The sequence below is a fragment of the Ammodytes marinus genome, assembly GCF_949987685.1.
Source record: "Ammodytes marinus genome assembly, chromosome: 20".
NCBI classification, from domain to species: Eukaryota; Metazoa; Chordata; class Actinopteri; order Uranoscopiformes; family Ammodytidae; genus Ammodytes; species Ammodytes marinus.
Window position 1 is genome coordinate 17925131 of NC_137224.1, and position 125260 is coordinate 18050390.

General features: G+C 41.1%; 4 protein-coding genes across 4 annotated transcripts in view; 1 reads left to right on the forward strand and 3 right to left on the reverse strand.

Annotated features, from left to right (window-relative positions):
• Positions 1-564: 564 nt before the first annotated feature.
• Positions 565-76546, reverse strand: rab26 (RAB26, member RAS oncogene family; the record flags this gene model as incomplete). Its single annotated transcript, XM_080048790.1, has 9 exons — positions 565-667; positions 3427-3503; positions 4221-4277; positions 6155-6220; positions 29683-29735; positions 40950-41016; positions 43418-43459; positions 74101-74211; positions 76370-76546. 9 exons carry the CDS (start codon positions 76544-76546, stop codon positions 565-567), a joined length of 753 nt encoding a protein of 250 aa, XP_079904916.1.
• Positions 76547-80003: 3457 nt separating this feature from the next.
• On the reverse strand, positions 80004-108962 carry lmf1 (lipase maturation factor 1; the record flags this gene model as incomplete). The annotated part of the gene is made up of 11 exons (XM_080049562.1): positions 80004-80840; positions 84950-85062; positions 86984-87167; positions 88160-88313; positions 91324-91504; positions 92042-92209; positions 95273-95338; positions 104315-104463; positions 105589-105599; positions 106521-106830; positions 108752-108962. The coding sequence occupies 11 exons, from the start codon at positions 108960-108962 to the stop codon at positions 80654-80656; spliced, it is 1734 nt and encodes a 577-aa protein (XP_079905688.1). The 3' UTR covers positions 80004-80653.
• Positions 108963-109759: 797 nt separating this feature from the next.
• Positions 109760-113329, forward strand: sox8a (SRY-box transcription factor 8a; the record flags this gene model as incomplete). The annotated part of the gene is made up of 3 exons (XM_080049468.1): positions 109760-110175; positions 111860-112089; positions 112593-113329. The coding sequence occupies 3 exons, from the start codon at positions 109760-109762 to the stop codon at positions 113327-113329; spliced, it is 1383 nt and encodes a 460-aa protein (XP_079905594.1).
• A 4784-nt stretch (positions 113330-118113) lies between these two features.
• Positions 118114-125260, reverse strand: part of LOC307266657 (arf-GAP with dual PH domain-containing protein 1) — a 25044-nt gene continuing 17897 nt past the window's right edge. Inside the window, exons 5-11 of the mRNA XM_080048730.1 lie at positions 124909-125021; positions 124611-124757; positions 121123-121206; positions 120811-120873; positions 120129-120200; positions 119332-119560; positions 118114-118235 (exon numbers count right to left, since the gene is read on the reverse strand). Of these exons, the coding sequence (XP_079904856.1) occupies positions 118207-118235; positions 119332-119560; positions 120129-120200; positions 120811-120873; positions 121123-121206; positions 124611-124757; positions 124909-125021 (737 nt within the window). The 3' untranslated portion in view covers positions 118114-118206. The remainder of the gene's footprint in view (positions 118236-119331; positions 119561-120128; positions 120201-120810; positions 120874-121122; positions 121207-124610; positions 124758-124908; positions 125022-125260) is intronic.

Below are 125260 nucleotides of genomic sequence, written 5' to 3' on the forward strand. Positions count from 1 at the left end.
AACTTTTAGGCTTAAATTAGGTGCAATAGTTATCTGTACACATGATCTATTCTTCTGTATATTACTTGATTGACTTCATATTCAACATATTTGTGTCTGTGTCCTTTTGTTTCAACAAGACCGCCATTTACAAACTACAAAGCTTTTCGGAGCACACATTTTAAAATATGTACATCACACTTATGGGAACAATTTATTGAACGGGCTGTGAAGTAAATGTACAAACATAGCCGTATGTGTGTGTGTGTGTGTGTGTGTGTGTGTGTGTGTGTGTGTGTGTGTGTTTGTGTGCATGCATGTAAATAGCAGTTTTTTTTACATTCACAGTTGCAGAGGAAAGGTGGTTTGGGAGAGAGAGCATATTGGCCATACCACCACTGATAGAAACATGACAAACATTGAGAATTTCATGATAATTTCCCGACCCACCGAATCGGATTTATTACTAATACTCTCTTGCTCTCTCACACACACACACACACACACACACACACGCACACACACGCACACACACACACACACACACACACACGCACACACACACACACACACGTAGCATGTGGTCTACGAGCGGCAGCAGCCGACTGTCCTCATTTCTTTGTCGACGTAGTCCTGCAGCTGAAACTTTGGCTCATCAGGCTCCTTCATGGTCCTGTGCTTCAGTTCTCTATCAGATAGACAAAGTGTAAACATGAGGCTACGCTACCTCTGCTACCAGCAGATGGCGACAGAGCATGGCAGTATACAAAATCACTTTTCACGATTGTGACTAAAGCTACGTTCAGACTGCCGGCATTAGTGTCCCAATTCAAAAAAAATTTTGTTCTTATGTAACTCAATTGTGTTTCTTTTTTCATGGCAGTTTGAAGCCAAGTCACATGGAATCTGACCTCTATCAATTGCCAATTTGGTTCACTTTCATATGTGGTCTTAATCGATACAGGTCTGGTCTAGTCTTTTGCAATGCGACCTCATTCTTAACCGTCTTTTCAGAATCCCTGCGACTTCAAGTGACTTTTACATCACTAGCCATTAGTCACTCACTTCCACACTGAGGTGGGGGGGGGTGAATTTTTTTGTACCAGGCTAGTTTTTATTCTATTGGAGGTTAAAATGTATGAATTATTAGGGGCGTGGCATCTTGAGTGACAGCTAGCCGCTGGCCCTAACTTCGCCTCGGAGGTATACGTCAGCTAGATGGGCGTATCTCTCTCCCCAACTTCACATCAATGCCCTTTTTTGGTAAGAGGAAATGAGTCAAAATCTGACAAGATTGCGACGCGCATAGGCCAGGACGATTGGATGCGGTTGGAATAACTGAGATCAGCCCGGATGCTACATCCATTTTATATACCATCTATGGTTGCACCTCGCTGTGGGTTTGCGTAGACAGAAAGTCGGGCTCAACGGACAGAAAATAGATTGTTATCAGTCACGTAATGTTTGTCGAGAAAGCAAATACGCATTTTTTAATTAGCTAATTAGAACTGGCTGAATAGTGATTAAATGACCTCTGTGTATAATATTAATAAAGACACTTGGACTATCTTTCAACATTACAAAAACCAAGCAACATACAGCAAACCATATTGAAATGGGACAATTAAAGCACATTATTTGATTGACAGAGGAGCAGTGATGGAAAAACAAACTAAAGAACTGAAAAGTTGTTCATGTGAGCCACCAGGAAAGTGATGGTCAGATAGTGTGTGTCTGCAGTGTGCCAGACTGTCATGCTATATTAGGCAACACCCGACCATGGCAGCCTGTTACCATAACGAGGCTATAAATGGAACTCCTATACAAACTGTCCGACAGCACACAATAAATTGGAGGCACACGGCTAAAGTAGCATCATCAGTTGAATAATATTGGAGGTGTGTTGTCGTTACTGATCTCACTAACAGCCCAATGGGTAATTTGCGTCACTGTGAATTTGAATTGCATTTTACATTATTGCCTTAGGGAGCAAATGCAAATGTACATCATGTAAGAAAATAACTCTTAAAGAGGACCTATGATACCTTTTGTCTATAAACGTTGTTATAATGATTTATAGTCATGTTTAACCATACTAGCTTATCAAATAATGACGTACATGCATTTAGACGTATTCCCTGCTGACCGTCTGGGGTGGCTGTGCAGAGCACTAAACACTAGGGCAGCCGGTCGAGAAATCGCGGAGAAGCACAAAGCCGAGTGTGGTGAGAGACTGCTGTGCTCGCTCAGATGAGAGGAAGAGTTTCCTGAAAATCTACATGGTTTTTTGTGATGTGATTCGTGTCAGGTTGCTCTATAGCAGTTTTTAACAAGAAATTAAGACCAGAAAAGTAGTATAATAGGAGATCTTTAATGCCTCTCCTCTCGCCTGAAATGACTGGTCTTGCCTTATTTTTTACAATAGCATAGGCCTCTCTCGGCTTTTAAAATCTGTCCATATGCCGTAGGTGTAGCAGAAGTCCCCCATCTGCACCTGCCCTCCATTAGCGCTGCAGAGTCGTTTGGAACCCCGACACATAAAAGACCTTGAATGGCTTCACACAAAAATGTAATGCCTGTGCTCCAGTAGGGAGAGAGAATGATTTTTACACTTTTCTCAGGGTTGGAGCAGTATACAGTCGGTCCTCATCCATGCAGCTGATTGGGCCATTGTTCCCTTTTGTGAAGGTTTTTCGTGCTTTTTACGCTTATGGCTCGGTTTGATATTTCCCAGCAGATATAAACTGTGTGACAGGAGGCATTGCCCTTTTCCTTCAACTGTTATATCAATTGATTTTTTCCCCTTCTATAATGCAGCTATTTAAACTTTTCTTCAAACTGAATGTTGAGCAACTTTCCCCCTTAAGACCAAAATGTACCTTCAGGTGTTTATTGGACTAAACCTTGTCTGTTTTTGTGTCTGCATATTTCTCCTCTACAACCACCTGTTGGACTGTTGAAGTGTTCATATGTTGTTAATTGTCTGATGTATGCTTTTGTTCTTAAACACATGCCAAACATGCATTTTTAAGACCTGTACATATTATTTTTTGATTTATTAAATGAAAAAAGGCTGTATCCAAAATCTGTTCGGTAGAAACTTCGGACACTAATATGTTTAAAAAAATTTTAATTAAAAGATTTGAACTGTGGCTTTACCCGACATCTAGATTTTAGTTTTTGAGAAGAGTTGCAAATGCACGCATAATTAGGTAGATATCGCAACATTCAAATACGTATTGAAAGATTACAGAATTAATTATACTACAAATAATACTTGTTTTAATGTAAATAAGCAATGAGCAAAGTGACATGATAATATCTCTAAGTTACAATTTGTGTCCCTTTGCATCTGCCATGTTTCGCCTTGAAAATGTTTTCAATGTTTCTATTGTTGTCATTTCTTATTGCGGTTTCACACTGTGGTGTTGAGTGTGTGTGACTCACTTGGCCACTGCAGTGAAGGCCAGCTCCACATTCAGTCCGGATTTTGCGCTCGTCTCCATGAAGGGCACTCCAAACTCCTGCACAGAGAGACAGAGGAACATCTGTGCCTAGGTGTGTGTGTGTGTGTGGACACTTTGCTCTCACATGTTCTTGTTCATTAGGACAAAATGCCCTCATGCTGACAATGAGATGAGTTTTCATGATAGATTAAGTTTGGGAGTTTGCGTTTTATTGCGCTCGAGTTTAAAGTCCCTGGGAAGAATGAGAGGGTTGCTGATCAATACCAATAAACAATGACGTTGAGGGGTGCTCAGAAATCTGGATCCCCTCTTTGTCTTAATTTAGAGGAAAGAAAAGGAACAGTATTTGTTCGATAAAATATGCTCCCAGTTTGTGTGTGTGTGTGTGTGTGTGTGTGTGTGTGTGTGTGTGCGTGTCTGTACTTGTCAATATTCCCGCTGTGTGTGTGTGTGTGTCTGCCTTGACAGCTGCAGCACTTCTGCCACGCTTCTCCCTACACCACTTTGTGTTAACTCTAAAACGCATCTCAGAGCTTATGTGAGCGAAGTGGCGTGGAAAATTAAGCTGGCAGGCACCCGTCATTAATTTCAAACAATAACAACATTACGTGCCTCCGCGAATACCTAATTACAGACACTAATCAAGACACATCGGCTATACATGGTGGGGAGTTAAACGTGTCAATGTGACTGTGTGGCCACAGCATACTGTATGTTTTATCATGTGTCAAATTGCATGTGGAGTATGTGTGTCGTGTGTATTACGAAGCTAACCTTTGCCAGTTTCTCTCCCTCCTCTCGCTTCACCGCCCTGTCATGATTTGAGTCGGCCTGGAACACATTGGACACAGAGTCAGAAATAGCAGCAAGCGTCCCAAGTCCTGTCACACAGTGTCCAGAGAATGCTACATGCTAATGAAGGAATTGGTGTTTGAAACATATATATGTACATACAATAACTCCAAATCAACTTTTACTCCCTTATGGTAAAAGAAAAAGAAAGAGTATACCTGCCTGTTACTTTTTCTTGTTTGTCACCAGCCCTCCTTTAACCCTCTTTGCACTTTTTAGTTTGGTTCTCATTTCTAAACAAACTCTCCTGACAAAGAAATGAATGCTTATTCTTCAGGACGCCAGTGCTTAACACCTTTCTCACCACAAGCAACTCTGTTCACATAACACATCGCCATTTGATACATTCACCGGTTATGGAAAATGCAGTTTTTCATGTTTTTTTTAACACTAATATGGGTCTAGAGACTCCCAAAGTAAGAGAAATCCCTCTCCTCTTTTGTCCACCTCCGCCTTTCTGAAAACCCCAGTCAGATTTCTCTCCCCTTATGATGTCATTAGCCCCTAAAACTAATTGGCAGCTGATTCAATCCGGCAGTTAGATTCCTGATCAGTCAGAGCACACTGGGTTTTTTTTAAAAGGCGGGGCTTAAATAGACAGCCTCTACAACGTACCGTTCCAGACAGAGGCTGAAAAGAGGTGATTCAGCAATGGCACTGTGAGAAATACTGTACAAAGGATTTTCTGGACACTACACCACAAAATCAGTTTCTAGTAGGGCTGTCAAATTAACGCGTTAATTTTGATTAATTAATCACTGAAAAATTAACGCGATTAAAAAAATGTACGCAGATTAATCGCACTTCTATAATGCCCTTTGACCCGGTGCAAAAGTGGTGCGGAGCTGCACCTGTAGCTCGCCGGGCCAGGCGCGTGGGTTAAAGGGAGAAAGGTAAAGAGAGAAGCAGGGGAAAGGGGCCGACTCGAGGGCTCTATGGACGGTTTATGGGATGCATGAAGGTAGGAAGACATCTTACTTAATTCTCCGCAGTGTCCGTGCATTATTGATTTAGTGGGTGCAACAATGTAGGCTAGGTTCAAAACAGTAGGCCTATCTCTCAATCTTCCTCCAATTTTGTTTGCTAGCTGTCTAGCACCCGCCGTGTGTGTGTGTGTGTGTGTGTGTGTGTGTGTGTGTGTGTGTGTCAATATTTTTGCCTATGAGTAGGCTACGAAATGGTGTCTGTTGTGGGAGATGGAAAGTCGTAATTTTGTCTGCTTGTTTTTTTTGAGAAAATTCAGCGCTAGTTCATGTATAAAGCTGGCTGAGGGGAGGAGACAGAAGTTACGAGAGACGGAGAGCGAGCGGGCGCGCGCGAGAGAGAGAGAGACAGAGAAACAAACTGTAGTAGGCTATACAGCTGTTTACAAACAGGTATAAAAGTGTCATATAAGTATGCGATTAATTTAGATTAATTAATCACAGAGCCTGTAATTAATTAGATTAATTTTTTTAATCGCTTGACAGCCCTAGTTTCTAGTAGAAACCCAAATAACAATGTTGAACCTGACAATGAGCATAATATGTGACCTTTAACATTGAATGTTGAAGAAGGATTAGTCCAGCTTTAATACATTGAACTTATCAACACTTCAAAAAGGCCAATCTGGTGAAATGATAATAACCACTCGTAAAAAAAACATTTGCGACTTTTGTGAAAGCGTGAAAGAAATTCATTTGTCTACAATGTATAGCAAGTAATTATATTTCCCTACTTCCAGAAACATCCATAAATCCATCATTGCACTGTGGCCATTCCCCCATCCATCATTCCCCCCCCCCATCCCCCTTCCCTCCCTCTATGAATCCATCTGTCCATCCATCCACCTCCCAGTGTTGGCAGAGAGGGCTCACCTTGTTGCCCAGCAGCATGACGACCACATCCTGCTGGGCGTACTCGTGGATCTCTGTCAGCCAGGCCTGGAGACGGAACGATAGAACGGAGGAGAGGAGAAAAAGAAAAGAGGAGGGAAGGAAATTAATGGGAATGGTGGCAGTAGGAGAGGGAGAGGAGGGGATGGAGAGAGGGCGCAGAGGAGATAGATAGAGGCACAGAGAAAGAGAGGGAGACAAAGGACAAAAGATTCATTTATTAATCACGGGCTGCAGTTTATCTTCTCCCCCTGCATTTCTATCCATTCATCTTCTTCCAACTACAGGTTTGCTCTCTGTTACCTGGCAAGGTTAAAAAGCGCTTAGTGTCTTTCATGCTCCAAATTCTCTACTCACATGCACTTTCCCCAGAGATTTCATTATCAGTTCACTTTATCATGCATGCAGCACACATGGGAACAGACACTCAAACGTTCACACCTGGAAGTCTGCTTCTAGTGTCCTTCCTGAGTTCACACCAGATGTGAGAATGATTCATTGTGTTGTTTTTAAACAGGTTTGGTTCTCTTTCACACCTATCATTTCCTCAGGTCCTAAATCAGTTGGTGAAGTAAAGAGAAATGCAGCGGCATACGTCACGTGAGAACATTCTTGTCTCTCATTGATCAGATGTTTCTGGGGTGGGAGCAATATCGATGTTCCTGAACTGCCCAACAATTTGTCGAAATCTCAATGTGGGAAAACTACAGGAAGTAGATAGTTTTCCTCATCCCATAATGCATAGCATAGCATAGCATAGCATATAGGCTATGCTACGGGAGCTTGTTGGGTCGGACTCAGTCCGCTCGTGTTCTCATCACACACAAACTGCAACAGAGGTTTGTTTGGAAGAGTTCAGAGAACACCTCTTCAACAAGGTCTTGGTACGCTTGTTTGGTATACGCTTTTGGTGCAGACTCCAGTGCCTTAACTGCAAACACAAATCGCAGAAAAGGTGGAAAGGAATCGGAGTTTAGCCTAATCGAACCAAACCCAACAGGTGTGAAAGACAACTAGCTTAACCCCCAACCCCATCAGACAACTTTCACTAAGCCTTAAGACCAGCTATATCCCTGAGCAGCTGAACAACCAACTAACACATGCTGATGAAAGAAGAATCTGTCCTTCCAGATCTTATTAGTATTGGGCAAGTCCTTCTTCACTATCAGCTATAAAATGGTGATTTTCTCCACAGAAAACAAAAACACAAAAAAAGTAGTTGACAATATTCCAGTACGTTGTTATTAGGTAACACAGGTTCATATTGTTCATTAACTTAGCAATGCCTAATCCCTAAAGTGTATTCTATATATTATATAATACTTTATAATACAATCCATATTAATCTGCAATTTTTCCATCTCAGTACTGTGCAATTAAAACACTTAATCAAATTAAATCTAAAACCAAAAACTGCCAAAATTGCCAAAAAGATCAATAAAAAAGATTGAAAATAAAATGGTCTGGATTGCTGTGCTAGATGTAGACTGTATTTTAACTTCCCCCTTGTCCTGCCAAAATGAATTCCAGCCAGAGCACAACTTTAAGTGTAAAAGCCTCTATAGTGGAACACTTAAACCTCCAACTGTAATCCAGAATAATAAAATCCATTAAACATTGCACCTGCTTAACACAGTTAAAGATAGAAAAAAAAAGTTACCGGGCAGAGAACATGAGAGGAAAATACAAGCTGGTTTCAACAGAATGCACTTCTTATTTATCTATGTAAATCCAATCTCCCACAGGACATGCACATGTAGTTTAACAGTGTGCCTGGGTCTGGTAATGATGACCATCTTTAAATAGTAAAATAGGATTAGAAATGCAGGCTGAAATAACCGACTTTAAAATCAAGTAGCGTCCCTTCTTTCATGTTTCTAATTAGCGCATATGATTATGGAAATAATTTCAGTCGTGGTAATTACTTTCCCGGAATCGTCTGTGTAGATAGATACTGTGTGTGGGTCGGCTTTTGTGAATGTGACTTAATCCAAATATAATGTCACTTTCCAACATTTATACCTTAAGAATTCGCAAAATAATTACATTTCTTGGCAGTAAAATCAATTGTAAGACGGTAAAGATACTAAATCCTGAGCTATGGGATCACACAGGATTTGTATTAACTTTCCAGCTGGTCTTATTTCTGGTTCACAGGATATCGTGAAGGACGGTTGGGGCATTCTGAAATCCTGCCATGAAGCCTGGATGAGAGCGGGCGGGGAGGATGGGGGGGGGAAAGGTGTAACGCAATGGAGAGCTTATGCAACGGTGAAGTCAGCGTTCAAGTGCAGTTCAAGGTTGTTTCAAAACACCTCCACTGGCAGAGAAAAGAGAACAGGGAAGGTTAGGCTGTTGTGACACGCGAGGGGGAAAAGAACATTTCATTAGTATTGCAGTGTAATGAAGGAAGCTGGGAAATAGATGTCCTTCGCAAAAATAATATTCCGATTTTTCTGAAAAGTATTAAATCATGCTGTCTTTCCTCGAGACCATGGGACCACATGGGCTTCTTTGCGAGAATGTTAATTAACAGTTAGTCCAGCTGAAAAAGAGTTGTATACAATGCAACACATCTCTTGCTTTTTGTAAAGGCTGGAAATAGAACTGGTCTGGTGAAAGTGTACTACTTTGGTACCGAGCAGCAACAGCTTGGGATCGCATAGAACTGTTGTGCAACTTGCCCCTTCATTTGTTCCTTGTGTTTTTCCAAGGTGGAATGGAGCCAAACTAGACATTTAACAATTCAAAGAATTCTTCAAAATCAAAGTGTCAGGAACTCTTGATCCTGAGACTTGAATCATTTAGCTAGCAAACCTAAATAAAAGGGGATCTCGCTTCAAATGTATTTCTCCAAAGCTGTATTTTACATCTCTATGTGCCTACCCATTGTGAACAAGTCTCTGGTTGAAATCTGCTCTTTAAACCTGCTTTCTCATAGGTATTACTTTAAAAATCATATTTGCTCTATTATTAACCATGCCCCTTACATATTTTTTAATTTAAATTTTTTTTTTTTTTTTACAATTCTGGATTTTCTTTGAGTCTCATTTGAAATGTGTATTTATCCCCAAGATTGCTGACATGAAATCTATTAATCTCTTACAGGAATTTCCTAATTTGCCCCAGAGGGGCCGCTAACATCAATAAGCACATATTGATTGCTTCTGACTGGACATGAGCGGAGATCAATACATTTCATTGCTATCGAATGAAACAGCGAGAGAAAGGTCAGGTCTCTCTCTAAGACACACACACACACACACACACACACACACACACACACACACACACACACACACACACACACACACACACACACACACACACACACACACACACACACACACACACACACACACACACACACACACACACACACACACACACACACACACACACACACACACACACACACACACACACACACACACACACACACTTCCTCCATCCTCTGTTCATATCTCCTAGTGCAGTAATCCCTCCACTACAAGTTTACAGTATTGGTCTGGGGGTTTACATCACTTCATTACACAGAGATTAATGTACCGAGCCCTCACCTAGCGGCCCCGACCCTCGACAACACGCCAAACTGCCAATTACTCACACAGCTTTGAAATATCTTGGCAGCCTGTGGGAGGATTAGAGACAACCCGGCTTTTGAACTGAAAGTGATCAAACTTCAAAAGGACTCGCAGTCGACCGCTGAGTGTCAGAGATCATACAGTATGAGGGAGCATGGGGGGGGGGGGACGACACGTGTGTGTTGCTGTACATGATGTGATGGCTTGGGACATGCAGTCAGATGTACAGCTTTGGTGCAGCTTTGCGTCAAAAAAAGGCATCCTGAATGTCCTACCTGTGGGCTTGTAAAAGGGAACACTGCAGTTACATCATGTTGTCATCAGTGTGTTCATTTTTACCTGCCGCTGGCAAAAAGATTTGCTCAGCCTGTTGGTCTGGACACTCTCCATTGAAGCTCATTAACGATGTCGGAAATGTCTGACTTACCAATCAAATCGTTCTATCCGATATGGACGGGCCAGAGCCCCATGTATGGTGCTCTGAGGCAGACGTAACCGGATGACGACAGTGCTGTGTGAATGCACCATCGAAGCCGTGCTAGTAAACAAAGATGGATGTGGATACGTTGTTTGAGTTTGAGACGGCTTTGGCCTCGACACGATTTGGAAGACAGCACTCAAATCTTTCATTAGCAATAAAGAAGAATTTCCTGTTTTGCCGACCGACCACGGCAAAAGTATAATTTAACAGTTAGCCCACTGTTCACCCACTGGATTTTCAGGCTATGTGAAAGGTGCTTTCCATGAACAAATATTTCCTTTCTCATACTGCTCTTACTTCACACTATTATGAAAATAGCTGTAAATCAACCCTGACTCTCTGTGTGTGTGTGTGTGTGTGTGTGTGTGTGTGTGTGTGTGGGGGGGGGGGGGGGGGTGTGGGTATGTTTGAGGAAGTTGTGGTCAGTTGAGGGCTGGGTCTTTGGGTGTGGGAACACACAAAAATAAAGGATATTTAGAAAGAGATTAGTCCCGATTTGGTGAGAACTAAGACCAACACAGCTCTGCAGGTAAGCAACATTTTACAATTTACATTTAACGTCTTATACACAAACATATTCCCCTTGTGAACACATCAGTACTTATTTGGGGATTCTGGCGGTCTAATCATTTGAGTTGTGATGGTGTTTAATAATATAAGAATATTTCCATGTTTATTGAAGTGTGCATTATGTTCTCCCGAGAGAAGAAATAACAATATTCCTCTTAATGAAATCTAATACAACCATGGCTACATAAGTACTTGTTCACTTTACTTGTATTACTTGTATACTTAGCTCATGGTGGCTTAAGTAATCAAACATAACGCTATTGCATGGCAGTATAAAGAACATTACAGTGTTTGCTGACTACATGGCTATTCTCCAATTACGTTATTGTTTCAATAGCTTAGCATTTTAGCTCAAAGCTTATATTTGTTTAAGTGCTTTTTACAATGCTTAAAAAACTCAATAATGGGTGTTAAAGCAGTAGTAATCACGTTTGGGAAACATTTGCAACTCATTTGAGAAGTTGGGGTTAGACAACTCCTGTTCCTCTTTTTAAAATGTTGACATCCTGACCTCCCTACCACACAGTCTTCTCACTTCCCACATTTCTCTTCACAGGTTTTCGAATTATTTTTTTAAATCTCACAACACAAGGTCTCACCCTTTCAGACACCATGAATAAATGTCCCACCGCTATTAAAGGCACTGCCGGCCCAGCATGCGCTAATGGCGGCTATGCTAAGTGTGGCCAGATGAGAGAAAAGGTGTCCGACAGACAAGGACCTGGACAATACACAGCACACAGCCAGGAGACCAGAGAGCTACCTTTCTCCACCTCTCATGTGAGCTCTGGTTCCCATCAGCGGCGGTGGTCAGCCGACTTTTCCAGGTGTGGGACCTCCACCACCGTTACTGTGAAGAAGAACAAGAAGGAACCGCAGCCCCCTCAGCGTAGCATATCCCTCCTCAGACCTCACAAAGCATCCAACTCGTCAACTAATCGCAACTCTTGCCCCCCAATCGGGGTCTTCCGTTCACCAATCCATCCATCTTCCTCTTCTACATCATCATCCTCAACCTGTTCCTGCTCTTCACCTCCTCCGGTCCCGACATCCCTCATCACGGGCCACGACCCTCTAGGCTGGAAGTTGCATCCAAAGTCCAGCTCCACCTCCCCAAGGGCTCGAAATAACAGGCTGTCTCTGCAAATACCACTCCCAGTAATTTTTCCTGAACCTATGCGTTGTCCTTCGACTAACTCTCAACTAGACTATTCGCCCATTCCAGAACATTCCGCAAAAATCATCAACCCCCGACCCAAACCATCCCGTAGGCACTCGGACTCCTCAGCCTTCCTCAGATCTCTGGCGACCCGGCCTGTGGTGACACTTGAGGAGCTCCGTGCTGTCCATCTCTACCCACTCACCCTCCCAGATGAGTCTGATGAGTCTGATGAGGTGTTTGGCCTGGGTAAAGAAGACGAAGTGAAGGCGACCGCTCGGCCACGCAAAATACCACCGCCCATTCCAGAGAAAACTCCCGCGACCAGACAAATAGCTCAAGTGATTGCGCAATCACACCAATGCTGTCGGCCATACACTGTTGAGACTAAGGAAGAAGTAATTTACACCAGTGTCATAAAGCCAAAACCGAAAGATTCACGCCAGACTGAAGACCAAGGAAGCCTGCATGGGAGAAAAAGTGGTAACACCCTACAGTACACTCCCTGCCAGCAGCAACCCTGCATCCTACACTCTCGATAATGCAACGTGATTGTGTCTTGTGGTTAAGAGCCTCCCTGCCTGGTAAATGTCTACAAACCGAATCCCAAGTTCTTAAAGGTCACATATTATGCTCTATTTTCAGGTTGACACATTGTAATTCAGGTTTCTACTGCAAACTGTTATCATGGTGTTGTGCCCCCCAAAAAACGTTATATTTCTCACAGTGCCTTTGCTGAATTTCCTCTCTTCTGCCATTGGAAGGGGAGGGTAATCTGACTGGGGTTTAGCACACAGGTTTTCAGAAAGGTGAAAAAAAAAGATAAATTTTTTTTTTTTTAAATCATTATTATTTGGGAGTCCCTAGACACACCATGGACCCAAATTAATGTTGGAAAAAAACCTGGAAGAGCGCATTTTGCATATTAGGTGACCGCTAAGAAAGAAAAAGTTGTCTGAAGCCAAAATACTTTTTTTAAACACCTCAAAACGTTGCACTAGGTGTGTAAAGTTGTTGGCGTTCTCATTACACAAACAGTCAATTAAAAAGACGATGCACAACAACATGACCTTGAAAGTTTTGAAGATGATCTAATTGCAGATGCCTGAGTGCCTATCATCCTAATTAGCTTTTGATTGATTTTTCTCCGTCACATACTGGGAGGAAAATAGGGGCTTGAAGGTGTCGGTCAATAGTAATAGCATTTTCCTCTGTTTCAGTGGCGCTGTGTGTGGATACCAACTGTGACAGAGAGAGGTAAACTCCACGCTTTCCCTGGCTGAGGAGAACCGAGACGCAAACAACCTCCCAACCCCATTTACTACTAGGAACAGCCTTACAGATTGTGTTACACGTACTGAATGTCCCTTAGATGGAACACCATGGCATAATTGTCTCATTTGAGGTTTATTACTCAAAGGTCTTTTCTGGCCGCCCTCTTACATACTTTGCCTGATGTTTTTACGTCTCCACCGTATATTTTAGTTGAATGTATGCTGTTAATATGTCGGCTTCTGATCTTGGTGAAGGTTAAAGGCGTGTTTTGCGTAAAATGCTACGTGGTGTGTAGAATATAATGAACACGTTGCAAAATCCTGCTGGTCGTTTATAGAGATAATAAATCACAACATGTCCCTTTAACACACTGTTGTACGTATGATGTATATGGAGTTACCTGTACTGTGCGTGATATTTGCCAGATGTGCCGTGGGTTACTTGCGACAACAGATATTATATTATTTGAATTAAAACTAATACATATGAACATTGATGTACTGTTTTCTGTAAATTAATGGATAAGTTAATCATGGTTCGTAAGTCTGATGGTTTGCACCTTTTTACATTTATATCATTAGCTTAATTCAATGCTGTTAATAGGGATTTTTTTAACTGAATGTCAAACATAAAGGAAAACCAACTTTAGGCTACTTACTTTAAAATACTTTCGATCCCAGCCCTTATAGTACACTCTCCATGTGTGTCTAGAAATAGGATAACTTTGATTTACAAATATTGTGAAGAAGTCATGCTTGTATTGTTTGTTCCTACTAGCCATTCCCATGGTCTGATGTCTCCGACAGCCTGCCTCCAGATGAATTTTCTGCTGCTATGCTCCACTGCAGGCTGTGCTTATTACATACAATGCAATACCTGGGTCAATCTTGGCGTTTTGCCTGACAGATGCCCAAACACCCTCACAATGTGCCACGGCAAATTGCAACTTGTCTGTGGCTGTGGTGCGACTGGAATAGCATGCAGACCTTCGACACAGGTGCAAAGTGCAGATTATCGGGCTCGTTATCTCAGGAACGATACTTCAACTGAGAAATGGGCTCAAGACAGCAAAAAGGTTTGAGTTTCAGTGTCTAATCACTAAGGAACAGCTGCTTGGGGGGAGGGGGGGGGGGGGGGGTGGTCTCACGCATGTTCACTGTGAATTTACTGCTTACAAATACAAACAATGGCAGCGTCATTAACCCCAAGTAATGTTCATCAAACTGTTCCCATGCTGTGCTTTCACATCAACAACAGCAGGGAGAAATGACGCTAAGGGCGACAAAACGTTGGCATAAATCCAGTGTGTGTACAGTAGCAGCAATGATCAACGCTTGCTTACTTTCTGTTGCTTCTGCCCAGGTCTGCACCCTGACCATGTATGCACCTTATCAACTACAGCCAAATTCTTGGAAGAGTGGTATGATTTGCTTGACCTTCTAGAGGTCCCCAAACTGTCCTTTACATTTCTTAGAAAGGAACTAACCTTATTGTAACCGTAGAGGACTGTTTAATGTACTATTATTTAAAGGGAAAAGGTGACAGTGTACACTCCAGTACACTCCCAATTACTTAATGCAATTAACTGTTGATGTAGCTCAAGGATTCTGGGAAATTGTAAGGCATTAAAAAGTATCTGAATATATAGTATATTACCAGGTCTTGAAGTTTGTAACTGACCTGAGTACAGTCATTTGCTGTTTTCTGGCCATTGTTTTCTTATGTAACTTATTTGTTCTACTCAAAGAAGATGACCCTAGCATTATCCAATAATTTCCCAACTGTTAACTACTAAATGTTTACAGGAACACAGCTCACTAAATACATTATGCAAATTATTTTTTTGATTAATGGACTTAATTAGACCTTGCCTGTACTCTATGTTAACCTGATGAAATTATATTTAGCCGTGAAATATTTGGTCATATTTCAGCAGACTATACTGAAAGGAAATCCATAACTGTATGAATAAGAGCTAAAAGTTAGGAAGGTGCAGACAGAGAAGTTTGGATGAAGTTATTTTCTTTTTTTTTGGTCCGCTGAGATGAGCTGCTGGATGCCGAATGAAGCAGAGTGAGATCTGCAGTGTCAGCTGTAAGAAACCCTGCTGGTGAGGAGTGGGAGTGCAGATCTTCATTCATACACATGAACAGACCACACACACCCATACACACACACACACACACACACACACACACACACACTCTATACAACACCCTGCGCTACCAATCTCAAGGTGCTTTCTCTCAAGTTTCGTCATCGGTCCACTTTTAACATTTGCAGAACTTCAACTAATGTTTGAAAAGTTGTGCTCGCTAATCACACATCTTCTTTAACCTAACTCTAATCCCAATCCTCCATCAACCGGCAAAGAAAAGTTATCCCACAAATGATCTACACTCTTAAGGTTCTTAAAACTAGAGTAAGGTTACTAAGTTTGGAAGACCCCCATTAACAAACGTTTAACTGTTTTTTTTACGGTATAATAGGTTTCATTTGGTGCCATCTGAGCCTAAAGACCTCTCTAACCGCCCCTGTCAAATGAACTGAAAGATCAAACACTCCAAAGCTTTGAAAAGATGTTCCAAACACAATTGGGGTGAATGATCAGCTCAGGTAGAAAACAAAGTTTGAACTGAAGCAGATTAACAACTGAAAACTTGGAGAGTGAAAACCGAGGAAACGTCTCAGAAGGTTCAATGTGACGGCTGGATGCACCTCTGAGGAGGAACAACAAGAGAAAGATGAAAAGGAAGAGAGGAATAGATCGTTTCATCCTTCAGAGCGAGGAGAGCAAGGAACGGCAGAACAAACTGACACTTATTAGTCTACTGCACTGTGTGTGTGTGTGTCAGGTTATGCGAGTAGTGTGTGTGTGTGTGTGTGTGCCGTTAGGTTATGTGAGTATCGTGTCTATCAGTGGGGTTGGGGGGGCTGTTCATTCTCGTGTTAGCCTGAATTATTTCCAAATAAATAGAATTTGTGTGCATGTCTATGTTTGTATATTTGTAGACACCTACAAATATCTAGGCACAGTATTTGATAACCAGCTTAAATTTCATGCAAATACTGAGGTCATTGTGAAAAAGGGACAACAAAGAGTTCACTTGTTGAGAATGCTCAACTCTTTCAGTGTCTCCAAAGTTATTTTGAGAACTTTTTATCAGTCTTTCATTGAGAGTCTTTTAACTTTGTCATTTACATGCTGGTTTAACTGTCTGTCAGTGAAGGACCAGAACAGTTTAAATAACATTGTAAAGATCTGTTCAAAGATCACTGGAATCCAGCTGAAGAGCATACGTTCATTGTGGAACAAACATGCCGTCCAGAAAGCCAAATGCATTATGAGTCAGCCTGACCATGTCCTCAGTGAGGAATTCACACTATTGCCCTCCTGGCGGCGCTATCTTTCAATCAGGGCAAGAACAGTGAGGTACTCACACTCATTTATTCCTGCAGCCATCAGGTTACTGAATGATCACAAGGATCAGGAGTAGGTGGAGAGCACCAGGGTAGCTGGGTGGTTGTTCTGACAGGTTGAGTTGAAATGAATGTGAGTTGAATTTGTGTGTTGGACTGCTGTTTGTCTATTTATCTTATTTTCTACCTCATACTGCTTTTTATAGTATTTATTCAAATGATTTTTTACTGCGAACTGGAACTGTAAACTAAATTGCCCTTCTTGGGATAAATAAAGCTTTTTCTGATTCTGATTCTGATATTTGCATATGCATGTGTTACATTTCCCAGCAATAAACTGATAAATTCCTGCCAACTATTAGTCTTTATTTTCATTTTGCGGCCTTTGTGCCATACTTTTAACTGTAAATCCTGCCACTCCCTCCTGCTCTGCAATCATCTCATATCCCTCACCTGGTTCTGGTTCCTCACTCTCAGCTCTTTCCTTCACTATCCCTCGGTATAAAAAAACAGATCAGTTTTATTCATTCTCAGTTGTAAATTGTCTGGGATGCCTAGCAAGGCCATGTACGTATTTTTTTAATTTCCATGTTTGCCTACCAGACTGTTTAAATCCCTTTGCCGTATTCCTAGACTTTGAATTCCCTTGCCTACCTTGCCCCTTGACTGTCTGGAACAGGAAAGTTTTTCTTTTACAGTTGAATAAAGTTCTGCCTATAGGCAACATCCGCATGCACACGGATCTGCAAAATGGCCTTAAAGCTCCCATATTATACACTTCTATTATACACCATATTATGACTGACTGGAGTATATTGGGGGGGAGGGGTGGGGGTTTCAGAAAGGGGGAGAGTGAGAAAAGGAGAGATTGTTATTTTTTTAAATATTTTGGCAGTCTCTAGGCACACCGTGGACCCATGGATATGTTAAAACTAGGGCTGTCAAATTAACGCGTTAATTTCGATTAATTAATCACAGAAAAATTAACGCGATTAAAAAAATTAACGCAGATTAATCGCACTTCTATAATGCCCTGTGACCCGGTGTAGGTACCAGATCGACTCGGGCTGCAAGATTGACTCGGGGTCCTAGATGCGCGATTATGACGCACTTCCTGTAAACTTTGTCTTTTAAATGCGCATGCGCTATGGTTATGCGCATGCGCTCTGTTTATCCCACTTGGTTATCCCGCTATCTCGGTAAGTATTAAGGTTAACGATCTCTAATGATTTTCTAATTTAAGACTATGAATAATAATCTAATGTACAAAGATAAACCTTAGTCATACGCTTATCAAATTACTGAAATTAAACATACATTGTATAACATGACCGTTTGCTTTGATAAGATAATATTTTTGGCTTTAGATTGATAGCTAACGTGAGCTAATAAACATTAGCGGGCGGGGGGGGGGGGGGGGCGTTAGCCATATTTGGATGAGAATTCAATACAATTATATTCCTAGTTAAAAACACTATTAGGCTATTTTGAAGACTTTCCATTGGACCGCTTGTATTTCCTTTTCAGACCACACACTTATAATTTAATTTAATTTTGTGCTTTTTAGAAGATGCAAAGATCAAGCAACAGCAGGAGAAGGGCAGAGAGAGAGACAGGCAATGGTAAGAAAACGTATTCTTAACCTTTGATACACATTGTTAATAGTGAAACAGAAGGCTATTTTTCATCTGTAGTCCTTTATCACCCTAATGTGAATAATGTATTTATATGTGTATATTGTGTGTTTATATGCATGCAAAGCAATAATAAGAGGAGATGGGGAATTGCTATGAATTGTGGTATATAGACTGTCATTTAAACAACATTGCAATTATGTCTAATTTTAACAAACCTCTATAGGAAAGGAGTGAATTCTGGGCAGTTTTCTGTGTCACAATACCAGTCAAAGACAGCCCAGGGTTGTTGACTGGTTAAATGTTAGGGTGAAAAATGTGTGTCGTGTTTTTTTCATGCATATTTGTAAGTACAGGTACTCTCTCTAATGGTGTCCCTGTTGCTCCTTAGGGAACATTGCCAGCAGGTCCCAGAGGCCGGATGGGAGCTGGACGAGGAAGGTCAGGGAGGGCTACACCCCGCAAGAGGAGGTGCCCCTGTAAGTGCAGATTGTCTTCCCCTTCAGGACATAGTATGAATCACAATCTTGTTTTGACCTTTTTTTTTATATATATTTGGATCCGATCATTCTCAGCTCTGGTGTAAAGTCTTTTTTTAATCTCTCAATTCAGTCTCATGTCATATCTGATATCTCATGTGTTTTTTCTGGCTTTTTTCAGATATAATGTCAGAAAGGCAAGGAGAGAGAGACAGAGAAAGGCAAGGAGAGAGAGACAGAGAGAGGCAAGGAGAGAGAGACAGAGAGAGACAGAGAGAGAGAGACAGAGAGAGAGAGACAGCGCGAGAGACAGAGAGAGAGGGAGAGAGAGAGACAGAGAGAGACAGAGAGAGAGAGACAGCGCGAGAGACAGAGAGAGAGGGAGAGAGAGAGAGGAAGCTGCAGGAGAAATAGTAAGCAAACTTCTTGGCCAAGTGATTTCAACATAACAATTATTGTAACCCAACCACTGCTTATAATACATTTTGTATTATCCATAATGATAGAGCTAACATTTACTTTGTTTCCACAGCGCAGGTGTGGGTCCTGGGGGGCAGCTATGTCCGGCGTGGTGCCCAGGGAGCGCGAGGCAGGGTCCAGCCAGTGGGCACCACCGTCTGCTGGTTTGGACAGGGTGGGCTTCGGTGGAGAGGCCTTCTCAATCTCTTTTTTAAAATTCTTGGTAAAGGAAGAGCAGTGCCGGATGTCTTGGTCATTCACTGCGGTGGTAATGACTTGGGGGTGGTTAAGAGTGTAGAGCTGGTGAAGGAAATGAAGGAGGACCTGCTCTTCCTTCATTGCCTTCACCCGGCGATGACGATACTCTTTTCCGCCCTCACCCCAAGGTGCCATTATAGGGCGACTCGGCGCCCGGCATTGCTTGACAAAGCCAGACGGTTTGTGAACAGTGTTATGGCTGGTTTTACACAAGGTAACGGAGGACTGATTCCCCACCCTCACATTAGGCATGACACTCCAGGACTTTTTTTAGCCGACAGAGTCCATTTGTCTCCTCGGGGAATGGCATTTTTTGTAGATAGTATTTTTAACCGCCTTAGAGACCACCTTCAAAGGGAGTAAATTGCGAAGAAGGTCGGGAGAAGGTGGTCTTTAGGGAAGCCCTCTGTGTCAGGTCTAATATTGAGGTTTTTTGCCATAACCTGTTTGCTAGCTGCTCTTCCTCCTCCCGTTCTTTCCCCTTCTTTCTGCTCTCCACCACCCACCCCATCAACAGTAGCTCCTTGGGCCCACGTCGGGCAGAGCAGCTGCATTACAACCCTGGGTCAGTCACTTATCCATTGGCTTACTTTTTTCTTCTACCATTAATCATCTGTTAGTCTTTATTAACGTTGCATGTCCTTAATCCAGAACCTTAAACTTCGAAAAAATAAATGTTACTATTTGCTGATAGTTATAGCAGCACTAACAGGACAGTATATTTACATATTTTACTTTAACATGGTGTATATTCATAATGGGGACAAACTCAATGTTTTTCTAACGGCCTATATGTTAGGGAAGTATGGGGATTGGAACGTGAACATCTCTTTAACACTTTGTTTCCTGTCTGTTATCAGGACCCCATCGTGCAGCCCATCCTGGACCCCATCAATCATGAAAATAAATAATAAAAAGAATTGATGAAAATTAAGATTCAACACTGGCTTTATTCAACATCTAGATGTTTCAAACAAAAGTTGTTATACAAAAATGTATTGTTTTAATATTATCAACTAGCAGAGCTTCATGATATCTATTATTCCAAAAGTGTACCCTATTCACCTGCTGTGTCACACATTAAGTGAACTATTCCCATTGAGAAATGTTCTGCAGAGACTCACTGTAAATAGTAGGCTGTTTGGACAGTCGATGGCATTGCTGCAAGACACTACAAAAGGTGGTATATGTGGTTGAATAAGTAAAATACAAATCAGATTAAACAAAATCTGATGTACTTTTTTATTTTATTTAATGAAGGTTGAATGAATGAATCTATTTATCAGTGATGCAAGACACTACAAATGCTCCAGGGGCTGGAAATTATACATCTGAGCCACACCTTTACATTTTTTAACTGATAAATATCATTATGAAACTCTCATTATACACATTGTTTTTCAGTGTGATGTAAAATAACAGTGAACCCAGGGGATAGTTGTTCTTTTAATAAAATAGTATTTCTTAAAATACATGCTAGAGTACATTAAACTAAAATACTCATTCAATGTTTAAAGTATTATTAAATAAATGTTTAATTTAGCACTCAAACAGGGTTAAAACCGGGGGTTAAACCTTGCTAAACTATAAATTCGTATAAAATAAAATGTAATTTAACCTTAATAATGAGAGATGACTACTATAAGCCAAACGTAACAACTAATTTTAAACCTTGCAGAACAATAAATAAATCGATCTATCTATGGAGCCTACTGGCTAAGCTATCAGCTAGCGCGATCTTTTACATGTTGTTTGAGTTTCGCACCATCAGCTATCGCGATCTTTTCAAATGTTGTGTATGTCCACAATGCTTTGCAGTAGCGTAGCAGTAGCGTAGCAGTATCTATGGTGACAACGTCAAGTGTCGATACGTCTTGCCGTTGCGTAGCAGTATCTATGGTGACAACGTCAAGTGTTGATACGTCATCAGTAGGCGCAGGACCCCGAGTCAATCTTGCAGCCCGAGTCGATCTGGTACCTACACCGGTGCAAAAGTGGTGCGTAGCTGCACCGAGCTGCACCTGAAGCAGACACAGCCCGCGCGGGTGAAAGGGAGAAAAGTAAAGAGAGAAGCAGGGGGCCGAGGGCTCTATAGACGGTTTAATAAGCATGAAGGTAGGAAGACATCTTACTTTATTCTCCGCAGCCAGTGTCTGTGCATTATTGATTTAGTGGGTGCAACAATGTAGGTTCAAAACAGTATCTCTCAATCTTTCTCCCCGTGTCTCAATTTTGTTTGCTAGCTGTCTCGTCGTCCGCGTAAACGTGTGTGTGTGTGTGTGTGTGTGTGTGTGTGTGTGTGTGTGTGTGTGTGTGTGTGTGTGTGTGTGTGTGTGTGTGTGTGTGTGTCTGTGTGTGCGTGTGTTTGTCTCTGAATATTTTTACCTATGAGTACGACGATGGTGAATGAATCGGCATAAGCATCTGTGGCAGTGCAGCGCTGTCTGTTGTGGAGACAGAAGTTACGAGAGACGGAGAGAGAGAGAGTGAGAGAGAGAGAGAGCGAGAGAGAGAGCGAGAGAGAGAGAGATAGAGAGAGAGAGAGACTAGCAGGCTATACAGCTGTTTATAAACAGGTATAAAAGTGTCATAAAAGTATGCGATTAATTTAGATTAATTAATCACAGAGCCTGTAATTAATTAGATAAAATTTTTTAATCGCTTGACAGCCCTAGTTAAAACACATTTAAAAAGTGCATTTAGCATAATATGTGACCTTAACTGCTTTAGTCTGCAGGCCAGGCCAGTAGTTAGCGGTGCTACTTAGTCTTAGATAACCCGTAGATAGATGTTATGTGCATGTGGGAAATTGAGCTGTGATTTCTCCGTTTCCACAGGGTCCGTTTTTGGACAGTATAACGTTGGGGAACAGTATAAAGTTATTTTCACACAGGGAGTGAGGACCACGGCCCACTGATCCATTGAGTTTCACACCATGTCGGTAGAAAGTAATTGGAATGCCTTCCCTCCTTTTGATGGATCCAACAATGGACTTTCCAATCGCATTAAGGCCTTGTCCTGTCATCTGCTCCTAGTCTACCTGTGCCAACTCATTGCCAAGGCTGTGAAATGTGAGTTTGATGCCTCAGAGGTGTCCTTTCTAGGGGTTTTTCCCATCAAGGCAGGTAACATTCAGATGGATCTTGACAAGACCAGAGCATTCATTGACTGGCCCTACTCCTGTATCCAGAAGTTCCAACTCCCTTCAGGCTTCCCCTACTTCCCAAACTACATCTGATGCTTTGCGTGCATTGGCATGGGTCTGTATGAATATCACAGTTTTTCTTGTTCTTGTAACAGCACACGCAAGAGCATCAGTGTGAATGTGTGTGATCTAGGTCCTTAAAATACTGCAATAAGCCATCCACAGATGGAGCTTCACAAGTCTCTATCAAATATTCTGAAAGGCTAAATAAAAGTTTACCATCCAACTACCAAAACTTTTTCACAACTTTATCTCCTGCTCCTTGACTTTTCTCGTCACATACAGTATGCATGAGACATACAAACTTCTCAAGCTATTTTTTCTAAATTGGCTGTCTGAGGGGCTGTGAAGACACTGAGAATGTTTTCCAGTTATTTTGCCAGAAAATGTAAAAAAGGAAAAGACCACTGCTAGCACTGGAAAATAGGGTGAACACAGTTATCTTTGCTTAAGAGAACACATGACAAATAAACACAGGAAGGAAGAGGCAGACAGTAAGAGGGTAAAGACTGTCAGGGTCGAGATGGAGAAAGAGTAGTAAAGAGAGTGAGAGAGAGAGAGAGAGAGAGAGACATCAGAGAGGACACATATTCGATTCAGTGCAATAAGCAGGCGCAGATTGTTTTTTGCATCGTTATTTTTGTTGCTTGGCAAAGGAAAGGACCTCACAGAGCAACGCATCCACACCCCCGACTGCCAATCAACAGTGGGGGGGTTTGTTCACCCAATAGCATTTGGTGTCCCTGCAGCTTAATTAGGCAAACTGGCACAGACATCCATCAACTTGTATGTTGGTCTTGGAGAAGCCGTGCTGGTAAATGATTGCAGAACCTAAAACTATGTTCCAGGCTAAATGGTTGAGTTATTTATTCACTGGCTCTACTTGAAATCACATTAATAAGGATTTCATACTATATCAGTTTTATACATACTCTTTACCACCCTATTGTTGAATGATGGTAATATATTTTAGGAGAAAATGGAGTGTGAATAAAAGAATACTTTATATTTTGTCACCCGAAACAAATACAGATGAGTTTGCGCAACATAATTCAAGACTTGAGACGTTTCTACAGTCAAACCTTTAGGCTGCAGGTACAACATCGATAATTCACAAGGTAAGGCAGTACTCCGTTTGTAGCCTGGGGGGAAAAACCCAGGGCAATAATGTCTGCAAAAAACTCACTGCTGCTCATAAAGCTTATTGCTTGTTAGTTTCGGTGCTGTTATAATAGTGGCAAGCACCTAATGGTGTGTTTCCACATCTTTAACTTCTTGTATACAGTCAATGGCAGTTTGTATTTCAACATACTGTACATATCCACATGTGATAATTGTATTAGACTGTACTGTTATACTAAACAGAAATGTACTCCCTTTACATTGTAAGAAATACATTTGGTTAAGGTGCCATATTCCATAAAAAGGAAAAATCTCTATTTGTCATATTTGCACGGACACAATGTCATTCCACTCTCTACAGTCAGCTCCCTTTCTTTGCCATTCTCTAAGCATAGCTGGCCGTGTGCTCTGGCTGACAGCCAGTGCACCTCAAATTGATTTTTACTTTACTGCTGTTGGAACCTTTTGAACAACAAAGCCTCCTTGCTGTGTGAGGGCTTTCAGTGATTTAATGGTTCAATGTTTTTTTTCTTTCTCCTGGAGCCCCTGTGGCCAAGCTAGCTGGTCAATACCAATAAAATCTGTGTGTGCGTACCGCTGCGCTCGTCTGTATGGTCATGTGTGTGTTTGGCATACGTGTGAGTGCAAATCTGCCACTGAGCAGAGCCGTTAGCCAACACAATTGTGCGACAGTAGCAGCTGTAAAGCCCTGATAGGGGATTGTAGAGGGATTCATGAGTTTTAAAAGGCATGAGGCTGCTGAAACATTACCATCCCAATTAACACACATGCAGCAATTAATACAGAATGAATAATACGACCTGGGACATAGCCTGACAAAGCTCTATTTTCTTTTCTGGTTGTCCAGATAAAGTTGGATGAACAAGTCATCGTGTTTGAAAATCACAAATTGCAACATGAGCTGCATAATTAGTATCCGCATACAGTGGGCACACCAGGCTTTGTGTGTCTCTAGTGCCCATGATTTCTTTTTCAAATCTAATTTTATTTGGAAAATAATTTGACAACTGAGAGACAATTACATTTTTGATGATGATGCTGAAAAACAATTGCTGCGCTGATGGGAAAAACATGGAAACAAACAAAACATATTTTTTTATTAAATTACAAGTCCAGTAATGAAATTATGCCCGTTGGCACGGCAACCAGTAAAGAACAAAATTACCATTGAGGTGTCCTTGTCCTAATTTGGGAACTTAATAAAATTACAGACCGTATGATAATGAAGGGCATTATGTTTTACTACTTGCATCTCGACAGAAAAGATGACGGTTTACGAGTTGTGTGTGTGCGAGTATGTGTATGTAGCCTTGTGAGTGTTTTTGTTGCCCTGACATGTGCACAGTGTGTACTGCTCTACGAAAAACAGCATTCATTCACGGCGGCTTCTGTTCTTCTTTGTTATGACAGCACAACATTACTGTCGTATGAAACGGGGACATAAATATAGACGTTGTCACATTAAGACCCAAATGTATCACTGCTTTCTGCCGTATTACTAAACATCACAAGGATTCACTCGCTTTTATCTTGGCGATGTTGCAAATTGCACAGGATGGAATTGGAGCAAAGGGTGGGAAACGCAGCAGTGGTATGATGAGAATATCATTGATGTACAATGAGTTGACACTTAACAATAACTTAATCATTTTAATAACAACAGCGGCATAATGGACTGGCATTGCAGAACAAGTTCGGCCCTTTGCTTCCCCTTTGCAAATCATTTTTTCAAAAATAGGAGTCTAATACAGGGGGTCATCTAATAATCAGTGCTTTTCCAATATTCAGACCAATACAGTATTCATATACTGACATTTAAAAGGGCTCTTGAAAAGAACAGAAAAAAACATCGTTTCATATCTTTCTCTCTATAAATAGTGTTTATTTAACCTATATGTCTATAGTATCTTTAGTCTCTATGTAAAATGACTAGAAATGATTAGCAATACACAAGACCTACTTATTATGGGCATATTGCCCCCATTTGTCAGAACGACTGCAGATTTACTGGCCTCACAAAATAGAATGGAAGGCGAGAAATAAAGCTGGACCACTACAACCAAGGTAATGGCAGAGAAGAGGAGCCGATAGAAAGAGGTGGCTGTGGCCATGGACACAGAGGGAATGGAGAGACTGAAAATAAGAGCGATTGAGTGATGGAGAGCAACGGGGCAAAGTGTCTCCATCTCTTTATCATCCAAATGCTCTGCAGCCTTCAACCCTTGGGCTCTGCTGCTAATGGATCGGCACTCTGGGAGACAGTAGTGGGTGTTCATATAGTGCACTGCAGTGGCCTCGAATGCATATACTGTAAAGACTGTGTGTGTGTGTGTGTGTGTGTGTGTGTGTGTGTGTGTGTGTGTGTGTGTGTGTGTGTGTGTGTGTGTGTGTGTGTGTGTGTGTGTGTGTGTGTGTTATATTATCCGGCTTAAATGCTCAAGTGACTACTCTGCAACATGTCTGTTTGGCTTTAGCAGCTTGAACATTTGTATTCAGATGTTTCGGCTAGTTAAAGAATCCACAAGTGACACACAACCTGCAGTAAAATAAGTGTTTGTAGCGCCAGCAGAAAAATACTCCCAGGTTAACTGGATCCAAATGGTTGCTAAATTAAGAGTGAAGATCAGAAGTTATAGCAGCTAAGTACAGTTAACTTTTAAAAGTAAACTGTATGCGAGTCTCACAGGTGTGCCCCCCTAATCACCCCACCCAAAGGATTATAGCCCATTCTGTATATTCATCATACACATACAGTACACACTCTCTGTCCACTAGCCTCCCACTGTGTACGCATCTGCTATGCTACAGTAAAGCAGTTTATTATGCTAATGCTAACAGCCTAACAAGGTTAAGTACAAGTGGTGTCATGTGTAAGTGTAGAGGACTTTATCAATGAATAAAAGAACAAAGGGATATTGGGAAGTGACGGATATGTGCACAATTGTATTATTAACCGAAGAATCGTGCCGCGGTGATGAATATTTATCTACCGCGCCCCGAAAACAGAAACGTTAAGCAATATAGACGAAATAAGAGTTCTTTGAGACTATTTTTTCACATGAATGCTACAGGCGCATGCTCCATCCGTACATTTTCACTAATGCAAATCGTCTGCACTCTCCCTGTCTCCCTTGGCTCTTAAATTGCTTCTCCAGAACACCTGGCAGTCCTGTGGTCCTCATGAATACTTGCAAGCAAAGACCCATGACCGTTTCTTATTTCACCATTTGTGGCTGCTGCCCACAGGGTCGAAGTATTTTATCCTTTTTGGAGCTTTTTCATACAGCAAAGCGACAATCTCCACAGGATAGCAAGGTGGACTACACAGTGCAACCAGGCCAAGAACACATTTTGAAAAAGGGTATATATTTAAAAGAGGGCACAGCCTTCTGTTCTATACAATTTTATTCAAACACATGTGGAACATTTAAAAAAAGAAAAAGCTTCATCTTCTATTGGAATTGCATAAGGACACACAAGCACTTGACAAATGCAGCTTTCAGAGAAACTTCTCAGCTAAAAATCAAACATGTTTCTCCCGGTATTTTAGATTTCTACTGGTGTGTGTGACTCCACTGATTAAAAAAGAGGCAGAGCCAAGATTTTCAGTGTCAAAGTCAATCAGCTAGATAGTGTTGATCACTGTGACGACAGTGTGGTTAATGTCTCCTGAGGCCAGATGAGCTTTGACAAGTCAAGAAAATGGAACAATTATGTCGACATAGCTGTCTTGGCTTGAAGAATAGACATTTATACAAAGAAAGCATGCGTTTAAGCTGTCGTTGTAAAGCATAGCACATACTTGTCCTGTTACAACACTATTCATTTATTTATATATTAGCATTAGCATGACCCACTCTATTAGTTTCTAGGGTTGGAGGCTAAAACACTTTAGTTGGGGTTGTCCATACATATGAAGAGATTTACATAAACCCTTAACATAATCTTTTTTTCCTCCTTTGTCTGTCCTCTGCACTCCATCCCCATATCTAATGGGAATATGCAAGGCTTCATAAGAGGTAGATTTGATGCAAACTATTAAAAGAATAATGATGGTAACCAGCTGTTTGGAGAATAGCTACACTGTGTCGGTTTCACTCTAGGGAATGTTCTCCACCTCTTCTGCTAATGAAGGCATTTGTGCAAACACACTCACACACACACCTGAGAGCAGAAGCACATTCAGGACATCCAGGCGCGCCACACACACACACACACACACACACACACACACACACACACACACACACACACACACACACACACACACACACACACACACACACACACACACACACACACACACACACACACACACACACACACACACACACACACACACACACACACACACACACACACACACACACACACACACTCACACTCACACTCACACTCACACACACTCACTCACTCACTCCAGATGTAAATGCATCATGCCTGCCAGATGGCTATGGAGCCCTTAAACTGCTCATTGATGTTTGAGACTCACATTTGTATAATGGCCATATTTTGCACTTTACTCTGCTTTCCCTTTAATCAAAAGAAAAGTAATGCACCTACAAGCGGGGAGGGAGGGGGGGTGGTAATAAATGGGGGAAAGAGATGTCTGGTAAAATCACAGTGTGGTCTGACTTCAGAGGAGAGTAATGCTGCGACTACAAAGAGACACAGTCCATTTGGAGGGAAAGAAATGGGCCCTAATCTGCAATCCCAAACTGTTTCAGTTCTGTCACCTATACCTTCATCAGTAGCCTTTCCTGGTTAGCCTCGCTCGCTGTCCACCATCATTCATCATCCGATCCCCGCTGTGGGTATGTGCAATAGGAGCCCCCCTCTGGAGATTACTCTGAGAGTGTGTGTATTAAACGACTTCCCCTGAGCATGGTTCTAGTTTAAGGAATCCAAATTAAATGTCTGCTTTGTTCTAATAGATGGGAAGGCATTCAACACTATTAGCAGTCAGTGATACATTACACTCGTGTGAGCCACTAATAAATGTGGAAATAATTATGCTTTCCACAGAGTTTACCATAACTACGAATGAATCTACAGAACTTTTCAAACAGCCAGAACTATTTACTTGCTAATCTAAACAATGAAAGGTGAACGAGTGAGTATTGTATTAAACCGTGTAGCACCAAGTTGCATTGAATGTATTTCTTTAGATGGATCAACAGTGAGTACAGAAAGATCCAAGAGCCATTACATTACACTTACATTCAGAGAGCCAGCCAATTTGTTGCTGGTACATACAGCGAATTGAGGGTTTGTAATTGAAATACTCCATAATCTTGTTAATATATCAGTTCCACCTCTTGTCATTTTCCAGCACATCTTTGGGGATCCCAGAGGTGTTGTTTAAAGGTGCACTGTGTCACTTCTGGTGTGTCAAATAAGTGAACATTTTCTAAGGTATATTCTCACAACTGAATTCATCCACAGGTAAAAATTGGATCCCTGGAACACTGTTTGAAGTTAGAAAGCCTATACCTGAAAAGTTAATATTTCACTGCTGTAGTTTACAGCAGCAGGGTACACACAGTTTTATAACAAACATATTTCAGTAATAGATTTTGTTCCAGGTGACTGATTCATGAAAACGTAATTATTCATACTTGGAGCTTTTACTCAGAATTACCAGTAGAGTAAATGTGCTCCGTACACTAACTGCAGACTCTGCTAATGTAAACAAATCCCCCTCCTCTGAAACTACACAGTGCACCTTTAAATGAATAAACATTCAATAACAAGTTATTAGAATTTGAGACAAGGCTAAAACAACCAGTGAGTTTTAAGAAATGTTGAAATAGGGAGAAAGTTCAAGGGGTGGTTGTTCTTACCCGGATGTTGTCAAAGGATGCTTTGTTAGAGACGTCGTAGAGAAGGAGGAGAGCTGAGGAGGGAAGAAAAGAGAAAATTATGTTATCATTCAGTTTTCCATAGCAATGTATCAGTTGTATGCGTTTTTTCCTTAGAAGTATACTGTCAAGTTGGTTAAAATGTAATACATTGTGTGTTACTGGGACTGGTTCATCATGGATTGTGCCATGGGTGACTTAAAAAAAGTTCTGTCTTTTCTCCCGATTGTGTTTTAGCTGGAAAAGTTACATACAAGATTTTAATTAAATTTGTGGCAAAGCTCGGCCAGGGGGCGACTGTCTTCACCAGAAAAATAAAGGGAATTGCCCATTTGTTCAAAAAATTATTTAGCAGTCAGTTCCTATACCATTGTAAGACTCTCAATGGACAGTTTAAAAAAAATGATTAAAATCAATGCAGCAGAACCAGAGATACTGCCTTTATTTTATTCCACCCATTCTTTTTCCTTTCGGAAACCTGCCACCCACATTACCATCAATGCAAGTCGAGCATCTGTCTGTATGTGTGCAGTTGTATCACCCAAGACCTATAAAGAAGACTTTGATGTGTTTTTTTCCTGAATATTAACGGTGGGAGAATGGTAAAATAGTTTTTTGTCAGCTGCTGTTTCCACGGGCAGGAATACAAGACATTTAAAAATTGAAAAATTGAAAGGTCACCTATTATGCAGAATGCAATTTTTTCCAGAGTTTTTCAACATTAATATTTGTCCCCATTGTGACTAGAGACTCCCAAAGTATGAGAACAAAAATACCTTCTCCATTTTCCTCCAGCTCAAACTTTCTGAAAACCTGTGTTCAAAAACCTTGGTTAGATTTCTTATGACGTCATAAGGGGAGATGCCACCCCCTCATTACCAACCTAACTTAGCATTACCTCCACCTGTGATAAGCACACCCCTAGATACTCCTGTATCTAACTGGCAGTTGAATTCAAACATGGCTGAAATGTCCTTAAAGTGCAGAGAGTAATGGATAATTGAGCAACCTCAGAGATGAAGATCATTTGATTAGAACAACTTTTGCATATAATAGTCCTTGTGGTAAGACTTTGCAGCTGACAACATTTTGTTTTAACCTAAATAAACCTGACACATACAGAACACAAAACATTTATGTAATGCAGACTTCCTGGAAGAGATTTCTCAACACAGTAGGTCACATATATTTAAATAATGCTAATTAAGGGCCGTAGGGGTTGTGCAATAGCATCAAGGTGTTCTATGTATGTGGCTCTCATGAGATGCACTTCTTTTCATTGACTTCTTTCTTATCGTTTTTATGTATTGATCATTATTGTCAGTGCGGCTAAGCCATTCAGTGCCGGTGTCCGCGTTAGTTTCCCTAAGGGGACAATAAAGTATAATTGAGTTGGATCTATAATTGTTTATGATCACTATAAGAGGTGTGAATCTTTACTGGTCTCACAATTTGATTAAGATTCAACAGTCAGCTGTTCATCTGCAAAGTTGCATCCTTAATTTTAACTGCACAGTGACCGTGACTACTTTTTGCAAAGTTTGATTTGACGCCGCGTTTGCAAAGTACATGAGGACATGTGTGTCGTTTGTAATGGTCCTGACAAAAACGTGCTACGCTACAGTTATGTTTGCGAAAAAGAGGCCAGACCACCTCATTTTAACCAAGACACAACAGTAGTATTCAAAGAAAGCTAACGGCTAACGCGACGTCACGTCAAATATCCTTACTTTACACTTACATTGTCCACAATTAAGTACAAGAAAGTGACTTTGCTTCCGGTCTTAACTTTGTTGTCCCTTGAGACAAGAACAAATAATCAATGATAGTACATTAGTCTTCTATTGGTTTTGTGTTGGCAGCAAACAATCAAGTATGGCGTGTCTATACATCGATGATCACTATGTGTATGTTGATGCTGACTCAGAACCATGGGTCGTATCGAAATTGGTATTTTTTAGCACAAACTCCAAGGTGTGCACTATAAAAGCTCTGTCGGACAGAAAAAGCCAGTATACACCCATGGAAGCAAGTGTAGCTCATTTTCCCAGGCAGCCTCCATCTACCTGCACTGGGACGAATTACCCTGAGCTTATCACCTTCACAGCACCTCTCCTACTCCTAGAAGTCCCTACAGGCATCTTCACCTTTACTTACTCACTAGTACTCATCTCATTCTATCCTCATCCCTCTTTCTAAGCCCTATACTTTTGTCTCTAAGTTCCAGAAGCCTTTATGCTGCGGCCATGGTTGCATTTTCAACAATCTGTTTTGGAGTTAGTCTTTTATTTGTTTATTCCAGTGGGTTAGGTCCGTGAAGGCTGTTTAATGAGTTGTAATCACTGTGATTGTGGGTCTGGCTCTGTCAAAGTGAGAGAACTCAGAGAGAGAGAGAGAGGGAGGGGGGGGGACGGAAAGAGGAGTGTGAAAAGATAAAAGAAGACAAATGGAGAGAGATGTGACCTGCCTCGGTTTTAACAGTCAACAGAGTTAATTTCCTCCCCAGTGGCTCTCTTGTTTATCAGCCACCAAAAAGACCAGAGGCAATAAGGAGTAGCTTTCCTTCACCCTTTCCCTAATCCAATTACATCGCGCCAAGAGCACAAGACAGACCAAGCTAGGGAACTTTTCTCACAGCAGTAGAGGCGGAGAGTGTGTGTCATCTCAGGCAGTTTTGCCTCGTTTCCACTGAGCAGCACAGTTCGGTTTGGCACGGCACGGTTCGGCAAGGCATGTTAGATAGAACTGGCTTGCGTTTCCACTGCAGGCCTTGCTTGGTTTATGCCGGACGGTGATAGCCGCGGTCAGAGTGAATACAGTCTATGAAATAGCGCCGTTGAACAACACTGGCCGCAGCTGCTACATAACTATGGTGACATTGTAGCAGAGGGACACAGTGTAGCCCACTGATTAATTCAATGAAGAGGAAAAACACTTCACAATAAACTGAGAGCTGCACAATGCCATTTTTCTCTCTCTTCACTCCTGAAGGGGTGACTACACATGGCAGGAATTATTATTCTGTGAGCCACCAATCAACAGACTGCAGTGCGTAGGCAGATTCAAGGTGCGAGGTCAAATCGTTTTTCTTCTTCTCTGCACTCAAGACATTGGGTTTGAGTTGAAAGGATGAATTTGAAACAAGAGATCGGACAGCTTTTTGTGTCCTTGTATTCACATACATCTGTTTTTTTACAACATTTTACAACATAGAAACTTTTATTTCAGACAAGACATAAAGCCTATTTTGTCATTCAGTTCAGTTCACTTTCGGGGTTGAGGCCGATTTCTGAAAATGTAAAACTCATTTTAAGTGCAAACAAACAGTAAGTAAATTAATTATAAAATTCACAATTACTCTGTACTCCATGTTCCATGAAATGCAACAATGAAACCTTTGTCTCCCTGCATGACCCTAATGCAATACCAGGGCACAAATATTTTACAAAATATAAGTTATATGACTGTGAGCCACTACAACCGCGACCATCAAAGTGTGTGCAGAAAAGTGAAGTGATCCATAAAGAGCACTGCCATCCATCATCTACCAGATAGTAATCTCCATCAATAATCACTGGCTGACCTTGGCCACTTTTCCTTCCCTGGAATATATGTCACATAAACAGGTGATGTATGCATACAAATGCATGCCAGCAATTCACTGTGGATCCTTTATTTATTAAAATTTTTTAATTGTTGACTTTTTGCAAAATGGCATCTGCACCCAGAACCCATTTTTCATGATTAGATTGGCACTAAAATAATTGTCACAGTTTTATGAAGTATGCTCGTTTGCAATGATGAGTTAGATGACAGAATTGATGCAACTTTTGTGTCTGTACACTTAATATGAAGCTAAAACCAGGAGATAATAAACTCAGTTTAGCACTTTAACGCATAGTGCTCACTACAGTGCAACTCCATTCAAGCGTTTCATAAATGGATGGGTTTTATAGTATACCTGCATATTAGCCAGCCCATCTGAGTGCTGCTTCAGCCACTTGTTATGTGAAGTTCCCTTTGCTGACAAAAACCAAGCTGGTGTTTCCGAGATTACTTTTACAGCCTGATTTACAGGCACACTTTAAAACATGCTGGCAGAATATTTCCATCAACTTCAAACTTGGCAGCTGAGTACCAACAGTCACTCTTCCGCTAGATTACAGCCTTGGAAAATTAAAAGCACAGTTATGATAACGCCAGACTACACATACTAATGAAAAGCCATAGTGTGTGTGTGTGTGTGTGTGTGTGTGTGTGTGTGTGTGTGTGTGTGTGTGTGTGTGTGTGTGTGTGTGTGTGTGTGTGTGTGTGTGTGTGGGTATGTGTGTGTGTTTGTGTGTGTGTGTCTTTCTCTGTGTGTGTGTTTATGTGTATGTGTCCGTGTGTGTGTGTTTGTGTGACATCTGATGGATGACTTTCACTTTATTCCTTCAAGCAAGTCACTGATGTTACTGTATGGCAGAATGAGAGTGAGTGTGAAAAATTGCTCCCAGAGTGCCCCTCCTTCCATCACCCTCATTACTCCTGTGACAGTTGCGGCATCAGAAGTCTTTTTTTTTCCCTCTTCCCCTAGCTAAAGCATGGCCAACGGGGCTCTGCGGCCTCCATTTTGGAAAGAGTTGGATCAATCCCAACGGCGAGCGATTACTAAATATACCCCAGGCATACTGACAGAGAAGGCACGTGAAATATGATAGCGGGATCAGTATTTGAAGGATAATAAAAGGAAGCAAAGATATTAAACTCAAGACAATCATGTCCAATGGAAGGTGTAGGCAGATAGATACACACAAACTCTCACTTCCTAAAGACTTCCAAGATAAGGCCTCAACAATTCCTTTGACTGTGACCTTGCCCATCCATTTTAGTATGCACAGAGCTAGTACGGTGTGTGTGCACGTGTGTGTGTGTGTGTGTGTCCCAGTTAGAAAAAGAGAGAGAGAGAGTTACATGATGGATCGCACAGCTTAAGGCTCTCGCTACAGCAAAGCAATAACTTCAATGTTTTGTTTCCAACCGCTGTTCCCGTCTTCTCTCTCCACTTTTCCTTTCCCCCCTCCCTCCTTTTTTCTCTCCATCTTTTCATTTCAATCACTTCCCTCACATATTCTTTCTTTCTTTCTTTCTTTCTCCACGTAGCTCTTGATCAACGTATAGTCTCTGGCTCTGTCCCTTCCTACCGACTTACGATGGGACGATTTTTTTTCGAAGCCCTTAGCAGCTGGTGATTGATGTCTAAAGGAGAGTCACTCATTAGAGATGAAAGTAGTGACCCAGGAAGGGAGAAGAGAGAGAATAAAGAATGATAAAGACAGTGTGGGATGAGGCGGGGCAGAGCAGCTACATAATGTAACATAATGTAATGACACTGATTTAATATGCTGTCGATGTAGCCTGTGTGGGTCCTACAGTTGTCATCTGTCACTTTTCTGTTCCTGTGTGTTTAGTAAAGAACAGACTGAACTAAACCACAAACTACAATAAATGATCGTATTCATCACCATGGAAGGTTACTGTTCAACCTTATTATTTGGTCACTAGGTGTTCTTGAGAAACCTAGAGTCAGCATAGGCTACCGTGGATAGTTACAAGTCTCTGGCAATATGGATGAAATCGAGGGGTTTTCAAAGACATTATACAAATGTGTACAATTAAAAGTAGGTCCGGATGTAGTATAAGTAATTCCTGTTTGAATGAACCCATGGATATATGGACAACAATCACTGCCGGGTTTCTGATACTAAAGAAGAGGTCAAAGTATGGTGATTCTCAGGCAAGTTTGGGAGTTGTATGGAGCATTGGTGTGCACAGGAGGGTGCCCTTTTTGTAACGAGTGCCTTAATGCCCTTTTATTCAAAAATAATGTATTGAAATAATATATTAAACCCGTCTGTTAACTTCCACACTTGACCTATGGGCATACAGGGGGCATATATTATCTGATGATGTAGCAGTCTTGTAGTGGCATCTCATTTAATTTCATAGGAGTAGATTTAAATCCCCGACCCCTTGACACTCTGTTTCAAGGTGCTTGGGGTAGTGAATCGGAATGTGGCTTTGTCTTAGTCAATAAATAGTCTTAACTCTGAGAAACAATTCAACTTCAATACAAGTTACTGTCTAATTTGGGTACAGCGATAAACAACACAAATATTCAACATAACTCAATACCCACAGCTCTAAAGCGTAAGTATTAAACTGGTGTGTGTTCTACTGAGACGAGGCTTCACAACCATAAACACCGCTTCCCCAGCCCATGAGTAAAGGCTGTGAAGGCCATTACAGAGGAATGAAGCAGCCAAAACACCTCACTCTGAACAATACAGCCACGAACAACCCTTATAGTCATAAACCATTCCATTCAGAGCAGTCATCTGTAATGCAGCCATTACCTGGGCCATGAAATCCATTAACTCGGTTATGCTGTGTCTTTGTATTCATTACGTCGGCTCTTTTCCCTGCGATAAGGTAATGGAAAAGGGACGTTGAAGGGAATTTCATATCAAGCTGAAAAGTCCATTATTTGCGAATGTGACATGATGTGATACAAACCAACCGATCGAACTGAGTAAATGGTGGTGAAGGTGTGTTTTTTTTTTCACAGGCATAGTGATACCTTTAGGAATACAATCATTTTACAACTCCATTCAGCAACGACTTGCCTACACTATCATGTGTCATAAAGGATAAGTACATGAGGGGGCCTGAACAAAACCACACACTGTCTTCCATCACCCGAGCACTCTTTGCAACCTTGAGCTACATTCCTTGATAAGTCCTCTGTACTCGTTATTGTGCGCTGCCTTAAGCTGTGGCTTAATACCACTTAATTACGGGGTAAGAGTCAATTGAAAGCTCTGTAATGATTTCACACAAACCCCTTTTATTCACCTTGTTCTCGTTCTGTACGTTAGCTGATTCATGCCTCTGGCCTTTTGTCTCCACAGTGCATCCAGACTCAGCCAACCTAAGTGTTAATATATTATCAGGAATATTTCTCAACATTACACCCTATCGCACTGCTTGCATTACAATTTCTATCCCGCTCAATGTCCCCTTTCTTATTTGACGTAATAATTTCTTCCTGCCTGACCTACGTAGATACCCTCTACACCAGATGGGCCGCGCAGATTTGCACTACACCTGGCTGAAACCACCATCTTGTTTGCACTGATTGTCTGGATCTTCTTTCCCTACCATTAAGGGCTTAACGAAAGCAGAAATTGAGGCTGAAGCTAAATATAACAAATAAATCAATAGCTGTTTGTTTATGGGCAAAGTACCATCTCAAGACATGCACTACTCTCTCACTACTGAGCTGATGTTGGGCAAGGTCATTGATGCATTTCAACACTGAATGATGCAGTGTTTTCAGCCAAGCTAGCGATAGCTTTAAGGATGGAAAGCAATGTCTGTCTGTCTGTCTGTCTGTCTGTCTGTCTGTCTGTCTGTCAGTCCACTACTTTTGTCTAGAGTGAAATTGCCAGCAAATCTGAAAACACACACACACACACACACACACACACACACACACACACCCTGCAGACTGCAATCAAGTTGTATTCAGGAATGCAAAACAAACTAGAAATGCAATTCCTTGAAGAAATTGCGGTGTGAATGCTGACGCTGCTGAAGCTGATGCTGAAGCAGCTGACGCTTCACTGCTGAATGTTGATGAAGAACGAATGATGAATATATCTGAATGAACAGAAAGGTTGAAAAATAGAATGTTTCAAAAATGTGGAATATTTGGAAGTTTGAATGGACTTTCTAGCTGGAATTAGGAATGAATTATGACCTTGAAGTATGACCTCCAAAATGTAATCAGTTCATCTTTGAGTCAGAATCAACATTTGTGCAAATTTTTAAGAAAAACCGTGGAAGCGTTCATGAGATAATGCAGTCACAAAAGGCAACGTCACAGTGACCTTGACATTTTACCTTTGACCTCTAAACTATTGTGATGTCATCTCTGAGTCATAATCAACATCTGTGCAAATTTCGAAGAAAATCCGGTGAAGTCTAAAATGTTGTGTTGGAACGGGGATTCGAACCCCCGACCCTGTGTTCAGCTCAATCAGGATACTACCATGTAATGTCTTGAAGGAGCTGAACATGTAGAATATGGAATGAAGTTTACCGGATGAAAAATGACTGAGTTAACGCATTTTGAATTTTTCCCATCCGCTTTGAATGGGGCTGTGGAGTAATTTTTGGACCAAAAAATTTCAAATAAATATACATATTTTCGGGGTCCTAGAGCACATTCCAGGGGAGGTAATTTCAAACTCCTGAAAAAGTTGAACATTTTGAAAGTTATTAGAGGAAAAGCATTCTCAAACTCTCGACTTGGAAAATTTCACTTGTATTCTGGATGTATCATAAGAGATTGGACTCTTCTCCCATTCTGTGACCTACATTATCCTATGATGTCACAGACAGGTGCAGAGGTCTCCATAGTGACTGACAGCTAATCAGTGTCAATTGTAAACAGCTGTACAGTCACTTCTCTCCCAAAGAGGATCACACAGGCGATTTCAACTGAACGCATAAGCCCAAACTGCTGCATCTATCTCACAAACCGTTTGTCTGACAGATAAAATGAACATATCGTGAGAACCAGAAGAATCCAATTAATATTCAGTGTGAAATTAGGGTCTGTATTGTAAAACATTTGGTTTGGCCAGCAAGTTGCAAATGGAGTTCATTTGACATCCGATCATGAAATGTAGCTCCATCCACTCACTGTATAATATTGATTTTGCATCGCTTCAAACAAGGCTGATTCATTTGAAAACTAAACATTTGCTGAAAATTTTGAATAGCAAGTATGAAAGAGGGAAGACGGCTGAATATTTATCTGTTTGAATTCAGTTTCTCGGATGAAATATGAATGAGGAGTAGCATTTGGCGTCATGTCCAAACGCTTACAGTTTGGACCCTTTCCCTATTAATTAACATTGAGAGATTTTTTGTTTAATAAACCTTTAAAATCTCTGAAGTTGTACATTTTATGAAAAAATTGTGAATTATGAAAGTGTGCTCCTGTACAAGACGAACAGGAAAAACGTTGGATGGAGTTTCTACGATGAAGTATGAACGAGTAGGAATTATCATAATTTTGCATGAAATATTAAAATTCATAAAAGTTGAATATCTTTGAAATTCTTCAGTGTGGCAAAATTCTGAATCATACAAATTAATGTCCTGAAATAGCTGAACAATTGGAAGGGTATATGAAGTTTGTGGGAATAAGTATGAATGAGTAGCAGGGATTTGAATATTTTTCATAAAACGTTGAAGAAGTATGAAATTGTATTTTTTTTGGAAAATGTTGAAATGGTCCCAAGAAGCCCTTGAAGAGCTGAACATGTTGATATATGGAAGAAGTTTGAAGGTTGAAGTACGTTGAAGTTCTTTAAGTTCTTTAAAGTGGCGGAATAATAATAATACGGAATAAATACGCAGAATATCATAGCTGTGAATGCTTTCAGCATTCAGCATTCACACCAATAAATGCCATTTGTGAGTCTGGAAGCACTGTGGAGACAAATCGTGATTAATCCACAGAATCCTGTCATTAATCTGATTACAAATTGTAATCGTTTGACAGCCCTAATTTTTACCCATTCAATATATAATCATTTAGCCTGAGAAGTGATATAAGCAGTGGTCTAGAGATGTACCGAATGCTCTGAAAAATACTGGCCCGACGTTCCCTTGACATTTTTCATCTAGACTTGAGGACACTTTTCAACCACCTTATGTGCTGAAATCCCTCTGGTAGCTAATAGCAGATGGCGGAGGAGCTATTCGGTGGGAGAAAATGCTGGCTTTAGACTTCAGTATGGCAAAGCGTATGTGCTTAGCTAATGTTTCATGTGAAGGTGAAAAGCGTACATATAAAGTGACTCTGAGACCAAACACACCCATGGATTTATGAATAATGTATTTCGAGTTACCACAGAGTTTATTCTCCGTCAGTTTTTTTCAAGAGAAGAACTTTGGGCTGTGTCTATGCTTTGGAATATAGATTTCATGTCAAGGCATCTTAAAATCTAAGCCTTTTCTTTTTTAGACGTTGGACTGGCACACTTCTACCTGCCTTTGTTCAGGAATGTCCTTCAACTTTCAGATCTTTACTTTTCAAAGTTAAGAGTCACGGGACACAAAAACAACTGTCAATTAGTTCACAGGAATTGACAGCTTTGGTGACAGCTGGGTTGACACTGCATCACCCCCCCCCCCCCCCCCACCCAGTCCTGCGCGTCAAACTGAATAAACTTTATTTAAAAGGTCAGGGGAACAGACGGACAACCCTCGGAGGAAGCTAGTTTATCAGGCTCCCCGGGTCCCTTGTTAAAGATCAGAGAGGGTAAACTGTAGCATTGACAGATCACAGTAACACCGGCCAGCCACACACTCACGCACAGTTTGTCAGTATACACTTTTCAGTGACTCAGAAATAAAAAGAAAACACCCACATACAGTTACAGATGACGAGAACATACGCACAAGGCTAAACGCGCACATCACCATTAAAAATACATTTACACACTCACACTCATAATGAAATAAAAGATTCAATAGTAACACCCATTCCCAACCAACCATTTCAATGCTATGTTGTACGCTGCTTAAGAGAGTGATGAGATGAAGCCTTTGCAGCAGAGAAAGTGAGAAAGAGAGAGAGAGAGCGAGGGAGAGTGTGTGTGTGTGTGTGTGTGTGTGTATGTGTGTTTCTTTGTGTGGCTCTGTGTTCCATAACACCTGCTCATTCAGGTTGGCCTGAGGCACTGCTATCAGTACTCCGTCGGGTTGTTTGGAGATATCAACGCTACACGTCACACACGGCCACGGACACACATGGGAACAGCTCATAGCTGTCCCACCCCCCACGGTGTGAGAGGCAGACTCATTTTCCCACCCAGTGGTTGGCCTCTCCCTTAAGGGAACCTGTGCATCAGAGCCTCTGGCGAATATCACACACACACACACACACACACACACACACACACACACACACACACACACACACACACACACACACACACACACACACACACACACACACACACACACACACACACACACACACACACACACACACACACACACACACACACACACACACACACACACACACACACACACACACACACACACACACACACACACACACACACACACACACACACACACACACCATTCAAACAGAAACACTAACGAACACAGAGGAATCCTACCGTTAGCATCGCGGTAGTAAGCGTGTGTGACGCTCCGGAAGCGCTCCTGTCCAGCAGTATCCCAAATCTAGAAAGGGAAGAAGGACACCTTTATCATTAACAACACTATCAATTACTCTAATTTTGAACATGTATTTGATCTCCCTGAACATTTGCACACAGCTCATTTCTACTTATGCTGAAGGGACGTGCTGGTTAAAATAGCAGTAAAGGTCACCTAGTATGGTTCCCTGGTGTGCTTAGAGTCTCCCAATGTATGAGCGAAAAACAACCCTCTCCTGTTAGGCTTAATGAGACAGGCTCTACTGTAAAAACGGAGTGTTTCAGACAGAGGCTGAAATAAGGAGATTTAGCAATGGCTCTTTAAGAAATACAAAGGTTTTTTTGGACACTACACTGTGAAACATGTTTAGAAATTACTTATTTCGAGCCTGAAATCGAGCATAATAAGTGACCTTTAAGTTTGATGGTCGTTGTCCATTGCGATCCTTTCAAGACAAAATGTGACAGAGAAAAAAACGCAGCCAGGAATGGATCTAACAGTACGAGTATGTAAACTAAGGCTCAAAGGGATTATTCAATGTTGTTGTCCTTATCACACTGTGACCAACACATGCTTTGTTGTATGTGATACTGCAGCTGTACAGTCATTACAAAGATAATGACTCTGGATGTTATGAAAGGGCATTCACATCGTTATCTGACTCCACATCCATATGCTACACACTTTGATCCTGCTCCCATTATTATACCGGTATCTTGTTCTAGTATAATTTATTCTCTCTCCTTTCCCCTTTTATCACAGGCTCTTTGTCTTGGACATTTCCTAGCTGTAGAGGTGTACATCTTCAATATATTAGTATAGCCTACATCATAATCCAACGCATAATCTTAAATGATTTCAACATTTCTAAGAGCAGACAGTGTTAGTTGTAAGTTAAAAGTGAATTAATACCAACTCTGCAGACCCCCATACACTCTACAGGTGATTTTAGCTTATTTCAGCTGATTGCAGGGACATGTTTGTGTGAATTTACACATTGTTTTTTTTAGGAATAACCTGCATAGTATGCCTTTAAAGAAGTAAAGTTGTCAGAATCAAGTCTTTGAATGAATTGCTTATGTTGCTCCATGTATGCTAGATGTGTAAAGGTGCGACAGGTGCTTCTACGGTACCAAAAAGTTACTTTATGAGGTGATAATATGTCTGTGTTCACATAACTTGTTCCGTTGCCCCAAGTGGCCAAAAATATGAATGAATTCAAGTTTAAATTCAAGGGCGAGAAAGCTCAATGGTGTGTTGCCTCCAACGGAGCCTTCAAGGCAGCGCTGCATGGAAGGCACTCCCCGCAGTACAGTAACAGTAAGGGTTAGGGTTAGGGTTAGGGTTGGGGTAAGGGTTAGGGTTAGGGTTAGGGTTAGGGTGGGGGTAAGGGTAAGGGTTAGGGTTAGCGTTGGGGTAAGGGTTAGGGCCTTCCATGCAGCGCTGCCTTGAATGTTCTGTTGGCGGCACAAAACAACATTGAGTGGGCAGAAAAAAATAGCGGGCAAAAAACAAACGTTAGAAACTGTCAATGCCTTGCTTACTTAGTTTGTACCCACCAAATGTAGAAGTAGATTTTCAGGCACTCGGGCATCATCTTATGGATAGAATTAAATCATAAAGTGCAACACCACTCCCCCCTTTTAGTCGAAATCCACCTCATCGAGCATTTAATGTTGTGTGATGTAACGTAATTACCCTTTAGTAACACCAGCATCCGGCCTTCGCACTATTAGTTTTTATTTTTTTTTGTGTGAAAGTCAGTTAAAGGACAGTTAAAAAGAGATAATGATATCATTTAAAACACATTATGATGTCCCACACTGAATAGTTCTAATTTAACCATACGGTAGATGTTTTTTTAATCAGTAAAAAGTGCGTACTAAACTGTATATACCAGCATGTTTCATCAAACCAACACAGATCCATTAAAGAAGAGAAAGGTGTCGGGGGAGAGAGAGAGAGCGAGTGTTGTGTAAAATTGAGTTGGAAAATCAATCAGACGGTATCTAATGCTGTTTTTTGAACGACGTGGAATCATGGGCATCTCTGTCTGTCTCTGGCTGATAACTGCCAGGCCTGATAATCTGATGGAAAGTCTGCTATTCCCTCTAGTGTCTCCGGGCAGGCATGTGCGGAAGGCTAATTGACTGCTAGAGATTAACTAAGGCCTCATTAAGTCAACGTTCGGGGCTCACTCGCCCGCTCACAGCAGGCAATGAAGATGTATGGGAGGTATTCACGCCATGGGAAACAGTTGGTGGAGATGATTTGTTGTTTTTAAAAGAGCACACACACACACACACACAAGCACACGCACACACACACACACACACACACACACACACACACACACACACCCAAATCCTCAGTAAGCATTTCAATACAGACTGAAAGAGTCATAAAGATGGACTGGTATTCTTACCTGCAGTTTGACTTTTACAGCATCAATGCTCATTACTTTATTCTGAAAAACAGAAGACAAAAAAATAATTAAACATGATCGAATATTTGCAGACATAGCGAGCAGACATAAGTAAAACACTCAAAAAGTGATACATTACTGAAGTGAATAAAATAGCTACCTATATAACACATTACAGAGGCACCGGAACCAGTATAAATTGTGGTTCCAAGGTCTGCCGAACAAGAACACTTTTTCACATTGGTCCAAAAGTGTAGAGCTGTATCATGGTTGGCATTACTGGTGTAATAAGGTCATGCCCTCTGATATGAGATGCTCTTTTATCACTGCGAGGTTGTTGGCACACCGTACTATCTACTATATGACTGAGTGTATATGTATGTACACACACACACACACACACTAGCTCTTAGCTGCCAGGCAGTAAAGCACAGGGCACACAAACATGTGCAATACCTTGTGCAATGTCTTTTCATGAGCTAAATTATTGGTCGTAGGGATCTAATTCAAAGTGACACCAACATAATGGTGACCAGTGGCAGCGGCCCCCTGAATCATTTTCAACTATTCTCTTAGATAGAGAGCAGATTTAACTTTCCCATCTATCATTACAGCGGATGTGATACAATTGCCAAACAAGACGGATGAGCGCACAGCCTTGGCCATGGGCCACGGTCCAGCGGGAATAACAGCAACCCATGTCTAGTGTTTTTTTCTTCAGATACACAGGAAAACACACATCAAGGGAGCAGGTATCCAACTGGTGCAAATGCATTTTCAAAAGTGCATTTTTATTATATTGTGAAATGTTTGAAATTCAACACACGTCACTATCTATAGGATGCTTTCTGGAAGCTGTTCTCTATGGACACTTCATATGTTTGCTGCATCCAGACATTAGAATTATATCTGCCTTTTCGTATAGGAGGAGAACAAGATATGATAGTCGAGTATCTGCATACAAATGCAAAGGGTGAATACACTCAAATGTTCTTTGGTTGATTAGACACAGAATTGGCAATTCAGTCACATGCCTAGAAGTCTCAATGGGATGAAAGACAAGGAGCTCGGAGTGGTCTCCTATACTGCACAATCAGTCTTTGTCCTTTGAAATGCAGTGATTATAACAGCCAGCAAAAAAATAGAAGGTCAAAAAAGAGACAATAGTTTAAGGAGTGTTAGCGAGGAAGATTCTGAAGTCTGACAGATGAGGCTAACATGTACTATTCGCTAAACCCCTTTCCCAAACAGTGATCTTCAAGTCATAGCTTTGGCAGCAGTAACAAGGCACTAGTAGACCTGTTGAGCATTGGTTGTCTTCATACGTCCAAGCAGTGCGGATGGGGCTCTTGTAAGACTGATGTTACAGCATGTTCAACCAACTAGACTGCTATACCTTTATTAGTAACTGATCTTTACTTCCAAGACCAAGGACAGCACATCAGAACTAAACTAGCTTGAAATTGAATGTGTAAGGTAACAGAAAAGGAAAACAACCCTGTTTATGTGGAGGGCTTATTCTGAGATTTGAGAATCCATTACAGGAATGGCAATAAGAAATGGCAATGTACAACTCAAGAGACATTTCATATCTGATGCAAAAGCTGATGATACACTATGTACAGCTTGGGGGACGGAGACCATAGTGTGCTTCTTTTTCTTGCTCAGGCTCCAAGATCTAAAGAGTAGAGTGTCAACATATAGCAATATTTCCGTTGGATGTTTGTGCACATTTTAAAGAGACCAAGACTTGAACGGGAGATGGAAAAACTGCAAACCAAACATTTCTCTATCTCCGTGAAGTTAAGAATAGACGGTTACAACAAGAGAGATGAATGTGACAGGAAAAATATCAGTTTGGGTCGGACGGCATCAAAAATCCCAGAAGAAGAACCAAAGTACAAATCAATCGGGTTCCAAGAAATAACAAGAACGGAGCCAACAGCCGGGGAAAGGCTTGATATGTTGCCCCTGTCTTTAACCGCAGAGAAAGTGAAGTTATGATTGCTTTGCACTCTCAGATGAAAAAAATACCCTTTTCCCCCATTGAGGCGCCATCTCCAGACAGAGATACACAACACAATCACAGTGGGCAGGTTTGGCAGGTCAGACAACAAGAAGGCCAATAATGAGAGAATTCTGCTGATAAGGAGGGTGAGCAATTGTATACACAAACACTTATTAAGGCAGACCAGCACACACAAATTAAAAGATAGCTTCGAGCACTGGTCAATTTTTAAAACAGAATTACAAAAATGAGTGACAGTTAAAAAGCCTTTCGACCAATGTACATTAATATTAAATACAAACCTGCAGACATTAAACCAAATTGAAAAGCAAGCTTGGTTGATGTGGATTGGCGTATGAAACAGAGTAACGACCCTGCTGGTTGCCATAGTTCTACAAGAGCTAAACTGACTGTAAAGCCTAGTTAAGCCTCATTTCTGAGGACACGCGGTGTAATGTCACACCAGAGGTTCATTCTAGCTAACACCCAGTTCTCTGCTTTGCAGTTAGTAGATCAGGAGCCATCTATTGCAGATCCTGGAGGCTGTGTTGCTGGGTCTGAAGCCTGGAGCAATTGGCCCATTCTCCAACAACATACCTACCCTCATTCCTCATGCATTTCATCCATATTGCATGGGATACTGTGGGTTAGTTTACCTTACAAATGGGAAACCCTCAACACCTTCTAAGGCTAAGGTACTGCAACACTCCATGTATGCCTGGGAAGTGACTGCTCAAGGGGCTGCCTCTGGAAACTAACAATGAGCCGTGCGAAGCGGCATGTCCACAGAAGCCTGCCAGAGGACTTCCAAAGATTAACTGTGCTGTCACAAAGGGCAACGGATTATAACCTTGATTATATAATAGTTGAACCTGGCTAAACTGTTCCTAACAAGACTGTCCTTCAAGAAGAACATTATAAAACTGATGCATTTTTCAACAGTGGATTTGTAATTCTATATGGCACAGATGGCGTCCAACTGAAATGTTACTTTGGACTACGAGGAAATGTGACTGGACTTCTTAGATAATTCAAAACATTTCTTACTGGTACCTGACACACCACCTTAGTTTTTTTTAACACAGGTCCGTAATTGGTCAGAAGCTTACCACTTACAAGGTCAAGACCAAACTGGAGGCCACCAATTTTATTCAGGGCGCTGTAATCACCCCTTGTCTGATTGCCTCCCAAAGAGGAGTAGAAAGCACTTCAAGGTAAGGAAGTGCCCATTAGGTTACACAATGGAGAAACAATCCCAGTGTGTCCAGCAAATCAGCAATGCTACTAACAGCCCTTAACAGATCTAGGTGGCAACAAAACAACGGAGTAGGGATCAACTCGCCTGGTTCCCCCAGTGTGGTTCAAGGTACTGAGTACAGACCTAGAAGAAAAAGTCCTGAAAACTCAAGTTGAGGCCATCAAAGAGGTGTAGATTGGATCAAGTGTGGATATCTTCTACCGATAGTTCAGTGGGGAACCGATGATGCCACACATAGGGGTGGTGTAACAGATATTTTCGTTATCAGTGCCAACTCTTCATTGGGGAACTTACTGTATGGGGATATGAATGTATTTTTCAATTCACAATATTTTGTTTTACTTCCAAAACTTGAAATAGTAATCATGTTGCTAAATCGCACCAAGCAAACAGTCATATGGTTGGCACTATGTGTAATGCAAATAGAGGATGCATGCAGTTTAATACAACTTTCTGTCCAGGTGGAGATGTTACAGTGCATTCAACCATTGTAAGCAACCAGCAGTGGTCACTGAAGTTGTGTTAGAAATGGCTGTTTATTTGCTTGTTTCATGCAAAAGTCACAACTGAAATGTCTTTGTTACATTTTGTTACATTGATGGATGCAGGACTAACAGGGATTGACATTGGAGTGCTAGAGTGACAGACAGTGTAACCCATGTTTGACTTTACACTGGAGTAAAGCTGTTAGCAGCACTGTGTGTAGGCTGACTGTTTATATAACAGAGTCCACACCGCACCATTCTGCAGAAAATGTTCAGCTTGGATGTGAGACCTATCAGCCATCTGGGATGAGCAGAGGTGGATAAACCCAGCAGCTTTTATGAGGTAATTAAAGATCCACAGGCGATAAAGGTTTTTGTCTGTTTGCTGATATTTTTAAGTCCTACTAGACCAAAAAGAAAAAGTAGGCATATTGCGGTTCTCTGTTGAAGATTAAGCCTGGTCATATCAACATGTATCATCCGTTTTCATCAAATCAGTATTTATCCTGTATGAAATTGTAATAAAATAAAGTTGATTTAAAGCTGGGGTGGAGGATTTGGGGAGAAAATGGCAGTTGGGATTGAGATTTGAATCCAAATACCTCAACCGCTCCCCTTGTTCTCTTTGGTACCTCCCCTATGGTCCCTCCCTGACGCGCTCTACACCAACAAAGTCGTGACAAAGTGAATGGACAGTCCCAACAGCTAATAAGAACAGAGAATGGGAGCCTCACTCTGATTGGTCAATCAGCAAGATCATGATTTTTTTTAATAGCCTGAGGCACCTTTCCTCCTGTCCTCACCCTGTCTTGTCGACTCCTTGACCTCTATATCAACTCTCCTCTCTTTTTCACTCCCATGAAAACTGCTCAACAACTAGTAAAGGGTTGAAAGGCCAAACCAAAGGAGAGAAGTAAGTGAAAGAAAAAAGTTCAACATTTTCCAAATAAGACTTAACTCTGTGCGACTACTAGAGCTTGTCTTTCTTTTTATCTCCGTGCACAACATCTCTGTTCGCCGCATCCCCTACTTTAAAAGACTTCTGCTGCCTTCAACAGCCCTCTGTTACAGCAGAAAACTATAGTCTCTGGGGGTCTCTTTTGAAAGAACATTCAGATAACTCAAGAGGATAACAAGCAAGAAGTTTAGTGTGAGCTCAAGGGTGACTGTGGTTCAGCCTACAGACACCTCGAGACTACACTGCTGTGAAAATAGATAGTTTAGATGCGTGTTCCCTTCAAATTGAGAAGCCATGTGTTCTCCACCCCAGTGCACCGATGAATTAGAAATAAACTATTACGTGGGCAAGTACATGAACTCAACTTGGATTTACATGTACTTCAGTTGATTATCTCACCATGTTATGCTAATTTAGGTCCCAGCTTTACTACATTTCAGAGGCAAAAGTTGTACTTTGTACTACACATTTATTTAACAGCTACAGTAAACTACTTAGTTTACGGCAGTACTTTCAAAATATGATCAACATATCAATGTAATGCTTTGGGTTATAGTTTAATAGACCCAGGAGTATACCAAATATTCCACCTGCTTCAGTGTTAAAATGTTGTGTTAATACATACAAAAATATATAGTGTGGTGTATAACAATAGAACACTTAAAATGGCAATTCTGCTTGAAAAATAAGAATCATTATTTGAATACTCTAAATCCTCACATGTTAATTTTAATACTGATGACTCAAGGTTTGTGCACAGATATTCAGCATGCGACTTCGCCTTTTAACCCCTACCAAGCCCATGCACTACACACCAGTTAGGGGACAACAAATACAGACATACTCTCATACCAATGGACCCACATTGTGTGTTCATGTGGACACCACACTGTCAAGCAGCGTTTGTTTAAAAAGATGTCCGCTTTCAGGGATGCTGCGCCCTCTTCTCTCTGGTGCTTCATCCTCAAAATAAACCAAAGAGGGTTCAATGAGCAGCTGTGGCAATCCATGTTAAAAGGTCTTCAGTCATATTTTCTAAGATGTGTGTGTTAGCTGATAAGCAAGGCAGCTGAAAAGTGGCAGATAGTTATAAAATGGGCTTCGACAGACTGCCAATTTATTTGAGTGTGTTGTGGGGGTGTAGAGACACACACACACACACACACACACACACACACACACACACACACACACACACACACACACACACACACACACACACACACACACACACACACACACACACACACACACACACACACACACACACACACACACACACACACACACACACACACACACACAGTTATTAGGGCAGACCAGCACGCACATATTAAAAAAGACAGCTCCGAGCACTGGTCGATTTTTAAAAACAGAAATACAAAAATGTGTAAAAAGCCTTTCGACCAATGTACATTAATATTCAACAGCAGCCTTTACATTCAGGCAGCTATATGGTAACTGCCAATCAACCTGCCAGTCTGAACAACCCATACTGTGATTATAAATGAGTGATCAGGACCCACAAAGGGAAAAACATACCTGAAACTCAAGCCACTTACAGACTGAGCACTTAGAACATCATACATATAAGTAATTCACTCACTTATTATGCTGTCTATAACATGCTACAGAGCAGTGCCATTGGCAAAGTTGAATGCATCCATGTACTGTGGATGCATTCATCCACAGTACATGCTGTGCAGTACTAGCCGCTCTCACTTAATTAATCTGTCAATTATTAAAACAAGATCGAATGTGAATATTCACTTTACTTTTCATTTACACAGCCATTGTTCAGATTTAAAACAAAGAGTATCTGTTTAGTCGGATGGATGATCACCTCAAGCTAAAAGAAAAAGGCAGTTGAAACTCATCTTGTGACCATCTTGATCGGGCCTGGATTTAAGAAGACCCTCAGTAGTTAAGTAACACTTCAGTAGCAATGAACTACTTGAAACATCTTGTGGGCACTTCTTGGGATTTTTCTAAGCTCCTGCGCCAGTGTCAGGGGGGTGACACCAGTCTGCAAACGCTGCCATACTGAGGAATACAGAGAAGGTTTTGTGGAGGAGCTGATAGGCTTAATCAACTTTGTAACATTTATGTATATGAAAAAGTTAACTTAGTCTGACAGGTCAAATAGATATTCAGAGCAGGAAAACAGCAAGGTGGTCCTCAGGCAATGAATCAGATCAGACTTTACTGACATAAACAAAACTCGTCAGCATTTGGCTTTTCATCTGCTGATAATTTTCTCTGCGGATTCTACATCGCTATCGGGAGGTAAACAGTGAGACAGCCAGCTAACCTACTCAAGACACACACACACACACACACACACACACACACACACACACACACACACACACACACACACACACACACGTCTGTACCACGCTCGTGTCTAATTAGCGTTGACTTGATGAGAGTTAATTATTTCAGTTCGCCGGCTCTTCAAGTTTTTCAGGAGAAAATGAGGGCTCAGGTAGAGACAAATTAAGAGAGAAACACCCAGAGAGGTTCTACGAGAGATGAATACAGAAGGCAGCTGTGGGCAGTGGGCACTCGTTTGACAAAGATGGATGTGCTCTAAAGGAGGGTTACTGATAGCAAAGTGGTAGAAATAAATAGGAAATAAAAAGAAAGACTTTCCATCTGCACTGGCCTTGGGTTTCAATAAAGCACTGTACCATGAACACCTACTTTGCCCCTCTGTCAGCGAAACCCTATGCTGACAAAGGCAGCGCAGACATATGGCTAATAAAGGATAACCTATTTCACCAGTGATATAAGAAATCAATCAATCCCCCCACACTCTTATCAGCATATTATGTCCCGGTGATTTTGCTTGAGAATGGAGTTGGCATAAAAAGATTTTAACTTCTTAAAGGCCTCACCAAAGTTCATAAAAATATAATGTTTTTTTATCGTTACTTGCCACCAGTGTTGAGTGGATAAAAGATAAAATGGTAAATCTTTCACTCTGGACTTGGTATTGGTATGCGGCAAAGTATATCTTCTTTGAGGGGGTGCCCTTTGCTCAGATGGTAGGGCGTCCCCCCCATGGGCCTCGGCCAGCAGCGGACCCGGGTTCGATTCCAGCCCGCGGTCGATCTCTGCATGTCACTCCCCTCTCTGCCACATTTCAACTCTGTCTCTACACTATCAATAAAGCATAAAAATGCCAAAAAATAAATAAAAAGTATATCTTCTTTGCAACAAAAGTCAAAGAATCTTAAAGCAGCATTGATTGACCTTCTTGACTGCCATCAAAGGCAACATTATGGCTGGGTTCCAAATTGCACCCTCTTTCTTTTTTCCTCTTTCCTGTGTTTGTATCTCATTGCTTCCACATCTTATCTTGCTCTGGTCACGCGCACACATATGCCTATACAAGCACGTCTTATAAGGTCTTAAGGAGCAGCCTGCCATGTTAGCTTAGCAGTCTGGAAGGAAGTGGATATTTGTTCTGGATGAAAAGCCAACACAACAAGTCATTCAGACGAGTGTGAACCACATGAAAGACACAGACGTGTGTGTGTTTGTTTGCTGGTTTATCATTAACTGGAAGATTGTGTATATAGGAGTGCGACAGCTGATGAGGGTTAACACACTTTCTCCTCTTGTTGACAGCACTCTTCTAGATCATCTGTCACTCAAGTGTTGGGAGGTTTTTCCCTTGACCTTCCTGTATGTTAATTAAGTCGTAGAGTGTAGGTGGCACGTGATTATTGTATGGCGGCTATCGATGCTAATGCTTAAACGTCTTTCGAAACAACATGCCTTGTTCCACTTTAATATTTCGTCCAAATCTTAAAATTGTTCGCCTAGCTGTGTGGCTCCACGGATGGCAATGTTATAGTTGCTTGGTCACCTCTGTCGACCACTTTGGTCTCAACAAATATTGGATTGCCATGACAATTTTGCACAGACAATGGGATGTAATTACAAAAATATTTGTGATCCGTAACCTTCTCCTCTAGCACCATCATAGTGCCAAAATTGTAATTTGCCTATTACCTTTTAGGACCAAAAGAAGCAGTAAAACAAATGGCTTTCTCATCAAACTCAGTTGTAGTTTGTCATTAACACTAATACTAAATTAATTAAGATGTTGACCATTGGTAAAAATTATCCCAGTTGAAAAAGTTGGTGTTTTTCAGTCAAAGTAACACTGTTCACATGCAATCTTTGATTACATCTAGCTCTTATTCCTATTCAGTTTGAAGGCACTTGTAAGTAACCTTGTGCCAAATAGACATAATGTAACAAAGCAGCTAGATAGAGTGGCTCTAGCTTCATAGTCCTGTTCCAAGGTTAACTCCACTGAACAAACTGAATAGTGAGAAGAAAATCGAAGGGTTTTCAGCTCAGAGGATAGGTTAACAAAGAGAGCTAATTCAGTGGTGCATTCATATAGATCCCTGTAGCTTTGTGTGTTTGGCTCAGTTAATTAAAACATTTATCAACTGACTGTTGCATACTGACAACTTAAGTGAAAACTTTTTAAATACTGTTCTTAAAGGCTCCAGACCAATTTCAGTTAATTTGAGGTGATACAATGCTGGAAAAACTGTTTTTTTCCCCCAGCGCTGGTCAATTGTGAGTTTTGCAGCTATTTTGCTTCCATAACATTTCCTTTTTTCATACTAGTATACAGTAACTAAAAGGTCTAAAATGTACATTTATGTATGTATTTGACTAAACATTGTGTGTTTGTTGTGTCAACTTCTAAAGCACTTATACGTCCACTAAACTTTCCATTATCATCCTTAGCAATATTCTGAGGGTTATTACTGAAGGATTTGTTCATATGTTGTTATTGTCTGATTAATGAGACATTTTCTTCTTAAAACACGCATTATTATTTATTTAATGTAAAAAGGGCTGTATACACAATCTGTTCTGTTTTTAGCTGTAGCTTTATACAACATTTTTTTATAATTATTATTTTTTATGTACACATAATTAATTATAATTAATACATAATCAAACATTTCTAAAGGAAATTGTCATACAAAAAGTATTAGTTTCATTATAGGTAATCAACTTGCAAATGTATACCCTAATCACCTGCAGTGTCCTAACACAATTACCAACACACCTGACCCGAGGTTAATCCACACTTGAGTCTTGCTAGGCCACTATACCAGAAGTGGACTCTATAGTTGCTGGCTGACTTTGCAAGACCCACTCCTCTGCTCTCATGCTGCTCTCAGTGGTTGGGCACAGAATGGCTCAGACACTTGTATGTGGCATTTAGACCAGCTAATCCTGGATTTGTCATCCTCTGGTACTCACTTTCTTTTTGTCACACATCTTTTTATTCTCTTACTTATCCTGTCTGTTTCTTTCAAATTTCGTGTACCTTTCTATTCGTCAAGCTCATGAAAGCCCACCAAACACACACACACACACACACACACACACACACACACACACACACACACACACACACACACACACACACACACACACACACACACACACACACACACACACACACACACACACACACACACACACACACACACACACACACACACACACACACACACACACACACACACACACACACACACACACACACACACACACACACACAAAGCTGCCCTTTCAAAACCTCATCTTCACTGCTCAGAAACTTCCTTATATTCTTTTTCCCCTCATGCTGTGCCTTGTGTGATTTCACCAGAGCTCCATCTGTCAAACCAGCCTCTGAATCTTTAACCTTGTGTTCCTTTTTTCCTCTATAAAAAAAACTCTTGAGACAAAGCCCTCCCCTTCTACTTTTCTTTATCCTTTTATTACCATATTACAATCCATGTCTTAACCCTCCTTTTTCTGAATGTTCCCCCTGTATACTATAGTACAGCTGTGCCTATCATGCGATTGTCCGTCTTGCCTAAGTCTGGCTTACTGTTTGAATAACCACAGACCCATGGGTACTGCCTCTCTATGTTTCACTGTCACAAATCTCAACACAACATATGGAATAGGGGAGGGGGGGGGGGAGCCAACCACGATTGAGTCTGACATGTCCACTTTAAAGCTTCCCAGCGGAAATCACTAGCCACTAACGGTTAAATAATCAAAATGGAGACGTTTGCCGTGATATTCCATCCGTGCTAATTTCAACGAAGCAAAGTTGCATTTAAGAAGAATGGGCCTCCATTATAACCATTATAAAAACTCTAGTAATCACATAACAAGCTTTATTTCTTTCTCTTTCAAATTAAACAGGTTTGATATTATCTTACTTTTCTAGTTTTGGCTCATGCAAATAGTTGTTAACATCCATGGGTGCTCTCTCTCTCCCACCCCTAAGACACAGTACAAGGGGGTATTACCCGTTGCATTTGCCCGCCTATGAGACACTTTTTTCAGCCACTACACCTGGCACACTCAGCTGGAGGAACCAAGCTGACAACTGCATAACCAAAGTGCTTTATCTTCAATCACGCGGTTAGTTTTAAGTAATTTTTTGTCTCTTATCTCAAGCACACTTTGAATGAATCATCCCTTAGAGGTCATTTCAACAGGGACCGGCTTTCACCAGTGTCTGATTATTTTTTAAGCTCAAGTAATTTAAAAGCCCCACACATCTTTACCCCAGATGTCGAGATAAGATCACCCCTTATCGATCTGTTAATTACTAATATGCCTCATACGTATTCAGCAACAGGGCTCTTTGCTTATAGAACCAAACAATCAATGTGTGGGTTGGTGCTATTCAGGATGTGTAAAATCCCCTTGTACTGAGCCCTGTTTTGTCCTGACTACTAGTACTTCAAAGAGAAAGTGTGTATTTATGACTTTTCAATGCGGCTGTATTTTATTGATCGGTGATGCTGACCTTGCTAGGAAATATTTTTTACCACGCAGTGATATATTATGAATAAAAAATGCTCCTTTTCACCGGTTGCCTGATGAAGAGTAATCAGCTTTGGGCCCGTCGCGAGGCTGGCTGGTTACTTTTCTGTCAACTGCGTAAGCACAGCACTGCTTCCATTAAAACAAGCTAAAAGTAATTGTTATTTATCACTGATCACAAACAGTCTAAATGACCCAAGGAGATTTTGGCAAAGCATAAAATCTCTCTTTTGCCAACTTTTGCTCCTCAAAGTTGCTTTTGTTGACTCCATTAATTGTTTTCACAAACATTGTATTGCCTCAGCAGGCCTCTTGTTTGGCACATCCCCCCTCACACACCATTGTTCTTAGTATTCTCTAGATCACTGCCAAACTCAACACTGGTAGAACTTCATCACTAAACCTATGCTGGGACTGCTGCCCATCTAGACACATCCTTATATGTCGGATGGAGAGTGCAGCTATACACACTATGCTATCAGGACTTCAGCACTCTGCCTCCATCCCCTAAGTCTGAACAGAACTCTGTAAAAAAATAAAACTTCTTTAGAGAAAAGTCTGCAGAAAGCATATTTGGGGGTTTGCTGCTGGTTTTTGCTCTCTCAATCATCACTCTGATCACTACAACGTTTGCACTTTTTCCACTTTTATGGTTTTTTAATACGTTTTAGTCTGATTTGTTGTCTCCATACTGAATGCCCTGTTCGTCTGGACATTTGTGTTGTACTGTATTGAGAATGTATAGCCCTGTTGTTTCTTTATACATTTACACACACACACACACACACGCGCACACACACACACACACACACACACACACACACACACACACACACATTATTAAAAAATAAATAAATAAGAAAAATAAACATTTGATTGGGCTGCATAACAATCAATCGTACTACCACAACCTATTTGGCTTTATTCTGTATCATTTCCCTATAGCTTACATGCAGTGCAACAGACTGAAACCCCAATACTACTTACCAAATAAAAGTTGACGTTTGCCTACCCCAACAGACATGGAGCAACATTAGCTCCATTGGCTTGGGGTTGTGTTTAAATGGACTCCACTCACATAGCTCTTTTCCCTGGTTTTTCGCAGACCCAAAGCACTTTACATTGTTTTGTACACATCCACCCAATCACACACACATTCATAAACCGATAGCAGCAGCTACCACGCAGGGTGCAATCTAACTATCGGGAGCAATTTGGGGTTCAGTCTTTTGCCCAGGCCTGGAACACTTCGACATGTGGCGGGGAGACAGGGGATCGAACCACCGACCCTGCACTCCAGTGGACCACCGCCCTACCCACTTTGCCACAGCCTCCCAAAATCCACCTGGTTTCTATCCACATTGCAAATGTGACACCAATATTTACCTTTGTGTTAGCAGTTTTTGGTCTCCACAAACTCCTTGGAGAAATCTGGATATTAAAATGATCTTCCTTCGGTTAATCAATACAAACACCTTTCAGACACTGTCATGTTTCCCATTGTTTATATAAAAGTGTGTGTGGCTTTAATACGTAAAAGTGTAAACTTGGGACAATCGCATAGCTGAACCAGACAGTCAATAGTGTGCCAAGCTCATCATATCAGGGATATCTTTTTTCTACAGAGTACTGGAAGTTGCTTACTGGCTCTGGCCTTAAATTAGACTCACACAACCATTTACTTTAAGTGTGCAACATTAAATGCCCCTTTAAACCAGTCAATCCTTGCCCAGACATTGTAGCATTATTTACCCAATGGACTGGGAATCCTATTAAAGCATGTCACATTCTTCCAATAAGTCCTACTATACTGGGCTTTAAAAGTTTTTGGTTAAGCCCGAGTGTTATCTCTCCATATTTAAAAAAAAAAAAGGACACAGTGTGCTATAGCTTTTTCAGTCAATGTTTTCAAGGAGCACTGTGTGTTACTGCAGCATTTTGGTCAAGGCTTTGGTATAGTTAAGTAAAGGAAGTAGTGGCTGACAGCTTGATGAATAGTCACTGGGCATCTCTGCAGTTTGAAGGAGTTTTGTTCTAGATGCAGCCATGCCTTGTATGTGTAGGGGGGAGACAGTGTTTGATAAACAGAAAGTGGAGAGTAGATTAGTTTTTCACATGGTAGTATTTGTAGCCTTACTTCATCCTCTGCGCCTCTATTGTTTTCTTTGGAACTAGAGTTTGATTATTGTGATCACAAAGCATTGCTGACATGCGTCAACAAGAACTACACAGAAGATGGAACAAGAAAATGGTGGGAAGACAGAATGAGGGAGAACAAAAGATAGCACTTAAAAGAGAAAGTGAGTGTGTGTGTGTATGTGTGTGTGTGTGTGTGTGTGTGTGTGTGTGTGTGTGTGTGTGTGTGTGTGTGTGTGTGTGTGTGTGTGTGTGTGTGTGTGTGTGTGTGTGTGTGTGTGTGTGTGTGTGTGTGTGTGTGTGTGTGTGTGTGTGTGTGTGTGTGTGTGTGTGTGTGTGTGTGCAGGGGCGTTGCACCAAATTCTGGGCCCCTATACAGTAAATCCTGATGGGCCCTCTGAGAGGCGGTTTACAATACAAACATGTAAAAGCTATGTTTCTCTATAGTCCAAAACGTATGAGTGACTGGTCCCTCTCTGAGCCAGATAACAACACAATGTTTCTATTGATGAATGACCAAATCATTACGCGTACTTGAACACAACCCCTGGTCTAATGCCTCTTAATAACCATGCACACACACAGTGTTTGTCACAGGAATTTGGGAGACTGTGTCGTGGACCCTGGACCTTCTAGGAGGGTCCGGGGGAATGCTCCCCCGGAAGATTTTTTTTTAAATGTTAAAGTAAAATTCATCAATCTGGTGCACTTTGAGAAGAAAACTAAGGCTAAATCAACTGTTTCCTATGTAAGCTATTTAGTACTATTTTCTGGAATAATTAATAGACACAGAATGACCAAAAAGCAGAAAGAAGAAATGTACATGTTTAAAAAATCCAGTCAGCCTCGGGAATTTTTTCCCTTCGTTTGTATTTTTTAATGGCCCAATATAGTCCCCTGATCTTCGTAGCCCCGAACAATGTTATTTAAAAAATAACAAAAATGTACTGACGAATGAAAGGCCCATGATATCTGTTTTTTTTCTTCCTAAATAAAATTTTTCTGGGCCTTCAAAGATCAGGGGCCTATATTGAGCCAGTTAAAAAAATTAAAAATACAAAAAATAAATTTTTATTTTTTTTGGTGCAGCCCCCCTCTGCCTTGGGCCCCCCAAGCCTGTCCGCAGTCAGACGGCCCTGAACGTAACTGACCATCGTCAGATGCTCATAATTACCGAGTAGAAGTTGAATGCGTCATAATACAATTCAATGCAGCCTCTGGAAGGGCGCATAGGCTACTGGAGCACTGTCAGACAGTAATATGTGTGAAACACATAGTCACTGTAGTAGTAACGTTCAGTTATAGTTACTGTAGGAACCGTTGGTCTACAAAGAACTGGCGACTTTTTTTTTCTTTTTTTTTTTAATGAACTGGCGACTTGATCAGAGTGTAGCGCGGCCAGATGACAGCTAACGTAGGCTCCAGCCTGCGCCCCGTCAAAGGTAATGTTATCAATGAACAAGTAGTAGGCTAATTGTTTCAGCCTCCCTCTGTAGTTTTACTCTCACCATTCTTAGAAAAAAAGTTTTTGAAGTCATGGGCCCCTGCTCTGCTGCTCATATCCTATTCCTGGCCTCCTTCTCAACTATTTTCTGGTGTGCGAACTTCTGCTTTTTTGGGGGCATCCTCGCCCTGCTTGAGTTCGCTCGCGCTCACTTAATTCCAATGAGGAAGAACGAACCGCGGGGTGGACCAAACCATTTTTTAAGAAGGGGCCCAGGGGGTTATTGAAATGATTAAAACTAGAATATTGTATGACTTGTGGCTTTGTTTTAATTCGGACTCATTCCTATGATTATATATTAGTTCACTGTATGCATAATCATTCTGTCGTAGATTCTACTGGGGGCTGTGTGGGCCCTAGCTGGCTGTGGGTCCTTATAATCGTCATAACCTTTACCCCCTATACGAAGGCCCTGTGTGTGTGTGTGTGTGTGTGTGTGTGTGTGTGTGTGTGTGTGTGTGTGTGTGTGTGTGTGTGTGTGTGTGTGTGTGTGTGTGTGTGTGTGTGTGTGTGTGTGTGTGTGTGTGTGTGTGTGTGTGTGTGTGTGTGTGTGTGTGTGTGTGTACACAGAGGAAAATAAATTCAGTGAAGTAAAGATATGAAAGGAGAGAAGATGGAACGAGTGCCTTGGGTATCAAAACATCCATTCTTGAGGTCAGTCATGCAGTTTCTTGCTTACTTGTGTACACATTCATTGAGTGAGCGTGTGTGTGTGTGTGTGTGTGTGTGTGTGTGTGTGTGTTACATTTTGTGTCACACAATGTCTGCATGCCTCCTTGAATTCAGCGCAGTTTTGCACCCAACAAAATCTACAGCGTCCACCTGGAGTTCACCTGATAAAATAGGACTTAAATATTTCTTGAAAAGCCATCTTGGTGTTTGAAGTGTTTATAAAGGAGTTTACCAAAGAACCACCTGACGTCCTCTTGCAATAATTTCAATTGAAAGGAGCCCATAGAGCTTATATTTCAGTCCCTGCTTTTAAACAATCAATTGATCATCACAAATAGTTGGAGATTTATTTTCAACCAACCGCCTGATCAGTTAACAGAGTGAGTAATTGTCCTGAAACGTAAGATAATATCAAATGTGGCCTGCCATATTGGTGCTCGGAAGTACTTTAAACAAAATTCAAGACAAACTCTCCCTTAATATTTGTGAATTTCCCAAAATGCAATGGTAAAAAGCTGGTGGAAAATACAGCTTGTAATACAAAGCTTAACTTGCTTAGGCACAGTGCTACTGAAATGATTACCTTTATATGACACATAAACTGAAGGTGACTTAGTGTGTTGCTATAGCCACATATAACAGAAGAGGTGCTATTTGTTGTAGTAGCCTTGAAATAGCTCTAGAGCACGGGGCTATCTATTTTCAGCAGTACGTTGATGTGCTTGTCAGAGCTTTGAGCACAACTCCTTATCACTCAGTTCAAATACCTTTACATCTTTATCTTGTGTTCGTGAGTTCAACACTCATCCATAGTATATACTGTATCTCTACAAATCATTGTTTACAAGGCCTCGCTACCTGCTATCATAAAACATGTGAAATCGTTGCAATGATGTCACATTTATTTTGCTCCCGGACCCAACAATGTACAATAACAAGAATGCGATCGAATTTGGGGAAAGAGACTTCAGTCCAATCGGTCTAATGCAGGCGAAGATTGCCTCGAAATGCATTCTATTTGGTTTTGTGAATACAGATTCCCCAATATTTTTCATACTTTGAAACTATGAAAGAGTAATTAAGTTAAATAGGCTACATAGAAAATAACTATACTGTCCGTCACGTGATTTTCATTGCAGCCATTCCACATCGCAGTCTAAATGTTTAATGTCTAATCTTGAATCTTGATGTATTTTCTTTGTTTTTACTATCTCTTAAATGCAATTTCTAATGTCTAATCTTGATGTATTGTTATGCCCCTGTATAGCACTTTCAATGGTCTTGTGCCAATACTCTTTAAACATTTTGTGAGAGGCTATTCTTGAATATAATACAGTATAATATCTTAGAAGGACGTCGTAATCCCACATGGAGGTCTCAAAGGGTAATAATAAATGAATTATCTCGGTCAGCAAAAGCTTAAAATTCAATAAAGAAAAAATGACATCGTAATGAAGCCATAAAATAAAGTAAATGTTCCACAGAACACATGGCTAGGGTTATGATAACTTTAATAAAAAAAAAGGGACAGGTTGAAGATCCTAAATTAAATTCATTTTTCAGTTGACTCCCTCTCATGTTCACCGGCTCACATCGGGTGTAGAATAAATGTAGGCCATTATTATTCCTTCAATATTAAATTAATTTGGCATGTTGGATGCCCACCTCAAGCTCAACAGTGGATAGTATCAGTATGCAGCCGTGCTTAATGTACACATCAAAGAGCATTAAGACTAAATTGGCTTAAATGCACTATGCAGTCTCAGGGAAAGTGTTTACATTTGCAGAGAGTGCAGTAAGTTTACAGAACATATTTACTCTAGATCAGGGGTGCCCATTACGTCGATCGCGATCTACCGGTCGATCGCGAAGGCATTGTGGGTAGATCGCATGGCAGTCTTTCAATAAATAAAAATAAAACAATTGTAGATTATTATTTTAATTTTTTTAATTGGTTCAATATAGGCTCCTAATCTTTGGTAATTCTGTTTCTCCAAATTATTCCAGAAAATAGTACTAAAAAGCTCACATAGGACACAGCTGATTTAGCCTTAGTTTTCTTCTCAAAATGCACCAGATTGATACATTTTCCTTTAAAAAGGTTCACATTTTTCTTCTGGGGGGGCATGCCCCCTAGAAGGTCCTGAGTACCCACCACAGTCTCCCAAATTCCCGTGAGGAATACTGTATTACCTTAAAATGATTTATTTATTAACCAAAATAAATATTGCACATTTTTTGTTGTAAGACGGCCACTCAGGTAGCCTGAAACCTCTCAGCCCCAGGGCCTAATGGCAGGTTGAGGCGGGCCTGGCAATATGGGTTCATGCAGTTATGCAAGGTACACCAACTTATATTGTACATATAAAGAATGATCAATATATGTTTAAATAAATATAGGTTTTCCATTTTTATAGTAGGTAGATCTTCTTGACTTGGTCATTTTAAAAGTAGCTCACAAGCTCAAAAAGTGTGGGCACTCCTGCTCTAGATGCAATTCCAAATATTGTGTAATTCTGTTATCAATTCTCTGACACATCCAAAGTTACATAGTGCACCTTTAACTACGACAGACAAACATGGATACACTGTACATTTTATCAAAAGACAAAAGCTATTAAAACTGCATACATGCGCATAAAAAAAAGATTGTGCAACCCACACACTGTTAACTTAACATCAATATATCCATTCTTTTTTTTCCTTTCTTTTTTTCGCAGTCTGATGGTGTGTAAAATAATGCACTATATGCTCTCCTCAAGTGAGCGTGTAATAAAAAAAAATCAGATCTGTGCCAAATTCATTATGACTTTCACATTAAAAAGAGAAATACAACCGACTTCATCAGAGCTCGTCCATAGCCGTGACTTGTGAATATCATTGTTATGGGATAACGCTTGATTTATTATGGTTTGGAAAAAGCAGGCAAATAAACCTCATATGAGCTTTCATTGTATCACCTACTACAGTATATACCTTGACCATAAAGATTAAATATGAGGCAGTTTGATTTATTATAGGGAACAAGCAGGAGTGAGGAAGACAACGCACATTCACTTCTCACTCTCTATCTAAATCATTGTTAATGCACACTGGTTGTCTCAGTACACAGGACCTCATATTAAAAGGGACAGTTCAGTATTTTTTTAAATTGTGGTTGTTTACACATTTAGTGTGTTACCCTATGGAGATGGCAGTCAGTTCAGTCACTATGAGGAGTTTAGGGGAGATGTCACTTTCGCAGAAGTCAGCATTGTACTGTTGCAGAGGGGCTAGAAGAAAACAATTTTTTTTCTCCTATATAAATGTTAACTTAAAACCTAAATACCCCTCCGGCCCACCTGCAACAATTTCTGATACAGCGAAGTATACCCCAAAGTCCTCAAAATGACTGCGCTCTCCATAAGGTAACAGAATAAGTATGCCTAAGTACCTCATACAACCACACTTAAAAAATACTGAGCTATCCCTTTAAATACCCTGAATTCAAGAACAATCTGATCCACCAGTAGATACTAATAAAAGCTGTTCTCAAATACTACGAAGTAGATGAGCAATAGGCTGCTTGATACTAAACAATAACCAATGACCTGTGAATCTGTTTTTAAAATATTATTATTTTCTGGAGCAAAACCTATGAGCCAGCCAGTTATTGCAGACAATGCACCACTATCCTCCCCAACCCCTTTTATCAAACATGCTGCCTATTTCAACTGACATTTCAGTTATTTGCCTTGTCATGCTGCTGCTGCATAGCTCATTTATCACTGCTGGAAAAACGTGTGATTGTTGTTGACTGTTGCGAGGGCTGATTTTCGGGCTGTTTTTTTTCTACAAGTTTTGATTCTATTTGTTCAAATGAGGTGCTTATGGAATGTGCTACGACTTGCATAAAACAGCCATTTTGGAAGTACACCATCTATGAAATGTTCTTTCCTCATTGAAAAGATAATTAAATTCCATCCCTAATGGACAACAATGAGGGATTTCAAGGTGTTGAATTTGAGGTGAAATGCCATACAAATTGCCACTCGAGTCCCCGAGAGCCCCTGTTCCCACTTTCCCCAAATATTCTGGGTCGGACGGACTTGAAGTGATAAAGCCTGTATGCATAATTTTGTCGAAAAACCCAATTGAAAACCGCCTTTATGAGGAGCTGTGCACTGGTGAGCCCATTCAACCCAGATGGAGCTAAACAGAAGTGAATACAGCTGTGTTGTGATTTCTCCCACCATCACTCTGACAAATTGCAGACAGATTCTTCTTCCCCCGCACGGTTAAAATGAACTTGTGTCGTTAACCACCTTCTTCCTATCCATCCATCTTTGGCTAATTCACACACACACACACACACACAACCAAAAATAGAACTTCCTCAAACGGTAACAATCACACGTCATCTTTGAACGAAGCGAGAGAGCCAGACAATGCACGCGCAACTCCCACTGATGCCTTCAAATCGGAATCGGCAATTCTCTTGATTTATTTTTTTCCGGCACCACCTCCTTACTTCAACTTTTCTCATTATAAATCTCCCCCTCCCCCCCACACACACCCCTGTGACGACAGTAACCCCGGTGGGCAGGCGGGAGACTTCTCAGTGTCAAATTCAGATTTATTTATAAAAGAGCCATTTGAACAAATCGATCAAAGAGCGTATGAAAGCAAACACACACACAAATAGAAAACCGTAGGCGTGTGATAGACTGGCCAAGTTTCCATGTTTTTTGGATGGCAAGAGGATAGATGGCTGGGGGGGTGGAGAGTGAATGGGCAGTGTGTGTGCGCTTCTCTGCTTCAACAATTGGACAGTTGGTGTCCGCTTGAGCGAGACACGGCGTAACCCCCAGCTGAGCTCCTCAGTAGGAGACAGTGATTGTGTGGAATTGAATTGAATTGGGCAGATGAGTATAACATGTCGACTGTGTGGAAAGGATGAAGAATAAATGTCACATATACAGTGTGTTAACCCATTGATGACGGCTGCTGCGCGATGCCACATTGGCTCTCCTGCCTGATGCTGCGTCGCGCAGCATTGTTACTTTATCTAATTTTCATGGCATTCCCAGCATAGAATGCACTGTCATTGGTTCAATTACACATGAGGTGGGTTTTGTTGATTTTTTTAAGACCACGTGACCACCCAAAAGTTGTGTGGTTTGCCGAAAATCACGTCAATCAAAAAAATTAAAAATTAAAAAATTAAACAAAATAATAAAAAAAATACGCCAGCTATGTCAGCGACAGAACAGTTAGTGGCGTTTGGTGTGCAGAATCAAGGTCTACTATAGACTACTGACGAAAATCACACGACACATTGCATCTATTTATTAACAATATTTGATAATTTTCTAATTCATCTAATTTTGACGATTTTTAGAAATATTCGTTGGTTTGTAAGCGCTAAGGGAGCATGTTTAAATAAAACCTGTGAACCTTAACTTTTAAATGTATTTTATTTCATGTTTCTATGTGCTACATAGGCTTAGATATTAAGGTTTTGGTAGACTTGACAATTCGTACTATTTTTTCAGAAAACCCTCAGGCATTAAGGACATGCATCCTAGATTGCCATAGTCATCAATGGGTTAAGGCAACTTTGGTGGCAATGCAGAAAATGTTTGTTGTCAAAATCACCTTTTGATAAAAAAATCAGGAATATTGCCTTATAATCTGCTGCCTATCTGTACTGAGTGTGCTGGAAAAAAATGCCTAGGCTCTGTAAACTGGTATGTTGCTAGCTTTTCCTGGGTCCCATTGTTTATACCCTTTGTTTACATGTATCCGTTTACAGAGCCTATCGCTGGGTATTAACACCCAATTTATTTTCAGGTAGAGAATCGTTAGGAGATATTCCCTGATTTTGACTTATTGATTTTGACGACAAGCACTCACCAGAATCACTGACTCCACCTTCAAGCAGATCGGGAAAATAGGAGTGTGAAGGTTGGAGTGGCGAATAGCTATACTATTGTATACGTATGGCATATGATACATTACCTGTATCTAACACTCTTAACCAAACACCGCAGTTATCATCAACTTTATGGAGCTTTCCAGCATCTTTCAACTTGTTGTGCTGTCCTTCCGTACCTGTAATGTTGCTTTGGTAGCCCACAGACAAATTAGTGAATAGATTTTGAACATGGTGGAGCATTTTGCAGCTAAAGAGCCACAGATTTCCCTTGGGAGTTGGTGAAGACCAATACAGAGCTAAAAGAGAAGTGAATATTGGACTTCAGTCATCGGGTGGCCCAGAATCACAGCTGTACATTACAATGAATGTTGCCCCATGTCTTCTGGATGTGTGCAATGGACGCATTGAGCTTTATATGGTGATAATCTGTCATTGTTGTGTTTAAACTATGTTCCATTGTCAATGAATGGCCATAAATAATCAATTAATTCTGCTTAAGGTGTTATTCAGCTTTAAAGGTGCACTATGTAACTTTGGATGTGTCAGAGAAGTAAACATTTTCTAAGGTATATACTCATAACTGAATAAACAAACTTTCCTGACAGGAAAAGGTGCTTCCTGGAACACTGTCTGTTAGAAATCTACCTGAAAAGTTACTGTCTCACTGTTGTTGTTTACAGCAGCAGGGCCCACAGTTTGGTTTACAAACATATTCTAGTCTTACGTTTGGTTCCAGGTGTCTCAAAATAATTTAGTTTTGATGTATGATGATAGAATTATTCAAAACTAAGAAATTTTCATTTACTTTTCATTTAACTTTTATTTATCCTCGAGAGACCAATTGCAAAGTAAAAATATTTTTTGTAAACTAACTGCAGGCTCTGTAAATTTAAACAAATCCCCCTCCCATGAAACTGCATAGTGCACCTTTAAGTACTTCCCTTGCCCTGGCTTTTTTGAAGTGTTGGAATAGTAGCCTTTGTGAGCATACACTGCGAAGAAATTATATCAGGGAATTTGAAGCTATAATTGGCAACCACCGGCTATGCTAATTATGATTGATTGCCATGTTGCAAGCAGGCCGAAAATTAGCTTCAAATTTTGTTAAAAAAAAAATATGTTGAAAGTCCTGGCCTGCTCCGTTCTGTGGCCTCAGGGCAAAAGACTGTGATTGAACTGGCGAGCTCTCATAGAACTCTGAGCTCACTGAACCGTGAGAGTGTGAAGCAAAGCAATGCTGAGCCCATCCTTTACCCTGGATGAAAACCGGTAGCAAAAAAACCCATCTATAAAATTGCCATCACACACACACACACACACACACAAGCTCTTAGCCATGGCTTGCTCCATGTCTGCAATAAGGATGACAACTGAACCTCATATCCCCTACCATGCAGAGAGCCTCAGTCAACCCTGAAGCTTAAAAAAAAAAAAAAAAAAAAAAAAAAACAAGTGCCATCTGCCAGCCAATCGAGCAAAAACATCTGATTTCCGCACATTGGCTGCTTTGCAATCGTTGTCACGGTTACTTACTGGCCCATAACAACGGTCTCCTTGGAAGCCGACAAGTACTTGACGAGTCATGTGACGCAAAGGGGAAAAAAAAGATAAAAAAAAAAAACAAAGCACACCAACAGGCCTTCATCCACATACTGTAGAGTAGGGTGCCTTAGTCGAAAGTTTATCCAACACTAACCCTGCGTTCCAAATCGCATACTCTTTCTTTTTTCTAATCTACATAATACATCTGACGATAATAGGATGCCGTTTTCAACACTAAAAATCTTGTCTGGATGTAGTAGACATACGTGGTCTTTCTAACCATCCTAATTCTGGCCACAAGAATCGGGACATCTTAAGTTTTTTTACTCCCATACTAAATAGTAGAAAGTATGCGATTCGGAACGCAGGGTAAGTCTTTATAGGTGTTCTGGGCCACTTCATCCTCTGCCATTCATATTATATAACAAGAATCATTTACTGAGCTCAACAAATAAAGGGGGAGGGGGGGGGGACAAAGTAAATGTAAATGAAACCCTATCATTCCCTATCCCCTCTGCTGTAGCTTATGTAAAAGTAGAGCAAATGTGGCATTGACTTTGTCCCCTTTTTTTCTGGTGTTGTTTCCCCTAGGCGGCTTATTAGCATGAGATGATGAGCCTTTCATCATGTTGCCTCTTTATGAATACTGAAGGGCATCTGTATTTTCAGGCCACTCTGCGGGACATTTGGAGGGGGATGCTAATAATGCTAATAACCTCTGTTGTTTTTTTGTGCGTTTTATATATGTTTTTTTAAAGTTAAGTTTGGTTGCCAATTTGCTAGTTTATTCATCTTGAGCTTTGCCCATCATGTGTGCAAAAGAGCAACATTTACAACTTAAGGCAAATGACAGAAAAAAAACTATTCAACACAAACCATCCTGATTGCTGTGCGGGTGGACACTAAACATAAAAAGAGAGTGAGTGAGTGAGTGAGTGAGTGAGTGAGTGAGTGAGTGATGTGTGTGTGTGTGTGTGTGTGTGTGTGTGTGTGTGTTTTATCTGTTAATGTGCCTGTTTGTGTGTGTCATGGTCTGTGCCAGTGCATGAATAATGTAGACTAAGGGGCAGAGGGTGTGTTCATATTGTGTACGGACTGTGAAGCCCACTGAGGCAAAGGGCTGTTTGTGACACTGGGCTATAAAAAAAATTAAAACTGATTTGATTATACCTTTCACACTTTGTATATACTCCGGACAAATTCACAACAATTATTTTTTTTTCCCTTGGTGCACTTGTGCCTCGTTGCTATGACAACGTGGTTCCGGGAGGGTAGACAACAGAGCGGAGTGTGTTGTGCATAAAAAATAACATGTTGAACAAAGTCTTTAGCTTTCCATGCAGTCTGAAAGCAGCCACAGTCTTTACAGAGGGGGAGATTGAGATGCACGGCCCTATTGGGGGAATAAATAAGGCATTCCGGGATCGATTGGGCGCATGGGAGCCTGAAGAGAGCACTGAAGGACTGCAATCACAGTCAGCCCTCTGCTTACTACTGATTATGCCCTGTCAATTACCAAGGCATATGAGAATACATCAGCCAGAGGCAGAGAAATGCTGGTTTGTGCTGTAGATGGAAACTTGATTTAGCTTAAGCTGTACGTATGTAAGGGCAAGAGAAAAAAAATCGATCCAAGCTGACTTAGAGCACACATGCAAAAAGATAGAGTTAACTGTTTTAAAGGTGGAGTCAGCTATTCGGTAGAAAGCAAGTTGCTAAATTCGCTTTGTTAAAATCAGTGAATATCTTCAATGATACGCTACCTGTACAAACTAGGTGTGCGCTGAAAAAAATCAAGGTATAATACACCGCATATAAGCTCTGTAAACGGGCATGTTGCTAGCTATGGTGGTCCCCTTCGCTTACACTTTATTTGCACAACAAGCTTAGACTAGGGTCTAGAATCAACACTATTTCCCATTGACACTGTTGCCTCCGTGCTTTCGTAAAACAGGCGTAAAATATTACAAGCTTGATGTTCACTGTGTGCAAGTCTTCAAAAGATCCACAGAGCTGCAGGAGGGGGGGGGGAGAGAGTTTGGATGACAATAACAAGCTGCTTAATTCGACTTCCATGCATACCTCCAATTAAATCCCTGCCTTTCCTGCGCCCTCAACATTTCCATGAAATAATTTGCATCTGAAAGTTCAGAAGAACAAGTGTGTGTGTGACATTTTCGGATCCTTTCAAGTTCCCTGTATCTGTATCCTCTCTCTCACTCTTTCCGCTATCCTGTCTTCCAAATTGACAATTTCAAACCTTGAATTTATGTTCACACGCCACTTATGCTCAAGAATACAAGTGAAAATGTGGGTAATATGGAGGACTGGATCCAGCTGGTGTGAAGTGAGACACATTAAAATAAAAAAAGGTCACATATGCCAAACCGTGTCACATGTCACGTGGCAATTAGCTGTAAAGGGCAGAGAGGCTGGTCAGCATATATTCCCATCTCGGTTATGCTCTGGTAGACACTGGTGCTCCAAACACACACACACACACACACACACACACACACACACACACACACACACACACACACACACACACACACACACACACACACACACACACACACACACACACACACACACACACACACACACACACACACACACACACACACACACACACACACACACACACACACACACACACACCAGAAGCATGCGTGCGTCAGCTGTGCAGCAGTTTTGTTGAATGATTAACCAATCCAGCGCTGTGCCTCGCCATTTCAAGCATATTGAATTGGTGGTGAAAGTGAGAGAGAAAAAAGCCATACTATGAAAATGAGGGGTATACGAATAAACACATGCACATACAAACAAGTGGGCACTCACCATTAGCCAAAGGTAGGCAATTGCCTTGGGCCACAAGCTGCATAGGGGCCCCATAAAATACCTAATAAACCTAAAGTAAACAGTACAGACAGGTACTGGATCGTTAGGAGATATTCACACTGATTTTCACATAAGGGGATTTCGACACCAATCATTCTCCCAAATGGCTCCACCTTCAATGATCCATCCATCCTAAACATCAATACACTAAATTTACATCAGAATGATTCATTCATGAGTGTGATACTGTTACACTGTTGTGATTCTTTGGCAACATTGTTTTTTTTAAACTGTCATGCCAGTAAAGCCATTTCAATGTTATTCGAAAGAAAATAAGTTGTGCGTAGATTTGTCTTCGATAAATAAGGACTGAAAAAGAGGGGAAAACAAGGGATTTGTATAGGACCCCATGCTTGCTTTTTGATAGGCTCTGAAACAGCTCAATGTACACACCCTGCTGTTCTACCGTCATCGTAAAAAACAGAAACAATCTCATTGGCAGTCCTAACCAACGTCTCCCAGAGAGCTGTGTGTTTTGAAGCTTTAATATCCAAGTCATCGTTTCATCCAGTCAGGAGAAATAGACAGCGGGTGGGTGCTGGGGGTGGGGGGGAGGAGGTGGGGGGGAGGAGGATGGCGGAAGTTAGTTTACGCTCTACCCCACAAAAACCCCACAAAAACTTTTGTTTATTCTTCAACAGATGACTGACTCCTTTTTTTCCTCATTATCCGGAGAGGAAAACAGGTCAAATCGCTGCACATCCCTGACACTGTGAAAGATGCAGGTTTTTAAAAGGCTCACTGCTACCACTGACAGCTACACTATATCAACTTTTAGCTCAGAGCGGCTATGAAAAAAAGACATGAAAAGAGAGGTTTTCTGATGGACATCGAGGCTGCATCACTTCAGTTTGACCTTGTGCTCGCTCGGTAAGAATCAAATCAGTGCAGAAGTGCCTCCAAATCCCACAAACGCTCAACCGGGTAATTGAAGCAAAACAGTGCTTGTTTTGCTTCAGATAGGAGTTTATATAAAGGTCGGAACTGTGTAGCTGTAGCCACTCTCTTACACTGCCCACAAACAGTCAGAAAAGACAACATGTACAAACTTAACTTCAAAAGTAACTTCACAACATAAGTGAGGTCGGGCAAACTGAACCGTCCCATCTTTTTAAAAAGGTGCAGTATGCAGTTTTTAGGGGAGGTGGATTTGTTTACATTTGTAGAGTCTGCAAGTTTACAAAACATTTTTTCTCTCAATGTAATTCTTCTGATTTAATCATAATATCATCATAAATCAAAACTAATATAGTTTTGAGTAACCTTGAACCAAACCTAAGACTAGTATTATGTATGTAAACTAAACTTTGGGCCCTGCTGCTGTAAACAACAGCAAGTGACGCAGTAACTTTTCAGGTAGGCTTTCTGACTTCAAACAGTGTTCCAATCCAGGGATACAATTTTGCTGCGAGGAGTGTTTGTTTATTCAGTTATGAGAATAAACCTTAGAAACTGTTCACTTCTCTGACACACCCAAAGCTACATAGTGTACCTTTAACTTTAGTCAACAAGTAACAAATATCCTGATTTTAAAACGTTTTTTTGCAACTCTGCCCCACACCTTTAAGCCCCAATTAGCCTTCCATCGATGTTGCCTTTGTAACATATCCACTGTATGGACATTTCAACACAGTTTAAAAAACGACCTCCATTTAAATTAAGCACAGAGTGTGAGAGCAGATGACCTTAGCTGCTCTCTGTCAGCTGCAAGCCACAAATCCTTTGGGAGCATGAATTATTTACTCTTTGAATATCAATGAACAGTGTGAATTAGTAGAAATCCACTGAGCTGTTTGGGATATTTGCCCTCTGGCCAGTGGCCACAAACTCGTTTAGTTAAGAGAACACAACACCACAATATCATCCATGTGTCCCTGGCAGATAACTAGGGCTCCACTTCTTATCAACTGAATGATGAATTACCATCGTTTTCTAAAGTAGTATGTGTTTCAAGTGTCATTAATTCAACATAGCTGAGGTCGCCTGGTGAGTATATGCCATGACAACCAGTCATTTATCATAGACATGTCAATTGTCAACACTCACGTCAGAAGTCACAATTTTAAAATAGTACATCATACCATGTAACATCCACCAACAGTTTTAGCTCACTTTCCCCTTTTTGTTTGGAATAATACTGTTCTCCAAGTGGATTTTAACAAAACAAAGTGCAGACTTAAGTGTCAACCATAGCGTTTTGTTTTCAAGTCCATGCACACAATGTCCGTATCGTTCATTGAGAAGGCTGACAAAGCAGTTTTTCAAAAGAAAAATGCAAGAGTGTATTTTGTCAGTCTCAACGGCCCAGATGTTCAAGTTGCTAATAATAAACCCTTTTAAATAAACAGACCTCTTACAAAAGGGATCTACACATCAGACATGGCAGAAGAGGAGAATAGAGAGAAGCCAGATTGAGTGAGGACAGTGTGACTTTTTGAGAACTTTTTGAATTCATAATCAGAAATACTTTATTAATTCCTGGGGGGAACATTCAGTTTTGTTACAGATGTGCCCAATGTTAGAAAATAAATGTCCAACTATTCCTCCATGGTTAGATTAAGGTTTAGGTCAAAGTTTGGGTAGGATTTGATGAAAGAGGGATATGGTTTGAAAGTAGGGAATCCAAAAAAAATCGGTTCTTAGTTACTGTATGTATTCTGAATGGTGTGACTTTTCCAAACAACCAGTCAATTATTCATATAGATTATGTGCTCACACCATCACCCCGGGGGAAGACAGTTCCTTGGTATAGGAGTGTTAATGAGGGCGGAAACAGATGTTTACCGATATCACAAAGTCTGCTGCAGTTCCATTAAGGGACCTGCAAATGATATGAGACCGTATCATACAGTGTACAAAGTCCACTGAAGCATTGCTCCATTCCTACACAAATAAAGCCTGTTACATACTCCGCGAGAAGAAAGAACAAAGTTCTCGGTGACAGAGCTGCGAGAAGTTCTTTCTGGTCTGACATTACATACTTCACGAGAACTCAACTGCCGAACTCCTCACCGCGGCGCATTGTTACCATGGTAATTTGATTCAGTAGCGCCAGCTGATTTCACTTCGCTTTCCTCATTGACTTCAGACTGACCAATCACACAATAGTTCTCGGACAAGCTGCGAGAAGAAAGTTCGGCCCGGGTGATGTGTCGAGAACAAGCTGCGAGAACAGCTAAACAAGAGCTGAGAGAAGAAAATGACGTCATTTTCTTCTCGCAGCTCTGTCACCGAGAACTTTGTTCTTTCTTCTCGCGGAGTATGTAACAGCCTTTAGCCTTGTTGCAAATAGCACCATATCCTCAAAGGCTAATTGCGCTAATTGCAACAAAGCATTTAAGTGGAGCAGTTACCACGTATGACATTGTGTACTAAAGTCGCGCAATCTTTCTATACTTCCCTTCTCTCTGTCCGTCTCTCTCTCTCCAAACTCCTTAAAATGACTGTGTTGACAGCCATCTCCATGAGGTAAAAGCATAGATAGTATATAAAAAAAATATATAAAATACTAACTATGCATAGTCACCTCATACAACCCCACTTGGAAAATACTGAACTATCCCTTTAAGAGACTAAATTGTCAGGCGGGGAATCAGGTGAAATAACAAACGGAAGACTTTCGGGAAAATACCAAAGGATGTTGCACTGCTAAATATGCAGTGTGGTGTGTATGTTAACGTACCACACAGACACTATTTTCTCACAAGTGTGTTTTCAGCTTCCTCACTCCTTCCCTTCTTTCCACTCACACTCTCACTCACAGTAGCATGCCTCTGAGGAGAAGGTTTTTTCCCCCAAACAGCTATGTCAGATGCTGATTTACTAGGGATCTTACTTTGGGGAGCAACAAGACAGTGAAAGACTGAAAGGGTCACTGCCTCTAGTCCACTGTTGTGACACTTGCTGTGTGGCTGTTCTTTTACTACCGCTGTTGCTGTCAACCTCGCCTGCAATTTTGCCCCAACAGACATAAAAAATTAGTCGGCCATTAGCAGTTAAAAAATGAAAATAAAATAAAAAACGGAATGGCCCATCAATAAATGTCCTTATTTTAAATTACCATTTTAATTTGCCACAGTTCAGTTTAAATGTGTTGTGTCCCCTTGGGGGGAGTATGGGCTTGCTGGCAGGGTTTAAACATCTTGCAAGACAGTGCCTCATAAAGTGCACACTTTTAAAGGGAAACTACCACAGCTTAGCCTCAGTGGATCTCTTTATGGTCAGAAGAGTGACAAAAAAAAGTAGCTTCCTTTTCATTTTAAAAAGTCAGACTGGCACAGTTACATTGAGTGTTTTTATGCTAAAAGCCACTAAGGGCGAGCTAACACTAAGCATGTGTAACGTGCCAAAAGGAAGTTGAAGGTCAGTGTGTGTGTGTGCGTGTGCGTGCGTGCGTGCGTGTGTGTGTGTGTGTGTGTGAGCTTACCCTGAAGTCGATTCCCACAGTAGAGATGAAGCTCCCGGCTAGAAAGGCTCCATCTTTGAAGCGAACCAGCAGACAGGTTTTTCCAACACCTGAATCCCCCACCAGCATCACCTGAGACACAGAGAGAGAGAAGATGAATGGGCTTGGATTAGCATATATCAGACACAGGTGTTCCATGTTGGGATACAAATACAAAGGAGTTAAGGAAATGCAACACAGACAGACAGACAGACAGACAGACAGACAGACACACACACACACTGCATACTCCCATCTCTAGGCGAAATAGAGCGTAACAGTCACTCCAGTGGGAGAGAGCAGATTGTACAGACCATTGGGACATGGAACAATATGGCACCCAGAAGGTATTTTTGTATCCCTTTTTTCATTTTGTATCCCCACCACACAACATTGATTTGTGTCTAACTATTGCATCCATGCACTGTAGCTTATGTGTTCGAAATGTTCTAACAAAATCATTTTTACCTTCTACATTTGCAGGAATATACTCCGATTGGTATCAAAGTTTGTTTGTGTTTGATGTGCCGTGATATTAAACAATATGCACATTATGCAAATGAAGCTCAGCGCGGAGCAGTGATTTTGGCAGGTGTGTGCCATATCGGAACAGATGAAAAGTTAATACCAGCGGCCACCCACAATGATGAGAATGTAGATTTGCATATGCTAAATATGGATTAGCATTGGTGTATATCATCTCCATTTAACACTTTCTTAATTATTCATGAACAAGTCTAGGAAAATTTCAATTAAAAAAAAAAGTGAGTCAACGTATGGCTGATGTGATGTCTTCTGTCAAAACAACAGTCCGAAAAACATGCAATATAACAAACTAATGAAATACACAAAGAAGAAGAAGCACAGCAAATGCACACAAATATTGGACAACTTTGGTGAAATAAAAGGACCAAGTCTTACCCAGATTTGACCTGTTGTACTGGTAGCAGCACTATTATATAATATTCTTGCGTCTGCATACTCATTATACAGTAACTTTAGAGTAGGACAAGAAACATTTCTGACTTGGGATACATGCACTCAGGACAAAATAGCATTTTTTCCAGATAATATTTTTTAATAAACAGGCATTTTGAGTTCGGATAAATGTAGGTGGTACAAATGGGAATTGGCTGGTGCATTTTGGGGCTTATAGTAAAACGACAGATGTTTTTGTAATCATCATGCCAACAGCTGCGGACTAAAAAAGCCTCCTCCTGTGCTGCTGGTTAATTGAACTCATAAATATTCAGAAAACTTCCCACCATCTTGTTCATGTTATTGCACTGGAGTATAGCTCTGCCTAGTGTTAGTGTTGGCCATTATAATGCAGTTAGTCTACCGCAGAGACATACACACAGTGGATGTAACAAAGTGTATTTATGCATGGGGAGAAGTATAGGGAATAAACAAGATTATATTACACAGCTGGGGACACATTTATCACATGTATGGACAAAACAATCTACCTTATTTAGCATTTTGAAACAGTGCCTTTTGGATGAAATAATGGTGGAATTAACTTTTCCTGCAAGCCCTGCTCAAAGGTATCGATTTATATGACTTAGCACTGTATATTCTATAGCTACCAGGCACAGGTATGGAAGCCCATTCCTGCCAAGACATCGAAGTCATGGGATACTAAGTGTTGAGTTCCTGTATGAAAATGATCAGAGGTTTAGTCAGTAACTTAAAGAGTCACAATTGTGAAATACGGAGTCCACATAGTGATGAAGTAGAAGGCTATGTGGAAATGATAAAGACACCAAGTCAAAATATAATGTTATGTTCGGTCAAAATTACGAGTGACTTATTTAAAAATGTCAACATAACTTCCATAGCTTTCACGTGTGTTTTTGTTTTCATGGCAGACATTATTTCTCATACACACTTGTCTCAAATGTCCCCAGGTATACACTACTTTTACAAAATGTTACATAAGAGTGCAACACAACATTCAAGAGAACAAGCTTATGACTCTGCCATCAGTGTAACTCTTATTGTCTTTCATAATTTGCACTAATTGATCTCCACACACATTAACCCTGCTTCTATAAAACACATTGGATCGACAACTTCGAACAGACAACAAAGAAAGAGTAAGCTTTATGGAAGGGACACACATAATTGTAGTTCGTATAATGTGTTCTCAATCGGCTGCTTGAAACCTCGCACCTGCGCTCAATCACTTAAACTAGTCGCTCGGTTGAAAAACACGCTCGTTTTACGCCTGTTAAACCCTCCTGCTCACCTTAAAGGCGATGTCGTAAAACTCTCCGCTGTTGCTGAGGGACGGTCTGCTGGGGTAAACCAACCCGGTGGACGGAGCTGCAGCGGCGGCCAGACCTTTGCCCGTTCTCCCGCTGCCTGGAGACGGCTTGGGGCTCCTGGAGCTCCCTTTGCCTTTCACTCCCTTCTTCCTGGACATGATATGGCTTTGCTGACCCGCGCACGAAATAGGGGACCGAGGTGGCTTGTCTATCAGTTTCAAAACACTGACTTTTCCTCCTCGTGGAGATCTGCCCTTGCAACAAAATAAAATTAAAAATGTGTTCACCTGCGCGTGTGCGTGCGTAAAAGCGCAAACTGGTGTAACGGTGCCACGGATTAAATAAGTCTGTAAAAGTGCGAGACAGCTGTTGTTGTTCAAAGGTGCAGGTGGGATGATTGTAAATCGGAGGTCTGCTGGTTCACAATGTAAACATCTCTCTCTCTCTCTCTCTCTCTCTCTCTCTCTCTCTCTCTCTCTCTCTCTCTCTCTCTCTCTCTCTCTCTCTCTCTCTCTCTCTCTCTCTCTCTCTCTCTCTCTCTCGTTTAAAGGGGACGATCCACCCTAAAACGGAATACTACTATTCAAATATTGGGAGACGCTATAGTCAGCACCAACACGTGCAATCTCTCCAAACTGGAAAGATCATCCTTCAAAATGACAACATTTTTCTTATAATTAAATATATTATAGACAATGACTGTGGGTTTTAAATATTGTTTTTAATCCAATAGCTAATTCAATAATACTTGAATGCAAAGCTTTTAGGCTGGAATTGGTTGTTGTTTCTGAGTGTGGTGAGTGCAGCAGAGGCTCAGAAAGCAAAGCTGTAACATCTATAGTGTGTGTGCGCATGGGATAGCAGGTGTGCCAAGTTATACTGTATGTGTTTGGGATTCAGAGCGCTAACAGACTTTCAAATAATGCTCATTACTACTTGTGTATGCCATCTATCGACAGAACATTTTAAAAGGGAAAGCTTGGATTTCTCCCCCATTGATTTCAATATAATAATGGAGCTAGCATCTAGGGGCCACTAGAGGAACTGCATAAGGCAACTCCACATGGGTCATGAAAAACCAATGAAATATATAGTTGTTTCTTATATTTGTGCATTTTCATTTGTATTTGCTTTTATTTTTTGAACCCACAGATTTGCCTCTGCCGGTGGATATTTTACCTGAACAACTGTCACTGCCGGTGGAGACACATTTTCTTTCGACCACTGTGATGATGACACATAGCCTACACCGTGAAGTATTTTATGTAACCATGAGCAAAGGATGACCTCTCTACTGCACTGGTGACTCACTCCTCTTTATTGTAGTCTGTTTATAGCGTTCACACCTGAGAGCTGATAGTACAAACAGTAGCTGTCAGCGGCTGTCAGCTACTTAAGAGTACACCCACTTAAAACCCCTGTAAAACCCAAGTCCACAAAATCCTTCTATGTTGTTTGGAGAGTTAGTTGCATGCAAGTAAGCATCTGAAAAGAGGTATGCATATTTATGAATTCAAATTTAATATATTGTCATTTGAGTTTGATAAACTTTACAGAAATTTGGTTTAGATGAGGCGGGGCTATACTCTGGTTTTTATTACACAATAAGTATTTTTAACCAATCACGGCAGTTCTCTGCCCCAAAGGTTTTATAAAAACTGCCATGGAGACTGTTTGATACTGCCCTGCCCACACTATCCAGTCAAACAGTCTAGGCAGTAATAAAGCGTTTAACTGGGTTTTATCATATCTATGAATATGTATTTTCAATCAGATTTTTGTGAAAGCTTATTGAGACGCCCAACTTTTGATTTCATATAGGGATTTTGACTATTTTAGACCAGGTTTCCAGAGACTCACACAACAACAACAGAGGAAAAGTCATTCTGGAGCTGGAAGAATAAGACAGGCCCTGTGTCCCTGCTTGTCTGTTACACAATGCATTTGATGATAAAAAGGGGGGCGGGGATGGTTGGATCGGAGTTAACAATCAAATCGTCCCATAAAACTGCTAGAAGAAAGTCACAGTGGCAATGCAGCAGGGAAATTTATTTGCAGACCCGGAGGCGGGGAAGACAACAAGCAGGATGCAGATCCGTTTGATGAGGAGACTATTAAAAACACCCGAGCTCTGCAAGCATCGCACAGTCGAAACCCCTGAACTGCTAATGACAGGAGAGCGCACACAAACACACACACACACACCTACCTGCACTAATTGCATGAGCTGTTGATTAAACTTGTGAGTCCTTTGTCACTTTTTATAACCTGAAGCACATATTTGTGGGGGCCGCAAGAGTTCAATATTGAACACACAACACATTAGGTAACGGTCAAATGTTCCTATAAATTGTGAAATAAAATCATTAAAACTCATCCTCATGCTTTTTCTTGTATATCGTTCACCATTATATTGAAGTTGGTTAGCCAACTCAACAATTAGCACCGGATAGCCACACAGCAACAAGTCCAAGTCACTCCGGATCAACAAAGACACTAATTCAGTATAGACACATTTAGCCTTTTTTGTTAGTGTGTTATCAAGCTTAATAAGACAGAATGGCTGCATCAAAAACCACCAATAAAGACGTTACTGTATGTTTTCCCATCTGCTGTTTCAAGCAGATCACACTCTCACTTGAGAGGCCGATAAATGAATCACACTGTCTTTGTGCTCCGTGATCTGTGGCAAGAGAGACATGAAAAGGAACCCAGGGAGTAATTCATATTTGAGATGCGCAGCACGTACAATAGAGGTATGTGTCAGGCAGCTGCTTGAAAAATATCCTCATGGGTATAGAAACAACAACAGCCAAAAAACAGGCTCCATTCATCAAATTCAAAATGGCACGCACACAGCAGTCAGAGAATATTTGAATAAATGATGTAGAGGAGAAGGAATATGAAATGTATTATAATTCAATTTGTAGACATAACATATGGCAAAACAAAACAACAAATTATTATTGTTGTCACATACACGTGAGACAAGTGAGTGTAGTGGCCAGCTTTATGAAATCATCTGGCACAATAGGAGAGCAAACAGAACAAAGAAAGTTTTTGAACAGACAATAGAATCTGTCATTTAAAAGAATCTTAGTAAACATGTAAATGACACTTGTTTCCGTGGAATTTGGTTAACTTTGAGGAAGTGGTTTATGCTATAAACCACGAAGCCCAGATAGTATGCCTGCGTTCCAATCCCCATACTATTTACTATTTAGTATGTTAGATGTTGGATGTCCCAATACAGGCATGTCAATTGTAGTATGCTGAAAATACATAAATGCCCCACTAACTCCAATAGCATTTTGGAATATTCATCTTTATTCTTGACATTTCTTGACATAATGAAAAAAAAACTTCCTTATCGGATTTTCTTTCTCTCCTGTGGCCCTAAAACTCTTCTGTACTTTAGTATGTAGTGTAGTAAAAAGAAAGAGTATGTGATTTGGAACGCAGGATATGAATTTCATGTAGAACATGGCGCCATCTAGTGACATCTTATTATGATTAACGCCAACCAGAAACCAATAATAACTTCCACTATAGACTACAATATATAACACACTGATGTTACAGTGTAGCATAATGCTTGAAAATAAATGTTCCCTACTTTCTTTATGGCCTGCAAATGTCTTAAAATGACTCTTTGGTTGATGTCAGTCACATCAATCACCAGTCTCCTGTCCTTTGGCAGCATTGCCGGTGCGTTCAATTACTGCGAGAAAGTTCCTTGTAAAAAAAAAAAAAAGAACTCGAACCAAATTTAGTGTGGCACTGCTATTACACGGCCGCATTCAACTTTTTATCCAATGCATCTTATTTTTCTGGAACCACTGCTTTGCTTGTCAAATACTAAGTGACACAGTAAGCGGTCTAAAATGTTCAGACAGTGTCAAACCATGACGTTTGTCTTTAAAGGGAGGAAAACATACGAGGAAAAACTCACTTTATTTGAAACTGTTTTAATATTGAAACATCAGCATCAGGAGTCCTGTTTAATAGTTGGCGTCCACTGAGGTTAATAACGAGATATAAGGGCGGTATTTATTTATGATAGATAGACATATCATAGTCCCTAAATGACACCCTGAAAAGCATCACATTTTGATCAGGATGTTATGAAGCAAAGTTCTTCACCAAAAAAATACATTCAATCTGCAAACACCAGAGGGCGCCCTTGGTCCTTGTAACCAGTGTTGAACTCCAGCAGAATTGCACTGAAACTGCCTTTGACATCTTCAGACAGTGGTGAGGTCTTTTTAGTTCCTCTTTGCTCGTATGTGTGGATGGGGCCAGTTCCTTGACTGGAAGTATCCCCTGAGTCCTTCCAGGTCCACGGGAGGGAAGTAGGCCCCGATACGTTTCCTCAGCCACCACTTCCCCTCTCTTGCACTGGCGCTGCCCGGCTTGGTGAAGTGGTACGTGAAATGTTCCCCTCGAACCCACCTGAGAAAGACAAGGGGACACAGAGAGCAGTGTAAGGCAAGGCAAGTTTATTTATATAGCACAATTCAGACACAAGGCCACTCAAAGTGCTTTACAGGGGCAAGATTAGAATACATAAAACACATTATAAAACATTTAAAAGCGAATAAAAGAAGCAAATAAAATGAAACTTGCAGGTTAAAATGGAAACAAAAAAGTCTTCAGACTCGATTTAAAAGAACTGAGAGTTGCAGCAGACCTCAAGTTCTCTGGGAGTTTGTTCCAGATTTTTGGTGCATAATAACTAAAAGCTGCTTCTCCTTGTTTAGTCCTAACTCTAGGGACTGTAAGTAGACCTGTCCCAGACGACCTAAGGGCTCTGGACGGTTCATAACGTATCAGCATATCAGTAATGTATTTTGGCCCTAAACCATTTAGTGCTTTATAAACCAACATCAGTATTTTGAAATCAATTATTTGAGTGACTGGAAGCCAGTGTAAAGACCTCAGAACTGGGGTAATGTGATCCACTTTTTTTGGTCCTAGTGAGGACTCGAGCAGCAGCGTTCTGAATTAGCTGAATCTGTCTGATAGATTTTTTTGGAGTCTAAATAGACGGTCTAAATCTCAGCTTCTTGTCTGCCCTAGATCAGCTTGATGAGAAGCACTTCCCTTTTCTTTGTCAAGGTGGAGCCACTTAAAGATACAGTATCTCATACCAGAGCGCTCCCGTAGTGTAGTCGTGGATAGAGATCGTACCATATCGGCTCCGGCCTTCGTTGCAGTGGTTGCGGGTTCGAGTCCAACCCGTGGGCCTTCACTGCATGTCATCCCCCCTCTCTCTCTCTGTCTCACTATTTCAACTCTATACTGTCAAATAAAGCTTGAAAATGCAAAAAGAAAATCTTAAAAAAAAAGAAAAAGAATCTCATACCTCTGATTAGGGCTGTTAAGCGATTATCAAAATTAATCTAATTAATTACAGGCTCTGTGATTAATTAATCTAAATTAATCGCATACTTATGACACTTTTTTACCTATTAATAAACAGCTGTATAGCCTGCTAGTATAGTTTGTTTCTCTCTCTCTCTCTCTCTCTCTCTATCTCTCTCGCTCTCCGTCTCTCGTAACTTCTGTCTCCACAACAGACAGCGCTGCACTGCCACAGATGCCTATGCCGATTCATTCACCATCGTCGTACTCATACAGGGGTTGACACTAAGGTTTCAAATGCACTTGCCCATAGGGCAAGTACAGGTAATGTTTTACTTGCCCGAATGTTGTGTTCACTTGCCCAAAAAAAAACAAAAAAACTGTTAAACAATGATATGTACAGTATAGGCTAATTAAATTGTAAATTTTAGCGAACCGTATCTCTTAAATGCAAACACTGCTTACTTGTCTCATCCTGACCACATAAAACGAACAACAATTCATATAAGCCTAGATATCATGACATCACACAACACCAAGCGCTTGGTCCTGCTGCAGCATCGTGAAAGGACCTCTTTTTGCCATGCACCTTGCCCAGGGGCTCAGAAAACTCAGTCTAGCTCAGAGTCAAGCTGAATGTTAGCTTCCTCAGAAAAATTTAACTTATTTTACTTATTTAAAACAGTCACATTGTGCCAAAAAGTGATTGTGTGCCATAAAATGATTAAAGTCCACCATGTTAAAGCTATTGCCCAGTTACACTGTAAGTAGGGAGGGGATCATTAATTTCTATTCATATTGATACCATTATAAAGACTCCACAATCCAAATCTTTATCGATACTTTTCTATTATTTTGTTTAAAGAGAACTGGTATTATTGCTTTAATTGCTTATAAGATGAGCAGAGTTAAGGATAGGACTTTAAGCAGGTCATAATTCCATATTTAGGACTACTATTTAGTTAATATTGCTGGGAAAACAAGTGTTTTACCCAAACTGTAGGCTATTATTCAAGCTTCCCGCGAAAAACTCAAATTTCTTATTTTCTTGATGTTACATTTGAACACATCATGATGTCATTTTATTGACCTTTGCCTAATAATCATTTTACCGAGCCGACCTGAACACATCACATTTGAATCGTTAGGGATTTTTTTTCGCTAACTAGGTCTTATCCTGCAGATTTTAATATGGATTTAAAAACTATCAGATTTTTTAACTGCGGGACTTGCTACAGAGTCTCTCGTTTGTTGATCACCGCTGCATTGAATGAATGATGAGACGGTGCCGAGCCCGTCTGCAGCGGCTCAGCAGACAAGAGTTTTTTATTTTTTTGGGAGATGGAGCGGGTTGAAGGAGTTTCTTCAAGACAGTCGAAGGTAGAACACTTTTACAGTCCATGATGCGGTCGAGTGATGGAATAATACACTGAAGTAGGCCTAATTAGATGAAGATGACCCGACTCGATATTTAAAATTACATAATGTGACGTAGCCTACTGGACTCCATAGCGGTATCAATAAGCTCAAACGTTATTGATTTCTGGGTTTTGAATATAGCGGAACCAAGTCCGTAGGATAGAGCCGGCTTTCGGAACGTAGACAGCGAAACTGCGCGCACACAGGCTGTGTGTGTAGTGTGTGTGTGTGTGTGTGTGTGTGTGTGTGTGTGTGTGTGTGTGTGTGTGTGTGTGTGTGTGTGTGTGTGTGTGTGTGTGTGAGAGAGAGATAGAGAGATTGAGTGCGAAAGAGCGACCGTGATGCTGCTGGCTGCCGCGCGCAGCTGCTCAATTGTGAATATAGCCGATCTATTTTGTGTGAGTTAGCGAAAAAAAATGTTTTGCAGACTGTAAAACACATGAATACATAGCCTAGACTACAGACAAACCCTTTAAAATCCACTTTCCCGTTCGGGCAACCAAAAAGCAATCTCAACTTGCCCAGACATTATTTTCAGTTGCCCCGGGCAAGCGGGCAACCGTTAGTGTCAACCACTGTCATAGGCAAAAATATTGACACACACACACACACACACACACGGGGCGGGTGTCCGTTTACGTGGGAGACGAGACAGCTAGCAAACAAAATTGAGACACACGGAGGAAGATTGAGAGATACTTTTGAACCTACATTGTTGCACCCACTAAATCAATAATGCACAGACACTGCGGAGAATAAAGTAAGATGTCTTCCTACCTTCATGCTTATTTGACCGAAGCATCCCATAAACCGTCCATAGAGCCCTCGGCCCCGCCCTTTCCCCTGCTTCTCTCTTTACTTTTCTCCCTTTCACCCGTGCGGGCTGTGTATGCAAGTTACAGGTGCAGCTTGGTGCAGCTGCGCACCACTTTTGCACCGGGTCAAAGGGCATTATAGAAGTGCGATTAATCTGCATTAATTTTTTTTAATTGCGTTAATTTTTCTGTGATTAATTAATCGAAATTAACGCGTTAATATGACAGCCCTAACGGCAATATTTGATTTCCTGAATGCACCATTACCCATGTGTGCTAATGTATCAGTTAATAATGCTCATTAGCAGACAAAGTGCTTTGGAGTTTATAATTAGAGGCAGGGTGCCATTTGTGAAAGAATTAGAGTAGGGGGAGTTATTGAAGGTTTTTTTTTTATTCATGAAAAAAAGTCACAGGGCGAAGTTAACGGCTGCAGTTGCAGGAATATTTAATTTATTTTAAATGAACTCATCAAGTAACCTAAGCGCGACACTGCACACTCATGGCTCGTGGTCATGCGGACACATTGGAGCTGGGATCAAACACATACAATAAAACCCTTTTGTTAGTAAAATGGAAAGTGAGCCTTTATACAACGGCCATTGTAAAAATAAATAAAAATAAGTAGTAATTATTATAAAAGAAAAAATAAGACTTTGTATTCAAAATCTCAATTGGTGAAATAGCCTTTGCAGTTTTTTTTATTTCAGCAAATGAAAGACTGTGGCCTGCGTCAGTAGAGGGCGCTAGAGCACAGAGAATATTGACTCATGAGATTTTGGAACTGTCACTCCCATTGATCCCTGCTAACGCACATTTTATGACAGAGAAACAAATCTGAATGAGTTGTTTAAACTTAAAGATAGGATTGTTTTGGTGATTTATACAGTTCATTGTAGAGTATAGACCAAGATGCACTGCTCAGGTCTTTGCTGTGACTGTGTGCACTGTGTGTGTGTTTACCTGGGAGTTTCTCTGTCCTGGAATGGGTTGTGGTCCAGCAGAGAGAGGACTGTGGTGTCGTTGGACAGCAGACGTCCTGCTATGTGGATCACCCACTCACTCTGTTCATAGGTCTGGGAGGAGACACACAGAAAATTGAACAATTAATAAATAACACAGGCAAGTGACCTAAATATATGTTTGGATGTAGACAAAAAGCAAAATAAGTGAATTTAGAGATTAAAGTGACAATGAGTAAAATAAGAGTCTTGGGGATTAAGTACATGGAGCTACTGCCGCCTAGTGGGCAAACGCAGCAGGTGAATACCACACATTTTTTCTGCACAAAAGCCATAAAAATACAAGAAATATTTTCTCCTAAAAGCAGTTAAATAGCTACATTTTCTAATTATTAATACCAGCAGTTAAATAGTCAATTCAACTGTTAAATAATTATACTTTAGTAGGGGAGAACGGGGAAATTTGTCACACGGGTTGGTTGTCACAATCGTTATATCTCGGAACCAGAAGGCGCTGTCTGTGAAATTTTGGTATGTAAATATCCAGAATTGGGATCAGAGGTCACCTACATAGTCTTCCTTGGAGTTAGAGTGCTGAATTTGAGGTGAGACGACTGTTTGTGTTTTTCATGTCAAATTGAAAATATTTAGCTTCTCTGTAGTTTTCTTCTAGGCTTTTACACAATGGGTTTATAACAAAACACTTGTTACCCATTCAACGTGTGAAGGGTAAACTATAGTTTAGATTGTGGTTAGCAAGCTAATTAGTTGTCAGATGGTTGTAGGCCTTGATGCTAGCAAGAAATTCAAGTTGGGGTTGGTCGTCACATTTTTTGGGGGGTTGGTTGTCACATACTGTATTATCTCAAGGCTGCAGCCAGAAAAGGAACCCAATAACGAAATAAATTGTCAAACTGTATCCTCACTGACACCCCAGAGAAGGAAAGAATAGAGCAGGAAAAGGCAGCTAGCATGCAAAAGAAAAAAGGGCAACAAAATCAAAACAACCCAGTGCATCCCAAGCTAGACCAGCTGCCAAGGCTACAGTAAGTTATGTAGACCTATTTGTCAACTTGACAATGCAATTAAACTTTCAAATTTAGTTCTACTTTCTTGCCTTCTTTTTAAGATTATTCCCATTAAGATAACATTGTGACAAACAACCCCATAGTGTTTGACAACCGACCCCTTGATGGGGTTGGTTGTCACAATGTGTAAGGGTGTCTTTGATGATTAATTTCTTCTTTATTACAATAAGATAGAAAAAGTGAGGGGTACACATTTCAAGCCAACACCTTAAGCTTCAATTTAATGTAGGAATGACTATTGAAAGATGTTTAGGTGACGAGCAATTCTCACTAGAGTAAAAAGTGTGCCTACTTACCCCGTTCTCCCCTATAGGCTTATCTGTTACATTAACAAATAAACATAATTAATGATGGGATGATATAAAAATGTCAAAGGGATGATATAACAAAAATATAATTTTTTCCTGGGAAGCAGCTGGAATATAAAATGATAACTTTTCATTGCGATATTGCAAGAAAACAACTTCCCCGCGTCATATTTGGTCCCACTGATTTCTCATACAATACCTCTTTCTGGAAATGTACAGTATAGGGCTGCAAATCCCACCCAAAAAATCATAATATAAGGAACCTGACTAGTACAGTTAAGTTAAGTAAAGATAAGTTAAGTTACTTTATTAGTCAATGGTTACATTGAAATTTGTCTTTCCCCATATCCCCTCTTAAGTTGCCACACTTTGGAGGGCGTCAGAGCGCAGGGTCAGCCATAGTACAGCACCCCTGGAGCAGTTTTGGGGTTAAATGCCTTGCTCAAGGACACAATGGCAGAGATGTAATAGTGATGTAATATCAGACACCACTACTTTTACAAGTTACACCCTCCTGTCCGGCGCCGGGGATCGAACCATCGTCCTTGTGTTTACTAGTCGGCCCCCCTTTCCTCTAGGCCATCGTACCATGTGTCTCGGGTGGTGGTCCTATGTAATCTTGTTGTTTCAGTGTCTCACCTGGAAGGCAGTGAACCACATGAGCCAGTCCAGTCTGTAGTGGTAGGGTGATATGAGACAGGGCCGGCGGTACAGATCCCCGGGTTTACACAGGAACTGGTATTCCTCCCACACCGCTCCGGGGTCTTTGGGATCCGGGCTCAAGGTACCCTGGAAGATCACCTCCGTACGCTCCTTGGTAATGCTACACAGAAGAGGGGAGGGGTTAGGTTTAAGTGTGAACTATGGCTGTGTTCCAAACGACCTACTAACGTCCTCCCCTCCTACATACTCAACATGTATATACTACATACCATCTACTTAACGATCGATTGTGTATGCGAGGTTTGTCGGACCGTTTACACTGGAGTATACAGAAGCAATAAGGAATAAAAAAAGAAAAAAACTTCTGTGTCGTTTGAAAGCACGCAATGCATTGTGGGGTGGTTGAGTAGGAGAAGTAACCTATCGATCCATACACAAAATCTTCCCGGAAGTAAGTACTCATGCGGGCATTTTTCACCTACACAAAATCGATACAAAACCACAACATACTCAAATTGACGTCAAAACTAGTATGAATAGGACTTAAGTTGGGCTTTTCGAACACAGCCAATGATTATTATAAAGAAGACCAAATGTCTCATAAGCTGAAGGAAAGACGGTGGGAAGGGATGCTGAGAAATGGAAATTTTAATATCTGATTTATATGACAGCAAAGTCATCCATAACACATTCTAATGAACTAGCATGGACGCAGCGTGCACTGCTAACACTGCTCTGTCATATCACACAAAAATACAATACACCTGTCCCGTAGCCAAAAAAATGCCATTGTGATCAAGTTTAGGCTCAGGTTTTTCCAAGTCTGTTTTGGAACAATTATCACATTCTTATATAAACTGTTTTGGGTGTGGGTCATTTTTCAAATGTCTTTTTGAATAGGACATTTCCTCTTTCCTGTGTTCGAATTCTTCCACATCAGGAAACACAGTCTGACTGGAACTAAGAATTTGACAATAAAAAGGACTTTGGAAAAGACCATGTTTTGAACTCGAGACTGCTGACTTCTTCTGTTGAACCTCAGAATTAAAGCATCATCAGGCCTTAAACGTGGGCATGCTTTTGAGCAGTTATTGAGATAAGTAACATAAGAAACCACCTGAGATGAAGTATGACCTCATGACTGTACTGTACCTGCCAAAGGCCCCGTAGGTGTTGACGATGCGCAGTGGGTCGAAGGAGGTGTTCATCACCTGCTTAGAACTGAACAGATTCATCACCACGGGGATGCTCAGGTAGCCAATCAGAACACCCATAGAAATGTTCAGCGCCCGACGCATCAGCATACCTGTATTACACACACACACACACACACACACACACACACACACACACACACACACACACACACACACACACACACACACACACACACACACACACACACACACACACACACACACACACACACACACACACACACACACACACACACACACACACACAATAGAAACGAGTGGGATGGCATCAGTCTTCATTGTGGGTCGATTTCTTGACTATAGGCTATTGCAAACACCTTGTAGTTTTGTTTGATGATAATAATCAGCTGGGTCAATCTTATTAAAACACTCCATCTAACTCTGTGCTCTTAGCCAGATTTGATTAAATCGATGCACGCAACAATGCATGTCATTGTCTGGCCTAAAGGGGGCTGCTACAGTCTTTAGTTAACTTGTTAAAAGTCGAAGAAAATGTAAGAGTTTAGAAGATTGATGCATCTCATACCAGGACTGCAACTTGAAGTGGCCCAGGGGGAGAACTGTAATTACAGCTTAAATCAAGGTGACATATGTGTTACTGTGTCTAAGGGGGGGGGGGGGGTGGGGGTGGGGGGGGGGGCGGGGTTTGCGGGGAAAATATGTGTTTAAGAGCAAAATTTAAAAAAATTCCCGGCAAAATAAGTGGCTCTTTTTCAATAAAGCTATCGAAGAAAAACTGATTTTGAATCACTGGGTCACACAATGTAGTAGCTATTGAAGAAAAATCATTACGTTTAATTAAAATGTGTGAAAAAAAGAATTAAACAGTATCGATCAGCTCTGAGAGCCCAAATTAGTATACTATTTTTTTTATATCATTTTCAATAGTATGACCTTTTTAAAAAAATATAATTATCAATAATATGACCAAGTTGCATGAAGCTACTGAAACTATAACAGTTCTATGTAAAATAGACAGCATTTTCTTGACAGTCCATAAATCAATCTGGCCAATATTGACAAAATCCAGCATTTCCCAGTAATGTGTTCAGATTTCAAGCCCATTTCACCTTGAAAACATAAGATTAAAAAAATCAAGCGTTTTCCAAACTTTACAGACTCTGTACTGACCCTGTATTAAGCCTGCACGTTTATATGTGTGTACTGTGTATATATGTGTGTGTGTGGCAACTTTAACACTTCCTCAGTGGAAAAGCGTTGACCTGTTACATCATTGGCCGGCTGCTATGGACACATGTTGGCTCAGTCCACGTCAGTTCCTTCCTCTCTCTCCCCCTCTGTGTGTCTGCCTGCTTATCCCACGCATGTTAAACGCATCAACACAACCCAACTGAAGCTGTTCACACTCACAGACAGACGTTCTGGCTCTGTCCAAATGATTAATGATTTAAACCTGTTGTAAACTCAACATCAGACAATAAAGCGAGGTCACTCAATGGGTCCGATGAGACCAATTAGAGAGGGCCCACTCTCGCCTTAACCACATTTTTTTTGATTTAACCAGACTGTCATGTAAAATAAAAAATGTAAGGGCGACGCATTCAATTCCAATACACCATATGTCATACTTTTCCCAGCTAAGTGCTAATCCCCTTTCTTCCCATAATTCCATATACAATATGACCAGCCCCACTACTGCTTACATAGGTACGGCTGTACCCATAAGCCTAGCCTGTTAGTGTTACCAGCGGCTACACAAGAGTCTCTGGACCTACTGTGTATTCAAGTTAAGTTCCAAAATAAGACACTTACCAGTGAAGGAAGGTTAAAAAAACACTATGTAAATAAATGCATATATGTTTTGCATTACCAAAGAAAGTGTATATGGCCATGAGTCACAGTCTTACCACAAGGAGTCCTTGTAAATTGCTCTCAAGATACAAGTTTACCAAGTTTAGGTAGGCTACAGTGTTTCTCAAGTTTAGGCACAGTGTTAAAAATGTATTGGTATTTTTTAGTGCACACTTGGTGGAAATGGAACATAACAATCATAAGTATGTCTAGATAGGGGTCTGCCTTGTTGCACTGCCATGTTCCTACAGTAGCACAGAATGGACAAAAAAGGAACGGCCAAACGCGTTTTTAAATATAGTGGGCGTCCTGGTGAAATACACCTGTTGGAAGTCAAGGAAGTACAATAGAATAAATAAATAAATCCATCTTTACCTCAACACGTAATATTGTGGAAAGACTTGAGGCAGTGGTGGATGATGCCATCTTTAGGAACTAGCTTCTTGCCCTTGTAGGCCACCTTAAGCTTCTGTAAATGCTCCCAGGGAGGGGTTAGCAAGTGAGTGTTGCAATCCAGCATCTCACCACTAGATGCCGCTAAAAATACTCTGATAGTAGGCCTACAAACTGTACCTTTTTAGACGTATTCACAAAGCTTTTAATTTAGAAACTGAGAGAACTCCTGAGCTAAGAGAAGGGCCGAGGGTTGACCCTGTTGCTGTGGATGACATATTGTCTCTGGAATCAAAATACCATCAACATATGATGTGTTTTCCCATCCTACCAAACAAATCATGATTGTTTTGATGTGATTATTCTACCTAGAGCAGCAGATTTACTGGATAATCCAGCGATGGCCTTGGAATCCCCCTTTATTGACGTATTCATTTCAGTGGGTGATTACTGTTATGCACACTTTATCAACTGTTGAACAAAGTAGGGTCTGAGGAGAGAACACTTTCTGGTCACATAAATAACTCCCGACAGCTTTTGCAAACTGGAGCGTTGCGGGTGTAATAGTGTAACGGGATTGTTTGGACTGGTTGATGAGCCGACTGAATCCTTCACTGGTTTTATATCATCAAAATACGGTTTGTGAAAGTGAATTGTTGTTGTATTGCTGAGACACTTTACTGATTAAATGACTTGGGACTTCCTCTAACATCTCTCAGACTTAAGTGGCTACTTTTACTGCCCAAACACAATTTCTTCGTATTATTTTCCAACTCTTAAGACATAGGATTTCTAAAATGAGCACTGACATAAGCGATAAGAGCTTCTCTTGACTCAGTAGCTACAGTATGTTAGCCTTACGACTTTCTTTGAAGACGAAATTACCCATAATACCTTTGGTGGGTTTGGGCGTGCTTCCGGCTGCGTCCTCACTCTGTATCTCCAGCACTGCCTTCTTGGCTCCGCCTCCAGAGCCAAACAGGAAGCCCAGCGACGCGTCATCGAAACAGGCCAGACTGGGAACAATGGTCAGCCAGTTCAGGAAACTCAGGTTCCCACTCACTATCAGAACCACCTACAGCACGAGAGAGAGAGAGATGGGTCTGAAACTGTAGGAATAGAATCTCTCCTCACAAGATGCCACCATTGCTAACACCATTTTCATTATCAGGGCCCTGTAGGGTTGGGCAGTAATACGGCAATACAGTATCTCAGGGTATTTAGAAAAAGCATTGGAATTTGAATTATCATTATGAAAAACTTCATTGTGTATAGCATCTTAAATACACGAATGCAGCCTAGAATACTTTACAAGTAAATGACGTGGAGGGATTTTGTTGGTTTTCTTAGTTTTGAAAGTAGCTTGTATTGAGTTACACTGTGATGTGTTTAAGCGCTGTTCGTCAAAAATGGGTATTTGTCGAAAGTTACGTCTCCGTGATTAGTTCAATGTATTCTTGTAAAATGTAGTGTAGTAGGCGAACAAAAATAGGCTACATATGAAGTAAAAATAGGTATTACCCAACAGTAATACCGTGTACCAGGGGATAATTCTGGGAAAAGTTTAAAGGAAATATTGTATACCGTCCGACTCTAGAACATGGTGATTTACCTGGAACAGGATCTGGATTGTTCCGTTGACGATGCGCATCCGCCGGCCCAGGAAGGTGAAGAGAGGGAAGACCAGCTCGATGAGGTGGTTGGACATGGTCTCAAACTGATGGAACCACGGCGGGGAGTGATGCATGTAGTAGGACATGGGGTTAGGAACAGGCTGGGTCTGGAAACAGAGTGACAAGGAGAACAGACAGGGGTGAGAATGTGAGTTGTTGCTGCCAATGTGTCAGGAAAAAAAAGAGTTGTTTGCAACGATAATCATGATCTGTAAAGTGACTACGAGAAGCCTTTAGTGTATGTTGATTCTAGCGGCCCCTTTGGACAAAAGCAGTAGTGTTTTTACCACACTACTGCCTGCTGTTGAAGATCTTGCTAGTCGTGTGCCGCTGCCGTGTGCATTTGTTTAGGAAGCGAGAGAAAGAGAGACGGCAGGATGCATAGTGATGGGGTAACGTTAAAATCGGACTATGTCAGCTTAATGATAGTAAAATTATCATGGTTAAGCAAAGACTAGGTCAGTCTGACCTACATATAATTGTTTTTTCTAATAATCGAGTTGGCCGTGATTCTTTCCCTAGTAAAGGCCTTGATAATACTATATAAAAATAGCATTATTTTCACTGATAGTCTCATTTGCTATGACAAGTAATTTAAAATCAGCCAAGGAAAAAAATTACTGTTTCATAAAAAATTTAAAGTTTCTCTTTAATCAATGCATTTCTGCATAAAAAAAAGTTGTATTCTAGTACCCAACATTTTCTAAAAAGCTTTACTTTGGCACTGACATCCAGTCTGGGCGGAGAGTAATTTATGGTGCCATACCTTGGGGGAAACATTTCCATGTCTAAATAAAGACGGAACTTTATGTTAATGAAGGCAACCCCACCTAGGCGCGAGCAAACACACAGGGCTCACACAGAGACGTGCAGTGTATGTCTGATTAAGTGTGTGTGTTAGTGTGTGTGTGTGTGTGTGTGTGTGTGTGTGGTGGTCGCAGTCGAACCGTGTAAAGGCTGAACACGCAAACAGTGTCAGGTGAGGTGGTGAAATATATATTTAGCGCAAAACTAGGTGGGGAAAGAGAAAACAAGACACTGGCACAAAGGTGTATGCTCTTATTGTTTTTCTGGAATGAAGTGGAGAAAAAAAACCTGGGGTTATTTAACCTGTAGCTATTACCAATACAGCCCTGGAAATCCATGGGCAAGGAGCCTGCAACCTCAGACAACCAAACAACTTCTACCTGGTCTGCAAACTAGCTGCATTATATAAAAAAATAAACAAACCGCAGCAAATAAAAACACCAACTGCGCCGAAACACACCTACGCAGCCCCCTGAGAGCCAGGACAGAAGGGGACCTTGAATGAGAGCAGTGTGTCAGGCGAGGTTAATAAGGCTTCACCTGGCGCCTGTGGCTTCCGGCGCTCTGTATATGTTTACACGTGTGTGTGTGTGTGTGTGTGTGTGTGTGTGTGTGTGTGTGTGTGTGTGTGTGTGTGTAGGTAAATCTAAATTACCCATGAAGTTATTCAAAGCTGGGGATAAAGGAAGATGACCCAGCATGGAATAAAGTCCATCTGGTTATTATTATGTGTCCAGTTTTCTAATACAATTATTTTAAGTCAATCTAAAAAGGTACAGTGTGTAATATCAGAGAAGTACACACACACACACACACACACACACACACACACACACACACACACACAGGTAATGCTTTCACAAGACCCAGACACATACAAATCACAGCACAGTTAATAGGAAGCCACACTGTGCTGGTTTACATGTGAGAATATCCAGCTGACATGTTGATGTGACAGATTATTCTCCTCGTTAAAGTTCATCCACTACACATGCCTCTGCTGTCGAACGCCCCCAGAACTCAAAGCTATTTTAAATACTGAGCTTAGCCCAAACACTGTTAGTCATGGGGAGCAGGTCAAAAGATGTACTTTCCAACATCACTAAACGTTCCTGTTATGTGTGCTTGTTGGGACTTGTTCATTTACCACGTTTTGTTGAGTTCTATATTTTTCACTTTATGTCATTTTAGAATCAAATACGTGACCGTAACAGTTTCCTTCCAGTATGTATTAAGTTTTCAAATGACATAAACGTGTAAAAATATAGAGCACAAAATAATGTGGTAAAATAAATAACAAATCCCAAAGAGCACACAGGAGCATTTAGTGATGTTGTAAAGTTTATCTCCTGACCTGTTCCCCTCCACTACCAATGAGAGTGAGGCAAAAAGCAATAGGAGCCGGTGTATTCCTGTCTATGATAATTACAGAAGACGGGCCCCCCCTCTCTCTGCGGCTGGGTAACGCACAGCATTGTGGGTCAGAGCGGTTGAGCGTCCCTCAAGGGAAAAAACAAACAGAGGATTTGCACAACCCCACTGTCTGTTTAAGAGGCTGATTTATAGGATCTCCTCGACAGCGGTTACTGTAATGTGTTGCCCTGGTGTGGTTAGCCTGATGTGAGTTGACTGCTGTCTTGTCATCGTTGAGGACACAAAGCCAAGGCACAATGTTGATCAGTATAAGACGCTCAGACTGTCAAAGAGAACAGGCCTTTTGGGAAATGTAGAAACTATTGTTTCAGAGAATGATTTAGGCTGTTTTCTTGAGAAGTGCTGGTCATTTGGCCTGTGAGAAGGATTCAAAATAACACTGGGGATCGCAACAATTTGTCATCGTAAGTGGTAATTTGATAGCTTTTATGATATCTTAGCCATTCAGGGCTCACTGCTGTGGTGTTTTCTGCAATTGCACTTCCCAGAAGTCTGCAAACAGCCTTGGAAATGTGTATCTTGATAACCACTGTGTTCTCTTTCACTGTTATTATGTCTGGGAATGTCACAATGCCAAGTACCAAGTTTTTGAGCACAGAAAGCTTTCATGACATAAGTACAACTTTAAGCTGCTCTAAATGCACATGTTTGCATTAACAATTGGTTAGATGAGCGGTCTTCCTTGTAGTGATAAAGCTTTTCTGTGGAGATCTGATATAAATAATGCACTTGTTGCATCAGGACACACACACACACACACACACACACACACACACACACACACACACACACACACACACACACACACACACACACACACACACACACACACACACACACACACACACACACACACACACACACACACACACACACACACACACACACACACACACACACTACATGAAATGCAGCCGGTATACACACACCTCGTAGTGGTAGTCCATGCAGGTGAGGTCTCTCCAGCATTTGTCGCCTCTGATCTTGATGAGGCCCTGAAAGAGATAGAACAACAGTTTAAGATGCTGTGTAGTCTACAACAGTGCTGCTGTAAATAAGAAAACCATCAACACTCTATTAGGAAATCACATTAGCACAGTGCAGTCATTCAAATCCCATATTTAACTGAAAAAGCTCCAAAAGGGAATAAAACCTGATTAGGATCTACCCTCATCATTGTGCAGACATACATAGAACACATTCTGTATAGAGCTCATGAATGGAGAAAACGTCTTAATAGTTGTAAAAGCTTTAGGGCACACTCACACTAGGCCAACAGCCCAAAAGCTCAATCACTGCCAAATCCTTTTTAATGATAAAATGACATTACTTCACTAACTAGATTTCTCTCAACACAAGATAACTCTATTCATCTGTTATGTATCCAAGCTATTTATAATCTGTGGTATATTTAAACGATTTTTCAGTTAGCCAACACATTCAATTTACACAGTTACAGGAAAAGCTTGAAAAGAAAAAAAAGAAAGAATGACAAAGCTAATGACTCAAAATCAGATACATTTGACATTGACTTGAACCATTAAAGCATTAACCTCTTCTAGTAACAGACGTAATTCCTAATTATGCTATTTCACTGTTAGCAGACATAGAGAAGAATTCATACAGATAACAACAGCAAAGTTGAACACATTAAATAGCTTGATAGGAGATAAATGCAGAGGGATACAGTGAAGAAAGGGTAGTTCAGCTGCAGTATGGTCTGACTGCGTTTCATATTGCTGGTCTCAGTCAAGGAATGCACTTGTCCAGCACTATAGAAATAACTATAGAAATTCTATAACTATAGAAATTCACAACGTTCAGGGCAACAGTGTGCTTATTTGTTGCTGGTGGACTGACTAAGGCTACAGGTTAAGTGCTATGTATGAATTCCGAGTGAGTAAATTCATCAAACAAATGACCCAAAGACCCAAAATTATGATGTATCATTTAATCGTCCAAAATATCTACGTTCTGCTCAATATAAATGAATGAGTGGCCATAAACGTATATGGTCCAGGAAACCTGTGAGATGATTACAGTCAGGGCCAATTCTATGCAAATGAAAGTGTCAACAGGCCACCATCCTAGCATTTCCCAAATTAAATATAATATAATCACAGCTACGTACAAATCTGATTCTGCTAATGCAAAATGTGCGTGCGTCCTTGTTTCTGTTTGCCAGTCTTTCCTCAGTGCTATCTTTCCTCGGAAAAAATGTGAAGAAGGTTTTTTTCCTGTATTTCAACTCACACTATCAAAGTAGATTCCATCTTTAGAGCAAGAGCAAGCTCAGCTCCAGATACCCCTATAGGGTGTACAAGAACTGCCCAAGGTTACTCAACAGGCTCTGGATGATCCTGAAGGTTAGCTGGAGGAGAGGCCATTATGCAAAGCAGGGGAGGTATCCGTAAGGGGTTTGGATTCAAAAGGAAGAAGAGTCAAAGAACATCAATCAGTTTAGATCCATCTCCCGGCTTAGTGTTGAGGGGAAGATATTCTTCAGCATTGTTGCCAAGCGTCTGGCAAGCTATCTGCTTAGCTTGGTCACCCAGCTTATCAGGGAATCCCGGGAGAAGAAGGGGGACCTGGTTGTGCTGTGGCTGGACCTGGAAAATGGCTATAGGTCCATACCCCACAAGCTAGTCGAGGAGGCACTGAACCGGCAACATATCCCAGGCTAGTTCAGGGACCTCATTCTGGACTATTACAACGGCTTCAGTCTGAGAGTCTCTGATGGATCTACAACGTCAGAGTTGCACAAGCTTGAGAAGGGAATAATCACTGGATGTACCATTTCACTGATCCTTTTTGCACTTGCCATGAACATGCTGGTGAAAACCTGCTGAGGTTCAGTGCAGTGCATCCATCAGGGCCTTCATGGATGAACTGACAGTGGCAACAACATAATTCCCAGGTAGCAGGGGGATCCTGAAGGGCCTTGAAGATGTGAAGGTCTCAAACCAGTGAAGTCAAGATCCCTGGTGCTGAAGTGGGGAAAGACCATCAAGAAGTACTGCTTCACACTTGGTAGCAGCCAGATACCACCATCACAGAGGAACCAGTGAAAAGCTGAAATGTGTTTGACTGCAGCCTGAGAGACACAGCATCCATCCGAACGACCACTGGCTAGCAGCAGTGGATAATTCAGGTCTACCTGGCAAGTTCAAGGCTTGGAGGCCCAACGAGAGGAAGAGAGCAAAGTACAGCAAGCTGGTGGAGGAGTGCAGAATTAACGGGTGGCAAGCAAGGTGTGAACCCATAGAGGCGGGATGCAGAGGATTTGCTGGACAGTCCCTCTGCAGGGCCTATAACATTATGCATTAATTTATAGCTATGCCATTTTGGAGAAATTCCTAGTTCTTTTCAGATAAACTGAAATAACTTTGGTGATTGACTTTACTTTTTTCTTCTTGTACCAACATCAGTTCACATTCTAAATAGGTCTCAAACTTTAGTTTGTGACCAAATATCTGCAAAACATGCCACCACCCTGAAGTTTTACTTTGGGTTGAGTGCATATTAGCAATTGGCAGCATGCTAACACTCAGTGTCACTAAGTGTCAGCACAGTGACCATGATAAACATTATGCTTGCTAAATTTAGCGTTTAGTACAAATCACTGCAGTGAGTTCAGCCAGTCTGAAAACATCATTAGCTGTTCTGAAATTCTTAATGACAGCTCCCAAATGCTGTGTGCTCAGACTGGCATTAAGAAATCACACTGTACAGGGCTTTAGAAACTGTACTGGCTCTTTCTAAAAAAACAAGAAGTATCGTACAATATTAAAATAGAGAAATGCTTCTGTAGATCTAAGCCTGTGTGTGACCCAAATACATGAGGAATTACTCTGCTATTGAAGACAAAGGGCTGTCATTACTAAGGGGATACTTTTATACTTTTATCCATGTCTATCAGAGTTGTCCCAAAGGCATTACAGGAAATGAAGGAAAGCACAAAAAATGCAGCATGAAAGTAGCTCACAGAATGAACTGGGTATCAGACAATTTATATTTTAAAATACATTTTCCAGTACGAAATAGCAGATGCAACTCAAAAACACAGTTTATTTCCCCCAAATCATCTAAGTAAATACTGTGTTATCCAGAACATGAGACCGTCAATATTAACACATCGTCCCACCGTTTGGTTGGCAAGGAATGTGGAATCAATCGGGGCCGCTAACCTCTCTGACCAGATTTAGCAAAAGCAGGACATTTCCTTTTGATGGGACGCAGCTGTCGGCTGGCGAGATGATGCGGTCGAAAAGATGTGACTGTAAGATAATCCAATTCAGTCATGAGATCCTGAAATGTCATCAAATACAACCTGATATACAGCCCTCTGACATAACCAGAGCCGTCTGCCCACAGTGTCTGGGCAGAGGATACAAACTTTAGCTCATTTCCAGGAAGACGCTCTTTGAGATTTCATTGAGATTTCTACACTATTTCGACATCTCTCAATGTTCTGCTGGAAGGGTGTCATTCGGGGGACGAGTTCCTACTCTTTCAGAAAGAAGAAAATGGACAAAAAGAAATGGTGGATTCTCCATCAACTTAATCACTGCAAGAGACCATGAAAGTTTCTGTCAGCATGTTATACCAATAAGTCACAGTGAGAAGTGACTGGCACAGCCACCGTTTACCCTGGATCCCAACACTGAAAACAAAGGTTTTAAAAAGAAATACACCAGGAACCATGGAGCTAGCAACACAGCTGGGCCTCATTTATACTGTTGGATTCAGTGCTCTGATGGACGCGGTAGTGGCATTTTCTCAACATATGCTTAATTCAAAAATAAATTATAAATATACGTATATATTTAGCTAAAGGTTTATTAGGAAATAAACAATAAGCCATTCAATTAGTAATACCTAATATCCATTTTTTTTACTAAAACCTGTGACGAGCACACCCCTAGATATACCTCTGTCTAACTGGCAGTTAGACTCAACCCGGCAGTTGGATTCAGGACCAATCAGAGCAGACTGAGCTTTTTGGAAGACGGGGCTTAAAGAGACAGGCCCTCAAACGGAGCGTTTCAGACATGGAAACAGGGAAATACAGCACGGCGCTTCGAGAAATATATATTGAAACAGTTTCTAGTAGAAACCCAAATTAAGATTTTGAACCTGAAACATTTGCATATTATGTAATCTTTAAGAACAACCTGTGTTCCTCATACATCTGTTACCTCAATACAGTAGCAGAATGTATTTGCCCCCCCGAAGAAAAAAAAAACATAAGATTGTTGCTGCTTAAAGCTGCTATGACAAAGTGGATGAAATGACAATGTGTATTTGAAGTGGCATTAGTATTTAAAACAAAGGGGTCTCAATGCTCTTGTCTGCATTTTCAGCCGACCTAGGCGTCTGTTTCCAGCAATAAGGTTTGTGATAAACTCGCAGCTACGCCACCGACCCAGCACTTTACAGCAGGCAGACAGACAGTTGGCTACCATCTGGTGAACATAGTGAAGCATCTAGCAGCTAAAGAGATATTTCCCTTGTGACGGAGACCAAAAAACAAAGCTAAATGGAGCGTGGATAATGGACTTCAGTTCATCAGGCAGAGAGAAACATGACTCCAAATGAATGCTAATGTTGCTGTTTCTGCTGGATGTGTAAATAAGCACCTTTTTGCTAACATGGTCGCCATATCACGTAGGAGATGATTTGTCTGTGTTTTGTTTACAGTTTGTTTCCCCAAAGTGATGAAAAATTAAGTCTATGCTCGTTTTTAAATTGCTTCTTCGCATTAAATCGATCATTATATAAAGAGGCTCCCGGTTTAGGAAGCCAAGTCGGGGTTTTGTGTTTCAAACCGAAGAGAGGAAGGGAAATGGTGGAAAGATTCAACTAATTTAACCTATTTCAAAAGTTTGTTACAGTAAAATAAGTCCATAGATTGAGACCAACTCTCCTAATTGACCTCTTGCCTACTCAGTACTCACCTATGAAGAGAGAAAAGTCATAAGATGTAGAAATATATAATGCCAAACCGCAAAACCAATCTTGTCAGCACTCACAAAACACAGTCTCACGGACCACTGCAACTCTCTAAGCCAAGGTAACAGCCCAAACTCTGCACCTAACAAAAGCATGTCCAACTGTTGAGTGTTTCATAAGAGATGTTTCTGCCAGCAAGGAAAATCCTAATCCTGTTCACAACCACTGTGCCAGCACTTCAAACAGGAAACTCATAAACATAAGCCGAAACACTTAAGATTTAAAATAGAAAAGGTTTATTCACAAGAACCAATTAAAAAAAACTGCTAACAAGTAAAGATGGGTAATTTGTTTATTAAATGTGTTGGTGACATGTTACAATTAAAACATATTAATAATACTTCCACACTAATATTTTGTTTATTATATCCAGGCCTTACAGGAGAACATTCACTAGCTGTAGCATTAAATCACATTATTGAACGACACTGATACATTCTGTGTTCTGATTGGACAATCACAGCATTCTACAATCCTCTATTTCTCTATAATGCGCTCTGTTAAGGATAATTCACCGTTGCTATGGACCTACAGGACATTGACCTGTACAAACAGTTAGGCATACTACTCCTTCGAAAAAACAATGGAATACTTTTTCAACTTGACTTTAAAATGTATCCGAGGAGCAGGGAACTTTGGAGTCAGGGTTAATGTCTGAAAAAAGACTCCAGTCAAGACGACGTGAGCAAGTTTGGCCACAGAGCTACATAATTACCGTTGCTATGGATGAAGTTCCGACCCTAGCGGACCATTTGTTGTACCGTAACCAATAAAAGCATTTCTAAATCAATAAAAACTAACTTAAAACAATGTGTTGCTTAAATGAATGAATTAATGTAGTAATTGGCCGTGTGCGCCTGTTCACCTTGTCTGTCTTTATTTCTCGAGATTGACCCGCTATACAATATCCCTTACTTAACTAGACTGAGCTAGTCAGACCCTGCATGCCATGTCCAATCCAAAGACATGCTGACAGCCTTTAAAGGCATTAAACACTATCAGATCTTACAGGGCTTTGACTCAATGCAGGTCCACTCAAAACTCAATCTAATGTAATTGTAAGGAAAAGGAAAAGACAAAAAGTGGGGCTACATGGCTGCGTATCAATCAGCAATAAAAAAGTAAGGCCTTTTCCGCTATGCGCTTGTGTAAACATGGCAGGAGTAGTTAGTGTATTGCACGCTTTAATGAGCCAACATGGTCCCATCGGATCACATTAGCTCCACTTTTTCGGTGGCTTATCGCCTGATTACCAACACAGGCTGCTGATGTCAGGACATCAAGAGGTTCACCAGCTGCTCAATGCCCCCAACACAATCACCGTGATATATTAAGCACATCCAGCCAAGCTAACGAGACACTGATAAAAAGGAAACTCATCTGTTAATTAGCAGACATTTCTATGTCAACACTCTTGTTTAGAGCAACATATGGTCGTCTGACAGTTCTTTGATTGTTGCAGCCATATGTCAGAACTGACAGTGTTCGGGCAACCTGCTGTGTCACTGCTGTGTATGTCAGTGAGCCAATTACTTTCCAATTGAGTTGCTGTTGGAGTGGTAAACTTAGGTACTGCTGGTCTAATCAACCGTTATCCAAGGGACCAAGAATACTGTATGTGATTTCTCAAACAAGTGAAATGCATGAATTAAAACATACTTATGAATATTATATTCCATTTATACAAAGTCTGTTCCGAAAAAATGCCAATACATTTTATACACACTGTACCTTTAACGGCTAAAGAGTATTTGATTTGGATAATAAGGGGAAAATGCAACATCAGTGATGGTGGTATGAAAGCATATCAGCCCATCCCGAGAATATATATAAACTAATCCAAACCGAATGCATTTAGAAAAATATTTTTATTGATGTGATGGAAGCCGCCACAGAAACTCAACACCAGAGATTAAAGCATGTAAACAGACTGTGACAATTAGGGACATTGCAGCAAAAAAACACTCAGAATACAAGATGGAGGTTGTCCTTTGAAGTGTGTGTGTTTCAAGCCATGTCATCCTCACAAACAGAAAGTCTATGGCAGTCACAGAGCAGTGGTGAACCGCACGCTGTCAGACACAGTCATGTACTTCACACTGCGGAGCTGCTACACAAACACAGTCACTGTGACCGAGGCTTTTGCTCAGAGGAATCACGCTCCGACTTCACTGGTCTCAAACCACTAGAGCTCTCCCATCTCAATCTCATGTAATCCTTAATTGATTTGTCTCCTTGACAGTATGAAAATGCAAATGTCGGTTACACATTTGATTCAAAGTTTATCCCAAAGCTCCTCATACGAACTATGCAAAGATGAAGACGAGACGGAAAAAATCGTAGCCCCCGTGACAGATGGTTTCCTATGTTTATTCTTTGATGTCTGGATTAGTGCTATGTCTGACAAGTAGCATGTGACTGCTCTGAATGTCTGACGTTCTTGCCAACACTCGAACGCAACACGGTCATGAAATACAAACAAATTATATTTGCCAACATTTAATTTGTTGATCCAATTAGTCTGCAAGTGTATATTTAGGATACTTAGAAAACATACGTCATAATGAAATATCTATTTAACAGTGAGGTATAATGTTGGGTTTAATCTAAACCAGGAAATAAGTAGGATAGTTGCCAACTGTCATGAACATTACATATAAAAAAAAATGGTTATATTTAATAAATGTCACATTGAGATATTTTGTATGTATCATGCTGGGAAAACCAACGTATGTACCAAGGCTGCAAGTTGCAACATACAGTTATTTTTCATTATTGATTCATCTGCAGATTATTCTCTTAACTGTTTAATTAATCATTTAGTTTTTTAAATATGTCCATCAAAATGTCCATAAGTCCACAATGATATCAAGAAATATCTAGTTTTGACAGACCAACAGGCTGAAACCAAAAAGGATTAGATTTTAGAAGCTGGAGCCATCAGAAATGTTACTTGACAAGGGACTAAAACAACATTTATTAGAACAATTACTCAAACTAGTCACATATCAATTGTCAATAGCCTTCTGTTATATACCACATACAGAAATTTCCACAAATTGTATCATCTAAAGTTGTGTGTTGTCTCTGGGACCAACTGTATTACACTGTGAGCTACACATTAAACAATTATTCAATTCATCCTTTTCCTTCTTCCATTTTGAAAATGCCATACTGCTACGATTTAAAACGTTTACCTGCAATAAACAATTCTGTAACATTGCAAGAGTGCGGAGTTGAAATGCTAGGGGGGGCATTCTAACTTGTGCTCCCTACATGTCAGTGACTTTGCATGTTGCCCAGTGAAACGAGGTCTTTCCAGGCAAACGGGGCCGAGGTAGTTCACAGCTCTCTTCATGGTCCTAATAGGGGAAACCGCTGGAGTTTAGACTCCACTGCGGTGATTGGCAGATAAAACCGAGCCGGTGGTCTAACGTCTCACCATGGAAACTGTCAAACAACCAGACATGTTGTTTAGCTCCACCGTGCATTTGGGTTGAATTTCTAAATACTGGCAGCGTTTTTAACAGCCAAAACGCGCTGCTCCAAAAGTAGCCATCTAAAACCGGGAGGACAAACACTGGAATATCCCAGCAAATTAAACTGTTACAAAATGGCTTCACTACTCCATGTTGTTGACCTATAATAAAGTGGATGTTTTTGGACGTGTGTATAGCTCAGTGCATGCTTTTCTGTTTCAAATTACAATGTGCGCTTCTTCTTCAGAGATAGAAAATATCATCTGTGTCTGTGCAGGGTCTCTCCAAAAGGCAATGTGGCTTCAGTTATTATTGTGTTTGACAAGTTACGAGAAGTCACACGCTTTAAAAAAAAAACAAATCGTCCAAAAGTTATCTCATTGCTAATTGTTCTCAGTTGTGCTGTGTGTTTTTCTCTGGCCCCAAGAGAGAGGCAGCAACAGCCTTCAGTGTGTTTGTTAAGTGTTGTGTTGTACTCACGGCTCCCAGCATGATGCGGACGATGAGCCACCTGAAGGCCCAGATGCAGATGAGGGAGGGGGGGCAGCGGCGGGGGACCTGTGACAGAGTCCACAGAGGACACAGGAAGATGGCCAGAAAGCCAGTCTCCAATAGCTGACTCTCCCAACCTGGACAAATCACATATCAAATCAGTTGTAAAAAACTTAAACAGGAGAAAATAACTATTGTTATACAGAAAACTTGCTTGCAGTTAAATCATTTAACACATTTTCAAATGTACTTTCTCACTGTCTTATTTTAACCGTTTACTGACAACCTAATGGTAATGTCAGTATGCTAAAAAATGCGCTGAATTAAAAAGCTCACAAGCATGTGAGCTTTTTAATTCAGCAGTTATACAATGTATGTGAACATTATTAGTTTTGCATGGAAGCATGCTAACATTGGCTGATGAGCACTAGACAAAACATGTCAATGGATCTCCAAAGTTCTTACAATTTCATCCCAAATTGGGACATGAATGCATGAACCAAATGCAATGCAGATTCACACTACTGTTGTTGAACCATGAATGTCTGTACAAAATCTCACGCTGCTCCATCTGGTATACGTTGAGATATTTTGTCTGCTGCGCTGTCAGCTACAGGGTGATAATAGGTCCAGGAGAAAAACAGTAAGGGAAGGAGAAAGACAGTCAAAGAAAGTTAAGAGTGAAATAGAGGCCGCAACTGCCTACCACAGACATGGACCCGGCGTCTCTGAATACAAAGTGTCATTAACCAATCACGGAGCTGCCACTGACCTCGCCACTCGTCTGGGCCTGAGCCCTGCGTGAAACCATCCTAATTCATGTTATTTCTTATATTTCTTCTCTTTCCGTCCACCCCTCTGTACTATTTGGTTCATTCAGGTTTGCTGGGTTCACACAGTAAGTAGGACACAGAGCAGAGGGCACACCAGTAAACATGGACTCTCTCTGTGCTTTAACTCAATAACCGGCTGTAAACACTTTAGGCAACAATCGTGAGAACGCTTGGTGTAGGGACTCGGAAAGCATGAGCATAAAACTAGATTTACGTGCGAGGAGTTGTACTTTTTATTTAATTCTTTGAGCTCATTTCCCAAAAAGAAATGGCACCGAGTGCCCAACTCAACCCTCCTCAAAGGATATAATATGACAAGATGTGTCTCACTCTCTCGAAAGGCTTTGCCACAAATCCACTTCTTGTGTTTGTTATTGAGGAAAAGGACGCAGGCCTGGAGTTAGTGTGTGGAAGGTGACGCTCACTTACCAAAGGAGTACCTAGGAAGAGAGGAAAAGACAAAACAAAAAAGGATATCCAATATTAAAATAATGGAAAGTGTGGGGATGGAAATTGAATTACAAAGTGTTGACATGTTTTAATTTATTTGAAGGGTGCAATGATTGGAAAAGCAGAACATATTGTACAACACTGATAATTAGTTTTTTTGGGGACAGAGGAACAAGTCTAAAATGGCTGTTTACACATCCAGCAGACACAGAGGCAAAATGAATACCATCTGGAGTTGTGTTTCTGTCTTTATGACTGTAAAACCACAATATTCACTCTTCTTTTAACTCTAGTTTTGGTCTCCAGCAACTCCTGAGAAAATTATCTTTAGCTGCTAAATGCTCCACTATATGATCACCAGATTTTTGCTGAGTGTATCTGCTGTTTGAGTGCTCGGTCGTTAGTGTACAGTACTACAGCTGCACTCTGAGCCTAAAAACAACATTATTGGGAGCAGGATTAAAGATCCAAAATAGATTTAAAGGTGCAGTCAGCAATTTCTCGAAAAACGCTTTTTGTAGGAATAAGTTTTTGTCAAAATCAGTGAATATCTACTCATGATCCGCTACCTGTCCGTACTATGTGTGCACTGAAAAGAAATCCAGTGTTAATTCACAACCTAGTAAACTGGTATGTAAGTTACAATGGGGGCCCACCATAACTGGCGACATGCCCGTTCACAGAGCCTAGGCCTGTGTATTAACACAAGATTATTATGTTTAGCCCACACACAGTACGTACAGGAAGCGAGCTGTGAGGATATTTTCACTGACTTGGACAAAAAGTGATTTCGACAACAAGCGTTCTCCAAAATAACTGACTCCACCTTTAAATGCTCCAAATAGCTCGGGACAACCACACAGCTGGGTGTGAGCGTTTGTGTACTTTTCCTGTGTGTCTCCCAGACTCACCACAGCTGTCCCACGTTGACCAGGGAGTGGTAAAGCAGCCAGAGCGTAGCCATCACCACCATATTAGCCATGCCCGTCACTAGGACAAACGCAGACAGAGCCATCCCCAGCAGGGCAATGCCGTCCAGGTTGGCGTCCATTTCGCTCCAGTCTAGAAACCACATGACGGAGGGCGTGTAGGCCAGGGCAGCCAGGCCTATCTTCCCCCCTACATAGCGCTTGACACTGTTGAGGTAGTCCTTACATGGCAGCAGGCCGCGCTCGCCAATCAACTGCTTGTTCTGGTTGAAGGCCACACCGAAGGCCACGACTGCAGAGAATAGAGGAGACAAAAGGAACATGATTCAATGGTCATTCGTTCAGTGCACGTTTTAGTCTAATTGAAAAGTGCCATAAAGGTGAATGTTGTATCATTTTTTAAAGGTCTACTTTAAAAAGGTAGAGTCAGCGATTCTGGAGAACGCTTGTTGTCAGTGTCATTTTTTTTCCTCTCACAAAATCAGTGAATATCTCCTCAAGATCCGCTACCTGTCCATACTGTCTGTGAGCTGAAAAAAAATCCAGTGTTAATAGACAGCCTATACAGGCTCGAAACTGGTATGTAAACAGAGGGGGGCCCACCGTAGCTAGCAACATGCAGTTTACAGAGCCTAGGCTGTGTATTCATACTGGATTTTTTTTTTTCAAACCACACATTGCGGACAGGTAGCAGATCGGGGGGAGATACTCACTGATTTTGACAAAAAGTGATTTTGACAACCAGTATTCTTTAAAATCGCTGACTCTACCTTTAAATCAACAAAACTGCAACAAGTCATTTTCAAGTCTCTCAAGAAGAATATCCTTATTTATAAATGTAGACAAACTATCAAGTGTGTTCTTCACATTTCTCTACACTAAGTCCACATGGGCAGAGAGGTCTCCTGCTCTCCAGTTGGCCAAACCTTTTGTGGACATCTGGACGTCCAAGGTGAAGCCGAGAGGACTGAGGAGAATTAGCCTGCAATTTGGCGGATGATGTCGTCCTCCTGGCCCCTCGCTGGACCGTGACTACTGATTGTACACGCTCGCCACTTGCTGCCGAGTGAGTGAGTCAGCTGTGGTCGGTGGGTTGGACAGATCAGCTAGAGAGCCCGGGGAACATGCCAAGCACACCAGTCAACTGTTCCATTCAAGGTTATGGAAAACTGGAAGGAGAAATCGGGTTCCCTGAACAGGTTAGAGTGGTGACTCATCATGATGAGTGAAGTTTGTTTGCATTGAGAGGAGACCCCGGGATCAACCTAGGACACTGAGGAGGGGGGAGGGGGTTGCTTCTTTCTTCTTCTTCTTATTGAGTTATTTTGGCGGTTGGCAGACAACATATTGGCGCATTACCGCCACCGACAGTGGAGTGTGGATCTTGATGTATCTACCCTGGCGAGACAAGCCTTATTCCTCTCCCGCACATCAGTCCGGCATATCTCCAATCTCCGTGGGGAGGAGCTGGGTCATAAAAAGGGCCTGGGCCAATCAGGGCCTGCATTCAGACATAACATATGTCCATTGTAGTGTAAGGAAGGCAGCTTCTGATTGGTGACTGTGTTGAGTAGGCCTACCTAGCTATATTATAACCTAACATAGAAGTTACTTTACCACTACCCAACAGTAAAGAAAGCAGTCGGAATGTAGCAGCTGTTCCACCAACTACAATATATTTACATGCTAATATGATGAAGGCATCAGTAATATAATCAATTATCATTTACTAATAGTAGGCTACTTTGTAACACTCTGAAACTGGTCATTCTGCTAGCTGATATACTTTTACCTCTTGTTGGACTTTAGCAGTTTACCCAATAGTTCTAATGTGTACTCAAAGTCCCTGTATCACCCTACTATTACATCATGTTTTGAATGACAACCACAGATGTTTTACACATACACAATGGTGCATTGTTTCCCTGCCAGTGCAGAACTTTAGCAAACACCAACTTCAAGGATTAGTGTGTTGTTTTAAAAGACAATAAGTACACGTTATGGCTTAAGACAAAGTTAGCAATGTCCCAATTTGAACACGGGGACCCTTGATAGATAATTTAAGCAAAAGTCGAGGCAAAAGCAGCACAATAACTCCACGGCTGATGTCTCTCTTTGACTTCAGACCATTATATTCAAACGGAAGCCGCTCGTGCAGGATGGGAGTCCGCGCATGACAACCAAAGACTGTATAAAGGTGACAACATGCTTACAGTAAATAAAGGCGACGGAGCGCAGTAGCACAATGCGAGTGAGCCAGTAAGTCCCCGTCCGTAATGGCTGGTCTCTCCTCTCCTTCTCCGAGTCTTCGCCGGGCTTCCCTCCATGTTCCTGGCCGCTGTCGTCGGAATGGGGCTCCGTCTTGCCGCTAACGACCCGTCTCTTCCTCACGGAGCTGCCCGAGCTGTCACCAGTGGACGCCATGTTCGGAGACTCCACGGTCACGTGACCAAACCCTCGCGGAAGTGCATATTATTAATAGCCTATTGTTATTGTATTACATATTTGTAATTGTATTAACAGTTTTGCAAAGGTATTTTCAGTGGTACAGTGCAAACATATATATATATTTTTTTTTGTTCACTTAATTTATTTTTTATTTTGGTTGTTGTAGTAGATATAATTGCTTTTTAACGAGCCTGTTGAAACATCTGGCCAGGAACTGCAGATGATAATAGCCTTTTGGCTAAATCTGGCTTATTTACAGAAATGTATATTAATATGCACACTGTCCCTTTTAAATAAAATAAAGATACTGTATCACATAATTACTGAATACATTTGAATAAAGAAAACATTTTTTTTAAATGGTTGTAGCCAGCTACGTACTGAAGGGGGAGATAATTTAAAGCACGTGTTTACAATAACTGCAGTTTAGTTGTCAATAACTACAGTATGTACTGTGAGCGTATCCCTTGTAGGCCTAAAATATCAAAAAGGACACGAGGGGTGGAGAGATGCAAAAGAGTAACGTCAAGAGAGTGTCAGTAAGTGCTCAAATGAAAAGGCTGGCCAAATCTAGTCCGGCTGCATGTGGAGGAGGAGGAGGGTGCAAAAAGGAATGGCCAGTTCAAGACAAGACCATTGGTAGTGTAGTAGCCTACTAGATTTTGGGGTGGAACAGAACAGCTGCTACCGAGGCGTGCGCATTTACGCACTTTACGCATAGTTCTCCGGGCGACACCAGACCATATAGTAGACTACTTTTTAACCATCCAAGAATGACAGAAGAGAACAAGTCCTTGACTGACCATCCGTGCAGTCCAGCGGGCAGCGACAGCTCCATGTCCCCGCATGGATCGGATTCAGAGTCCCCGACCTCTCCAGCCGGGTCGGACGCACAGGAGGCAGCGCTGCGCCCGCCCGGGATTACGCATGCGATGGAGAGCAGCATGGAGGAGGATGAGCGTTTCCCCGCCTGTATTCGAGACGCGGTGTCGCAAGTGCTGAAAGGTTACGACTGGTCACTGCTACCGATGCCCTCTCAGGGGGACAGAGGGCTGAAGAGCAAACCGCACGTCAAACGGCCGATGAACGCGTTCATGGTTTGGGCGCAGGCGGCGCGGAAGAAGCTGGCCGACCAGTATCCTCATCTGCACAACGCCGAGCTCAGCAAGACCCTGGGCAAACTGTGGCGGTGGGTAGCCTACTGGAGCTCAGCTAGAGAGCGTCAAGTTTGATGTGCATTTAGTCTTACAAGAACTGTATCTGAAAATTACCATAGTTAGTTAGGTGTTTCCAAGCCAAGATGCCTTTTTTTCTACAGTAAATGTCAATCCAATTGAATTGAACCTTTTTGAAAATAGGCGTATAACTATTCTGATGAAATAACAGTTGACAATCAATCACACTGGAGGAATTACTTAAGCATTTAAGTTGTGGCAACTAATCACTGATTTAGTAAAAATGGTTGTTATGAAAGTAGCCAGGTGTGGAATTAGAAGGAAGAATAGAGCCTACAAATGAGAACATTAAACATTGTTTAATAAAAAGCAAATATGACAAGTATAAAGAAGCATTACATGAAAGTTGTAGATTAGTTAATTTACCTAAACGTTGTGCTATAGTAACCTAAGCAACAATCAGTTACATCCCCACCACATCATGAGGCAAATCATTGGTCTCACAATTAAATAATTTACTCTTAAATGCATAGCCGTCCAGTAAAGTTCTGATGTACAGTATGAAGGATGTTTTTTTCCTGTTAAACCTCATGGTGGCGATTTTGTCTTATTGTTACAATTGATAAATGCAGACAAACTGATGAAAAGGTGTGTTTCTACCAGCTGGTTGTCACGTTGACATGATGGCGCAGCGCATGGGTGTCATGTTTAGTGCAGAGCAGCAGTCTGACAACAGCAGCACTGGAAATGAAGATGTACCAAATGTCGCTTATCATAAGGGAATCTATTTATGTGCCAGTAATGAATCAAATCATTTACAAGCAGCACTTTAGCAGGAAAACACCAATGCTAGCTGTGACTATATGAGCTCTGAATGGGACAACGATCAGGATACCAAGCAAGCTGCTGTCCAAAGAACTAATGAGGGAACCCAATATATAGTTACAGTAGCTCATCTTGACCTTGCTGACATAAACACGGGAATCGCTCCTGTTCTGGACAATCTAAAGCCAGAAGGCTTGAGCTACAGCTGTTCTGGCCATGGTTGAGGAAATTAAAAGAGGTGCCATGAGCTTCCAAAAGCTAACAGCTGCTCTATAAGTCTTTGGTTTGTCCAGAAACAGAACCGCTAAAGCTGAGGAACTCTGAAGATAAACTTGACAAGAAAAAGGTTTTCAATACATGTCTTAAAGGTGGAGTCAGAGATTCCGGATAATGCTTGTTGTCAAAATCACTTTTGTCAAAATCAGTGAATATGTACTAGGGTTCTGCTACCTGTGTGTGCACTGAAAATAATTCTAGTGTTAATTAGCTCTTAACTGATATGTAAACAAATGTAATCTACACAAAGGGGGCCCACAGAAACTAAAGAAACATGTCCACTTACAGAGCCTAGGTTGTGTATTAACACTACATTTTTCAGCGCACACCCCGTATGGACAGGTAATATTCACTGATGTTGACAAAAAGTGATGTTGACAACAATCATGCACCAGAATTGCTGACTCTGCCTTTAATCTGCTGCATCTGTTGTAATATTTGAAAGAAAAAACACCCATAGGATTATGACATCGGAAGTGCACACCGAAGATTATGTCAAAATGTGTATCCAATTTGAAATTAAAACCATAAAGCTAATGTACTTGCTGGTATTTAAGAGGACCTTCAATTATCCAATCAATCTTGTCTCTTTCGCAGACTTCTCTCCGAAACAGAGAAGCGTCCATTCATTGAGGAGGCAGAGAGGCTGAGGCTGCAGCACAAGAAAAACCATCCGGACTACAAGTACCAGCCTCGGAGACGCAAGGGCAACAAACCAGGTCAGGGGGAGTGTAAGTCCGGACCAATCCAGCAGCAGCAGGCCTTGTTTAAGACAGAACCAGGGACCGCAAGACTGGCTGACAATCATTACCATCCAGACAGAACAAGTGAGATGACCAATACCATTCACAGCTTCATTTCGATTACCTTTATTTTTATTAAGGTGAGACTGCAGGTTGAATAATTTACTCCAATTTGGCAATATCTAACTAATTGTGTAAATCTGCATTTAGCAAACATCTAGATGTTGGATAAAGTCAGGGTTCTTCTCATTCTTCCAACATGAGTCTCCAAAGATTTTGTACAAAAGATTTTGAATATAATAATTATGAATAGGTCTTAAAAATGCATTTCTCAGCATGTTTTTAAGAATAAATTGTATCATAAATCAGGCAAAAAACAACAACATATGAACAAATCCTTCTGTAATTACCTTCAAAATAGTGCTAGGGATGATTATGGAAAGGCCAGTTGATGTAAGTGCTTTAGAAGTTGAGATTTTGAGATAATTGCCGGTAGAGATAGTTTTAGGCTATAGGAGAACTATTCACATCTTTTACCTCTATTGCTTTGGAGCTGAAATATTGTTTGGTGTTTCCTTGGTTCCCAGGTCAGTCTCACGGCCCTCCGACACCTCCCACTACCCCTAAAATCGACCTCCTCGTGGGGAACAAACACGAGGGTCAGCGGCCTGTGGACACTGGCAGCGGCACCATAACAGCTCCTCCAACCGGCCGTCAGAACATTGACTTCAGTAATGTGGACATCTCAGAGCTCAGCACTGACGTCATCAGCACCATCGACGGATTCGATGTCCACGAGTTCGACCAGTACCTCCCTCCCAACAGCCACGGATCAGCTGCACTCACCCCACCGGAAGCCTCCCACGGACCTAACAACAACTCTGGATCCTTCATACTACCCAGCGTCCACTCTCACTCCCACGCCATTCACACTTGGACACCCAAAAACGGGTCTTCCAATGGGCTGCCACCATCGTCTTCTGGTCGTGGGCTACATGAGGACACCAGCCAAAAACCTCAGATCAAAACTGAGCAGATGAGCCCAGGTCACTACAGCACCTCCACCCCTCCTCCGCCACCGCCGCCACAACCCTGCCCTTCCTCCAGCAACCACCAACAATCTGATTACACCGACCTTCAGAGCTCTGGTTTCTACAGTGCCTTCTCTGGGTACCCTGCCAGTCTGTATCAGTACCCGTACTTTCACTCCTCGCGCAGGCCGTATGCCGCACCGCTTATCAACAGCCTGGCCTTAGCTCCATCGCCACACAGTCCTCCCTCTGGCTGGGAGCAGCCCATCTACACAACACTCACCAGGCCCTGATGACGGGGAAGACCCCTAAAAACGTTTGGTCTTGTGGACAAAAAACTTTGTCAGAACGGTGACCTGTTTCAAGGACTTATGTAGAAGGAGATCTGATGACCCCATAATCAGTTCCTTAGGCTTTTAATTGTTCAGACTTTTGGAGGACAGTTAATATCTGTTGTTATAGCTTCAAATAAATTGTATTTTGCAGCAATATATTGTTACATTTGACTGTTCATTTTCATGGAAACAAATTCTTAAGATAAAGATTTTGTGTTTTTTTCAGTGAAAATGAGAAATTGCATTCTGTATGAGTCTGTAACATTTAGATAAAAACTGAAGGTAAATCTGAATTATTTTCCTTCCATAGGGCAGAACTATGTGATGCAGCGATTGTAGCTCCTCTGTACAATGTGACAACACCTAGCCTTACAGCTGGAATACTTGTTTATTTCTTTGGCAACTTGAGGGCAACAGAAGCAAGTTGTGAACACGACACTGACATTTTGTGATCGGTTTATTTGAAAGGGCGAATGTGTTAGCAAACACTATCTTAAGTAGTTTCTGGTGGATTCCTACTGAATGTAAACCCAACATTCACTCTTCTTTTTGCTCTGATTTTGGTCTCTACCAACTCCTGAACCAAACCAAACTTTGCTAGGTTACCTTTTGGGCTGGTCATAGCAATTCCCTGTAGTCTTCGCATAAACCCTTTGGAGGTTCTGCTAGGTAGATTGATCTAATTTTTGACAAACCAGACTAGCTGGTAATCCCATTTCCTGTTTTGATGCTAAGCTAATCAAAAGTGTCTCCTGGCTCTAGCTTCATATGTTTAATGAACTGATAGTGTAGTCAATCTTCTCTTCTAACTCTGGGAAAGAAAGCAAACAAGAGTATCTCCCAAACTGTCAAACTATTTAGAATGATATACTTCCATAAATCTGAACAAGGGTGAAAATGGAAGTTATGAAGTCCTACAAATCATGTAGATTCAAATCTTGTATCACTGAGGCCATTTACTCCCCTGGTAGGGCTTACTGTCGACTTGTTCCTCTCTGCTGCTTCATTTCCAGTTTGTGTCCAGCCCAACAGCTGCTCCTGCTGGCTTTTTCCTGTGAGAAGATTAGCTAATTTCACAGTTCCAGCTCTGGCTGGAGTGTGGGCTTCAGGGCCTGATGGACAAGGCAGCTGTATTGGGTTTTTTCAGGCACTGTAAATAAGTTCAAGTAGGCCTAACGCTCCATCGACATTGACATTGACAAGAAAAAGGCTTTGAATTACTGCCATGAATCGAGTCTCACGTATATGTGTTACTTATCTTTTTAAAGGCATAAACAAGTTTTACTCAAAGAAGGGTCTGAACCCAATTGTAAATGTAAAATAACCAACAATTAAATAAGGGTTCAAACCAAGCAGCAGGTTCAGCATTAATAGGTGTTGGCTACATGTGCCATTGCCTCACACGCCATATTATCTTCAGGACAAACACGGTGTCTGATGCATAGCAGAGGTCCCAGCCCGATTTTAAACACTTCCTGTGTTGGGTCAGAGCTGTCTGCTGCAGCTCACTGGCTCACTGTTTGAGCCGTTTACCATGACAACCTGGTTGCCAACGACAACAAAACGGCCAGACAGAAGCAACATTGATGTATCCATAATTCCGTCAGGTCCTCTAGCCAGTGTGTGCATGTGGAAGTTTGTCTAAAGAGTGGTGAGATCCTCAGGTGACATTCACACCATCAGACCAGTTCATACTTTGTCCCACTCCCACCTAGTCATGGGGGGATTTTGTTTTTACAAGGGACTGATGAGCGCCATCTGCTGTAATATAGAATGAGTGAACAGGTTTAGCTCTTTACAAACAGGAAAATATACTTTTGCAATGACCTTCTCGGAAGAGGTAGGGGACGAAAGGAAAGGAGAAAGCAATCACACAAGTGTTCGGTCACCCAGTGCCTGCAGGACAACTACTGTGTTCCTGGAACTCTACTGGATGGATGAACACCAAACAATTATCCCTCATAACATCATGTTTTGATGGTGATGGCGGAGAGCGCTGCCACTGTCAAACACTCATAGCTGCAAAATATCCCTTCAGTTTAGATGAGATCAGCTAACTGTGGGTAGACCCATATGATTCATTCATGATTCATTTTATACCTCCTTAAATGGTAAAAGAAAAAAGAAAAAGAAGGCCTAAAACCTTTGATGATCTCTCATTTATAAACATATTACAAACATACGTATAAATTACAGGTCGGGTTTTCTAAGGAGTTACACATTTTTGGAGTCTAGCTATTCTCCTTCACTCCCTATATCTATAGTCTTTATGCAAAGCCGAGGTGATTTTGCCTCTTGGCACAAACTCTATATTAAGAGTTTGGTGTTTTTAGAAAAGCAATTTCTGAAGACATTTCAGTGTGAATGCTGAAAGGCTTCAGATAGACTGGATAAGTGAGTGTTGAATAAATAAGAATATTCATGAATTGGAGTGAAAAGTTGAAAGATGTTGAAATTTAAAACAATTTGAATGAAATTGTAATAAAGTTTCTAACTTAAAATATACAAGACGGAAAAAGGTTGAATCATTATGAATGTAGAAAAGCCTGAGGCTAGACTTGAAAGTTGAACATTATGAGTCTGAATTTATATATTAATCGGATTGAAAATTTTAATTCTGTTGAACTTTAAAAAGGTCTTAGGGAGTACTATTGTCAATGTGAATAAGTGGCATACAGCCTTTTCTGTCTCCAGAGGGAGCTGCATTAAATATATTAAGTGCTCTCAAGTGACGTCACTTCAGTCATCGTATGTTGGAACTTAAAGGACTACAAGTTTGAAAGAGAGAACAATCTGGCAACTAGCTTAACACACCCAAAGACCTGAGCGAAATTGCATTGTTTGGGGTGCATTGTGGGTAATGTAGGCACCCGGTTTTGATAGGGAAGAAAGATATGTGTAGAAAAAAAAAGAATACATCTGATTCTGCTGCATCAATGTTGATCCCTTTTTTATTGTACTTCTCAACAAGTGTTGCCAATATGTCAAACAATTACTTGAATGTATCTTTATCACTATCAAAAACATCTGAAAACTTCTGATGAATTAATTCCGGTTCATTCTTCACTCTGGTTCAAGGATAAAATGTTACACTACATGAAGATTTCACTTTAAAGTGACAAGATGTGAGCTGACAGAAGGGCCCCATCTGCTGGATAAATGCACTTCACTGCACTTTCATCGTAGCATTGCCTTCACAGTACACATGCTCAGGAAGGATAGGTAGGTTTGACTGGCATTAAAGGATAACTCTGGTTTATTTCAACTTGGGTGTTACATTTTATAGTTTATCAAAATAACACTATCACTACTTAAATATTTGGGGTTTGTGCATTGTTTGTGGCTAGAAAATGCTATCATATGTTGCATTAGTCGATAAAATTACATTTGCCCCGATATGAGATGAGATTAAAAAGTGTATAAGTTAAGACCCAAGGTTTAATACACTGGAATTATCCTTTAAAATCAACCTACCTCGAGCTGAAAAGTAGCATATTTATACAGTATGCAGTCCTAGACACATATATGTATACACAAATGTCTCAAACACTGAGGGCCAAATCAACCACTGCCAATTGATTTCAGGCTCATTTGTCTCAATGTTACGATTTGTATAATGAAAACAAACCATCACCATGTTTTAAAGATGGAGTCTGCGATTCTAGAGAATGATCATTGTCCAAATTACTTTTAATAAAAATGTGCATATGTACTAGGCTGTGTAGCAATACCAGATACATTTTTAGCGCACACACAGTACGGACAGGTAGTGGATCGTGAGGAGATATTCACTGATTTTGACAAAAAGTGATTTGGACAACAAGCGTTCTCTAGAATTGCTGACTAACACCTTCAAGGGTCAACACAACAATGTGTCTTTTAAAACAAGACGCAAAAAAGGTAAACCAAGTGTTATATAAATTACAATCCTGTCACATTATACAATCCTTTTAAAGCAGCGATAACGGTCTACGATGAATCACGTACGTTCAACAGTACAAATAAATAAAGAGAACAGGCTGTCGTGTAGAGGTTTTGAAAGAACCCTGTCTGTGTGCAGAACAGCCCCCCCCCCCTTCCCCCAGCCCCTCCAGCTTAGTCAACAGCGATGTTGATCACTGAGAGAGTTTTGGCTGTTGGGTGTTAATGCATATTTGTTGTTAACAGCACTTTGTAGGTTTCAGGTTTAACAGGGTATATCAACCTCACAGCGTCCTCAACGAAAAAGAAAAAAAAAGTCCACAACTCCACCCACACACACACACACACACACACACACACACACACACACACACACACACACACACACACACACACACGGTAAGCCACTGTCATCAAATCTGTACATTCAATAAATTAACAATGCATTGTCTTTGTTAAGCAACCAGCGAAATGACTCTAGATTACATAATTACATTAGATCACAGGTAATAGGATGAACCGTTCACGAGACGAAAAATCTGAGGGAGGAGAGGTTGTTGCAGGGAAAAGGGTCCACACGGCGGAGGATGGGAAGGATGATAATGTATAGCACAAGGTCGGTAAAGGCGTAGTAGCGATGACATCATCCACCCCTATCTTGCCCCATGATGGGCCTTCGGTCCCATTAGGGTTCAAGGTTTCAACGCACAGATAGGCATGAGTCCCTTTCTCTCCATCCTTTTAAACTCACATCGGACCATCCCAAGACCACCTCTCCTGCACCCCCCCCAACCCAACCCAACCCCACCCCACCCCACCTCCTTCCTCCATGGTCTGTGGTCACGCATTGGGATCGTCTCTGTTATGAATGAGACTGGGCCTGGTCCAGCTGAGATAATGGCTGCCTGAGGTCTTCAAGGCTTGTGTTTGAAGTGGGCCTCCACTGCAAAGAAGCACAAAGGAGTTACACGTATACAGAGCAACAGGAAAAGAGTTCTGTTCTTATTCATTTGGCACAGTTTCAAACAGCGATACTAATGATTTGTATTAAAGCTGCAGAGAGACAATATTTGTCCTCATCAAAGTCAAATATGCATTCACTGTTTGTTACCCTTAATTTCCTCCTAAATAATTGTACACGCATCACACGTTCAGAACTGTGTTTAACCTTAATTTAAAGCAAATGTAAAGGTGGAGTTAGTGATTCTGGAGAATGCTTGTTGTCAAAATCCCTTTTTGGCAATATCACTGACTATCTCCTCACATACTGTACCTGTCTGTATGCTGAAAGAAAAATCTGGTGTTAATACAGAGCCTAGGCTATGTAAACCGGTATGTAAACAATCGGTACATAAACAAAGGGGGCCCATTGTAGCTAGAAAATGCAGCAATCTTGACTTGACAGCACTGATGTTGACAAAAAGAGATTTTGACCACAAGCGTTCTCCAGAATTGCTGACTCCACCTTTAATACCAAAATACCTCATTCAAGAGTTAAAATAAAAGGCTAATCTTTGTAAACAAAGTTATATAAGTTGTATTTTTAACATTGTTTCTCAACAAAACACAAATCGTGTATCCTTGAGGCCTAATCATATGCATGTGCTTTCTCAAAAAACAAAAAAACATAAGCAGAGCTCATTTCTGAAAGAATTCGAAACCCACTATGTTAACAATAATGCTTGTTTGCTTGCAAACTTCCTTCTGCTTGCTTTCAATGGTGCATTGCTACATTTTCTGGCACGTTAGTCCCATTATCGTCAAGCTAGCATGAAACCACTTGCAGGACTGTGTATTCGTGTCAACTGCATGTATGCTCGGTTGGTTGAACTATAAATAAAAAACATGGTTTTGTTTGTACCGTGATGTTTACTGCAAGAAATTAATAATTTGCAGACCCCTTCATAAAAACAATGCCGCATTGTGGTACCAGTCAAAAACACCCCACAGGGTACCTTTAAAAATATAAACATCAGTTCTAGAGCACTGCCAATAAATCCATTCAGTATCCAAGCGAAGTTTGGAGTTTTTCCCTATACCTGCATATTCCTGTGGCCTCATTGGCCGATTGATGATCCTCTGGAAGGTGGCTATCCAATCGCGTTGCTCGGCCTCGGTCTCACAGGCAAACAGGAACTTTCTCTCGGGCGTTACGATGGTGATGCCGTGGTTCCAGTGGTAGCCCTGTGTGGACGGGGGCAGACCGGACAGCACCGTGTAGCTGTTCTCCTTACTGCCGATAAACACCTCCCCACGGGCATAGGCATCCTGACAGACACATAGAGAGATCCAGGCTGAATCCAAACCTGCTATTATTTTCTATTCTAATTTATTTTCTATCATAATGTATTCTTAGTGACATGGTGAGGTTTACCCACAGCCCCCACCCCCACGGGTTTCTGACCTATCCAGCACTCACACTCTTTTCTATTGCCATGTGAAAGATATATTTGTTGTGTTTTATGGTGTATTGTTTTTTTTAAATTTGTATATGAATGTGTGCAAATCATTGAAATCCAATATCAAATCGAATCATCTGGACTTCACTGTATGTACAGTGACGTGTTTAATTAACATTATCACCTCATGTCTGCAAGAGCACAGACTACAGGCCATTCAAAGGTGAACTATGTAACTCTGGGTGTGTCAGAGAAGAGGACATTTTTTTTCTAAGGTATATTCTCATAACTGAACAAACAAACTTTCCTCACATGACATTTGGATCCCTGGAGCGCTGTTTGAAGTTAGAACGCTAGCTGAAAAGTTACTGTTTCCCTAGCAGCAGGGCCCACAGTTTTTTAAAGGTTAGCGGAAGGGCGCATGTCTCTCTTCTTACCAGCGGGTCTTTGAAGTACATGAGCCTTCTGTCATCCATAGTGAACCACCTCTTCTTGAAGCCCTCTGTGTGCTGGAGGAGTGGAGAAAACAGAGAGGGAGTCAGTGCACAGTAAAACAGTATCAACAACACACTGAATCCTTCACTTTATGTTAGGTTAGAACTTAATATATATGAACGGCTCGGCAACAAAAAAATTAATATAAAAAATGAAATACAATATAGAAATACAGGTTTAAGTATATGCTACATCAAGTATATGAGATGGCAATGGTTTCTAAACCCATCCCAGATAAATCTAAAGGATTATGAGGTGATTAACATAAGAGTAAAGCTGATATACAAAACAATACATTTTCCTAATCAATCCCTTATATTTGCGATTTCTTGTTACATACTATATGGTTTTAACCCTTCCATGCCTCAACCTAAATGAATGGATTTTAACATTCTTAAAACGAGAAATCACACAATTGAATGTATTGCGGGTCGTTGCAAGTCAACATCGCTCTTCACTGGAAACATCATTCTACGCTTGAACCTGCGAGTCACGTTGGTTCGGATGTGGTCGAAAAAAAACAGAACTGTGAAATGGAGGTGTAATTATATTGTCTCCCTCGATTTCACGTCGGGATCCAGCAGCGAGTAGGCCTATAATATATACGAGTGAAAAACCACAAACCTTTGGACCGGTTTTCTCCATAAAGCCTTCCCTCATGAAGTTACGGGTCAGTTTGGGCACCAGCTGCGGCCGCGCGGAAAAAGACAAAAGGAGTTGTTGGTGGGAACACTCCATACAAATCTGTTAACAATCAATAAAGCAGCACCATACACACAAATCCTGACAAAGTACATCATTCCCGAATTTCCCCCTTTTTCTTGGTTTAGGATTACGTCACGATCAGGAAAAGCCTTGGACTGTTCATTTTTAACCACAAGAAAACCCTGTGATTCAATCGGTCACCCCCCCTCCCCCACCCCTCTCCCCCCTCACCTCCTCGTCACTGGCTCCGGGGAAGGCCACCTGTAAGTAGTGGAACCTGGCCGCTCTGATAGCATTGAACCAGTCCACCATCTCCTGTAAACAAAAACCAAACAAAAAGGAATTAGGAAAAAAACACCCTCGCCACATGTCCTGACTGTAGTTACTAGGGGTGACCTTGAATAGTCAACAATTCGATGGAAACAGCCTGATTCGCCCACCAATCCAACCAGTCGAATAGTCACACAATTTGATTATGAAACAAGGATTGTAAGAGCCATAACAACGCATAATGTAATTAAATGCTGAGCCCGTAACCTAATAACTTGTTTGCCCATAACATAACAACTTATTACATGTTGGTTCACTTATTACGTGCCTATTGTGGTATAAATATCAGCCTATTAATACTATGCCTACTGTTAATAAATTGGAATCAACCCATTTGGAATCAACCCATGAGCTTTTGATCAATCTCCTTAGTGTGTGTGAATGGTGGGCTAAGTCACACTAAAATAATTATTCTAAAGTCAAGAAGACAAACTGTGTTGGGGTTGTTATATGGTGTGGAAACAATGTAAGCCAATGTGGCAAATGAGAATACAGATCACTAGGGCAGTAGGGGAAAAAAACATGATTTAATGATAGGTCGAAAATAGGCAAGATTCGGCCAATCAGATTTGACTATGTCAATTCTTAGTCTGGGACACACCTAGTATTCACACAGCATCTATTTACTGTCTGTATTTTGGTGTCAGAGTAAATCATGGCAAGGTTTAAAACAGTCTCTTTTTTTCTCTCTAATGCCAGTGAAGGTATCTCTCCCTCACAGGAAGGTGCGTTCAAAGGCATCATTGCAGTGGGGATACTGCAGCGCTGTCGATAACTCCACCACCACAGGACCAGAGCGACTGTGACACCAAATGAACTCATTCTGTCACAGCCTGCAGTAGCGCCACTCAGCCAGCAGGGGGAGCAGTAATGCTATCACCCTGATTCACATTACACAGGAATCTCTAAAAGGCTTCATCCAGTCAAGAGGATTTAAAAAGGAAATTATCTATAAATTAATTACTGTTTATTGGCCACTTTGTGTATGGGCGGCACAAAATGTCTGTCTCTATTTTCCTATCATTAGTATCTAATTACATAGGCCTCTCCTTGGAATCTACATGTAATGGAAATTTTGCGACCCACAAAATGAAGTGTTACCATAGCGAGCGACTTACAAATAATTTCCTAAAAGGTTTACCCTACACACTAAACAACACAAAACCTTAACTACTACTTTACTGTTAAAGGTGTTGTCAGTAATTCTGGAGAATATTTTTGTCAAAATCAGTGAATATCCCCTCATGATCGGCCACATGTGCGTAATGCATGCACGCAAAAAAAAAAGCCTAGGCTCTGTAAACAAGCATGTTGCTAGCTACGGTGGGCCCCCCTTTTTTACAGAGCCTAGGGTGTGTATCAACATCAGATGTTAATTTACAGCGCACACACACACACAGCACGGACAGGTAGCGGATCTTGAGACTTTGACAAAAAGCCTCCTCCAGAATCACTGACTACACCTTTAATACGAGGATGAAACAAAGAATAACAGACTGTAAAATGCATCTCAGTCAGCCCAACATGTGGAATTAATTAATATGCAAATTTAGAATGTGTACCGCATTGACATTTGGCAACTAGGCTCTAACCTCATCGCTTCCCCACGGACGGGAGCACGAATAGCCAGGCACATCAGACACTGGGGAGTGACTGTAATACTAATAAAGATGATAAGGTACGCTCAGACTGAGGGTGTGGGTTGGGTGAGGGGGGGAGGAGGTTGCTTGTGAAATGCCTTATGAACAGCAGCAAGTGACAAAAGCAAAAGTCACACAGTAACTAGCTTTCAGGCTTATGCATCGTTAGAGTGGACAGGCGTTCCTGTCAGGGAAAGGTCATTGCCACTCAGGGTTTCAGCCAATGGATTAACTACAAAAGCCGTTCGAGACAACAAAGGCTAATATCATGAAACCAAACTTAATTTCCCATTAGCATTTTCCCAGTGCAGTCTGTTCCTTGTAGGTCATAAACACAGTTTCCAGTTGTGCTGGTTTTGATCTTTGAAATGAAACAATACCTCTGCGGTTTGCACCGTGGCAATCGCAGCAACTCCCTTCGCGCTTAAAGTGAAAGCGCATACCTTCGAGTTACAGGTGCATTTCCCCAGGACACCCACTATGAAAAAACACGTAAGGCCGCTAAGTTTGTCTGCTCTGTGCTACTGTAGAAAAATGTAAAGATATAAAAAGGCTCATTCTTAGGCAATAAATAAATAACTTCCATTATGAAAAATACCAATACATTCTACACACTGTAGCTTTAAAGGAATATAGCCAGCACTTCAGACCTTCAGAGGCACTGTCCCCGCCCCGCCCAGTCAAAACAACACAGAATATGTCACTATCCAAATACCTTCCGTCTGCACTGTAGCTACCGAAGCCACTGAAACCACACATTAACATATACAGGATAAAAATGCCCAAAGGAAATGAATTATTAAGAGATATTTCCAACTCCAAGTGTGCTAAGTAAAGCAGGCAGCATGAATATTACACAACCAACCCTGTATTAATGTCATCTTAGACTAGACAGGGGAGCATATGAGAAGTACGTCACTGTATTGTAGAATCTAAAGGACAATACAGTGGTGATGAAGAGTTGACTATGGCTTTGTTTATACTGAGCGGTGCAGTTCGGTTTCGGCACGCATTTATTTGCGTTTCGACTCTCATAAGTAGGAAAGGGTACCAAAATAAGCAACACACTGCAGTCCATTGATTGGTCGACAGAAGTGTGTAGTCACCTCGGCAACAGTGAAGAGTCTTGTGTTTAGGGAAAACTATCAGCGGGAAGCTTTTTGTTTATTGTGTGGTGTTTTTCCTCCTCACCAAATTAATCAGCGGGCTACACTGTGCCACGATGCTATAGTAACGTACTGCTGTGGCCAGCGCTTTTCAGCAGTTCTGATCCATAGACTGTATATACTCTGATTGCGGCTATCACCATCCGGCATAAACCAGTAGTGGAAACGCAAGCCAGAACTAGGGTTACCATACCGTGCCGAACCAAACTGTGCTTGCTTCTCAGTAGAAACAACTTCCTGTTTTATCTCCTGTTTAAATGTAGCTAATGATCAATGTTTTTACTTGTTTTATTTACTCTGTGCCTATCAAGTAATGTTGTATTAATAGTCTTTAATTTCTGAATGTAATGTGTTGCTCTGTCTGTGATTTGTGGGGAGGGAAGGGGGTGGGGGTGGTATTGTTCTGTTTTCTTATTGTATTTTAATTGTATATAGGCCTACTGTAAAGCACTTTGTGTTACCTTAACTGTGTATGAAAAGTGATATACAAATAAAGTTTGATTTGATTTGATTTGATTTGATTTGATTTGATTTGATTTGACTTGATTTGAAATTTGAGCCGTGTGTGTTTGGCAGCGCATACCTTAGCGTCACTGTGGTAGACGAAGATGTTCCTTGTGCTGTTGTCTTTCAGGTAGGTGATCTGCAGGCCACAGGGGTTGCCGATCTTGGCCGGCTGGAAGGTGGCGTTCAGGGTCTCCACTTTCATCACCGCTTTGGGATCCCTGGCCTTGGGCGGAGAGAGGGAGGGAGACACAAGTAACAAAATAGGCTAGGACGCGTTCAGAATGTCGTATTTCTAGAGAGCATTGACTGCCTTTATTCAATTGGTGCATTTGTGCAAACAGCCTATTGAGAATCGGTGGCACTGTCTCCCTTACGTCCTGCTTGTTGAAGTATTTCAGCGCTCCCTCCCTCTCCGACAGGATGAACTTTCGGCTGAGAAACTGACCGTTGTCTCTTCCTCGTTTCCATAGAAACCCCTCTCTGTACCCTGGGCAGAGCGAGAGAGAGAAAGAGAGAGAGAGAGAAAAAAAAGAATGTGTGTGTGTGGTTTGGAGGCTGGTTCTCAAAAAACCTATTGGGGCAGATGAGTGATTAAACGGAGGAGGCATTTATAACAGGGACAACGGTAAGATGTTGGAACTCTGTCTGGTGTAAGATGATATGTGAGTTTAGCTGAAATCAAAGATGCTTTGAAATCTCATTAAGAAGAGAGGAGGGGGAAGTAAA